The sequence below is a fragment of the Artibeus jamaicensis genome, unplaced genomic scaffold (genome assembly GCF_021234435.1).
Source record: "Artibeus jamaicensis isolate MK-2021 breed Jamaican fruit bat unplaced genomic scaffold, CSHL_Jam_final contig_685, whole genome shotgun sequence".
In the NCBI taxonomy this organism is placed as follows: domain Eukaryota; kingdom Metazoa; phylum Chordata; class Mammalia; order Chiroptera; family Phyllostomidae; genus Artibeus; species Artibeus jamaicensis.
Window position 1 is genome coordinate 17,050,539 of NW_026521924.1, and position 144,179 is coordinate 17,194,717.

Below are 144,179 nucleotides of genomic sequence, written 5' to 3' on the forward strand. Positions count from 1 at the left end.
CCTTTTTTCCCCCTTTTGAAAAAGACACGAAGTCATCAAACAACACAAGTGGAGCTATAACTGCTGTTCTGGCAGAGCCAAGGTTCAATTCAAGCTCTGCCTGGCTCTTGGGAATCCGGGCTGTTAGGCTGCAGGTTCTGGGGAAAGCGATGTAAAAAATACAATAACCATATCACATGTAGGACAACGCATGGAGAATTTGGACAATTCCCAACCTTCAGGGAAGTCTACAGCTGAGAACTGAAATTCAACAGTTTTCAAGTGATCTTGGAAGACCTCGCTGTGCCGTGGAGACTTCAACACTGATTTAAGTGACGGCTTCTGACTGGAGCAATATTCAAGAGGAGGGCACCACCCAGATCAAATTATAAAACATTTTCTGCACCCCAGAAAGGTAAATGTACTTGATTTAACCCTTTTTTATTTTTGTGGGGATGGCACTTACCCCCAAACCCACCCTCAGGGCGGCCTGTCCGCCGAGTGCCCAGGCTAGGGAGCAAGGAGCGATCCTCCCCCACACTGTGCACCTGGTTCCTTGAAAGTGAGAAAACTTGGTGCTTTTACCTACTGGGTCTCTTCCGCATCCCTCGGGCACCGCCCCCCACAAATTTGTTTAGGCCCCACCCACCCCGGCACCTTCCTCGCAGTTCCCCTTTGGGTTACACCTCCTTCCGACTCCTCCCCAGATGGCCACCTTTGGAGACCCTACTCCCTTCCGGGCTTCCCCTCCATCCCAAACTCGCCCGAGCTTCCCTCCACCTTTGACTCCTCCTTTGGGCTCGGCCTCTCTTTAGCCCCACCCACAACCCCTCTTTTCAAACATCGACCTGGCCCCTCCGCTGTCTTCCATACTTGCCTCGTGGTCCTCTCTTCTTCGGTACCGTCAACCTCTCAGTCCCCGCCCACCTTCGGCTCCATACTGGTGAAAGCGAGTCTCTCTTCCCGCCCTGAGCTCCGCCTCCGCAGACTCCCACCTCATCCCTCTCCGGTTGGGCCCCGCCCCGCCCCTCCTCCCACCTCTCCCTGCCGAAGCTCTGGACCTTTCTGAAACCAAACTGAGGGGTTGGCGAGAAACCATGCGCCCGGGAAGCCGGCTGTGTCAAGGCGGAGCTCTGCACTCCTTGCGTTTGTGTCACCTTGTCCTTCCTTAGAGAAAGGGTGGGGAAGAGGGAGAGTCCGGGGCCAGGTACAGAGCGGCAGGCGGGGTGGCGTTGAGGGCAGCGGCTCCCGGCTCCCCCACCCCCGCGCGCCTCAGTGGTACCGGCCAAGGGAAGGACTCGCAGCTGCCGGGCTCGCGCCGCTGTCAGTGCGGCTGGGCGCGCGAACGGCGCGGGCGCTGAGCGGGCAGACTCAAGAGAAACCGAAGGGGCGGTAGCGAAGGTGGGGGCGACCCCCCCTCCCGCGTGTGCCCAGCTCCTTTCGCCGCTGCCGGGTCCGCCCTCTTCCTCCCTTCCGCCCCCGAGTGCGGCGGCACCGCCTTCTTCTGCGCCGCGCGGCTTCTTCTAGACCTCTTGGCGCGGGTGAGTGGGAGCCGTGGGTGTCTCCTTAGGGGTGTGTGTGTGGGTGTTCCTTGCTCCTTTTCGGTCACCCACTTCTTCGCGCGGGCTGCTGCCTATTTTTAGAAACTCTTTTTTCGGCCATTCTTGGAGTCCCGCGAGCCAGAGTAACTCCCGGCGCCTACCCCCCCCCCCCCCCCCAACCTACCCCCACTCGGGCTCGCCGCCCTGGGTCGCCCGCCCGGCCCATGCCTATCCAAGCTCGCTCCTTGCCGCCCTAGCGTCTCGTGTCTGCTTCCTCCCTGCGGGCCCGGCCTCAGTCCGGAGTTGGTGGGGTGGGCCCGCGCCCGCTCGGAAGTTGGAGTCTTTTGTGCTCGCGCCCCGCCCCGCGAGGGGAGGAGTGGGGATGGGAGGCCGCGCGGGGGAGGCCTCGGGCGGGCCCGGCCCTGGCTCCGGGCTTCTTTCGGCTTTCCTTCCGGAGCTGGGTCTGCGAGCTCCCGGAGGCGTGTAAAACTGATTCTGCTTCGCTCCTCCCGGGCCTGAGCGCCTCCTCGGCCCCCACTTATGCGGCTCCTGGGCTTGTTGCACACTTGGGCTTGGAGAGGATCAACAACAGGCCCTCGACCTGGGGCCATGTTCCGCACCTGACTCAGCCGCCTTCGCAGCCCAGCCTCAGTTTGCCCCTTCGTGAAATGGAGGAAAAAAAGAAAGTCGCCTCGAAGGGTATTTGTAGGTACCCTTCGTATCTACAGGGAGGGAAACTAATATGTGAGAGAAGTGTTTAATACCAACAGGTAAAATTTAATGGACTTGACTCAGTAACTTCGTAAGTCATATTTCATTTGTTACCCACGGCAGCCGTCTGGGGTTATCACCATTTATATACAAGCAGAAATAAAGGCGCAGAGGGGTTAAATAATTTCCTTCAAACCAGTTAGTAGCCTCAGAAGTGTAAAGCCGTGGTGCAAGTACCTGTTGTTTATTAGTGTGAGCTTCTGTAATCTCTTTGTGCAGAAGAGATTTGATTTAATCCTTGGGTCACCCGTTAGAGACATAACTCCGTTCTTCTTGATGCCTGCGCTAGTGTCCATACTATGGATGAAATCCCAGTGGGGGCTACTGGAGGTCCAAGGGGAAAGAAGTCACTATGCATTTTTTGCTAGTATTTGCCCATTAGAAGTTGATGGGTGCAGGAGACTCCAGATCTCAAACACACTGAAGTTCCCTGGGGTTTTGGCTCAAAGAAAGCTTAAGTCATTTTATTTTTTATTATTGTTTCTTAATTTTATTTATTTTTTAGAGATCGGGGAAAAGAGGGAGAAGGAGAGGGATAGAAACATCAGTGTGTGAGAGGAACATTGATCAGCTGCCTCTCACACGCCCCCAACTGGGGAGCTGGCCCATCAATCCAGGCTTGTACCCTGACCAGGAATCCGACCGGGTCTGGGACCCCTCGGTTCACAGGCGGGTGCTTAATTCTCTCGGCTACACTAGCCAGGACAGAAAGGTTACATCATTTTAAACAGTGAAGTCCATCCTTTATTTCGTTTATGGCACGTTCCTCCCTCGAAACCTTGCATGGTCTCTACAATGTTTAGATGTAAAGCTCCTAGTTGGGGGAGGGGGAGAAGGAAGTGGCTTTAAGTCAACTGCTTCAGCTCTCCCTTCAAATAGGGTTTTATTTCTATTTTCAGATGAGGCCCAGAGGGGTAAGAGTGAACTAAAATTAACTTTGGCAGGTGTTCTAATTTTTCAATGTGTTTGATCCCCCATGTGGGGAGTATCTAAATTTTAGGCAGGGGAGTTTCTAGGCCAGGTCTTGAGGAGTCTCCTTATTTGCATTAGTTCTTTGAGTCGGGAGGTCTGCTGTGCTCACCATTTTACAAGATTCTGGATTTAGAAGTTGCAGTATGTAGGAGATGGAACGGGGTCTTACAGGTCTTCTGGTACCATTCTTTAATCTGCCCTCCCCCCTTTTTTAAAAAAATATTTTTTAATTGTTTTTAGAGAGAGGGGAAGGGAGGGAAAAAGAGGGAGAGAAACATTAATGTACTTGAGAGACATTGATCAGTTGCCTTTTGCACTCCTGAAATCTGGACCTGGACCTGGCTGGAAACCCAGGAATGTGCCTTGACTGGGAATTGAACTGGTGACCTTTTGGTTTGCAGGCTGGCACTCAAGTCCACTGAGCCACATCAGCCAGGGCTCCCTTACCTTTTAACTGAACTTGGAAAGGGGAAGTAAGTCAAGATCCACAGATTGCCTTATTGACAGAATCAGAAGTAGAATTTGTAGTCTCTTGCTTCTCAGTAGTAGTGTTTTTATTTCTATCATACCTTGCCACCTTTTGAAAGGGCATTAAATTACTTATGCAAGCCTGAAGACAGGAATCCTGAGTAAATTGAAATTACAAGGATGTTGCGTAGTCCCAGCCATATTCCATGTCTCGTGCTCAGCATTAGGAGGAGGCCAGGTTTTTGTGCACAGATAGGCTAGTTCTCATAAATAACCAGTTTAACTGAACAGTACTTCATATACTCTTCTGCGACCATTATCTGATTTCCTTTCTAATTCAGTCCCGTGAGGGAGTTAGTCTTTACAAGTATCGTTGAGAATTGAGAACACAGCAGGGTAAGGGCACTTGCCTTACTTAGATCACCAAGTTAATAAGTGGCAAGGACAGAGCACCTCTTCTGGGCAGAGAATTTGTTGTAAAATCATGAACTACTGTATTTTTTGAAATATAAGATGCATTTTTATAGCCATGTTTTTTGCTTTAAAAATCCCCCCTGCCTTTATCCGCACCATCAAGATGCACCTAGGTTTTAGAGGAGAAAAAAAATGTGGTGAAAAGGTGGGCCTTATAGTCCAAAAAATATGGTAAGCCTCTCATCGTGGCTGTCTGAGCCTCAATTTCCTTATCTGTGAACTCTCACAGGGTTTTAGGGACCATGAAGAATGGCTATGAAAGTGTATTGTAGTAGTTGTGAGTAGCAGGAATAGTAGATAGTATTTACTAAGTACTTATCATGTGCCAGTCGCTGGACTAAGGACTTTCTGTGGAGCATCTCATTTAGTCCTTAGAGGAACTGTGTGAATTAGGTATTATTATTATCCCTGCTTTTCAGAAGAAGAACCAGGCTTAGGTCACACGACTTTCTTTCTCAGGGTCATGTAGTTGAGAAGTGCAGGCAGTAGAACTGTAAAGCTGGTGTGCTGTATTTTGTGAAAATATACATATGACAAAATTTACCATTTTAAAATGTGCAGTTCTGTGGCATTAAGTACACTCGCATTGTAATGCAACCATCACCACCATCCATGTAGTATTTTTTTTTGTCTTCCCCAATTGAAATGGTATCCATTAAACACTAACTCCCTGTTCTCCTCTCCCCCCACCCCCTGGCAATCACTATTCTATTTTCTGTGTTTATGAATTTGACTGCTTGAGGTACCTCATATAGGTACAGTCATACAATATTTGTCCTTTTGTGATTGGCAAAGCTGGTGCTCCTAGTGCTTCCCTTAACCTCAGGGTGTAATGTAAATGCAGAATGATTATTAGTCCGAATCTGCATTAGGGTGTGGCTTGCAGCTCCAGAGCAGGAACCCAGGCCTGGTGGTGCTTTTGGTTAAGCTTCCTCCTCCCTTTCTGGATTGAAGTTCCTTATTACTGAAGCCTTTTTTTGAGATCTTTATTCACCCCTTCTGTGTCTTCCAAAGACACCTTCCACCCTTCAAATAGGACCAGGAAGACTTTCTACCCTTGCCATGTTCGCACCTGCCTTTCTGACTATCAAAGTTTTGGGCATATGGGGCTGCAGTGATAATGAATAGCAGTGCTCGGTTCAGAACTACTCGGAGGACGATTAAATGGTCCTTTATGAAATGTTCCCTCTTTGTGCTCTCCTCTCTTTCCATAAAGGCTCATAGGAAGGATTAGCTTGCTGGTTTCTAGAGGGTGTTTATGGATCCTAGTTGCTTGCAGCTGGTTAAGATGGAGTAATGGTATATTTAGCCTCTCAAAATTCCATGTTTCCCTGTCTGTGTAGTTGGGTGGGGTGCAGTGTTTATGTTTGTGAAGGGTAGTTGGAATTTTGTCCTGATACCTACAGGGCTGGATGGGGGAGGTATTCTAGAGATGGGTTAATAGGGCAACAAACAGATCTGAGCTTGTTATGCTTTCCTTAAAAAAATCTGATGGCTCGACATTTCCTACATATTAAAGTCCAAACCACTGAGTATGGTACTGAGGTCAGAGTGTGCTGAATTGTTTATTGGATAGAATCTTGTAGTTTGGGAGCTTTAAAGTCAGGTAGACCAGCTAGCCAACTGGCCACCATTTGAATTGGCTGCCTGTTGAGATTCTCTTTCATTGGGCATCTCATTTTTGGAAAGTTTTCCACTTACTGAACAATTATCAAGCACACCACACATGGTACTAAGCTTGAGTATTTGGGTAAACAGCCTGGTGGGGAAGACAGGCAAGGAAACAGGTGGTGTGAGAAGCATTGTGACAAGCAGCGTGGAGGCGTGGACGAATGGTACCTGACTCAGTGTTGGAGGGTGGGAAGCCTTTCCCAGAGAAGTTGGCTGACCCTAGACTTCAGGAAAAGAAGAAATGTGGAGTCATTGAGGGCATGAGACTGTTCTAGGCAGAAGGAATAGCAAGTCTAGAGATGGTGGTGGTAATAGGTGAGACTTTTGGCCGTTTTCCTGTATCTATCAGGTACCATTCTAAGCATTTAACTAATTTCTTCCCATGCCTTCAGAGGTATCTATTATTGTTATTTTTATTCTGTAGGTGAAGAAACAGACCATGGGGTTAAATAAGTTTCTCAAGATTCCTTGGTGGAGCATAAAGCTTGAAATGGGTGGATGTGGCAAAAGATGAGACTGCAAGATAGGCAGAGTAGGGGCCAAGTCATGAAAGGGCCTTGTTCGGGTTGAAGAGTTTAGACTTCATTTCAAGGTGAAGGGGACTATGACTTCTGCATTTTAGAAAGATGGCTACCTATTTGGGGAGTGAATTTGAGGGCTAGAGCACCATAGGCAAAGAGACCAGTTAGGAGGTTGATGCAGTAATGGCAGGCAAGAGGTGATGGTGTTTCAAATGAAGATAGTGGGTGTGTGTGGAGGGGCTGGAGGGCGTAGTAGGAAAATGAAACTGAGTAATGAGAATCAAAGATTTTTGGTATGGTGAGTAAGGAAGAAATCAAGGATGACTTCTAGATTTTTCCTTGGTGCAGTTATATAGATAGTGATGCCATTTATAGAGGTGAGGACACAGGAGAAGGACCATGTAAGAGAGGAGAGGTTTCTCATGCAGGGTCTTCTGATCCTAGGTCTTCGTGGGAGGGTGGGGGGAGCAGGAGTGAGAGAAGAGTATGACATGGCAGATCTGGCAGCTACCCTTGGGTAAACTATCTCTGGATAAACTGGATGATGTAAATACTAGTTCTGGAAGAGAGGAAGTGTTAGATTCTAGACATTCAGGCCTTGCACAGCTAATGTTAAAGCCAAGGAAACCTGATGTTGTTTGCAGCCAGTTTCCTTTGGTGCTGCTCTCCATGAACTAGCATGCTCCCTAAGTCAACTCTGCTGACCCTCTGCGAGGCACTGGGAAAACAAAAATGAGTAAAGCATACCTTGGGGAGCTTACATCCAGAAGGGTAGCAGATCTCAGTAGCTTAGATACTGTGGTGGAGGAAAAGAGTGAGGCGGGCAGGTCAGGGTGGGACAGGATGGGAAGGGATGGGGGGGTTATTAGGGACAGGAGTCAGGAGATCTCGCTCTGTGCTCCAGTCTTGTCAGGTGGCAAAGGTTCAGGCTTATTTATCTGAATAATGACGACTCCAAGGGTCCCTTCTAGCAATACCATTTCGTGATTCTAGTTGATGATTTAGACAAAATGTCCCTTGCAGAGGAGTTATGTTCTTTCTCTCCCTCTATCTCACTCTCCCCTTCTCTCTATTTCCCTCCCTTCTTCCTTTTTTCCTTAGTTAGTGGTGGAGGGGTAAGGTTAGAGATAGGAGGGTTTTCCCATGAGTGTCTGTAAAAACCTAGTTTTATTCAATTTTAGGTTCATGTATAACACATACAGCTGAAGGGGAGAAGATAATAACAGTAATGTTAGCCTGCTGTCCTACAGCCGCCCCCTGTATATTTTAAGGAAAGTTTCAGATCTGTGATGGGGTATAAGAGGGGCAGTGAGATAAATTGTGAGCCTAGTCATGACCCTGAGGGTCATTTGATCTGGTCCATGCTGTTAACTCAGTGTGTGGATTTGACAAAGCCCTTTTCTTCTTTGGCCTGTTTCTTCATAAAATAATCTTCTTTGGCCTGTTTCTTCATAAAATAATCTGGAAGGTCCCTAAAACTCTGTAACAGTCCAACACTGAGGGCCTGGGGACAGAAAAGGGTTGGAGGTTTCTTGAACTTGGAGTTTCTAGTCTCTTTACCCTCCTCACTTATGAAGAACTAGAATCAGGCAGCTTCCAAGTGTCGTCATTAGTTATCTTTTCTGACTATTTCTGTTGCCCTTCCTTTTTCCTCTGAATTTTAGTGTCTTTCTGTCACTTCATGTGCTGTATAAATGTGCTGTACCTCCTCGGAGGAGGGGAGGAGGGATGGGCTATTATCCCTAGGTTCTGGTCTGTATCCCCAAAGAGCTATTTAGGCCATCCCCTGTCTCGTGTTCTCTGTGCTGGGGTAGGGGTGGGGAGTTGGTAGTTGAATGCTCAGGTTTTCTGAGTCTCAGACACATCTGTTTGGAGTGCTTCACTGACTAAGGTGCAAATCTGGCCATCTTCCCAACAGGGCTGGTGCAGTTCCACTGGGGGAAATAGCATTAAGTGGGCTTTTGATGCTTGCCAAACTCACATTAATTGTAATTACCTAATACTCTCTGGGATCTCAGTCTTCCTGTCTGTAAAACAAGGGGGTTGGGCTAGGTAATTTTAAATGATACTTTTATCTCTTAGTAGTCTGAATTTCTGGTTTTGCACAAGAGGCTTAAGAGTTCATCTTTGGTAGGAGAAAGGGCTTTTCTAGAGCAATGGAAGTCTCTCAGAGGGTTAAATCCTGGGTTCACAGATACCTTTTAGTATATCAACAGATAGACATTGCTTTTGAGAATGGGCAGATTGCTGAAAAAATTGCTTGTGAGATGAATTTATCAAATTGTCTGCTGAGTTCCATTATAAACTTGGAGCTGTTATCCCATGGGACAAACTTGGAGTCCAAGACTGAAAAAAATTGCACTTAAATATGTAGCAAACTGTTTCAAGTCATACGATATATTACCCTGGCTGGTGTGGCTCAGTGGATTGAGTGCTGGCCTGTGAACCAAAAGGTGGGCTGGTTTGATTTGAAGTCAGGGCACATGCCTGGGTTGTGTGGGCCAGGTCCCCAGTTGGGGGTGGGGGGTGAGAGGTAACAGATGGATGTATTTCTCATACATCGATGTTTCTCTCCCTGTCCTTCCTCCCTTCCCCTCTCTCTAAAGGTAAATAAATAAAATCTTTAAAAAATATGATGAAAGGAAAATTTCAAAAATTAGTATAAGAATCCCAAACAGTACTAGAATTGGAAAAATTCTAGATCAGAAATTTGCATTTCCTTAGAGTTTTAGCTTTATGAGGTAGATACCTCTGCTGAGTTTACCTGGCGCTTGAAATGCCATCTGTAGCGACTGAATACTAGTTGTGTTTGTCAAGGTGAGAATCACTGCTTTATTCCAAGTAGGTATTCTCTTTTAGAAGGCCAGGTTTAGAAACTTCGTGTCATTGGCTAGGTTTTCTCCAGTCCAGAGGCATTTATCTGGTATTTAGCTGTCTCCTGTTTATTTGATTTAGTAAGGATTTCACTAAGCCTAGTTAAAGGTGCTGTTTGTATGGTGTTTGTTGATCTGTTTGTGTAGTTTCCTTTGTAGTTCTTTGTGCTAGTGAGAAAGCAAGCTCAGCAGTAGATTTAAAAGAATAATTTCCATAACTCATTATTTCTCCAGGTCTGGGTTTTCTTTCTGGAAGGTATGATTATGCTGCACAGAGAAGTCAAATGTTGTTCCTTGCTTACATAGACCATTTTAAAGCTTTGGGACTTTGTTCTTGCAGATAACTGTATGCTGGCACTGAGGAACAGTGCTGTCAATATAATAATGATAGCTGTGCCTGAATCAGTTGAACACAAGAATATCTTTTGTTCAGACCTTAAAGACTCACCCTAAATTGATTTTCACATCAATTAAAATCAATTCTTACTGAAATTAGGGTTTTAGGTAGAGTTACCATGCTAAGTAGGTTGCCTAGCTGTTGTAACACGATTATGCTTGGAAATCAAACTGCTTTCCAGTCCCAAGCTCAACCATTCATACCAGGAATTGGGAGTACCTACTGTGTGTTCTTTTTATGGAGAATAGAAAAACTGAGCAAGATGTGATTCCTGCCCAGAAATTGTCTTCAGTCTTGAGAGGGAAGCAGGTAAGTAAGTACAAAGTATCCTAGCTGCTTCTTAACCCTGCTGCCCTGGCCCAGATATTTGGGTTGAGGGTTCAGACTGGAAATAGCAGAATTGATGGATATATACTAGGCAGGGAGACCTGTTTGAATATGACTTCACTGTTTAGATTTATTTTTGGCTTTCCCTCCCTGTTTCCCTTCTGCCTGTTACCCAGTATTTATCCTCTATTGCTGAGATGTGCAGCACCCAGTGTGTAAAGTCAAGGACGTTAGGGTAGGGACAACATTCGGGTCCCCTGCAGGTTTGGCTGTCCAGACATCTGCCTAGTGCTTTCATTGTTCTCCTCCTATCAGTTCTCTGGCTGAGTTACAGAAAAATTTGATGTTGTCTAGTTGCTTATTTAGGAATGAAGGAAATTTCAAGTTTTATATTAAAACATTTTAAGTTTTGTTACTTTCAGTTTTGAAGTAAAGTAGCTTTCTGTTTTGCTTGCAAGTAGAATTATTTGAAGTATACTTTCTGGCATTTGTTGAATTTGTGACTTATTGTGGTTCTTGAAGCCCATTGCCACTGTCTCTGCCAGCCTTTGAATACTTCGCAGCATGGAGCCCCAGGAAATTGAGGAAGCCTTGAGTTTTCTTTGCTCTTAAAAGGCTCTTCCTCTTTCCTTGTCCCTATCCTCAAAAAAGAAATGTTAATTTGGGGTGCTGTGTTGTGTTCATGTTTTCTTTAAACAATTTAGCATTTTCTGTGAGATCTAGAAAAGAGGAAATATGTCTGTGTTGGTTAGGGACAGTATGGAAATCAGCTGGCCACACTGTATGGAGCCCACTGAGTGCTTTCTTTTGTGCTGTGAATGGCATAAATGTCTAAAGCACACTCTTGCCTTCAGGGAACTCATGGATTTCTTTGAGGAGATTAGATAATCATGAAGATGTGGCTGATAGTAAGGTATTTTTGTGTAGAGAGCTTGATTTGGAAGCCTAAGGTCTACTCTTGTTCCCTGGAACAAATTTGGCCAGGTAAACTGGGTTTTCTCATTTAAAAATGGGGTTCATACTCTATCTTGTCTTCTTCACAGTGTTATTGTGAGGAGCAAGTTAGATAAGCTTATGAACACTAAACTGTAAAATCAGATGATGTAACTTTTTAAAATTTAATCTTTTATTGTATTTCTTTTCCATTACCATTTAGTTCCCTTACACCCCCTGCTCCTAGCAATCACCACACTGTTGTCCATGAGTCCTGTTTGCTCAATCCCTCTGCTCCTAAGTCCACCCTGCCCTCTCCTCCCACTAGCCATCATCTGCTCTCCATCTATGAGTCTGTCTTCTGTTTTGCTTGTTAGTTCAGTTTGTTCATTAGACTCTCCATATGAATAAAATCATTTGGTATTTGTCTTTCTTTGACTGGCTTATTTCACTTAATATAATGTTCTCCAGGTCCATTCATCTGTTAGAGAGAGGGTAAAATTTACTTCTTTTTTTACAGCCGAGTATAATTCCATTGTGTAAATGTCCCATAGTTGTTTTATCCATTCAGCTGTTGGTGGACACTTGAGCTACTTCCATATATTAGTGATTGTAAATAACACTGCAGTGAACATAGAAGTGCTTATGTTCTTTTGATTAGTGTTTTGGGTTCCTTCAAATATATTCCCCGAAGTGAGGACACTGGGTGAAAAGGCAGATCCATTTTTAAATTTTTTTGAGGATACTCCATACTGCTTTCCATAATGGCTGCACCAATCTGCATCCCCACCAGCAGTGCAAAAGGGTTCCCCTTCCTCCACATCCTCACCAGCACTTGTTTGTTGATTTATTGATGATAGACATTCTGACAGGTGTGAGATGGTGTCTTGTTGTGGTTTTAATTTGCATTTCTGATAATTAGTGACATTGAGCATCTTTTCATATGTCTCTTGGCCATCTGTATGTCCTCTTTGGAAAAGTCTATTCAGGTTGTTTTTTATTTGGGTCGTTCCTTTTTTTTTGGTGTTGACTTTTGTAAGTTCTTTATAAATTTTGGAAATTAACCCATTGTCAGATATATTGATGAATATGTTCTTCCATTCTAATGGAAGAGAATTTTTTATTTTGTTGATGATTTCCTTTGCTGTGCAAAAACTTCTTAGTTTGATGTAGTCCCATTTGTTTATCTTTTTCTGTTTGTTTCTCTTGCCTGGGGAGATATATCCAATAAAAATTTTCTGTGAGCAATATTTGAGATTTTGCTGCTGTTTTCATCTAGGATCTTTATGGTTCGGGTTTAGAATTTAAGTCTTTGATCCATTTTGAATTTATTCTTGTGTGTGGTGTAAGAAGGTAGTCTAGTTTCATTTTCTGTATGTATCTGTTCAATTTTCCTAACACCATTTATTGAATAAACTATCTTTAGCCCATTTTATGTTTTGGCTTTCTCTGGTGAATATTAATTGACTATAAAGGTGTGGGTTTATTTCTGGGCTCTCTATTCTGTTCCATTGATCTATGTGTCTGTTTTTATGCCAGTACCAGGCTGTTTTGATTACTCTGGCTTTGTAGTATAATTTGATATTAGGTAGTGTGATTCCTCCAACTTTGTTCTTCTTTCTCGGGATTGCTGTTGATATGTGGGGCCTTTAGTGATTCCATATAAATTTTTGAAGTATTTGTTCTAGTTCTGTGAAATATGTCATTGGAATTTTGGTAGGAATTGTGTTGAATCTAGATTGCTTTGGGTAGTATGGACATTTTAGTGGTGTGAATTCTTCCTATCCACGAACATGGTGCGGGCTTCCATTTATTTATATCTCCTTCAGTTTCTTTCTTCAGTGTCTTATAATTTTCCATGTACAGGTTTTTTACATCCATAGTTAGGTTTATTCCTAGGTATTTTATTTTTCTAGCAGTCGCGAATGAAATTATTTTATTAATTTGCCTTCCTGTTGGTTCATTATTGGCATATAAAAATGCAACTGATTTCTGGATATTAATGTTGTATTCTACGGCTTTGCTGAATTCATTTATCAGTTCGAGTAGTTTCTTGGTGGACTCTTTGGGGTTCTCTATGTACAGTTCATGTCCTCTACAGATACAGTTTTACTTATTTTTTCCCTCCTCTTTATTCCCCTCTGCCCTGCACCTCTTCCCAACCCGTTCTCCGCCCTTAGTTCGTGTCCATGGGTCAGACATACAAGTTCTTTGGCTTCTGTATTTCCTATACTATTCTTAACCTTCCCCTGTCTATTTTGTACCTCTCCCCCTATTTTTTCCCATTCTCCCCCTCCCTGTTGATAACCCTCCATGTTATCTCCATTTATATGATTCTGTTCAAGTTCTAGTTGTGTGCTTAGTTTATTTGTTTTTTTAGGTTCAGTTGTTGATAGTTGTGAGTTTATTCCATTTTAATGTTAGTATTTTTTATCTTTTTTTCTTAGATAAGTCCCTTTAACATTTCCTATGATAAGGGTTGGTGATAATGAACTGCTTTAAATTGGCCTTATCTGGAAAGCACTTTATCTGCCCTTCCATTCTAAATAACGGTTTTGCTGGATAAAGTGATCTTGGCTGTAGGTCCTTGTCTTTCATGACTTTGAATACTTCTTTCCAGCCCCATCTTGCTTGCAAGGTTTCTTTAGAGAAATTAGCTGACGGGTTATGGGAACTCTTATAGCTAACTGTCTCCTTTTCTCTTGCTGCTTTAAGTTTCTCTCCTATCGCCTTGGCTGGTGTGTCTCAGTAGATTGAGTGCTGGTCTGTGAACCAAAGGGTCACTGGTTTGATTCCTAGTCAGGACATATGCCTGGGTTGCAGGCCAGATCCCCAATAGGGGGCACATGAGAGGCAACCGCACACCGATGTTTCTCTTCCTCACTTTCTTCTTCCCTTCCCCTCTTTAAAATAAGTAAATAAAATATATATTTTTAAGATTTTATTTATTTATCTTTAGAGGGGAAGGGGGGAAGGAGAGAGGGAGAGAAACATCAATGTACGGTTGCCTTTTGTGCATCCCCTGCTGGGAACTGGCCTGCAGGGAACCGGCCTGCAACCCAAGCATGTGCCCTGACTGGGAATCGAAGGGCAATCATGTGGTTCGCAGGCCTGTGCTCAATCCACTGAGCTACACCAGCCAGGGCTAAAATATTTTTTTTAAGATTCTTATCTTTAATACTGGGTAATGTAATTATGATGTGCCTTGGTGTGTGCTTCCTTGGGTCCAATTTCTTTGGGCCCCTCTGAGCTTTCTGGACTTCATGGAAATCTCTTTCCTTTGCCAGATTGTGGAAGTTTTCCTTCATTTTTTCAAATAAGTTTTCAATTTCTTGTTCTTCCTTCTTTCCTTCTGGCACCCCTATGATTGGGATGTTTGAATGTTTAAGGTTGTCCCAGAGGTTCCTAAGCATCTCCTCATTTTTTTGAGTTCTTATTTCTTTATTCTGTTCTGGTTGAATGCTTATTTCCTCCTTCTACTCCATATTGTTTTGAGTCCTGGTTTCCTTCTCTTCACTGTTGGTTCCCTGTATATTTTTCTTTGTTTCACTTTGCATAGCCTTCACTCTTCATCTTCCTTTGTGACCACACTCAACCATTTCTGTGAGCATCCTGATTATCAATGTTTTGAACTTTGCATCTGGTAGGTTGGCTATCTCTTTGTCACTTAGTTCTATTTTTAGAGCTTTGATCTGTTCTTTAGTTTGGGCCATATTTTTTTGTCTTGGTGTGCCTGCTATGTTGTTAGGGGTGTAGCCATAGGTATTTGCCGGGCCGGGGCAACCCAGGTTGCTCCGTTGTGGCGCTGTAGGTAGGGTAGGAGTACGAGAGGGAACAGTGCAGCTTGTTGGGCTCTCAGTTGGCCCTCAGTCACTTCCTCTGCTGCCCACAAGTAAACTGGTCCTTCTGGTGCTGATTCCCAGGTGGGTTGGTTTGTGTATGTTCTAGGATCCTGTGGGCATCTCTGTCAAACTCTCCTGTGAGGCTGGGAGTTTCTCCTGCTGCCTCAACTGCCATAGGTTTTTACAGCCAGAGGTTTTGAGGCTTTATTTTTCCCATGCTGGAACTCTGGGTTGCGTACTCTTTTCTTACTCCCCAGTTGTTCATCCCAGTTTATACTCATGCAAATGTGGGATTGCCTGGTCTGCCGAATTGCCTGGTCCGCCAGCCACCACCTGGCCATGTCCTGTTTGCTTTGGCTGCCAGTCTGCACCTATTAGTCTTAATGAATATTTCTTCTTTAACTCCTTCGTTGTTGGATTTTCGTACAGTTTGATTTTCTGGTAGTTCTGTTTATTTTTGTTTTTAAATTTGTTGTAGTTCTTTTGGTTGTGTGAGGAGGCAAAGCGTATTTACCCATGCCTCCATCTTGGCCAGAAGTCAGTTTTACTTCTTCCTTTCCAATTTGGATTCCTTTTATTTCTTCTTGGCTGATTGCTGTGGCCAGAATTTCCAGTACTAAGTTGAATAAAAGGTGAAGGTGAACATCCCTGTCTTGTTTCTGATCTTAAGGGGAACACTTGTAGTTTTTGCCCGTTGAGTATGATGCTGGTGGTGGGTTTGTCATATGTGGCCTTTACTGTGTTTAGATATATTCCCTGTATTCTCACTTTGCTAAGAGTTTTGATCATAAATGGGTGCTGGATTTCATCAAAAGCTTTTTGTGCATCTGTTGATAGTATCATGTGGTTTTTATTCTTCATCTTGTTTATGTGGTGAATCACAGTTATTGATTGCGAATGTTGTACCAACCTAGAATTCCCGGAATAAATCCCACTTGATCATAGTGTATGATCTTTTTGATGCATTGCTGTATTCAGTTTGCTAATATATTGTTTGAGGATTTTAGCATCTGTGTTCATCAGGGATATTGGCCTCTAATTTTCTTTCTTTGTAGTGTCTTTATATGGTTTTGGAATTAGGATAATGGTGGCCTTGTAAAATGATTTTGGGAGCCTTTCCTCCTCTTGAATTTAATGGAATAATTTAAGGAGAGATGTTAGTTCTCCTCAGAATGTTTGGTAAAATTCACCTGTGAAGCTACCTGTGGTCCAGGGCATTTATTTCTTGGGAGTTTTTTTATTACTGTTTCAATTTCATTAGGTGTAATCTGTTTATTCAGATTATATGAATCTTCCTGATTTGGTTTTAGAAGATTGTATATTTCTAGGGATTTGTCCATTTCATCCAGGTTGTCCAGTTTGTTGGCAAACAATTGTTCATAATCTTTTCTTACAATCCTTTGTATTTCTTTGGTATGAGTTGTTATTTCTCCTCTTTCATTTCTGATTTTATTTATTTGGGTCCTTTCTTTTTTTTCCTCTATGAGTCTAGTTAATGGTTTGTCAAGCCTTATTTATCTTTTCAAAGAACCCCCTCTTGGATTCACTAATCTTTTGTATTGTTTCTTAAGATTATTTTATTTATTTCTGCTCTGATCTTTATTATTTCCTTCCTTCTACTCATTGTGGGCTTTTTTTGTTCTTTTCAAGTTCTTTTAAGTGTGATGTTTGATTGTTTATTGGAGCTTTTTCTTCTTCTTCTTTTTTTTTTTTTTTTGAGACAGACCTATAACGCTATGCATTTTCTTCTTAGGATTGCTTTCCCAGTGTCCCACAGATTTTTGGATTGTTGTGTCATTGTTGTTCATTTGTTTCAAGGTATCTTCTGATTTCTTTCTTGATCTCATTGTTGACCCATTCATTGTTTAATAACATTATTTAGCCTCCATATCTTTGTGTTTCTGTAAGATTTTATTTTATTTTTTTTAGAAAGAGGGGAAGGGAGGAAGAAAGAGGGAGAAAAACATCAGTGTGTGGTTGCTTCTCACATGGCCCCCACTGGGGACCTGGCCCACAGCCTAGGCATGTACCCTGACTGGGCATTGAACTGGCAATCCATTGGTTCACAGCCCATGCTCAATCCCTGAGTTACACCAGCCAGGGCACTTTTGTATTTTTCAGTGTTCTTGTGATTGATTTCTAGTTTCCTAACATTGTGTTCAGAGAAGATGCTTGATATGATTTCATTCTTTTAAAATTTATTTTATTTTTATTTTTTAAAGATTAAAAAAATTTTATTTTTAGAGAGTGGGGAAGGGAGGGAGAAAGAGAGGAAAAGAAACATCAGTGTGTGTTCCCCTGTTGCACGCCCCCAACCAAAACCTGGCCTGCAATCCAGGCATGTGCTCTGACTGGGAATTGATCTGGGGACCCCCTGGTCCCAGGATCAGCACTCAGTCCACTGAGCCACACCAGCCAGGACTTCTTAAATTTATTGAGACTTGTTTTTTGTCCTAACATATGGTCTGTGCTAGAAAATGTTCCATGTGCACTTGAAAAGTATGTATGTTCTGCTGCTTTTGGGTGAACTGTTTTGAGGATATCAATTAACTCTGTTTGATGGAGTATGTCATTTAAAGCCACTGTCTCCTTGTTGATTTTCTGCCTGGAAGATCTATCCACTGAAGTCAGTGGAGTGTTAAAATCTCTGGCTATGACTGTATTTTTGTTGATCTCTCCCTTTATGTCCATCAAGATTTGCTTTACATATTTAGCTGCTCCAGCGTTGGGTGCATAAATGTTTATTGGGGTTATATCCTCTTGTTGGACTGTTCCCTTTATCATTATGTAGTGCTCTAATTTGTCTCTTATTACAGCCTTGGTTTTTTAAGATCTATTTTGTTGGATATAAGTACTGCTACCCCAGCTTTTTTTCTTTCCCTTTTTTCCATTTGCATGAAATATCTTTTTCAACCCTTTGGCCTGTGTATCTTTTGATCTAAGATGGGTCTCTTGGAGGCAGCGCGTGCGCGCGCGCGTGTGCGTGTGTATGGGTCTTTTTTTTCTTATCCATTCAGCTACCTGGTGTCTTTTGGTCAGAGCATTTAAGCCATTTACATTTAAGGAGATTACTGATAGATGCCTGTGTAGTGCCATTTTATTGCTAGACTGTTTCCCTATTTTTAAAATTTCTTAAAAAAAAACTTTATTTCCTTACTTTTAGACATAGGACAAGGGTGAGAGAAAGAAAGAGAGGGGGAGAGACATCAATATCAATGTGTGGTTGCCTCATGTGCACCCCCTACTGGGGACCTGGCTTGCAACCCAGGCATGTGCCCTGACTGGGAATCAAACCGGGTTACCCTTTGGTTCTCAGGCCTGTGCTCAATCTGCTGAGCCGCACCAAGCCAGTGCTATTTCTTTCTTTTTAAAGCAAGCCTTTTAACATCTGTTGCAGTGCTGGTTTGGTATTAACAAACTCCTTTAGCTTTTTCTTGTCTGGGAAGCTCCTTATTTCTCCTTCGATTTTAAGTGATAGACATGCTGGGTAAAGTAGCCTTGCTTGTAGGTCCTCTGTTTTCATCAATCTTGAATATTTAACACCATTCCTTTCTGACCTAAAATGTTTCTGTGGAGTAATCATATGCCAGTCTTACTGGTGCCCCCCCCCCCCCCGTAGGTAACTACCTGTTTTTCTCTTGCAACTTTCAGGATTCTCTCCTTGTCTTTAAGTCTTGTCATTTTAATGACAAGGTAATGTGATGTCATTAAGTGACAATTTAATGATGTGATGGTGTAGGCCTTTTTGGGTCCCATTTGTGTGGGACTTGTGTAACTTTTCCTTCACTAGATTAGGTAAGTTTTTGGTCATTGTTTCTTCAATAGGTTCTTGATCCCTTGCTCATTCTTCTCCTGACATTCCCATGATGTGGATGTTGCTATGCTTCAGGTTGTCCAAAATGTTTCTTAAGCTCTCCTCATTTTTTAAAAATTCTTTTTTCTTTTTGCTGTTCTGCCTGTGTGTTTTTTCTACCTTGTCTTCCAAAACACTGGTTCTGTCCTCTACTTCATCTAATGTACTGTTTTCCTTGCAGTCTATTATTTATCTCAGATACTGCATTTGTTGTTTCTGACCGGTGCTTTTTAAGGTTTCTATGTCATGGTCCTTTTTTATGGTTTATTTTTTTCATGCTGTTAAGTAAGTATCCTTATAATCATTACTCTAAACTCTGTATCTGATAAATTGCTTGCCTCCGTTTCATCTCGTTCTTCTGGAGAATTGTTGTTTTTTCATTTGGGGTCTGTTTTTCTGTCTTCCCATTTTGGCTGCTTTGTATTTTCCACCTTAGATGTTAAAGCAATCAGCTGTTAAATAAACTTATCAGTTGTTAATCTTAGCAGATTGTGATCAGCAGCTGGGTTTAAGCATCAACAGGTGGGGGTGGGACAAGGAGGCTGCTGCTTCCTTTCAGGCTGATGTACTTGAAGGGGAGTGCTTTGCCTGAGAAAGATGGCTTCTGCAGTATGGGAAATGTCTCAGCACAGGGATCCTGGTAGCTGTTCCTTCAGGTCTCTCCCCAGAGCTACCAGCCCCAGACTCTCCTCAAACGTCTCTAGTCCACTCTGTTCTCCCTGTGTCAGAGTCCAGAATAAGTGGCCATAATTTGTGTGTTGGCCCTTTAAGAGGCTCCTGAGATTTCAGCCATCTTTCCCTGGCAGACAGAAACCCTGCTGCTTTCACAGCTGGATGTTATCTGGGTTCCTTTCCTGCCATGGTCTTGTTGTCTGGGGAGCCCATCTTGGGGTTTAGACCTCACATTTCTAAGGGGGAACCCTCTAGGACTTCAGCTGCCATCCCTGGGAGCCCAGCCAGCCCTCTGATGCTTCCTCTGCACTGCCTACCAGTCACATTGTGGTGAGGTGGTTTCTTCTGTCTATCCTTGCTTATAAGGCTTCTGTCCAGTTAGTGTTCAGTTGGTTATTCTGGATGATTTCTCTACAATTTAGTTGTAATTCCAGATTGGTCCTAGGAGGAGGTTAGTATAGCATCTACTTACTCCTCTGCCATCTTGGATTATATCCCAGGTGATGTAATTTTTATGTGAAGAATCCATGAGTCATTTGTCAGAGGTGTTAGGTAAATGTCAGAGTTTTCCATAGAGAAAGAAATCTTTGGGCTGGAGTGATTGTGAAGAGTGGTTCTGAACCCGCCTCTAGGACTGGAAGAAAGAATAGTGGAAGTGTTTAGTGTTGAAGCAAAAGATTGTATGTGTACTGTTTAGGGAGAATAGTAAGTGGGTGTTCTGCAACCTCATATTTCAAGTCATAGGGTAGGTACATGTTGAGCTTTAGTAGTTATTGCCAGTTTTCAAAGGTATACCAGATCATGCTGCCATCAGTTGTATATAAGAGAATTCCTGTTGCTCCATGTCCTTGGTAACACTTAGCATTGTCTTTTTCATTTTAAGCCATCTGGTCAGTGTGTAGTTATAGAAGTGATTTTAAGAACCATAACATGAATTCTCAGGTAGCAGTACCGTAAAAGGGTGAAGTGATTGGGAAGATCAGAGGAAGGAGGGATTGCTTCATTTGTTGGGATGTGGTGCCCAGGGAACAGTTATGAGGAATATTTGGAGTGGGCCGTGTAGGATAAACATAGTGTCTATGTATTAGCCAGGACCACCCCAATTTCTAATATTCTGCCTGGACTTTTACTTACAAATTATGAAACACCAGTATTTCTTTGGACTATATCTTCCAAATTACCTAGAAGCAACACTGAGATACCTTTTCTTAGTTGCTGTGCTTCTCTCTTTCCTCCCTTTTTTTCCAGAAAGTTATGTTCACAGAGATTTAGGCAGCAGAGATGGAGAGAGGACATCCTGTGCAATGGGAACAACTGGAGCAGAAACACAGATGAGTGACTAGATGTCATATTCTTGCTAATGAGCAGAAGGGGAGGATGTGACCTGTTTTTTTGTGGGTGGCGATGCCTTCTCATAGCCAGCCTCCTAGAGCAGGTGGAAAAGGTCATACCATTCCCAAGCCACTTTGTATTTAAACTGGATAGAATTTGAGAATGAGTTTGTATATAATTACATCATTTCAGAAAAGAAATGAATCCAGCAAACAGTTATATTTGAAGTATGTTGAAAGAGGATTTGTCTTCTCTTAAAATGGAAGGAGAGGGAGGGGAATGTCAGAACCTAAAGAGCTTCGTCTTTCTGAGCTCATCTCATGTATATTTGCTTAGAGAAGAATTGCCATCTTCTTGTCAGCTTTTATCCTATTGGGTGGACTCTACCTGGGTATTTATTTTCTGTAGTTTTACCAAATCACTTTGAAGGCCGGCATGCATGTTGATCAGGTCTTAGAGCCTTGCTTCTTTGTTCTGTCAGCAAATATTAGAAAATGTACCTTAAATTAGCTGGTTGGGGGAAATTAGGTGGCTCTGCCTGCTCCCAGAGAGCAGCACTTTCGCACTAAACATTAGGCAGCTCTTGATCTAGTGTCAGGTCCTAGGGTATTCGCCAGGAGAGACAGGGTGTTAGAGCTGCCATTCACCAGAGGGTATCTAGACCTTCACTGATGACACTAGTCAAGTATCTGATTAAAAATCTGACCTGAGTTCTAGACCTAACTCTGCCTTTCATGTTTATTATAGCTACAGTGATTACTGTGTCAAGATACTGTATTTAGTACCGTGTATTCATACTAATGGAGCTGATATGTACTGAAGGTTACTTTGTATTAAGCCCTCTTTGTATGTGTGTGTATAGAAACCCTTATAATATAGAAATTTATAGATAAATATTAACATATTTATATAAAAACTCTTATATAAATATGTATTTTACATCGCATATTAATATATTTCTATATTACATGTAAGTTACACATATAAATTTTATCTATAAATTTATAAAATTTAAATTTATATCTTTTATAAGTATAATTATATATGAAACATTCATATATTATATAAATCTTTATATATAATAAAAATCATGCTTATTCTCACCCAGGAAATGGATTCTGATGATCCTTATCATATAGGTAGGAAACTGAGACGTAAGGAAGTTAAGAAATATACCCATACTCACACTGCTAGTAAATGGAGTTGCCAGGATTTGAATCTAACCAATTCTTTATTTTTAATAGGGAAAATTTCAAAAATGTACAGAGTAGGCAGAGTAGGTTATTGAAGCATAATGTACCCATCATTCAGCTTTAACAGTTACCAGTTCACAAATTTACTTCATTTATACCTCTACCTACTTCTCATCCTGTGCTTTGAAGAAAATGTCAGCTATCATTTTATTGTTAAGTATTTTGCAATGTATTTCTAAAAGATCACCCAAAAATACAGCTACAATGCCATAATCACACCTTACAAAATTTAACAATTTCTTAATACTATCAAAATCTAGATTGTGTTCACATTTCTGTTTGTTTCATAAATGTCATAATCTTGTTTTTACAGTTGTTTGACTAGGATTCATGTAACATGTACATGTTGTAATTGCTTGCTAGGTCTTTAAAATCTCTTTATAAGTTCATTTCTATTTTTTTCCTTTTATTTATTGAAGAAACTGGCTGTTTTTCCTGTAGAGGTTTTTTATGTTCTGAATTTTGCTCATTGCATCTCTGGTATGTTTAATGTTTCTTTATCCTCTGTATTTCCTGAATATTGGTGGTTGTATGTGTAGGACAGTATCTTTTGATGTTCATGGCAATCCCACAAAAATAGGTATTATTTTCATTTTGCAAATGAGAAAACAGATTGAGAAAAGTCGGATGACTTATCCAAGGTCTCATAGCAGCCTTGTATTTCAACACACATACTGTCTCCAAAGCCTTTGTTCTTTTCTTTTCATCATTCACCCATTTTGTGAATGATGAACTTCACTTCTTGATACAGTCCTGTCATCCTGAGCAAAGGGAGGGTTGAAGTGGCAGTAACATGCTCAGCCTCATCTTGGTGCACAGGGTCTGTTTCTGTCATTAGCAACATATTGACCTTATTTTTTTCTACCTAGAAAGATACAGAGGACAACTCAGCAAGGCTCATAGCAGCCTTGTATTTCAACACACATACTGTCTCCAAAGCCTTTGTTCTTTTCTTTTCATCATTCACCCATTTTGCAAGCCTTAGTTGTTGTTGTTGTTGTTTTAATACTGTAAAATTTTTATATTTAGGATTGGCCAGCTGGACTCAGTTTAGATGATCCTAATTTTGTTGGCAGCATCCAAAGCATCATAGTCTGGAGCCAGTCAAACGTATATGCCTCCTTCTCCCCATTAGGTCTGATCAGGGTGTTGGCCTTGACATCCACAATGAACACAAGTGTATTGTTGTCTTGTATCTTCTTCATGGCTGACTCAGTAGTCGGGGGAACTTGATGATGGCGTAGTGGTCAAGCTTGTTTCTCCTGGGGGTGCTCTTCCGAGGATATCGATAGGCTGTCTTCTGAGCCGCAATGTCTTAGGCTTCCGGAAGGTGGGTGACATGTGGATCTTCTTCTTTCTTTGCCTTCAAAGCCTTTGCCTTGGCTTTGGCCTTGAGAGGGGCAGGGGCTTCCATTTTTTGCTTTGGGCGCCCTCTTCATGAAAAAGTGGGCCTTAGTTTTTGATGTGTGTACTGAGAGCTCTTACACAAGTTGTAGTCTATGTGTCTATGACCATTTGAGTGCCTACCATGTAATGGCATTGTACTAGATGCTGCAGGTGACACTCACAATGAATAAGACTGTCTTCAGGGAGCATGTCGTCAAGCCAGGGACTGTGGGATCATACTCTGTTTCAGACATGGAGCCTATACTGGCCATAATGAGACTAGAGGGATATTAATTTCCTCATACGAGCTTCCTTACTAGCCTCCTTACATCCTGTCTTGACTTCTCTCATGCCCATGGTACTTACTACTGACAAGCACCTTTTCCTAAAAACGGTTTTTGTTGTGTTCTCCCTGCTTATAAATCTAGCTTGAGGAACTTGGTAAATAAGAAACAAAGTTTTTCTAGCAATAAACCTTTCTCCTTGAATTGAGTTACTATTTTAAGAGCAGTAGTCTTCTATTTGGCAAAGGTGGTCCTGCTTTTATGGAAATGCTGAGGGAATCTGGAGGTGATAGAATAACGATGGAGCGAAGCCATCTTGACTCAGGGGAGAGCATAGGCTTAGCAGTGTTCACTCCCAAGAATATCTGACTGTAGTGGGGCAATTAAACTCTTTTGTAAAGAAAATGTATTTTTCGTTGTGGAGTCCAGGGAGAAGAGTTTTCATGGTATCCCTCTGAGGGGAAACCAAGCTGCTGAACCTTTATCTCACTGGCCAGCCGAGCCATTAAAATGAACGTGGTATAAAGGAGTGAAGTCAAGCAGAGCAGTGTTTTGGGTCTATAGTAATTTGGGTGACAAACAGGCGGCACTGGGGTCTAGGCCGACATAGAACTACATAGGTAGTGAAAGTCAGAAAGTTAAGAGAGGTAAGGTTCAGGCATCTGCATTCCTAGAGTGCTTTGCGTATAATAGAGTCTTCTAATGTCTTCTTTACATCTTTTGTTTAAAAGATGTTTTGACAGTGGATCAAGCCAGAGAAGAGGGCTGTGAAATCATGGTTTCTAAAGCTCAGGATACAAGTGATATAGGACCCTGGATAGCTCCTTGGAAAAGCAGTTTCTTTGACAAAAGTTATGGTCCTTAGGGGAGTCCTAAATTCTTTCAGTCCAAATCTTTTCAGAGGATTTTACCCTCTAGATCAGAGTTACAAACTGGCAGTCCCTTGGGTTGTTCCTGTCCTGCATACATATTTTGTTTTACCTGCAGTGTTTTTATTTTGAGTTGGACTCCAGCCTGGGAAGATTGGGGCTGCCTTTCAGTAGAGATGCTGTGAATGAGATCAGAGGCCTTGGCAGACTATGGAGGTAACTGATTTCTGCTGAAGAGGGAGAAGAGTTTTTGAGGAAGTAGCAGGGGCTGGAGGCTGATACTGACCACGAGCAATTTTCCTATTCACAGGAGTGGGAATAGTCCCCAGGTATTCTACAGAAGGCCTTACTCCCTGAGTCCTCTACCCAGGGACTTTTTGTATTATGATTCCTTATGTACTGGCTTAAGAAGCTTACAGCTTGGCTTTCTTTTGGACTCGGAGGCACATGGCTCTGATTTTGGGGGAAGACCTTTGGAGCACCAGCCTAACTTGGCAAAATGCTTGAGTTTACAAAGTTACATTCTTCATTTCTCTCCTTTATTCCACGTACTGCTTCCTTATTAGCTGTCTCCTTTAGGCAGAACAATTTGTTATCAAGTTTGTCAAAGTCCACACCATTTCCTTTTGCCTCTTTGATAACCAAGCCCAGTGTCAGTTGCCATTTATTACCAGGCTAGTACTTTGTTTGGAAACACTTGGTCACCGTATTCGTTTTTGCTGCCTGCTTGGTTAGGGCAGGAGGTAGGGTTGGGCTCTTGATGGAACTGCAAAATATTGAAGGGACTTTACCCGGTTATAGTGTTCTTAGTCCCCTAGGAATAGATGAATTACCTTCATTTTGCTATGAAGTTTTGGTGCCCCTGTTGGCTATTAAGTCTTTGGTGGGTTGTTTTAGGACTTCACAAGGACAGCAGACTAGTCAAGGCTCAGTGAACCTTGTCCTTGGAAAATGGGCATTTTTTACAGCCTCTTAACACTCACAAGCTTTTCTTTCATGTCTCATGAAAGAAACCATGACATATAATACAAATAAAAACGGTTTTATTTATGAGTTTGTACCTGGTCTTTTTAACCTCCTAGCTCAAATGAGTATCTCTGATGTGTTGAAAGTTAGGTGACTTTCTGAGTAAGTGACTCTTTATGCTTCCAGTTCCCTTTTGTTTAACTTGTAATTACTGTAATATTGTCATCTACTATGTGGAGTACCATAGTAATTTCCATGACAACTGATCGTGATTTTCCAGATAAAGGGAGGAAGCTAATAAGTGTTAGAGACTCAAAAAATGGTATTGGGCTAAGTTCTTATGATGCTAGTAGAATTTTGAGTTGGAAAGGACTTTTTTTTAATCCTCACACAGGATATGTTTTGTTGATTTGAGAGGGAGAGAAAGAGAAACATTGATGTGAGACACATTGATCAATTGCCTCCCACAGCACCCCAGCTGGAGATTGAACCTGCAACCTAGGTAGATGCCCTGATCTGGAATTGAACCCACGACCTTTAGGTATATGGGGTGACGCTCCAACCAACTGAGCCACTTGGACAGAGCTAGAAAGGACTTTTTAGGAGCAGTGGCCTAATTAAACCTTTTCTTTTTGCAGGCAAGGAAACAGAGTTCCAGAGAGGTTAAACATGTTGCCTAAAGGGTCATTTTGTTGTGGAATACTCTCAGGGTTCTCAGTGGAGTGTTTCTTTGTGCTTCCTGTTCTGTATAGCTTCTTTTCATTAGATCCTACTGGACCATAAGCTCCATAAAGGCAGAAACTATGGTTTTCCTATTAATGTTTTCCCAGTGCTTAGGTCCCATAGGACCGAAGTGCTTTTTGAGTGAATGGATAAAACTGTCGGAGTTTCTAAAGCTAGGCTACATGGCTGCACATCTGATGGTACATGAAGTCACAAGGTAATATATCTTCCTAATGTGTCAGTGTCGTCCTGTTTTTTGGAGTTGGATTAGTTTAAATATTATAACTAGTATTTTAAAAGTTCATTCTTGTATTATCATGGAATGGATTGTAAGTTAGCATGATTTTTTTTTTAACATAAGATGAGAAAGCATTAAATAAATGACAGGATTATAGTAGGCCCTTTGATCTTTTTACCCCAGAGGGTCTAGTGTTGCCAGATCACTGATATTTTTAAGAGAAGCTAGAAATCTAACTTAAAAAAAAAAAAAAGAGATCTGATTCATAATGTTGGCAGTTAACTTAGAAGTTTGTAAATAAATTTGTGTGGGTCAGACAAAACATAACTTTGGGCCTGAGCAGCTGCTTGTGGTCTGAGCAGGAACTAGACTTTTTGGAAAGGGCCAAATGGATGATGGTGTCAGGGACGGCTGCCATTCTGGGTCTGGCTCCTCGTTAGCTTCAGACTGGCCACAACTTCTGAGTGGAAAGAATGAAGTTGATAGGTTAGAAAAATTCTTATATTAAACATCACCATTTGTAGGAAGCACAGGAGGAAGCTTCTGAACTCACAGGGTTCTTCAGCCCTTAGAGAACATCTCCTTTGCTCCCCTTGTTTTGCTGATGAACCAAGATCCAGAGAAGGAAGTGTAGGCTTTCCTCCAGGACCCTAAGCAGCAGGCATAAGCCATGGGCAGGACCCACTTTAAACTTCATACCTTTGGTGCTCCTTCCTTACACACTCCTAGGGTACGGGGCAAGGGGCTTCCCTGGCATACTGTGGGATGATTGGTAGAGCTAAGTGAACTTCACTTCTTGATACAGTCCTGTCATCCTGAGCAAAGGGAGGGTTGAAGTGGCAGTAACATGCTCAGCCTCATCTTGGTGCACAGGGTCTATTTCTGTCATTAGCAACATATTGACCTTATTTTTTTCTACCTAGAAAGATACAGAGGACAACTCAGCAAAAGGAGCTTTGGTGCCAAGCTAGATCTGTCCCACCCTGTGCCCTCCTTGCTTCCTCTCTCCCTCTTGTTTCCTCTCCGTCTCCTTCCTTCTGGAGCCCTACTATCCTCCCTGCTGCACCACACCCTCCCCACCCATTGTCCTTTGCTTTTCTCACACGTCGCCCTTCCCTGTGTGAGATTCTTTTTTTTTTTTTTTTTTTAATAATGTACCTGTATTTATTTATTTTTTGCTCTCTGGACAAATGGGAACTAAGCATACTCTGGATGACACTTAAAACGTACTTAAGACAGCCTTACATAGAACTAGGCACACAGTATCTACTGTGCTGACTTACTAATTTTTTAAAAATTTTTATTTATTTATCTTTAGAAGGGAAGAGGAGGAGAGAAATATCAATGTATGGTTGCTTTTGGTGCGTCCCCTGCTGGGAACTGGCCCCTGCTGGGAACTGGCCTGCAACCCAGGCATGTGCCCTGACAAGGAATCGAACCACAATCTTTTGGTTCGCAGGTCTGTGCTCAATCCACTGAGCTACACCAGCCAGGGCTCAGTGTGAGATTCTTGTAATGCTCCCACAATAGGCACAGCCTGGGATTGGACCTGTTTCCCAGGGTTTTTGAGGAGACTTGCTCAAAAGTAAGGCAACTAAATAAGAGAGATTAGACGTCTTTAAAACTGCCCCTTCTTCTCCACTCTCACCCCAGTTTGGAAGGGATAAATCTCAACTCTGGACTTGGCTACTGTCCTTATGTAGTCCAGTGCCGCCTCATTTTGCTGCCTCCTGTCAGCATCCTGGTGCTTAACCCCCACTGTTTTCCCTGTGCTCCTGCTCAGTAGAATGACTTTGTTTTGACCTTTCCCTCTGAGCAGAAAGCCCTATCAACTCCTTGCCCTCTTTACCTGACAAATTCGTAGTCATTTTTTCATAGAGTTTAAATGCCATTTCCTCCATAAAGCTTTTCCCTGATTGTTCCATAAGCAGAATTAATTTTGATCTTCTTTGCATTTTGCTTCTACCTTTATTTATAGTTGTACTTTGGTGCTTTGTCACATCCCAAACTGCTCTCATTCATGGTATACATCCACAATTTTTAATGGGTGTGCTGCAAGAATTTTTAAAGCATGCAGTACCTTGACTGTTACTCAGGGGCACGGATCTCTTTTCCCTTAGACTGTCAAATTAAAAATGACAACAGCCAACACAATAGTAGCCGTCTGATGTGAATGAATCAAAATGACACCTATTTTTAGTCAGATTGGCAAAAATATATAATATTTCTTGATGTGCTGCAGTTACAGTAATTAGTTCATGTGTGCCGTAAGATGAAAAAAGTTGAAAATTGTTGGTATAGAGACCATATGGGCCAAGGGACAGTGTGGTACTTATCCCTGTTTTCCTTGTGTCTCTGTAATAGGCCTGGCACAATTGCAGAATGAGTGACAAGGCATGTATATGTACCAGTACCCATGGTATACAGTTAAATGTTAAATGCTGCAGGTGAAATATGACAAAGTACTCTGGAAATTTTCTGGAGTTCTTGAGAAATACCTTCAAACTGGAAGAAATCTGGGAAGTGTCTAGAAGCTAGTAGCATTTCAGTATGCCCTTGAAGAAGTTCAGTTTGGCAAAGATGGTAGGACGAGCATTCCAGATGGAGGAAATTGTTTCAGTAAAAGCAATGAGAAAGTACAGAGGTCAGTCCCCACCTACTGGTTCATCCATTCCCTCAGCCAGATTTCTGTTAGAATGTGTGCTAAATTTCTAGGCTAGCCTAAAGGAAATCCTCTTTCTTCTGTATTTTCTGCCTTTTTTCCTTTCTGTTCTTTCCTTTCCTTCTCCTTATGTCTTGTGACCCAATTACCTTTTATTTTGGTTTCTTCTCAACCCTTTCCTTTTTTTCATCTTCCTATTTCTCCAGTCGTTTTGAAGAAATACTTTTTTTTGTTTACCTTTATCTAGCTACTTTCTTCTTTCTTGACCTCTTCCCTAGGCCTTTGGGTTGAGCTGTGGATCAGCTATACAATATTTAACTCCAGGTAACAGCTCACCTTGTGAAACTGAGAAATAATCGTGGTATAATTGTTTCTCATCTGTCCTTTGTGTTTTATTGACATTGACTTTAAAAAACTTTCCACAATGCTGGGAATGTCATTATTATTTTAGTAGTTGTCAAAGTGTCGATTTTCATGAGACATTTCTAAAGACAGGGTTGCCTGTAAGTGGTATGAGCCTTCAGGCAAAGCCAGGTTTGGGTGAGTCCTAAGTTCTTATGGATCTGTTTCCTGGTGCATACAGGCGTCTAGGACATACCAACACACATTCCCTCCCATCCCAACCTATAGAGAAGGCGTCCCTGCAGGTCAGTATGCTTTGTGATACATACACGATTGAGGTCACAAAGGTACATACGTCTCTTCTTTTCCATACACATCCACACTATCTCCCTTACACTGTTAAATCATCTACTACCTCTTCCTGCCATGTACCCATATATTTATCCTCCTATACCCATATTCACCCTCCTATAATCCAGTCCCATTGTTTCCTACCCAGATGCCCAGAATTGTGTGTGCCACGAAAGTATCCGTAAGCCTGTCTTACACCACATTGTCTACTCCCTTACATATCCACACAAGTCCTGCCCTACCCCAGGTCCCACATACTGAATGCCACACCAATTCCCACTATTCCTTACCTCTCCCCTTAAGTATTTCTAATTTTCATAAGAGACATTTTAGTTTCAGACTAGTTTTGAAAGGAAATGTCTTTGCTGACAGCTAAGCTAGTGGACCCATTAGGAATTAAGAACCATTTAAGACACATCCTTTGATTAAGACCCCCAGAATAACCCTTTGATGGTAGGGCTAGGGGAGGGCAGGGTCAAACAATATTGGGTTGCTTCTAAATAGCACTCTTATGACCCAGGGTGGATTTGAACCTAGATTCAAACTTAATCCTATATGTTAAGATTCACTTCTGTTAGAAGATGATCATGTATGTATTTAGCAAAAGAGCCAGAGCCACTGTATATGTTCTAAATAATTCCCTGGGGTAGGGCCTGAAAACCGTATTTTTAACTCGTTTTCTGAGTCCTGTGTTGTGAAGCCAGGTAGGAAACTTTTTATTGAGAGGAAGGAACTGGGAGGTCTGCATTATCTTCCTGTACCGCCTTGGACAAGTTATCTTTTCTTGAGCTCAGCTTTCCCAGCCATATTACAGCAAAGCTCATGCTCATAAAGGACCCTTTCAGTTCTAAAATTTCAGGCTGCTTTATGATGAGATGAGTCTGTATCCTTTTCTATCACAAAAGTGTTCCTTCTTTGGGTCTACCCTGAGCAGGGCATTTCAGTCTTTGGCCAGAGGCCAGCAGAGGCAGCCTAGGCCTTGACCTTCTGTCAGAAGCACTGACACAGCTCCTAATTAGAAATGGATCGATATGGGCCTGCATCCAGGCCTGGGAAGCCTGGGAGGAAGCGCCCGAGGAGTGCTCCTAGCTTGGGAGAATCTGATTACCGTGAAATGGATCTGGTTACACTTGTCAACACAACAGTTCTGCTGGTGTAGCCCTCTTCTCGTAGGACCAGAAGGCAGGGCTGCTCTGAGCAAATGAGGAAATGGTTAACTTGGATCTATCCGCCTTTGGTATGTTTTCCTCGCCTTTATAAACTAAACTATACAGTATGATGCTAGGTACATAGAACAGAACCCCTCCTCAGATGGAATACCTGCTGAAGTGTTAAACATTGGGTTAAGCTGCTTTGTGTGTTTATTTATCCTAACAACTTACTGGAATAGGTTGGAAAAGGAAACTGAAGCTCAGGGAAGTGAAGTGACTTGGCTGCCTTGTGTCACATGTAGCATCTTCTCTGTTATACTACACTACATTTCTGAGCATTTTTAACAGCGATTCCAAGCTGATGGACTATTTTCAACCAGGGCTATCACTTATTCTTTTGTAGACTGAACTGGAGTTCAGGCCCTCTCTCTGGAGCCCTTCAAAGATTGGAGGAAATTCTTTAAAACCAGTGGTGAGGAGGATGGGGGGAGATGCTTTCCTTGCTTTTGCTTTCTCATCTCCTTTCCAAGGTCCCTAAGGAATGAGCAGGCTCTAATGGGAGAAATCAATCATCATTTGGGATCAATGGGAAGGCTTCTTCCTGCATGCAGTGCAGAGTCAGGTTTCTCAACTGGCCCTGTTCAAGGAGGGGAGGGGGAAGGGACTCATGACTGGATATTTCTAGGCATTGTAGAATCTGCGTGCTTAACATGCTCAGCTACCAGTGTGGTCAGACCAAATTCTCCCTATGGTTGTATCATTCAACAAATATTTGTTGAGTATCTCTTATGTGTCAGAACATGCTAGTGGTAAGGATCCCCAGATGAAGACCCAGTCCCTGCCCTGAACAACCTCACTATCTAGCATCAGAGTAAAAGAAGAAAACAAACCACAGTATTCTGTGTGTTCCGTAATAGAGGCATGTATGAGGGACTCAGGGATTACAGAGGCATGAAGGGTGGGCTTTCCTGAAGGAGGTAACTTTGATCTGTGCTTTGAAGGAAGAGTAAGAGTTGAGGCAAGGAGGGCACTCCAGACCAGGGAACTAGCATAAAGATGTGTCCAGGAACTCTTGACAGCAGGGTGGATATTAAAGCAGTCTTTAACATGTAACAAATCAGACTGGCAGCCCTCAGCACTTGCCCCCTTGCCAGACTTTTGGCTGTAATAGTAACCATCGAATGGCAGTAACACAGGAGCAGCAGGTGGGGAGAAGGAGGTGAATTTATTAGCAGATGCTACCTGAAACTTAGTTTCAGGGAGGAAACTAAGGGGGAAAGCTGATGAGCAGCAGCTCTGTCCTCTGAGCCAAGCCTGCAAAGGGTGCTGGATGGGGGTTCTTGGCAGTGGTTTGAAAGCTCATCTAACCCAGGCACATGTCTTTGCTTCTCTGATGGCAAAATCCTCTGTTCTGCTCAGCCTGCCCCCTCCTTTCTGTGTTCTTTTAGGAATTAATGGAATCTGTTCAAAATACCCCTGAAATGAAATTACATTTTTAACTCTAATTACCCTAATTAAAACCTGACAGTTGTAATCCTGGAATGGCAGATATGCTAAGTACCCCATGCCTGTGACAGGCTCACCCACCCATATGGAATGTTTTCTGTTCTTGGCTTAGGAGAAAAAAATCTTGTGTGTGTGTGCATGTTGTTGTTCTCTGCTCCGCTATCCCACCATCAGCATTTTAGTTTTTGGTCTCACAGCTTCCCCAAGCTAGCATGCCCATACTCGTTGGCTACAGGCTTGCCCGGGACCCTTAATCTCAGTAGATGTCCCGTTGTATTCGGAGATGATGACCCTGATGATTCCTACCACACACCTTTGAGTTCATTCTTCATTTGAGGTCAGACTGCATTGCATACCTGACCCTTTCCTTGGGTGAAATCCCCTGCCTTTGGGGACCAAGAATCTGTTCTTAGAAGGCTCTCTGCTGATGGATCTGGGTTCAGTTTATGGCCGATATTAAGGATACAATTTGAGGTCAGAGACAAGGAGCTCTGAAAATAGGATCTTCTCTTTGCACATCTCAGCACAGGCTAGAGTCACCTAGTGAAATGTCTGGTCTTGGCCTTAATCTTAACTATTTACCTGACCAGACATAAGGTACATGATGAGGAGGGAGAGGGGGCAGCCATTGAAGCAGACAAATCTCCATTGATGCTGTGAGTCATCTCACGGTTCTGTTAAAACCAAGTATCCCCAATGCTCTAGTAACCTCCACGCAGCCTAGAAGACTGATCTGTCAACAGACACTGGGTGCTGTGTTAGGAACTGCAAGAGGTACAGAATTGAGTAAGATACAGTCCTTGCGCCTGAGAAGCTTAGAATTGTGGGTGAGTGAGGAAGACAGTGGTAAGTGAATGACAGCCATATACGTATGACTAATTATGTAAGTCAGAACAAGCAAAGACTTCTCACAGGTGTTGGCATTTAAGTTTGTCACTGAATAGGCAATATTGGCAGAGGAAGGGAGAAGGACATTGCAGGTGTTAGGGAACAGCATGGGGAAAGGTAGCAAGTTGCTAGGTGACAGCTCATTGTGATTGGAGTACAGTGTACAGGGAAAGATATGGTAGAAGATGAGGGTAGAGTTTAAACTTTATCCTGTAGGTAGGGAGATCCATTGAGGGCATATGATGAATTGGGAGACAGGGTGATGGGAGATGTAGATTAGAAAAGGTGTCAGAAAGCTGGGCTGTCAGTTCAATCCAGTCCACTCTCTCTTTCCTTAAAGTTATGCTGAAATACAGCCACACTCATTTTTTTTTTTTAATTCATGACTGTTTTCATACTACAGTGGTAAAGTTGACTCTACAGGGATGGATACAAGCCCACAAAGCTTAAAATACCTACTATTTGGCCCTTTATAAAAAGTTTGCTGATCTCTGAGTTAGAAGCAAATTATGAAAGTTCTGTAAGAGAAGATAAATATCAAAACTAGGCCTGAAACAGATTGGAGGTGTCAAATGAGACTTCAGAGGAAGAACAGCATGATTTAGCAGAGAACACCTACTTCTCAAAACTTTGTAAAGGTCAAATAGGCTAAAAGTCACCACAGTCACAAAAGGACACAGGATACAGGCAAGTCCTGATTTGTCCTTATTAGCTGTGTGACTATGCAAATCATTAACTTCCCATAAGTTTGGGTGAGTATAATGAATAGAACAGCAACAACAACAAAAAGAATGAGTCAGATTCTTCCTCATGGCACAGAGCTCCTAGTCTGCCACTTCCCTATACTTCACCCCCAGTTTAAAAGTCTTCAGGCTCCCCTGACCTGTGTGGCTCAGTTAGTTGGGCATCAGCCTGCAGAGTGAGGAGTCGCCGGTTTGATTCCCAGTCGGGGCACATGCCTGGGTTGCAGGTTTGGTCCCTAATAGGGGCATGTATGGGAGGCAGCTGATCTGCGTTTCTCTCTCTTTTTCTTCCTCCCTTCCCCTTTCTCTAAGAATAAATAAATAATATCTTTTTTAAAAGTCTAAGGGCATAGAAAACCTGTAATGTAGCTTGAATTGATTGGAGGTGGGTGTGCAGAGGATTTTCATCACCCAGAGCAGTTGGTGTGGAGAGGGGCTTATGATACTTTGAGAACACCCAGTACCCTTCCCTTAATTTCTGGTAATTGTTCTGGCCAGACTGAATTTATTTCTAGCCGTTACCTCCAGAGCATATTAGGCCCCTGCAAAACTAAAGGCTGGATCACCTCTTTCAGCCAGAAACTGTTTAAGGACTCCTTGACCTCTCTTACGTGCTTTTTCCCTGCCAACTACACCATATCTCCTATGCCTCACTCCTTTCTTCGTAGAACATTGTGCATTTATCCTGTAGAATAGGAAAAAAATTGGATGAGGAGACCCAGTGGTGGGTTCCAAACGTATTTCTCCCTTCAGCTTACTGTGTGAACTAGCCAATTTCAAGTTTCTGGCGCTTCTGTAGGCTCTCGTACAAATGACTTTAGCCGATTCCTAGGGTTTGGAATTTCTTCTCTATAGACCCAAATTCAGAGCACAGTCTTTCCCCCCTTTATTCTTTTTCCCCATGTTTTCCCCTTTTTGCTTGAAATTCACTACCTTCATAGTCATATCTTTAGCTGTTTTTACTGGTGAGGTTCTAGGAACTGTCACTGAGTCTAACTGTTGAAGTGAAACAGACCATGGTGGTCAGGTTCAGCTGACCCTAGAGGTATTCAGCAAGGCACAGTGTCTCTAGAATGGGCGGTCTATTTCAGAACAAGTGAACATTTGGCCCTGGGCATCCGTGTTATAGTAGAGGAAAAAGGGCCAGGCACTGATCCAGGTAATTTAGATGCTTTTTTTCTTTTATCTCATAACTTTATTCCTGTTTTAAAGATGCAGGAACTCAGTGACTGACTCAAGGAGGATACAGGGGGACAACTAAATATTCCCTGTTCCCAAGTAGGGGTAGAGGAGACAGACAGGTAAACAGAGTTGTCTAAGCTTTAAGAGGATGCACAAGAACACTTAAGTAATAATTTCTAAGGATTCCCAGAGCCAGGGCTCAAACCCATGTCTGTCTGCATATTTCTGCTATACCACGCTGCTTTCCTTACAAAGTAGTAGGGAGAGTTGGCCCACTCAGGTGCAAGTCCAGGCTGGCAGTCAGTCTTTGGGAGTATGGCCAATGGTGGGGAGGCCTGGCCCTGGGATTCAGAGCTGGACTTGAGGCCTAGGAGGACCTGAGGTGTTTGGTGACTAAGGCAGGGGCTTTCATATGGACCTGGGCCTATTCATAGAAATAGCATGTGATTTTATGCCCTCCAGAAGTGACATAAAGCCTGGTAGTCAGCACTGGCAACATCCTGGAATATCACAAGGACCCCCAGAGTCAACTCTGTGGTACAGGAGAACAGAGAGGAAGAGCTGATATCCAGGACCTATGGGTAGGGGATGGGAGTTTGGGCTAAGATTGTTTTAAACATTTCATTCCTAGAGTCAGAATTAGTTTGAGGACTGTATTTGAGTTGTGGAATCCCACCTGAAATCATGTTAGGATAGTGAGAGGGAAGGGAAGAGATTTTAGAGACTAACAGGAGCCAGTCTTCAGGTTAAAAAAGTAAGCCTTGTTAGAGTCTACAAATTATTCCAGCTTAAAAACTTGAATTCAAAATAGCCTTTGTAAATGCTGACTCCTTTCCTCAGAGACCCTGTCTTCCTTTTTCTCTGACCATGCATGGCTAGGCAGGCTGGCCATGGCTAGTTCTGGGCCGTAGCATCCTTCGGTCCTGCTGTTTCACCTTGGGTCCTCTTCTGTGAAGACCCTGATAGTGTTAGATTCAGTTTTTTCTTCTGTGAGATTCAGGGATTAGATTAGCAAACTAAGGTCTTAGTGTTCTATACTCAGGAGCTCCTTTATCCACCAGATCTGAAGTTCATTTTTAAGGCTAACTCCAGCCCGCACTCTTGGTATCTGATGGTCATCACATAACTGAGCTGAATCCCAGCCACATTTTTTTTTTTTTTACCTGACCATCTACTTGTGGTTTTATTTTATTTATTTTTTTATAGAATTTTTAAATAGTTTATTCATTTGGTTTTAGAGAGAGAGGAAGGGAGGGAGAAAGAGTGAAACATCAATATGTGGTTGCCTCTTGGGCACCCCCAATGGGGGACCTGGCCTGCAACCCAGGCATGTGCCCTAACTGGGAATTGAACCTGTGACCCTTTAATTCTCAGGCTGGCACCCAGTCCACTGAGCTACGTCAGGCAGGGCGTGACTTTAATTTTGGGGTAAAATTGTCATTATCTTTCAAATCCTGGACTTCCTACTGAAATTGAGGTTCTTGGGTTGAGTACACATCTGTAGAGAATTGTCATTGCTTTTTAAGAACCTTTTCAAAAACTGGTATGTGAACTTGAAACTTGGAGTTCCAGGCTCCACATAGGAGATACCTGCAAAGACGTTCTCTACTGTCAGAAGTCCACATAGTGTGGGAAGTGCCCTGACTGGGAGCAAGTGGGCTGATTTTGGCCCTGCAACTAACTTCCTTTTATGACTCTGGACAGATAATCAATCTCCTCACTTTGGTTTTACCACCCCTTCTGTAAAGCGATGGGGCCTCTTCTAGCTCTAGTCCTGTCAGGGACAAAAGGCCATCTTCTATGCAGTTCAGTTGCAGAGCCCAAGCTCTGTTGGTTACAGATGATAAAGCCTTAGATTTTCACTTCCACCTCAGGAGGGGAGAGGGGAACCATCCAACTGTCTCATTATCATGGAGAAAAGAAAACAGTAATTACTTGTGCCTCCCTTGATAACTCCTGTGGGTTGGTTCTTCTAGGGGAGAAGGAGGGGGAGCTGGAGACAGTTTCAGCTGAGAAAGGAGAGATGCTGTTAGCTGCCCAGAAAATGCAGAGGCAAGAATGATTGTCTTGCATGTCTGTTATATTCTGGACATTCTTCCAGGCAGCCTAGAGTCTGCCTGGATTGAGTTTTATTTGTTTATGGCATTCATAATGTTCTCATACTTGGGGAAGGATTGGGTTCAAGAGCCCTAATGTCTCTTGTCATTAAGAAACCAGCTGCCGCCCTGGCTGGTGTAGCTCAGTGGATTGAGCACGGGCCTGTGAAGCAAAGGGTCGCCGATTCCCAGTCAGGGCACATGCCTGGGTTTCGGGTCAGGTCCTCAGTAGGGGACACATGAGAGGCAACCACACATTGATGTTTCTCTCCCACTCTTTCTTCTTCCCTTTCCCTCTCTCTAAAAAATAAATAAGTAAAATATTTTTTTAAAAAAGAAAAAGAAACCAGCTGCCCTCTAGGGCCTTTTGTGATATGCTGGGTATCCTGAGGCTATCTTTTTTGGGTAGTAGAGGAGGGTTTCACTGAGCCGTTTTGTGACATGGCTACATTTTTATTATGTTGTGAGGTCATCTTTTTAAACCCTGTGGCAACACAACCAGTTGGTTTTTTATGCCAGGGGTGCAGGCAACCACGTAATAGAATCAGTCACAAGAGTCAAGGTCAGGTATCCTTGTGAATGGGAGGAGTGTGGTAGAACTGCAAGACTATGGGGCTTGGTTGAGGCTGGGAAAAGGAAGCCTTGTGAAAGTTCAGGCAAGGTTTTGAGGGGCAGCTGGAACAGAACTAACAAATTGGCAAGTGGCTCCTGGGACAAGGGCTGTTTGCTCTATGGCCGATCTTATACTCCTTGGTGGATGTGGGCAGTTGTGCACTCCAAGTGCTGGTTGTAGTAGAAGAGGGTCTGAGGCCATCTGCAGGCGGGCCCTGCCTGATTGAGCTTGGGGCTATTATGCTATTATTATCTTCTGTGGCTGCTCCCTCTTGCCTTGGTTGCCACCTGAGAGGCTTAGAGAGCCCAGCTTCCATCCTCCTTCCCCTCTCCTGAGGAAGCTATCACTTCAGCAACACCTCTTTCAATCAGTCATCCTGCAGGCCCTGGAGATTGCTCCACTCTAAACAGCAAGGGTTGGATAGAGACAAGCTATTTTTTTTAAATGTGCTTTACAAATATAGATGATTTCTTCTGTCAAAATCTCTCCTTATCCCCCTGAAGCAGTCTCACTGTCTTGTGCCAGGCGTTTTGCTTGGTTCCCCACCCTACTGGAAGCCTTTGATGTTCAGGTTCCAGTTCTTCCCCAAAGTTTCTATTCACTTCTGGCTTCTTTCCTCTAGTCACCAGTTTGTGGATTCCTGGTTTCTATATACTCCTGTAGAACCTGTTCCTTGTTACATCTTTAATGGAGTGCTCCAAAATAATAGCCTGGCCCAAGGGAAGGAGCGTTTTTTTCCAGACTAACTTGCAGTCATCTGGGACATAGTAAAGTGCTTCCCAAAAATAGAGATAATATACATATCCAAGGACATAGTTCATGCTGATTCTTGCAAAGGTATTCATAGCATCATATTCCCTCCCAGACCCTAAGGTGTTTTGATCAAGTATTTGGGTTCAGCCAAGGCATCTCTCATGGCTTCTTGCCTATTTGTTATATAGTCTTAGAACATTTTGTCCTTTAGGGCATAGTATCCAGTTTCAAAAAAGCCTGACTCTTCTCTAACTGCAACAATGAGCTGAGAACTTGGGGAGGGCCTGGTAAGTTTAAGTCCTGCAACTCTGGAACCTGGTGGTGTACTTGTATTCATCTCACCCCTGTTCATCTTTCCCTGCATGCAAAACCAGCGGTTGCTTCATTGAGTACAAAATGGAAGAATATGGTCCATTTCCTAAACCTTTATTGTTGGTATCTGTTTTGATATGTGGGAGCAGAGAAAGTGCGATGTATATAGTACAAAGAACACAGTCTTTAGAGTTACACCTGGGTTCCAGTAAGTTCTGTGCTCTGCTGTGTGGCTTTGGACAATTAACTTTACTTCTGAGACCCACTTTCCTCCTGTAAATGGGGATAATTCTACTGACCTCAAAAGCTTATTAGGAATAAATGAGAATAATTAAGGCTTTGGGCATAGGATATGATAAATAATAGGTAGGGCAAATGTACATCTTTTCCTTTTTCCTAGGCCTTGTTATTGCTTCTTATTCATCCTGTTGTGGTACTTAAATGGAATAACAATTCCTGTCATTGAGTCACTTATGCCAGGCCCTGAACTAAGGGCTTTTGTGTACTCTCTCATTTATTTTTCCCAGTAACACATTTGTGAAAGTAGTAACCATTTTGAACAAGTCAGGAAACTGGCACAGAAGGTAAGTACCTTGCCTGCGGTCACAAAGGTAGTGGAGACAGAGCTGGGATTCAGACCCAGGTGTCTGATTTTAGAGCCTGAACTCTTCGTCAATAAATCGGTCATTAATACTTTCCTGTTACTTTCCCTGAGCAATTTTCTTTCTTGTTGGACCTACTAGGCTTGGTGTGCATGTAGTTCTTGAGCTTTTTTTGGTCACAGTACCTGACTGCCTGGATGGAGGCACAGAGTGACATTGTGTTTGCCGCGGCTTTTCTGAATTCTTCCACTCAGCAGATTCCTTCACCTGAAAGATGGTATAGCCAACCCCCTTTGAAAAAGAGACCATTCTCTCATTTCCCTTTTACTGTTCACATCAAACCAAATAGATCTCAGCAGTTATACTGTTCTTGTTGATCTTGTTTGCTCCATTAGCAAGCAGATCCTTCAAAAGGTTATGTACCTCACCTTCATTTTACAGATGCAGAGACTAGGGTCCAAGAAAGTAAAATGACTTGGTCAGGGTTACACGGTGAATTGAAGGTAAAGCTGGAACTAGCCTTTAAGTTTTCTGACTCTTAGCCCAGTGCTCTCTCTACTAATTTAAGTAAAGAGAAGAGGTATATGTGTACAGTATGCAGATCAGTCCTAAAGAGGGTTGAACTGTATTAGGACTTAGGATCTAGAGACTTCTGAAAAGGGACCTGGCCTTCTCCATCTATATCTTCAGCCTATATGTTCATAGACACACATTCGAGGAATTCAGGAGAAAGGGAGAAACACTGTCCCTTTCTTTCATGATAGGAAGCTGTGGGGAAGGGTCCAGAGGATGTCAGTATCTCCTTACAGTAGGAAGTTTAGACTCCCAGGCAGGGCTTATTAGCCTGGAGTAACCCTTAATTAAAGAAGGAGCAGAGGAATAGCAGAAGAACCTGCATGTCCTATGACCTGTGCAGGTTTCAGCCAAAATCAGGCAAGGGTTGGGCTGGGGCAGGAAAGTAGTAAATACTGAAAATTGGAGTCCCGAGGGGCTTTACTTTATTCTCCTGACAGATTTAGTCTGGGGTTGAGACAAGTAAGTTCCCTTCATTTAAAATTTGTGAAGAGGGATTCCTACTGCTGCTTTTAAAAAATCAAACAAACAAAAATCCTTGATTCTGGAACCAGAAGAAAAAAGAAACCTTTCTCAAACTCTAGGCCTCGGGCATTTCAGTCTTATGCAGGCATCCTTTTCCTTTTTGTGTCCTTTTTTCCCTTCTTTGCTTTTACCCCTTCCCTCTCCCTCTTTTTTCTGTTTCTCCCCTCCCTTTTTTAACAAAGGTTTTCATTCATTTATTTATTTTTTAAGTATTTTATTTATTTATTTTTAGATAAGGGAAAGGAGGGAGAGGAGAAAGAGAAACATCAATGTGTGGTTGCCTCTTGGTGCGCCCCTCACTGGGGACCTGGCCTGCAACCCAGGCATGTGCCCTGGCTGGGAATCGAACTGGTAACCCTTTGGTACACAGGCTGGTGCTCAGTACACTGAGCGACACCAGCCAGGGCTAGATTTTTATTTATTTTTAGAGAGAGGAGAAGGGAGGAAGAAAAAAAGGGAGAAAAACATTGATTGGTTGCCTCTCACACATCCCCAGCTGGGGACTTGGCTTGCAACCCAGGCATGTGCCCTGATTGGGAATTGAACCAGCAGCCTTTTAGTTTGCAGGCCAGTGGTCAATCCACTGAGCCACGCCAGTCAGGGCCCAACTTTCTTTTTTGTCATTTTCTCTCCTTGCCTCTTCCTTAACTCCTGAAAGGAAGAATGTGAGAAAAGGGCATCTTTAGCCAACAGATTAGTAGATATTGATATTATAGGTACTTTGGCTGAGAGTCAGAGCATGGAACTTGAGATTTTGGACTTCACTTTGAGACCTCAGAATAAAGATTGATGGGACAGGTGTTTATTCATTCACTTACATGTTCCCCCAAATAATTAGTGTCGCATATCTGCCAGATACTTGGACTATTCCAGTTAGTAAGACCCTGAGCCTGCCATAAGATCACAGTCTTATGGGGAAGACAGTGTAGCAGTAAACTTCCTTTTCCCCTTTCTACCTCCCCCCTTTCAAATCATTGGATTTTGAGGTAAAAAAGACATCAGTTTAATATGGTCCTCCTTGCCCTGGCTGGTGTAGCTCAGTGGATTGAGTGCAGGCCTGCGAACCAGAGGATCGCAGTTCCATTCACCGTCAGGGCACATGCCTGGGCTGCAGGCCAGTTCCCAGCAGGGGATGCATGAGAGGCAACCATACGTTGATATTTCTCTTCCTCTCTCCTTCCTTTTCTCTCTAAAGATAAATACATTTAAAAATCTTTATAAAAAATATGGTCCTCCTTTCATGTTGTTACATAATGAAGTAAGTAAGGAGCAAGCACATAGGCTTTCCAGTAAAGTAAGGCAGACCTTTTCAAATCCTGGTTCTCCTGTTTATTAGCCGTTAGACCTTAAATGGTATACTTAGCCTTGCCCATCTTCAGTTACCTTTGCTATAAAATGGGCCTGTCATAACCTGCTTCACAGATGATTATGAGGCTTAATAGCATAACACTTAGTTCAGTCTCTCGTACAGAGTAGCCCGAGCCTTTCTGTCACCCTGCATCAAGACCTGGCTTAAGTCATCACTCTTCTGAGTGATGCTTCTGAGCATCACCTCCAGGTAGACATGCCTTTTTCCACTTGTATAAGTCGTAGCACTCTGAACTGTTAGATCTGACTAGTCTTATAGTAGTCCTGTGCAAGGTTGACACAGTCTCACCCTGAACTACAAAGAGCCTGAGAATAGGACTGTTCTCATTCATCTCTGCATCCTCTGTAACCCCTAACGCAGAGCTGTGACCATGGCCAAGTACTAGGCCCAGGAAATATTTTTTGGTTGATTGGATAGAATGCTTCTATATATATGCAGTGTTTTGCAGCTGACAGAGCTGATAAAGATCTGTCTGGAATCTTCCATCTTAACTCTATTATCACATTGATTATCACAAATTCTCTCTGTTATAGGCCAGATGGGAATTATATCCCCATTTTGTAGTTGAGGAATCTGAGGCTCAGATTAGAGCCCAGCTCCCTTGTTAGGAGATAATCTCCACTGTAAGATAACAGTAACAGGAACTGACCTGTGCCCTGACCTGTGTGGCTTGCTTGGTTGGGCATCATCCTGCAAAGCAAAAAGTTGCCAGTTTGATTCCTGGTCGGGGCACATGCCTAGGTTGCAGGTTTGGTCCCTGGCCGGAGCATGTAGGAGAGGCAGCCAGTCGATGTTTCTCACATTGATGTTGTTCTTCCTCTTTCTCCCTCCTTTCCCCACCCTCTTAAAAAAAAAAGTAACAGGAATGAGAACAGAATTCCTAATTGACCGTGTCTCCATTCTCTGGAAGCAGTATGAATCTTTTGGTTTTTATTTTTTATTTTTTATCTTTTATTTTTTTAATTCTCACCTGAGGCCATGTTTATTGATTTTAGAGAGATGGGAAGGGGGAAAAAAACATCAATCAGTTGCCTCTCGCTTGCACGCTGACTGGGAACCAACTCAGCAACCTAGTATGTGCCCTGACCAGGAATCAAACACTAGACCTTTTGGTTAATGGGAGGACACTCCAACCAACTGAGCCACACCCGCCGGGGGCAGCAGTATGAATCTTTCCAAGCAAGAAGGCACAGGGAGACTGACAAAGAGCCATGAGAAAAAGGTCTTAGGATAACTTCAATGATTTGCTAGGCTTTGAAGATTAAGGGTTTGAGTATGTACAAAGTACATACAATATTCCTGAAGACAAGCATTCCAGGTGAGACAGTAGCATGGACGAAAGTATGTGAGCCAGAAATCCCATGGTAGACATAAGGCAGGTGATGACTACATCATGGCATACCTAGGGAGTGAGGCGGAGGTGATTGGGAGCCATGACATTTTTTTTCAGCAGGGGAGTGTCATTAGAGGCATTATTCTGGCAGCGTGGGCCCAATGCATTGGGGCAGGAGGGGTGAGGGAGACTGGTGGAAGAGAAACCAGGGAAGAGGCTACTGTAATAGTCTTTGTAATGTCAGTACATTTAAAAAATATTCCAGCTGTGCAGGCAAGAGATAATGAGATCCTGAACCAAGAGGAAGTAGACACAGTAGGGAATAATGAAGAACAGTGTGGATATAGAGCTCATAGAGCAAAAAACAAAACATAAAAACCCAGAACACAAGGACTTCGCAATTTTAGGAATGGGAAATGAGGGAAGGAGGGGTCAGAGAGCATACATTTGGAGTCGAAATACTTGGGAGAATAGTTCTATCATTTGCTGAACCATGGAGGCTGGAAATAGGAGACGGGTTCAATTTATTGATGTGTTGAATTGGAGGTGCTGATATTCCATGCCCTTTACCACCTGTTTAAGGCTTCTGCCTTTGTTCTTTTTTTAAGAAAAGATTTTATTTATTTTTAGAGAGAGGGTACGGGAAGGAGAAATAGTGGGAGAGAAACATCAATGTGTGGTTGCTTGTCATGTGTCCCCTACCAGGGACCCGGCCTGCAACCCAGGCATGTGCCCTGACCGGGAACCGAACTGGCGACCTTCTGCTTCACAGGCCCATGCTCAATCCACTGAGCTACACCAGCCAGGGCTGCCTTTGTTCTTTGTTCCAGACCTACAGTCCTTCAGTTCAGTGTGTCTGCTGCTTTGTTTCAGGCCTGGAGCCCCCCACAGATCCCTCCACCTGTGTCTTTGAACTCCTCTTTCCCTTACTGAAATAAGATAGTGCATGTAAGGTGTTTAGACCGGTATCTAGTCTAATTTCAAAGTGTACATTAAATGTTAGTGGCTATGAAATGGCTGTTGTTGTGGTTATCGTCATAGCTTTATGATTATAGTAGCTAGAGAATTAGAGAAGCCTCTGGAATCACCTGGCTGAAGGACTCAGGAGCCATTCAAATAATATTCAGTAAAAAGCCTGGACTGTAAGTAAATGGAGAAGATCTCAGGCTTGGGTGTAAATGAGGTCTTTGAGCCATGTCAGTTAGAACTGGAGACATGTTTCCTGACTTCTGCTATGTTTGGGAATTGGCATAGTGTGTGGTTAGAAGGGAAAGCCCTGGAGGTTGGACTTTGGGTTCATGTCCCAAGTCTACCATCAATTGTCTTTGTGACTTGGGCATATTTATTTAACTTCCTGGCGCCTTAGTTTTCCCGTTAGTAAAATGGGGAATATAACACACCAACATTACGTACTTGTTGTAAAGATTAAATGAGCTAATACAAACACAAGGTTTACAACTGCCTGGAATGTGCTCCTATTCTCCTTGCTCCAAAGTCATACCTACTCCACATTTCAGGTAATATATACGGATTTCTGTGTTCTTCAACACCCTCACCCAGCATAAAAGAGGATGATCAGAGTAACCTGAAACTAATCTTAAAGTACTTAAAATTTTGTCCCAGCTAGATTCCAGGTTAGTTTTCTCATATTAAAATAAGGAGGATGAGTAATTTCTCCATATATATTTAGTATCTCATTCTTCCCATCACTACATTCTAGCTATATTGATCTTTCTCCTTAAGCATAACTAGTCTATTTTTGCCTCTTGCCTTAGGGGCTTTGCACATGTAATTCCCTCTCTCTAAGAGACTCTTGGCTTAGATCTCTGCATATCTTACTCCTACACTTCATTCAGGTCTCTGTCCACTGGGCACCTGTTGGAGAAGCCTTCCCTGACCATTTTATCTAAAATAGACCTCATTCTCAGTCCTTTTTATTTTTTCTTCCTTTGCTTTATTTTATAGCTCTTAGCATGACCTGAAGTTATATATTTAATTATTAATCTATCTTTTGCTAAGATGCAGTACATGTGAGGACAGGGACTTTGAGTGCCTGCACCTGCCTAAGTTCTGAGCAGGACCCTGACTGACTTCCTTCTCTGTTGTAGGTGATACCTATTCCCAGAAGCAGCTGGTGGCTGACCCGGTAACCCTAAAGAGGAAATTGCTGACTGAGCTCGACCTCGGTGAGTGAGGCAAACTCTGGTCAAGCTTGGGCCAAGACAGAGAGTAACTAGTTTGGGGCTTATTTTTACCCTTACTATAGATAACTTGCAGGTGATTTCTGTTCCATGTCTAGGAGATTGGCATAGGCAGCCTCCTGTATTGGGAGGAAAAGTGAACTGGCTTTATTGGAGCCGTCATGAGATGGTTCGGGGTGATTATCAATGAATAAGGCAAAGCAGGCTCAACCCATATTGGCTTCTGCCAACTGCTTTGTGCTGAGAGGGGCGGGTGGGACCTGGCAGCTCCCACAAGCCCTCTTAACGTGACCTCATAGCTCTTAGAAACTTGCCTGATTTCAGTCTTGACTGTGCCCTACTAAACCCGTAGGTCAGCTTTAGAAAATTCTGTAGTTTTGTCAGTCCTGCAAAATGTGATCATGAACACAGTAGTAAAGGTGGAGTGATCGAGTGGAGCCGTGTGAAGGGGAAGTCAGGGGAGCTTAGAGGGAAGACAGCAGATGGTGAAACAGGAAGGGAAATCAGCACATTAAGAACCAATTGTGTCCTGACTTGTGTGGCTCAGTTGGTTGGGTGTCATACCACAAAGCAAGAGGTTCCTGGTTCAATTCCCAGTCAGGGTACATTCCTGGGTTGTTGCTGTTTGGTTCCAGGATGGGGTGTGTGTGAGAGGCAGTTGACCGATTTTGCTCTGACTTGCATTGATGTGTCTCTCCTTGTCTTCCTCCCTCTCTTCCCTTCTCTCTAAAAATAAATAAGTACAATTTTAAAAAACAAAAGAACCGATTGTGTCATGGATATTTATCTAGACAAAACCCCATTTTATAGGTGAGGGGATTGAGGCTTAGGAAGCTAAAGTAATTTGCTAGGGTTCACACCTGGGCAAAGCTGATGTTAGAACCTAGGCCAGTCTAACTGTAAATACCACTGTTCTCCCTAAGTTGGCAGGCTACCTGATTTTTCTTGCAAACTTCAAGAAGACAGACCCCCTCAGGGATTCAGAAAGGAGGTCTAGTTATTTGAGGGCCCAGCAGGACAGATAGGAGTTGAGGGGGGGTCCTTTCTGAGCAATGGCATTTCTAGTAAGTGGCCAAAAAATTAAAAGATAGGAAGAATCCTTCAAGCAGGCAGAGGCCCGAGCTAAATACAGAAGAAAACACCTGTAACACATTGGGTCCTGTAAACATTGGGGCCAGCACAGAAAGGAACCTGAGGAGCTGGGTTGGAGTTGGGAATCATGGGTTTTTATCTTCTGTCTTGATATCTGCCCTTGAACAATCTTCATTTTTCCTATTTGTAAAATTGGAGTGCTTCCCCACACCCCCACATGTCTATCATGTGTACACCAACCATGCAGGATATTGTAGAGAATCAAATGAAAATGCAAGCAAGTTGGAAAGCTTTATGAATTGTAAAGCAGCGTGACTGAGAGAGTGAGAAGAAAGCATTATAAGTATCCCTGACATCTCAGCCCCTGACCTATTTGTAATTCCATTCCCCAATAATAAAAAGGAGGATTTTCCTTTGAAAGTCTGCACTGTAAATCTTGTCCCATGCCCGTTTACTCTCCTCCTTCTACAGGCCCTTCCCAAAGCTCAGTCTTTTCACAAGGAAAGGGATTCTAGGGCACAGAGACAAAGCCAGGCAGCACTGGCAGCCATGATTTGCATCATGTTGGTTGCAGAGTGCAGGTTTAAATGCACTCACACAGCCTGGCTCCAAGGCCACTGCTGACACAGATATTAAAGCAGTTTTAGGAGCTCATCCCCAGCATGTGTTTACACTCACTGACTAATTCTGAGATGTTGCCTTGTTCCCTACTGTCATTTGAGAGGAGGAAGGCTATTCCTGTTTTGGCCCTAGGTTCCCTGCCCACCCCCTCTCCTACCCCTATTTGCTAGTGAAAAGACATTTGTGCATGTAGCCTTATATCTTATCAGAGGCCATGCTTTCCCACCATTTCTCCTTCACCCTTGGCCAGTGGCATAAGCTGCTCTCTTCACTTGTTATAACAGTGAACATTCTGCTTCCCTCTCTCTGCCTGAAGGTGCACAGAGGTGTCTGTCCTCTACCTGGTGCTCTCGGTTGGCCAGCCTTTCTTCCTACTCTGCATCTCCAAACGCTTGCTTGCCATCTCTTTGTGTTTGGTTAAAGTTTTATAGCTTCTGGATTTCCACGTCCTACATGGCAAGTTTGGATCTTACTGTTCTTGTAATAGCTGCCCTGTGAAGACGTTTCACTAGTAATTATTTTAAAATGTGAATGATGCCATGTAAAAGAAAAAGGATATAAAATACTGCTATCCATTATAGTAACTTATTTACCTAACATCCTCAATTTTTTAGAGTCCAACTAAAAAACAAAAGAAGCAAGTAATTTTCATCCTTAAGTCCTTGCACAGCACTCATTTATTTTTACTGTTACATGTTATTGTAATAATTTTAGCAATCTGGTTTCAAAACCCCCATAAAATTAAAAGCAGTATATAAAAAATCAGGGAGGAGCTGTTGTATTAACAGCAGCTAGAGGTGAGAGCTGAGAACTGACAGTAAGGGACAGGGAGTGAAAGAGGAATAATGAGAAAGAGAAGTTAAAATGAGTATGGAGGCCATTTAATTTAGGGGCAGTGGCCATACAGATATGCCTGCACTTCATTAAGGTGGGATTAGATAAGTGTTTTTTTAAGAGAGAGGAAGGGAGTGAGAGAGGCATCAACTGGTTGCCTCCTGTATGTGCCCAGACTGGAATTTGCACTGCCTAGGTATGGGCCCAGACTGGAAATTGAACCCACAACCCGTCTGTTATGGGATGATTGCTGCAACCAGCTGAGCCACATTGGCCAGCACTGAGGTTAGGTAATTTTAAAGGTAGTTTTAGGTTCCTCCTCTTTTTTAAAAAGATTTTATTTATTTATTTTTAGAGAGAGGGGAAGGGAAGGAGAAAGAGAGGGAGAGAAACATCAGTGTGTAGTTGCCTCTCATACACCCCCAGTTGGGGACCTGGCCCACAACCCAAGGCATGTGCCCTGACTGAGAATCAAACCAGCGACCCTTTGGTTCACAGGCCTGTGCTCAATCCACTGAGCTATACCAGCCAGGGTTTTAGGTTCCTCATGAAGGTCAGAAAATGTTAAGTACAGTGTCTACATTATTTGCTAGTGAATGCTGTATATATAAGTTGATTTTGTTTTCATAGCACCTTAGGAGTTAGGCGGTGATGTTTTCATTTTATAAATTACTGAAACTTAGAGAGAGACATAGTAGTCAGTGATTGGAAGAGCTAGGCTTAGAACCCAGAAGGATCTGGCTCCAGAAAACCAAGTTTTTCTATTGTCCTATGTTAGCTCTTTCCTTGTGACTTAAAATCCTGGTCCTTTTAAGCTTCTTGTGCTAGTGGTCCTTTCCCTTCACTCCCTTTTATTCATTCTCCTACATAATAATTTAAAGATTTTAAATTTTAATTTTAGAGAGGGGAGGGGAGGGAGAAAGAGAAAACAATGAGGCAAGAGCGACATGATTGGTTGCTTCTTGGTCATATATGCCCCACATACGCACCCCAACTGGGGATCAAACCCACAGCCCATGCATGTGCTCTTAATGGGAATCACACCAATAACCCTTAGCTTTGTGGAATGATGTCCAGCCAACTGAGCCACATTGTTCAGGGCTAAAATTTTCTTTTGAAGACATTCAGTGAGTATTGAGTGCTCGCCATGTGTCAGGCACAGTTTTATGTGTTTGAAATGTAGCAGAAAATGGCTCTCTTGTGCTTTACATTCTAGTTAAGGAAAACAGATAAATGAATACTATGAAGAAAAATAAAACAGGATAAGGGAATAGAGAGGGACTGTGCTGAAAGACGGCCTCTGTGAGAAAATAAAATCTGTGCAGAAATGTAGAGTAACTGAAGTAGGTAGTGAGCTATGTATACTGTTTATCTTGGGAAATAACATTCCAGGCATAGAGTTAAGCAAAGTTCAGAGGCCCTGAAACAGGAGTCTGCTTACTGTGTTGGAGGAACAAGAGGGGGTCAGTGTGGCTAGAGATGAAGGGTAACAGTGGAGTATGGAGAAATCACAAGGGTAGACGTGGATCCAGATCAAGTAGGGCTTTATTTTGAGTGAAATAGGAAGCTACTGCAGAGTTTTTGTAGAAAAATGATATAACCTGATATTCATTTAAAAAAAAAAATTCCCGCTTGGACTGGTGTGGTTTAGTTGGTTGGGCATCATCCCACAAAGTGGAAGATCTCTGGTGTGATTCCTAGTCAGGCGTGTATGAGAGGCAACTGATTGGAGTTCTCTCCCTCTTTTTCTCCCCTCCCTTCTCTCTTTCTAAAAATAAGTAAATAAACCTATTTAAAAAATCCCTCTGCCTGATTGCACTGGCTAGGACCTCCAGTACAATGTTGAATATAATTGAAAAGAGACACTCTGACCTTGTTCCCAATTTTAGAGAAAAATACTTCATCTTTTCCCATTAAGTATGGTGTTAGCCTACAGCATTTTGTAGATGACGTGTATCAGACTAACTTCCCTTTTATTCCCAGTTTATTGAGAGGTGTTATTATGGATGGATGTTGGATTTTTTTGATTGTGTGGTTTTTCTCCTTTTATTCTACTAACATGGCAATACATTGACTTTTAGATATTAAACCAAGCTTATATTCCTAGAATAAATCCGTCTTAGTCATAGTGTATAGTCCTTTTTATTTTTATATGGTGTTGGACTTAGTTTGCTAATATTTTGTTGCAGATTTTCATCTATTCATAAAGGGATATTGGTCAGTAGCTTTCTCTTAATTACTAATTCAATATTTTTTCACTTGTTTTAGGTGTACTTAGATTTTCTGTTTCATTTTGAGTTACTTTTGATAATTTGTATCTTTGTAGGAATTTGTCCATTTCGTCTACATTGTCTAATTTCTTGGCTTAAAGTTGTTTGCAGTATTTCCTTATAATCCTTTTAACTTCCTCTAGAGTCATTAGTGATATACCCTTTTCATTCCTGATTTTCCCAATTTATACCTTCTCTCTTTTTCTCTTTTTTTTCATAGAACCAACATTTTTTTTCCTATTACATTGATTTCTTACTTTGTATTATTTCCTAACTTCAACTTGCTTTGGGTTTCATTTACTTTTCCTTTTTCTAGTTGCTTAAGGCTTAATTTATTTTTTGAAGGCACTGAGCAGCCCATATGAAACTCTTCTTTAGGTTTGATTGGCAGTTTGCTCCTGATGTAGTGGTCTCTGGAGAAGTATCTAGAGCTTCAGAGAGGACCTAACTCAGCAACACTGAAGGAGACACGTGGTCTGTAGTTATGCCCTCCCAACAAGTGGGGAGGGGTGCTAGGGCTAGACCCACAGTGCTGGGCAGCCTGGATCCTGACTGCCTGGCAGCACCGGACAGGCCTGAGCTTCGTGTAAGAGATGGAGGCAGTGCAGCAAGATGACAGGTGACACATGAAAAGCCAGAGCCTCCCAGGCTTCTGAGGAGATTTTGCCTGGTAAAGAGCTGGAGGAGACAGTTACCCACCTCACAGACTTCAGAGGTTTCAAGATGGCTTTGGAGGCCTTGCAGAATACCTCTGTTGCCTGTTAATGACTGGGATACAAAGCAGAGATTTGATTCCACTAAAGAAATAAGGTTTAGTGGTTTTTGTGCTCACATGGGCAGCATGTATACTAAAATTGTAGGCTGCAGTTTTCAGAGACTGGCTAAGTGATTTAGTAAAGGGCTGGGGAAAAACCATACAGTAGCATAGAAAATCTAAGCCTCTGCCTGGCCAGACAACATGACTCAGAAGGTTCTTTGGTGTATATACATACCTGACCTAAAGTGAAAGTCCAAGTTCAGGTTAATGTCAGAGCGTTAAGAATTCACTAATGAATTCTTGGGAAGTAATGCTGTCTGATGTTTACAACTTCAAAGTAGAAGAAATGAATTTTTAAAGTACATAATTTGTGAATTTGCCAGTTTTTTCAAAATTTAAATAGTATCATACAGTAAAAGTAGTATTGGAAACAATTTTGTGAAACAAATATTCCACTTGGAATATTTGAAAGAAAAACAAACAAGGCTTAAATGCAGATCTTACAGGTAATGTTAAGGTGTCAAGAACTCTGATCAGTGACTAAGCTTACTGGGTACTTATTTGTGGCCTTCAGTCTCCTTATCTATAAACAAGAAACAGTTTCTACCCAGTCTACTGTGTAAGGCACATTTCAAATAAATGCTATACAAACTGTTACTGTACAAATGTAAGGGACTATTAATGTTAGCCAATATTTTGATAAGGACTTGGATAGAGTCTGAAACAGTCTAGGAGTAATAGCAGTGCATCATCATCCTTCAGGGTGTGGGGATGCATGTCTGCCCAAAGGGGATCTTGTAGCTTAGTAAGGCAGGTTCGTTGTCTTGCTACTGTAGTCATTTGATGGCCCCAGGAGAGTTCTGTTGAGAAAAATCTGGAGGAGACTGACAGAGAAGCTCATATAAGAAGCAGCTATCCCTACCCAGGAATTCTGCCCACATTTTATTACTTTGGTTTCAGAAGCAGCTGGCTTTCTTGAGGGTTTCTGTCATAGAAAAAAATAAGGCCCAGCTCACTTGTGGGGAAGGAATAATATGCAAAGGGCTCCGGGCTCCTTTGGGCCCTGCGTCTTCCTTCCTGCCCCAGTTTCATGGAAACTAAAGAGGATCTCGCTGTCCTAATGGAGCAGCAGGCCAGACAGAAGAGGGCCTAACAGATTCTGTATGTCAGATCAATCAGAGGGCAGTCTGAAGATGTTGGCTGTGGCAGAGAAGCAGGGTCCTGAGCCTAAAATTAAGGCCAAGAGATTAAAAAAAAAAAAATTCAAGCTGGGAAACTGGGAAATCATAGATCAGGAAACAAAGGTCAGTCAGCAGCTGTGGTGCTAGAACCCTGAGAAGAGTAGGATATGAGTAAAGTGGACTTACGATTCTATGATGGGGCAAATTCAGAAAAGCAAAACAAAATTATCCTATAGAATACCATGTTAACACAAAAGCAGAAATTGCTTCTTTTGAATTATCTGTCATTTTGTATTATTTAAGTCTTCCCTTTCTTCCCCTACCCTCGTTCTCCCCAATTAGCATCAATCAAGAGTTAATGTAGTAAGTGCCTAGGTAAAGAGATGAAAGTTACTTAGAGTTTAACTGATCTTTGAGAAGATTAATTAGCTGTCTTTCCCACTATTGTATATAGTCTTAAAAACTTTTAGGCCATACGACACTGGGAGAGAGAGGAGGCTTTAAAGCTAAAGGTTTGAATCCATGCCCTGACATTCATTTCCTGTGTGACCAACCTCTTTGAGCTATAGTTTTCTCATCTGCAAAATGGGAACAATAATGCCTATGTGGTTATGCTAATGGGAAATGATGAAAAAATGCCTTGCTTGGATTGGTGTTCAACCACTGGTAATTGAAGTAAGTTCTGATACCATATGTTTATTGTCAGGTTGTAGTAGAAGGTAAGTATTGTGACCCAGGCTCTTAACCCTGTTCTAACTCAACTTTGGGAAAGCGTTTAATATCTCTTTCCTCAGCTTTAAAAAGAGGTAATGAGGTAGAGAGTTGCTCTATAATTGCTGATGTCCCTTCCAGTTCTGTGCCTTCAAAGGCACATAGGTTCGTGGTTCAAGGCATCAAAGAGTCAAAAGGGAAAAAAAAATAGGAGGGGGACAAAGGAGAAGACTTAGCCTCAGCCCTGCTAATGCTGCACCAGGGACAGTTACAAAGAAAGAGCCGTTATCTACGAAGAGAAAGTGTTGGAAGTGTTTGGGAGTCTGCTGCAGGGGCAGTGACTTGCCTGTCACTCAGCATTTGGAAGAGAAATATCAAAGAGAAAATCAGAAGAGCCTAGAAGTTTGGAGACTATAGATAGCAGATCTGGGAGATAGCATGAGGCATAGTTGTGCTCCATTACCTACTTCCTGTGTGTTCCCAGTCAAGTTATTCTTTCTGCAGCCTCCATATCTCTATCTATAAAACGAATGAGTCAGGTGATATATTCTCCAAGGAACTCTTCAGGGCTTTCTAAAATTTCATTGTTCGTTCTCTCCTGGCTCTCAAGCTGTGTTTGTACCCCAGCCTTTGCTCTTGCTGTTGAGGATATCATTTATATGAGAAGGCTTCTTAACCAGCCAGGCTTCACCTAGCCCTAGAGTATTTAGAATGCTCTTGAAAGCACAATTTCAGGCCACTGAGAATCATAAATTTTTAGATTGAGAAATGCCTTGGTCCACTTTGTTCAGTCCCCATATTTGGCACTGAGAGATAATGCAGCAGAGTGGAAAGACTACAGGCTTTGACAGCAGACCTTGAATTTAAATTCCTGCCAGTACTAACTTAATCTCTCTGTGCTATATAGTATCATTATCCGAAAATTAGGATAGTGATAATAGAGGAGGCACATAGAGAATTATTATTTGGAGGAAGGGGGGGGGGAACAGGCCAGAGAGGTGAAGACACCCATTCAAGGTTGAGTTCACACCAGAACCTAGATTTTTTGTGTCTAAGTTGAAGGTTTTCTTCTTCTCTAGGGCCAAGGTCACTTGTACCCATATGAATGTACTAGAAAAGATTAGAACTGAAAGCATGTCAGCTTTCTTAACATCTCTGCCAACAGCCTTCTCAATTCCCCTGTGGCGTGTGTCAATAACACAGACCGTACTTGTTTTAGAAACAAGCGTTCCATAAGCACTCCTGTTTGATTTGCTTTGGCTGGAACAGGATCCAGATGCTCTTAGAATAGCACAACAGACTCTCCAAATCAGCCCATTCCCGTTCTGAGCCTCTCGTAGCTCTGATCTGCTACCGCCTGGGGTTTGTCCCCACATCCTCCCTACCTGTCACGTGAGTCACATTCAGTAGTCTTTTGCCATTTGCCCTTTGTTCTTGATGGAAGTAACATTTATTGAATGCCTACCTACTATGTGTCAGGTATCATGATAGATACTTTAAATCAATTATCTCCCTTAATTTTTATAACTCATTAAGTTTACTTAATATCTTCAGAGGGAAAGCTGAGGCTCACTGTAATAAGTGAACTGCCTGAGGTCATATATCAAGGATTTTTTTTAAGGTTATTTATTTATTTACTTTTAGAGAGGGAGAGAAAGGGAGAAAGAGGAAGAGAAACTTTGATGTGTGAGAGAAACATTGATCAGTTGCCTCTCACACATCCCTGTACTAGGGACCTGGCTTGTAACCAGGCATGTGCACTGATGGTGAATTGAACCAGCAACCGTTCAGTTCACAGGCCGGTGCCCAATTCACTGAACCACACCTGCCAGAACAATATGTGTAGTATTGAAAGACCTAAGGTTTGCATTCAGGTCCTTCTGACTCCCTAGTCCCCATGTACTTAGTACAGTAAGCTCTTTCCCGAGTACCAAACTGCCTCTCTGGCTTCAGGTCTTCTAGGAGGGTGGAGTCTTAACGAGTACCAGAAAGGGGCATTCAGTGGCTTTAGCATAAATGGGAATTTCTTTTATGCCTTTGGTACATTTTCTCATGAGTTTCTGCTCTGCCCTGCCTTAAACCATTCCCCAGGACTTAGTTTTATGTATATGGTCTAGAGATCCAAGCACTAAGGGAGAGGCTACTGAGTCCCTAGTGAAAGAATACTTGTTGTTTTCAAAGTTGAGTGAGAGAAATAAGGCCCTACTTTTGTTCAACTCTGATGTACAAGGAAGGAAAGAGTGAGGGTCTGTACATTTCAAGGTTGATGAGCATCCTTCAGCTACCTGGCAGGGGAGGGGAGATACACACATAAAAGATTTAGGAATAAGATTGTTCAAATAGGTCCTCAAATCTGTACTCACTTTTCAGTTTACAAAGTACTTGCAGAGATGTTACTGTGAGGAAAATGAAAGCACCTGTCTTCATGTGATAGAGCTAGGGGCTAAGAGTCCAAATCCTTAGTTTTGATAAGGCCACTGAGGCTTCTATACTTGGCATGGGTCTACCCAGCCTTAGTCTCTGCCCTTTTCCGAGCCCTCCTCTGCCCACCTGTCCTCTTTCTTCTTCACCCATTCCTACACAACTGCTACAGCCTTGTTAATGAGACCCTCTTCTAATGTATTTTTAGGCATAGAGTGTGAGGAGATATTTTTGGCTCTGCATTTTTTCCAGGATCATTTTACCTTACATGATGGAATTTTAGTATGTCAGAGTGGGAAGAGACCTTAACTGATGTCATTAAGTTTATAGAGGAACCCTTTATTTAAATCATAATTCAGCATCTACAACAGAGCTGCTTTGTTTGAAGTGTGTGTGTGTGGGAAGGGTGTGGGCAGAGCCCACCAGTTCAGCCTCTCCCTTACCCTCACCAAAGATAGCCCCTGAGGCACCTGCCCTAAACTCGCAGGGTTTCTAGGACCCTGACCAACTGACCTAGACTGATTTTCCATTTTATAATTGTGAAATTGAGACCCAGCAAGGGCAGTAAATAATATGCCTAAGGTTGAACAGTGAATTAGTGGTAGATCTCCTGACTCTCAGTCTGGTGCCCTGCCTGCTACACTGAGCATTATGTCATTATATCATTTCATAAGTGACCACCTGTTCCTCTTCACTAATATCCTGTGCCTGGATGTCAGCTTTTCTTGCCTCTTGGTTCCTGTGAAGAAGGCAGGCCTATGGATGTGCATACTGTGTCAGGGCATAATTCTTATACGTATGGTGAGCATGTTTCAAGGTTTTTTTTTTAAGTCATTAATGTGGAAACTAGCAGAAAGAGAATAGGTGAGAAACTAGATTTATGTTGCTAGTGGAAAAAGGATTGCTGAAATTAGATTGCTAAATTAGATCCAGAATTGATTAATGTCCTAATGAAAATGTAACCTTTGGCATTATCCTCTCCGCTTAAAAAAGTTCACCTTCTCAGTTTTCTACAAACTAACCTCTAACTTTACAGAGTTTTTAACCACTTGTGAACAGTTAAGTCAGACAAACTTAAGTACTTGAGAAGTATCAGATGACTCTCAGAGGCCTATTAAAAATGTTCTAATGTAACTTTTAAAAGTTACACATCATTTTTTTTTTTTGCTTATTTCTAAGTTTTGGATAATTTTTTTTTAACATATCACTACTGAAAATGATCAGAGCCGCATGTTAACATGAGCTAGAGCTGACCAAGCCCAGGAAAGTATCCTCATACTCAGTTGTACAGACTCAACAAAATTTTGAGCTGTCCTGCAGCTCTGCTTACTGGACTGAAGCTTGGCTTTTGTTAATCCTAGACTTGCTTCTTTCCTGGTCAGGGATGCTTTTTCCCTGCCATTGGTTATCCCCAAGGGTCATCTTGGATGCAAGGAGGCTATAGAGTAATGTGTGGGGGAAGTCTGTTTTGAGCGTAGAGTTCTGTTCAGGTAAGGTAGGTAACAGCTTTTTCTTTTTTTAGTTTAATTTAAATTTTTATTTTTAGAGAGGGGGCAAGAGAGAGAGAAGGATAGGAGAGAAACATTGATGTAAGAGAGAAACATCAATTAGCTACCTTTCATACATGGCCCAACTGGGAACTGAACCTGCAACTCAGGCATATGCCCTGACCAGGAATTGAACCGATGACCTTTAGGTTTGCAGGACAACACCCAGCCATCTGAGCCACACTGGTTGGGTGGTAACTGCTTTTTCATTATGTAGTTTTTATCTGTAAACATGTTTTGTTCATCTCTCATTTCCTCCACTATTACCCAAGGTCAGATCTTATTTCTCACTCAATTTTAATTGTCAACTAATTAATTCATCTCTACTTCCAGTCTTTGTCACTGAAGTATAAGGGCCTTGTTCTTCTCTCCATAGATTTTAAGATCTTATTCCTATTGCTTCCCTGCTCTTAAAACTTCTAGAATAGACCTGGCTGGTATGGCTCAGTGGATTGAGTGCTGGCCTGTGAAACAAAGGGTTGCCAGTTTGATTCCCAGTCTGGGCACATGCCTGGGTTGTGGGCCAGGTACGCAGTAGGGGTCACAGGAGAGGCAACCACACATATTTAAAAAATAAAAATAAAACAACTTTTAGAATATATCCATTCTCCTTAGCATGGCATTCAAGGCTCTGTGAAGGCTGTCGTTCCACATTGTTTCCAGCCTGTTCTCCCACCTCTTCTTCCTCAGGTTGTTGGTTCCATAGGAGTTCATACTAGTGGGTAGAAATATTAGGGAAATAACTGTTGGACAGTATGAAGGAAGCAGTGAACTACCTGGTCAAATCTGCCAATGAAGGTTAGGAAGCATTCTTACTTGAAAAACATTCCAGTTTGATGAACACTTGTGCCAGGCACCAGGGATAAAATCCTTAGGAATAAGGAGAATGCAAACACATGTTCAAAGCCTTTAAAGCCATAGTTGATCAGGGAAGATAGGCAGGTAAAGTAAGTGGACTACAGTGATGATCACTATAATAGAAACGTGGATTGCTTTGGGAACATGGAGAAGGAGGGGCCCTAACTGAGAGATCAGGGAAGGAATCACAGAAGAGGTGACATTTGAGTTTGACTGGAAAGATGGAACATTGGCATTGTGAAAGATGGGGTTACTTATTTGGCAATTATGAAATCTGTAGCTTCCAAGCAAAGACATCACTAAGGACAAAGGCGCAGAAGCTTGCATGTGCGTTTTAGAGCAAGGTAAACAGTCCAGTGTAGTAGCTATTAAACAGTAGCAGTGTAGGATTTCAGGAATGGGGTATGGTTAGGGTTAAAGTTATCAAAGTAAGTTAGGGCTAACCTCTTAGGCCTAATATTCCAGGCTAAGGCAAGTTGTGTGTTTATTGTGTTTCACACATTGTGTGATGATTCTTGAATTAAGTGACATGTATGTGTCTGCTTGTGCACATGTGTAGCTGTGTGTTAGGATGTAAGTGTTGTATTTGGAGATTACTTTTGAAGATCCATTGAAGCACATCAGATAGCAAAAATTGGAGCCAAAGGGGCAGGTTAGACCTATGCTCACCTGGATTTGAACTTCTGAGAGATTTATCAGTTCCACAAGCCCCCAAATCATAGCATGCCAGAATTGGAAGACACCTTAGGGACCAGTAGTTCATACATCTATCCATTCATTCAACAAATGCCTAGTACTACTTGTAGAGCTGAGCTGCCTTACTGTAGTGAACAAAACAAACTGCCTTCATGGAAATTGTTTTAGTGGGGGAGACAAAATGATTAAGTCAGTTATATAATTTCATTGGTATTAAGAAGAAAGATAAGCAAGGATAAAGGGTTAAAAAGTTACCAGGGACTGATCTTTCTGAGGAGGAATATTATTTCTGGCTGAGAGAAGAGCAGGTGAAAAGGCCCCAAGGCAAGCATGGGGGGATGGTTGGGGGGGGGCAGAAACTGGAAGGCAAGACAGTGTGACTGGAGTAGTACCCTGAGGGGGAAAGAAGCAAGAGATAAGCTTGGAGAGGGGACAGCTGATGCCAGAATATACAGGGTCCTGAGGTCCATTTGGCCAGTGAGAAAATGAGGCTGATGAATAGCCAGGGCTACACAGCAAATTAGTAAGTAGCAAGGCCGGGACTGATACAGTCCTGCTTCAGACTCTCTTCTTTTTTTGCCTCCCTGATGTCTTCTGGCTTTTACCCAAGATTAACTTTAATCCCATGTAATTTCTCATTCTTCTCTTCCTCTCTCAGCTCCCTTTCCCTTCCCCTGTGCCCAGGGCTTTCATCGTCGCACCATTGTTCTGTTTTTTGATGTTTTTCTCAGGCTGCTTTGCTTTAATCACAGCATTAGCATTTCGCACATTCACATTTGCATATATGACCTGGTAATAGAGTGGTTTTTGGAAAGTCAAAACTACAGAGGTCCTCAGATGTCTTTTAGTTCAATCCCTGACATTAGAAACCCAGAGAAGACAAGTGACTTGTCCCAGGCCACTTATCTGATTAGTAGCAGAATTTGATTTTCTTTGCCTCCCGGTCTCTTGCTCTTCATTTTCTGGCTACCTCTGTCTTTAGTGTCCAGCCAAAGGGGTCAGGTTTTGATACATGTAACAAAGCTAGCATTCAGTGGCCCTCTGCCACCTACCCTTACTTTAGCTTTTTATTTGGTCTTTGTCATGTGAATTTACTGTTTTATTGTGGCCAGTGTCTTTGAACTACCCTTTGCAAAGAGAACATGTTGCAATATTCCTCACCAACCTCCAATCTATATCCAGGATTGTCTTTGAACCCCAGCCCCACTCTTATCTCCAGAAGAGCAATGTAGAAGGGATTTGAATTCCACTCTTGGCACATAGTGGGACAAAATAATCTTGGACAAGTTTCTTGACCTGAGAGCAGTTTTCTCATCTGTAAAATGGAATGTTAATACTTGCTTAATGGGTCATTGGAAACATTATTTAAGGTTTTGCATGTGTACACTTCAAGCATTCTGAATAGAGAAGCTCTTCCTTAAAGGCCCATCCTGAATGCCTTTTCCCTAATTATCTAATAGCTAACACTTCTTGGGTGGGTTTCTATATGTTAGACACTGTGGCAAGTGTTTTTTAGAAGTGCCTGTTGCCCTGACTGGTGTGACCCAGTTGATTGAGTATCATCCCATAAAATGAAAGGTTGCTGGTTCAATTCCTGGTCAAGGCACATGCCTGGATTGCAGGTTTGGTCCGCAGCCAGGGCACCTATGAGAGGCAACTGATTGATGTTTCTCTCCTTGTCTTTCTCCGTCCTTTCTCTTTTCTCTAAAAGTGTAAATAAATAAAACCTTTTTAAAAAGTACTTAGTAGTGTATGTGGGTCTACAGTTATCTCAAAATAAAGAGTTACATAGGTAGATGCAAGGTTAGGATTCATTATATACCTGTGTTCCAGTTGTTGCTGTTTTCCAGCTGTATAAACTGGGATAAGTCTCTCGATCTCATCATAGCCCTAAATTTCTATTCCAGAACCCCTTGGAAACTTGACTTGCTTACCTTCTTACAGGAGAAAATGTTTCTAGTTGGATGACAAAGCAGCAGCAACTGGTCTGGCCCTCAGTGACTTGGAAAGGACCCAGACAGAGAACGAGGTGCCTGGAAGCCATTAGATCAAAAACCGGCAACTAATTGCAAATCAAATAAATCAAAAGATTTCTGGGGTAGAGCTTAGGGGTTGTGTCTGCTCAGATTATGTCCTGGGGAATAAGGGGGATTACAAAACCCACTGAATGGGAGCACCAGCAATGCTTAGCCACCCTTTCTTGTGCCTGGGCAAAAAAGAAAAGCGGTGTGCTGGCGGCAAGTGTCCAACATAGCTGTGGCTACCCATAGGCTATCTGTGCTGTTCAGGACCACAGCTTCTGGCCTTGTATCAGCTCCTGGAAAAGGCTGCTATGGTTTGATAATAAGAGCCCAGTCTCTGGAATTACACAGACATGAATTCAAGTCCCTGCTTGCCAATTACTAATTGTATTCCTTAGGCTAATTCTTATTTTACCTCTTAGAGCCTTCGTTTCTCTGTTTATAAAATAGTGCTGTTGATACTTATTTTGGGGTTGTGAGATTTCAAAATAGCTTAGGTAAATAGGTGTCGTACCTGATACTGATACTTAGCTGGGTGAATGGAATATCTCATTGAAGACAAGTATCTTCAGGAGGTAGCATTAGTCTGGGCTGCTCTGATTCTCTGACCACCCCACACCCTCCAAATGCCCTGAGCCCCTCCTTTTCTTCCCCAAGTTCAGGCTCCAGAAATGTTGTGCAAGGAGCCTCCTATACCAGTCTCTATCTGACCAGGTGAAATATCTGAGTCAGCAGGATTGTTACATACCAGACATACAGGGCCAAGGCAGGTAGCTCAGGCAGCAGCTGATGAACAAAAGGTTTCTCTCTGTTCCCAATAAATTGGTCCTTGGGGATCCTAGCTTTGAAATTCTAATTGACACAGGAAGGAAGAGATTCATTAGGCTCTGGACTCATTAAAATGCTCTGCTGCTCACCTACAATTTCTTCTTGGTACTTCATCAGGAGGAATTAAGTAAACCAATAGGTTGGGAGGCTGCTGATAGCAGAGTCTGATGTGCCTGATGTTGTTCGCGGGGTTTGGATGTTGGGTTTTCCCATATGTGGAGCATGCAGCTGGTTTCAGGAGTTCCTCACCCATATGACTTACCGTGAGTCCAAGTCCCATATACTGTCAGTGCTGAAAGGACCTTTCGAGATCATTCATAGATGATAACTCATTTATAGATAGTCCAGACAACTGGGACTTGCCCAGGATCACCGGGCACAGCAGTGGTGGTGCTAGTATTAGAACCAGTCAGGCCTCCTGACTTTGAGACCAGGAATATTTTCTCCTGCATCACCCTTGGATTTCCAGATCCAATATATTGTTCAGCCTTCAGTAGATACTTTTGATACATTCTGAGTGCCAGGATTCTATGACAAATAAAACAGATATGGGGGAGCCCCAGTATTAGGGGAGATTAGAAAGGCCTGAGGTGTAAATAGGAATTATTAGCTTGGCAAAGGGGCCAGTGAGCAGTGTTCAAGGCTGAGGGATCAGCACCAACAAAGATGCAGAGACTCCATAGGAATGAAAAGTTGAGTCTTGCTGAAGTGGAGGAATTGTGGAAGATGTGAGAGGTTAAGACAAGTCAAATCTATGAGGTCTGATCCATTTTCTCTGTATGTAATAATCCTAGGCTGGCATTAAAATTTCTGGGTTCTAGATGTGTTTGTGCTACCAATATGTTAGTCATCATTTAACATCTTTTAGGTGTGCCATGCTGGGCATTGGAGTACAGAAATGCGTAAGATATATGCAGTCCTCTCCCTTCAGAGATCTGTCAGTTTAATGAGGCAAACAAACTAATAAACAACTCCTATAATAAATCAAAGGAATAATTACCTCTGCTGGAGGAAGTCAAGAGTTGAGCTGTACGTTACTATCAGTATTTTCTCTGGGCTTTGATGATCCCACCTGTCAAATGGTGATAACTACTGTTCTGTGTGATTCATGAGCTGATGGAATGAGAACTTTGTCATGACTAGTATTTTGTGAGGCCTTTTGTGGGTTACAAAACACTTTTCCAAAATCAACTAATGAATTTTATCTGTAATTGTAAGATTTAGGAAATTTCCCAGTTTATAGATGAGGAAATATAGGGAGGTTGAGGCTTATTCACAGTTTTTCAGCTTTTGATTAACAAGTTAGGATTGTAAATCCAAATCCTGTGCTCTCTTGCAGTACAGTGGTTCAAACAAATTTTGAAAAGGTGACAGATGGCAACCTCTCTTTCCCCTACTTGAATGAACATATTTCTTTTTGCCTACATTAGAAATGCAAAGAACATCTCCAGTGTGAAAAAAGGAGACCTGGTTGGCTACAGGGAAAGAAAGGGAGCTTATTTTAAGTCTCTCCCAGACTGGGCTCTGAACTTGTAAGACCATGTGTCCCCATGCTGCATTAGCTCTTGCTATCCCATCTCATGCCATTTACAGAGTGCTGTCTCAACCATTATCTCACTGACTGCACATAGCAACTTGTGACATAGACAGAACCTTCTTTACAGATGGGTAAACTGAGGTCCACGGACAGTAATTTGCCCAGAGTCACTGAACTATTCATGCCAGAATCCAGAGGTCCTGACAGCAAACAGGTGTTAAGTCATAGAATGTAGGCTCCTTTGGATCAATTTACTTTGTACAAGTCTTGAATAATACTCTATGAGGCAGAGACTTTGCTGTATAAGAGACTCTCTGGTGCAATGCCTTCCTTAATAGCAAGGACTCTCGGTATTTATTCCTCTGTCCCCAGCCAGGGCCTGGTTCCAAGAATGTTTTGCTGTTGTTTTTAGTCTCAGTCTGCCAGAAGCTGAAGGGAGCAGATGGCCACAGCATTGTGGATCATGAGGCTGTGTTCCCAGGCGGGAGTAAAGGATGAGTTGAAAGCCCTAGACTCATCTGTTGCTACCTAGTCCCCTGCCCAGGTATTTTTTATCCCAGAGCAAAGTGAAGCTGGCTCACCCTATTCCCCACAACTCCTATTGGTCTCCTAGATAGATTTTTTTTCCCCCTTCTGGATAGATTTCATACTAAGGATTCTAGGACCTGCTGTCCAAGGCATGTTCCAAGATGAAGTTCAGGAGTCTCACTCCACAGCCAGTCTGGCCTGTCATCTATCTGCAGGCCTTCTACCTGGCTCCTGTCCACTCTTCTGCATTTCCTCGACTCCCAAAGCAGATTAGTTGTTGAACGTGACTGACAACAGCCTAAAGAGTAATCATTACTGATTACTGATACTGAAAATCATTACTGATACTGAAAAACCCACATGTTTCCTGTTTACCCAAAATCCTAACTGGAAAATTTTAAGAAGCACTGTTTGAGGATGGTGACTGGGATAAAGACAGTTGACTTCCATGATGGGAAGCCTACAAGAACCTGAAGTACCTTATAAACTATGAAAGGGACTATCAACATTTATTCACAAAGTTTCAAATGCCCTGTGTATTCACATCTTTATACCTTACAGAGCTCTTTCATACCTGTTATTGCCTTTGAATGTTAGAGCAACTCTGTGTGGGAAGCAGTGTGAGAATTACTGTTCCCACTTGACATTTGAGACCAGGAAAAGTTAATCAAGGTGGCAGAGCCCCAGGCAGAACTAAGATTTGAGAGATAAGTAGTCCTGAGTTTGGAATCTGGTGCTTACCATTTTTTAGCTATATAACCATTGGCAAGTTATTTAGCCTCTCCAAGCCTCAGTTTTCTTCTCTATAATAGGAAGATAATATTCTTATGGTTGTGTGAGGACTGATATAATGTAGGAAAAATGCTGGCACAGTATAGAACAAGTATTAAGAGCTTAGTAACTGTAGGTTTTCCCCTCAGTGTTTTAAATGTCTTACATTCTGAGTTGGAGAAGACTACTCTCACTACAATAAAATGGACTACATGTAATAAATTCCTGTTGGCCGGAGTATTGTTTAAGGACCTCACTGGGTTAAGAGAACTGGGTTAGTGGGAAGCAGGGGTGCTCCAGGCACTAGCTCAGTGCTTCTGATCCAAATCACAGTGGGTTTGAGCTGATTAGGGACCCTAGAGATCTGTTCCAGTGTGTCTTCGTCAGAAGAGTTGTTAATAATCTGGGAAAAGTCAGATTGAATAATGCCAGGTACATTTCTTTGTTACTGACTTCTTAAATCCTTTAGTGTTCATGTGATTTGGGGAGGGGGTGGGAGGTTAGAGTATACTAAGTTTCCTGTCTTTATTTGACCTCAGAGCCTCTTTTCTGAGGAACTCTTAGGAACATCTTGAGGAGCACTCATCTTCTGCAAAGAGTTCATGCAGCACTGATGTGGTCCAGTTTCTCCATTTTCTAGGTGAGGCAACTAAGGTGTATAGCCAAATTAATAGAGGCAGTGCACAGAAGAACCAAGTCTGGAGTTCAGTGTGCCTCACTCCCTCTTGGGCCACAGCACCATTTGCATGCCACCATTCTTCCATTTCTAGCCAGCAAATCATAAAATTACAGAGCCATTCTGCAAACCACTAATCAGAGAACATTGTTGAGAGAGTCAAGCTTTCTGTTTTGATGTGTTTATCCCAGAAAACAGGAAAATGAGGGAAAAGAGGCTTAATGGACACCAAATGTTTCCAAACAATTGAAGGACCAGGGGTTGGGTAATTAGCTCAGTGTCTGGAAAGGTGCCACTAACCCATACAATTCTAAGTCCTCTATCACCATCTTCCATCATTAAATTCAATGGGTAGGAATGTGCAACTGGATTTCTATTTAGACCCTGACAGAGGGGGTTGTCCTTGGCATTTGGTGAGAGCTAGCCTTGAATTTTACTAAGCCTTCTAGTTCAGATCTAGTAAAAATATTACCTTTGCATTTACAAAGTTTTAAGTAGACTTTGTTTTTGAAGAACACAGAAATATTTCTATTTTCTCATTTAATGATACAAAACAAGTGCTGACAAGGTATTCATATATAACTTTTCCTCACATTTACAACTGAACAGATTGGAACTGCTTTACTTGCTATATGACCATACTGTATTAGTATTTTAAAAGTTTATTCCAGCCTATCTCTTTTTTTATAATCTAAAATACCTTTATTATGTTGTTTTGATGAGATAGATCCACAAGAAGACTTGGGCCCAGGGTCAATCAATCCAACTTTCAGCCAATTTTTTCCGTAGTAGCTTCCAAACAAAACACATCTGATTCTCAGAACCATCCTGTGACATAGAGTTTATCTTCTGTGTGTCGTATGAGGACACTAAGCCTCAGAGAAGGTGTGGTGACATGGCCAGTGTCTGACAGCAAATTAGCAGTGTGTTCATTGCTGTATTACAGGTGCCTGACATAGTAAATTCTCAAGAAATGTTTATCAATTAAATAGTTAGTACATTCTCAGGAATGAACTTCAGGTCTTCTAACTCTTTATCAGTGTTCTTTCCATTAAGCTAGCATGGTGGGGCCCAGTGGTTGGGCCTGTCTCAGGGTCACCAGATAACTCAGAGAGGGAGTGCTGGGTCTGCCTTGCTTTTTAATTACTGACAAGGCCAATGGTTTCTAGTCTTTGCTGTTCTCTGCTTGGTAAAGATCTCGTACATCTTCCCCACCACAGAAAGCCCAGATTCAGCAGTTTCTGGGCTCTAAATTCAACCTCTTTGAGCCTCTCTGCTCCCTATAGTCTACTGAACAAAGACACCAGTGTTCCCCAGCTTCTCACTCTGCCTCTCATTTGGTTTCCCCTCTCATCACTGTCTTGCCTGTCCTTCAGTCCAGGGCACAAGCTAATGGGTAAGGAACTTGGGCTCATCTCATAAACACTAGTTACAGAGTTCACTGTAAAGGAGTCGCCATGTCAGGAACACCAAGAAACTACCGAAACAATTCCACCTAGGATTCTTTTCTATGTTAGCTGAAATTCACAGCATCTACTGGTTGCCAGGGCAATGTTGGTGGCTGGGATTGCAAAAATTAATAAAAGAATCTCTGCCTTCAAGTTGTTAAGAGTCTGATGGGGAGAGACAGGTGTATGAATATGAACATTCAACAAATAAATGCTGTGACAGAGGTCTATGGAGGACATCAGGGTTCGTAGGGGAGGGAGTGACGGATTCAGGCTTTCCTGAAGAGTTTTTACTAGGGCATCACACCATTTGTACTTAGAAAACTTGCATCCAGCCTCCATCACTAAGTCAGAAATTGGTTCTGGCTCTGTTTTACTGATGCAAGCAACCTCTGTCCTAACCTCACTCACTGGTAAGAGTGTGATATTTGGAGCCACCTATTGAATGGGGCCAATACGTTTAGGAAATTCCTGGATGCTGAGCTTACCCCGGTACATTATCTCATTGAATTCTCACAACAATCTTGTGGGAAAGGTACTGTAATATTCCCATTTTATAAATGAGAAAAACTGAGGCACATGGAGGTTAAATTATTTAGCTAGCATCATACATCTGGTACATGGTAGAGCTGGAATTTGAACTTGAACAGTCTGATTCTAGAGTCAGTATCCTAAAAGGGCTTCAGAGAGGGCCACCATGACCATGATACAGTTCTTAGCTCAAAGAGTTGTAAGAATGAAAAATAATAGCCTTAGTTATATACTTACCATATAATTGATTAATGAATCATAATGTTCATTTATATATTATAAAACAGTCTTTTCTAAAGGCTGGGGTATATTGGGCCCTTGCAAAGATGCCTCCTTTCTTTCCTAAGTCTCTCCTGTATTGTTATCTGTACAGCCTGCCTCTTTGTTTCTTAAAAAGAATGGATGGGCCCTGGCTAGTGTGGCTCAGTGGACTGAGCACCAGCCTGCAAACTAAAGGGTCACTGGTTCGATTCCCAGTCAGCGCACAAGTCTAGGTTGCAAGCCAGGTCCCCAGTGCAGGGCATGCGAGAGGCAACTGCACATTGAGGTTTTTATTCCTCTCTCTCTCCCTTTCCCTCCCCCTAAAAATAAATAAAACAAAATCTTTTAAAAAAAAGGATTAGGGGACAGGGGTACATGGTGTTTAGCCGATACCCCCTGAGCTCCTGTCCTGGTTCAGGACCTATTTTGAAAGGCAGGGTTTAATGCCAAGATGAAATAAATTGCGGTCCTTGCCCTGAAGGAATGCAGTCAGTCAGTCTAGGAGGGGAGATGATACAGAAGAAGGAAGGTAAGAATGACTTGCTTTTATATTAATTGTTGAAATAATCATCTTATTAATATCCTTGTCAGCATTAAAGCAGCTATTACTAATGTAGAAAGTAGTAATACCTTAGAGAAGGTCAGCAGCTACTCACAGGAGATTTTTTTTTTAACATCACAGTGTTATTTTTATGGGAGGGAGGTGGTGGTGTTCCTAAATTGCTGGTAGGGCTAGTGAGACCTTGGCTTGAGGAACATATTATGGGGAAGGATTTATATCCCTCAGGCCTCCCCCATGGCCACCCAGTATGTTCCTTAGTTACCACTTCATAGCTTCTTGTACTCAGGCACTTTTTTCTTTTGGCAGAATGAGCAAGAAGGGGGGAGGTAGCTTTCTGAACTAGGACAGTCTGCCAAGAGAAGCAGTGACTGAGCATCTGCTGAGATTGGCACGGAGTACCTCCAATTAATCGATCTGTGAGTACCACTGGAGCTTCTGCCATGTGCCTAGCAATGTGTTAGGTGATGTGAACAATCCCCCAAAGTTCTAGGCTGCTTGGTGAGAAAAGCCTACCACATAAAGGGAGCCAACACAGCCAGGATACTCTGGGTGTTGACTTGTGTGGTTCAGACTTTCAAGTGCTGTAGGAACTTATGAGTACCCCCTCACTGAGCACTGTCCTGGAAGTGACTTAGGAGTGGATCATAACTCCTATGAACTTTAGGCTCTTCGGTGACCCACCAGGCCCTTTTCGGTCTGGCCTTTGCCAGGCTCTCTGTTCTCATCTTCTGTGTCATCCAGGTTACATCCAAGCCCAACTACTGTCCAGCTATCACAACTTTGCTCATGTTATTTCCCCTTTTCTAAATGTTATCTGTGTGTGGGCTCACTTCATCCCACTGGACAAGGTCAGAACTTGACGACTCCTCTCCTGTCCCTTCGGTAGGTGACGTGCCTCTAGGTTCCCAAGTGTTCCTGTCACAGCCCCATCCAGAAGAAACACAGGTTTTGGTTTCCCTGAGATCTCTACCACTGGACTACCTACTCCTCCGGGACAGGATTGTACCTCGTTCATTTTTATACTTTGTATGGTCACTTTGGCCATAACAGGTACTCAATAAATTATTTGTGGATAAATAAATAAGTAAATTTTCCAGCATATTATTCGAAGTAACTTCTTTGTGGCATTCAAAACTGTAGACTCAAATTAGTAAACACGGGATACCATATATATGAAAACACAACCAGGATTTGCTTTCTCCCTGCTAATTAACATTCCCACCCCCACACTATATGATAATACATGGTTCTGGTGAGGTTGCTACGAAACTGGAATTCATTGGTGATAGCAATGTAAATTGGTACAGCACTTTTGAAAAGCAATTACACAGTCTATATCTTAAGAACTATAAAAATATTTATACATTTTGACACAGTAATTTCATTTCCGGGAATCTGTCCTAAGGAAATAATTTAATGTTTAGAGTAAACTTTCCCTCAGATGCTATTATTCGTGTTAGTGAGAAATTGGGAAAAGCTTAAATGACCACCTAAACTTATGACCAGTGTCTAAGCAGATCCCTGAAAGGAAGGCTCACCCGAGCCACACAGCGTGTCCCATCCCCGTGCGTGCACATACACACTAGTCCAAGAAAAGTTGGGGTCAGATCCATACTTTGGAGTCTGATACTCAGCTGTTCCAGGAACAACTGAGTTCACATTGATTCATTCACTGTGTAACCTTGGGCAACTGACTTTGCCTCTCTGCACTAGGGTTTACTCATCTGTAAAGTATTTGACTTACAATTCCTCAGAGGATTGTTGTGTATGGATATGGTTGTCTTAACTCAAGAAGGGGTTTGTAAGACACATTAAAGAAAATCATGGCAGGAAGCTGCTGATGGGTCTTAAACAGGAGGTGAAAGGGACAGACTTACTTGGTCACTCAAGAGGCAGATGCTTAGTAATGATTGTGGAGTTAATGTTACCAGAGGGACAAAGGCAGAGTGGTTGTGACTCATGTTATTCTTGGTCCCCTTTGGGCCAAACATACGGTATGTGGGGTGAGTCTTGGAGCTGAGCCCTAAGTTATGTTTAGGTTTGAATCCTGGAGAGAGATCAGCTTCTTCCCTTCACTTGTCTGAATGTGGGAAATTAAATATATATGCCAATGCATATGCTTTGTGCAGGATTCAGCCTTTGTGGGGCTGTGAGGGGTGGCATTTGGATGTTTTCAAGGAGGATTGTTGTAATGAGGAAAACACTGATTTCACACAAAAGGACTGTAATCAATTGTGCCCCTTACACCTGAGGGGCACAGTGCTTGGCTGCAGTGCCAAGCTGCAAACCTTCCCCCGCCCCTGCTTCCAGCCTACTGGCTTCTTGCCTGGTGCCTCTGTCTAGGAAGATCTGCAGCAGCTATCCATCCTGGGGAGTACTCCTGTCCACGTGTATATAGCGCATCTGGGTAACGGCAAGCTCTATATATTATCTCCTTTGACCCTCGCAACAACCTGCACTGCAAGTGGGCAAGGCAGGGGGAGACTTTTACCCCCATTTTACAGATGGGGAGCCTAGAACCACAGAAAAGTGAAGTGCCTAAGTTCACACTGCTAGTAGGTGTGGGAGTTGGGCCCCAGGCTCCACAGGTAAGCAGGACTCCAAAGCTGATAATACCCTAGTACTACTTTTAGTTATGGTGAGGCCCATCATGGGAGTGCTTAGGCCTCCCTCTCTGTTCCTCAGAGAGTCCCTTGCTTCCTGTAATGTAGGCTGGAAAATACATGCACTAGCATGGCACAGCCTCTGCAGCCTTATTCAGAAAAGAGTAGCCACAGAATGAGGATGTTCATCAGTCACAGAACAGTGAGCAAACAGAGGTTTCTTATAATATCAGTTATTTAGGGACCCGCTGCCCAGAAGGGGAGCACAGTGTGCCTTCTGTGTCCTCAGGCACAAAGTCCTCTCTGGGTACCTTCACTTAGGGGCTTCTTCCTGTGCTTTTTTCAAGTTGTATTCTCAGGGGGCTGCTTTTTTCTAGATACTCATTTATTTATTAGCACTTAATGAGTTGCCTACTTCCGTGTTCTTTTTATGTTCAGGGCACATTTCCAAATACTAGAGGTTTGGTGACACACTTGAAGAGACTTTATTGAATCCACAGTGACAGTGTTCTTTTCCTGACCACAGTTCATCATCTCTAGGTTAGTGTTACACAGAACTTACTACCTTCCCTTTTATACTCACAAGGAAAAATTCTTACAGATTGAAATAATAATAGTAGCTAATGTTTGCATACTTTATCATACACCAGATACTGTTCTAAATATTTACATGAATTAAATTATTTTGTTCTTCAGGAAACTTAGAGATGTACTACTATCCCCATTTTATAGGAGATACAACTGAAGCATAAAGAACTTAAGATCTTTCAGAGGTCATATCACACAGCTGTGCCATGTCAGTGGCAGAAGGTAGGCTTTTTGGCTTCAGAGGTTACTCTCTTGACCATATTACATGGCCTGTCACATGGGAGCAAACATTTGGTCTTTAGCTCCTGCTTGATGGCAGGTCCTGTTCACAGCAGTAGGTTTCACCTTTTTCTCTGCACTGTATCATATACGCTGAGCTCTGGGTTGTACTGAAAGATAGCACCCCATAAGCTCAGTCAGAACAGACAGAAGTTTTGTATATGGACATATTTGGCCATGCACCTGGATGATTCAAGGTGCACTACTGTGGTTTGGCACATTGGTTAAAAGCTACTCATTTGCCCTAGCCAGTCACACTCTTGGGTGAACAGTGGCATTCAGGTGTGAATCTGATGCCCATCTTATTCTTAAGAAACTCCGTGGAAGGAGCAAGAAGACTGCTTTATAGACAGCCATGATAAAAGACTGAACACTAGAAATACCAAAAGAAAAGGTCATGCCTTCTCTTCCTGGCTGGTTTCTTTACATCCTCTGATGTATGGAGAGAAGATCCAGGAGTACCAATTTCTATAGGAATATACCTTCCTGTCAGACCCCCCACCCTCAGGAATGTTGTTCAATCCCTGTTAAACCTAGGTCGTTCTTTAAGGATATGGCATGCCCTAGAGCAGATTACCTGAAGTATTTGGTGGCATTTTTTTAAAGGTTTTATTTATTTTTAGAGGGAAAGAGAGAAACATCAATGTGTGGTTGCCTCTCCCACACCCCCTACTGGGGACCTGGCCTGCAGCCAGGCATGTTCCCTGACTGGGAATTGAACTGGCAATCCTTTGCTTCACAGGCTGGCACTCAATCTACTGAGCCACACCAGCCAGGGCTGGTGACAAATTCTTGAACTCATACTTGGCCTATTTACCTACTCTTCTCTCTTTCTGGAGGGAAGTGAAAAGGAAAAAGATGAGGTAAGTTTTTATAAAAACACCAGAGTTAAAAAGAAATCAGGCTAAAGGACTTGAAATTCCTTGAAACTTAATTCTCTCTCTTCCTTCTGTTTTTTTTTTTTTTTTGCTTTGGTTTTCATAGAATTTGATGAGGTAGGTGAATGGCTTAGAGCTGTGTTACTCATAGTGTAGCTCATCAAATGATACAAGTTCCCAAACTTGCTGGTTTGTGATAAGTATGTAAATTGAAAGTAAGTGCTTAGAAACTTTTATAGTAATTTGACATGTTTATCGTATTTTACAATTGTGTCTGTCCATAATGGATTGAAGGTTTAAAAAGCAAAACAAACAAAAAAACAGTCCTTTACCCTAAATGGTAAATAGTGTTGAGGAGTATTGGTTTGTTTAGTGTGACAGAGTGAAAAGGCTTCAGTCTTGTCTGTAAAATAAGATTAATAATACCTGGAATTACATGATGATGAATAATATTTTGGGATACTTACTATGAGCTTGCCTCTGTGCATTCATTGTACGTATATTATCTTACTTAATCCTTACCACAGTTCTGAAATAAGTTTTGTTATCATCCCCATTTTTTTTGGACTTGGATAGGTTAAGGGACTTGCCAGAAGTTAAACCTATAATTGTGTATGTGGGATTTGAATGAGAGCTGGCTCTGTTAACTATTGTGCCATGTTCTGTGTAAAGAGCCTGACACACAGGAAAGTTGCCTGTCATTTCACTTTCTCTCCTAGAGGTCTGGAGACCTGCTTTCTCATTCCCTTACTGACCCTAACTTGTTTTGAGACCTTGGGCAAGTCTTTATACCATAATTATCTCATCTATCCTCAGTGTCAGTGACTATGTTTTATTCATCTTAGGTTCCCCAGCATTTAGCTGGACAGGGCTTGACATAATCGGTATTGAGTACTGGTGTAATTGAATACGATCTCTAAGGGTTCTTTCAGTCTCTACTTTCTCTGAACATCCAAGGTACTTTATCCTCTCCCCTCCCTCTTGAGCATCGTATTTTCAGCTACTCCACTTGGCAGCATGGTCTTACTTCCTCATGTCTGTTTGTCTTAGGCAGTTTTGAACCTGGGTACCTTTGAGACAGCCTACGTGGTGCCCATGGTTTTACTCGTTTGTGAAATGTGTCTACACTAAACCCACCAGAGGTAATACAAGTAAGGGGTGGGGGGAGCTGGCTTACAAAGTCAGAAACATGCTCTTACTCCATTCTTACCCAGTGGGGCCTGAGCCTAGGGCAGCTCTGCTGGCAGCCCTGCCAGGCCTGAGTAATGGCTGCAGCCTGGAGCAGGGTTTTCCGTGAGCTCCATCAGGGTCTCCAGTAATTGGAACATGGCACCTTCCGACTCGTAATGGATGGTAGAACGAGAGGGGCATTTGTCACTGCCTGACTTCCCTGCGGGAAAGAGGCTCATAAGTCACAGCTGACAAACCCTTTGATGACTTTTAAACTTCATTTACAGAAAAGAATAGCTATAATCAACCAACAGCAAGCAGTGACTAATCTTGCCACATTATCACAGTGAGGAGCCAGCCCTTAAGGCATGGGAAGGGGGGCCATCCCCCAGGCTCACAGCCAATACTTATCGGCCCTTGGAGTTGAGAGTATGCTCTTAGCAAGGTCCCATGAGTTTTTATAACTAAAGGATCAGAAAGTATTAGAAGCTGACCTCCTCCTAGAAGGTACAGGGGATGCTTAGCACGAAGCCACTTGGGGGCAAGGTTAAGGGCACCAGCTGTGGTCTCATCCAGACTGGTCACAGCTCCAGCATTACCTGGCTTGTGTAGGACTAAACTCCAACCCTTAGTTTCCTCATATGTGAAAGGGGCATAATACATACCATCACCTACCTCAAAGCAGGAGACAGTGCAGTTCCTGGCACGTAAATAAATGTTGATAATCATAATCACGATCATATATTAAACCCTGGAAGAACCCTTTGTGGTCACATGTTCCAGAACCCAAGATCATGTTGCAAATCAGTAGCAAAGCTAGGACCAGTCTTCTGTTGGAGGGGGAGGGGTTAGTGGGAGGAATTTTGTGAAGTGAGATCACAGGCTTTGGAACTAGACAAGTTTGGGGTTCCTTTACCTTAACACGCCACTTCATATGACCAGGCAAATTATTAGGGCTCTCTCTGAGCCTCAGTTTCTTCATCTGTAAAATAAAGATGATATTACTTATTTCTCATTAGGTTGTGATCAGGATCCTGTGTGGGTATGCCCATAAAGTTTCCAACACAGTGCCTGGCATACAGTTGCCATATATTAAAGTATGTGTTCCCTTTTGTTCTCCCTCAAGACAAGAATTAGTATGCCGCTATCAAGTGAAGAAGAGAAAGCACTGAAGAAATGCTCATATTTCAATAAACCAAGAGGAAGGGCAGAATAGAAGTAGCAAAGAGAAGAAAGGGGCGTGCTTTTGTACATTGTTCCTGCGGTTCCTCTTGCCCACAGTTGCCTTTCCCTATGTCACTATTCAGTGGGAATTCATCTTAAACATTCTCTCTTTTTGTAAAGCCTTCTGTGATGCTTCTGTCGGTGCTCTGATATCTTAGGCTGTTTTGCACTGGGCTGCTTCTGGGCAGTGGATTCCTTGCTCAGGTCACATTGCCTTTGTGGCTGGGGTGAGTGTCCCTGGCTGGACTGGGTGTTCCTTGAGATCAGGTACCAGACCAACAGCTGGGTGAATGAATGAACAGTTTACTTGTTCATTAACACCTGGCCTTGGCCCAGTAAGTGTTTGGAGGTCTGTAATTACGATTGAATGGATAGGTGGGTGTTTAGGTGACTTCTTTGGCCAAAAAGAAAAAAAGAGGTTGACGATCATTGTGGGTCTCTAACTCAGTATTAGGGATTGTAGGCCCAAAACTGCACCTATCCATTCCTTGTTACCTTTTCCCCCATAGCTATAAGGGCCGCTTGTCATAGATGCTAAGCCTCAGCTTAAGGCCATAGTCAGGGGTAGAGTTAGGGTGCAAGGTACAGGGAAGGCAGGGTATGTACATGCAGACCACACTGTGGGGAGAGATGACTAAGGCCCCAGCTCTACCTTCTGTTTCTGCCTTGAGGTCTCCCCTTGGGCATACCAGGTATTGATACCAGTGTTATGTAGTATAGGACAAGAGAACTCATGATATCGCTGAAGATTGAGTCTGTGGCTCAGCAAGGCCTGGGACTCCTCCCACATAGTGTTCTTTCCTCTCCCATCCCATACATGTCTGATTTGACAGGCATTGGGAGGGGAGCACCTTTATGAAGTTTCTGGATTTGGCTTCAAATACTAGGACAAGGAAGAGATCATGCATTGACCCCCTTATCCTGGCTCCCTTATTTTCAGGTGAAATGTGGAGTATTGTGAGACAACATGGGTAAAGGAAATTGGGGCTTTGTTTTCCAAGGGTATGTATAGGGCATTTGAGTTCCTTAGATAAATATGTGCCGATCCCAGCCACTATATTGGGCACTTTACACACTTTATCTCTAATCCTTGCCCTAATCCTGGGAGGTTGGTATAATTTCCATTTTGTAATTCAGGCATTTGAGGCACCCAGTTAGGTTAAAGGACATGTCCAAGGTTATCTCATAAACAGTAGGGCTGGGATTGGAACTCAGTCATGTCTTACTCCAGAACCTGTGCTGTTTCTGACAAATGCACCTGAGACAGGTGCATTTTTTCTTTGTTATTAAGAAACAGTCATGCCCTGGCTGGTATGGCTCAGTGGATTGAGTGCCAGCCTGTGAACCAAACTGAGTTGCCAGTTTGATTCCCAGTCAGGGCACATGCCTGGGTTGCAGGCCAGGTCCCCAGTAGGGGGACCACAAGAGGCAACCACACATTGGTGTTTCTTTCCCTCCCTTCACCCTCTCTAAAAATAAAGAAAATAAAATCCTAAAAAAAACCCCACAAAAAACAGTGAAGAGGAGATGGCTTTCTTGAAAAGCAGATGGAGGACAAGGCCCATGAGCATTGTTTACACAGCGTCTTCACAGTGCCAGCACAGGTGAGAATATGTAAGAATGTTTGTTGAATGAATGAAGAGGAAAGGAGTTGGGTTATAAAAGAAATAGGTATGAAACTGCTGTTCTTTCATATAGCATATTACAGATGAAACAACACTTGCACATGGATTAGCCTATTTGATTTTCATATCAGAGCTGAAAGATTGTCAGGAAGATTATTTCTGTCTTCAGAATAAAGATAATAAGGCTCAGAGAAATTATGTGACGTTGCAGGTCATGTGACTAGTAACAGTAGACTAGCCAGGTCCAGGCTTCCTAGGCCTGTAACCTGTACCCCTTACACTCTCACTTATCCCAGGATCCCTCACTGTTCAGAATGCTCAAGCTGGGGTTTCTTATGGAAGCCAGAACAGTCAGGATCTAAAGAGCACTCCTTGGAAAATTAGTCCTGTCTGGCCAGTAATGATTATTTTGGCATTGCTAATGAGCTGGGGCCTAGAGAGTTTAATGAGATTAATAGATGTTCTGTCATCCCCGGCCTCTAGGTAAGCAGGAGCCTCTGGACCAAGGAGGCCCTGGGCACTGATCAGTTTAATTGCTTTGCTTTCTTCAAAAATAGCCTTCTCCTCTCTGATAACTATTTTCCTTTAAAACTGTCCAAATGTCCCCAGGGTTATTTAAGGGCAGAGGTCTAGTCACAGGCTGATGGTGACATTCATCCCTATGCTGGAAAGTAAGGACAGAGGTGTCCAACAGGACTGGCCCAGACAGAGCCTCTAAATAGCACTGTGTGTGCATGGTGGTGGTGGTGGCAGTGGTGATGATGATGAAGAGGAAACTTTAGGACCAAGAGTAGTGACTCCTCTTTTGAAATGACCATTTCAAGAAAAAAGATCCAGTGTTGGGGAGTATTTACAGAGCTGGTGGAGTTGACTTTCTGAGACAGGGGCTTATAGAGTGTTGAACAAGAAGCCTAGATTCAAGTCCCCTGGTTACTTTTTTCACTGGCTGGGTGGCCTTAAATAAGTCATTTATCTTTGCTGATCCTCAGCTTTTTTATCTATAAAATGGGACCAACAATGTCAGGATCAAGGATATAAAAACTGTCTTTGTTCACTTAAAATCCTGTATAAAAGGGGAAGGAGTGAGGATCGAGGAGAGGGTGTGACTAGCTCAGGGTGACACAGTCTTACCATGGGAATAAGTACCAAAGGTATCTCTATGCATAGGTCTTTAGAGTTAGATTGGGTTCCAGTTCTGGCTTTGTTCTATTAATCAGTTATTTTGCCTCTCTGAGCCTCTGTGTCCTTATCTAAAATACCTCCTTGGGGCTGTTGTGAGAATTAACTAATGAGAGTTATGTAAATGCTCTGACTCATTGTTGGTGTTCAGTAATTAGAAGCTATTCTTACTGGGATGGCCCTCTTGGGGTGTCATTTACCTAAACTTCAGGAGTGGAGTTACCTTTTAAGGCTTTTCTACCTTTACAAAGTCTTGTCACTTAACCCCATATTTAGGCTTAACTCTTGTCTTCTAAAACATAGCTTCAGTGTAAAATGTTTCAGCTGGGAAAAATAAATGACTTGTTTTTGCCAAATTTCTTCTATTCCTCTTAGCCTGGAGAAGCTAGCCCATTCCTTTGAACTGTAAATTGCATTTCAAAGTCAGTGTCCCTAGTGGGTATTAATTAGCTTAGGGACCCAACTTTTCTGCAGCAGTTGTTTTTCCAGCAGGTAAAGGTGTAGATACTGACTTGGGAGCCAGTCCCTGACTTTCTCAAACATAGCATATATAGATGGACCCTTCTTAGCTCTTCATTGTCCTGAGGGCTTGTCTCGTACCTGGCCCAAAGGAAAAATGGAATATAAGGACCCTAGACTTACCTAAGTCAGAGGACCCATAGGGTTCTTGGCCCTACTACTCACTGGCCAATTCCATTTCTTTTTGTTCCTCAGAGTGGGGGCATATAAACTTAATGCTCACTAAGGTCCCTGCTAATCTGACATTACAAGAGTCTCTGGGAACAAGTCTGGTTCTCTCTCCTTCCCGTTTTACCTCCTTTTCTTACTACCGTCACCAAGAACAGTCCCTCTACCCATCTTTCCTTAGCACATTGCTAAACATGGGACCTCTTGGGGACTGCAGACACCTTGCTCTCAATTACACAGCTAATCTGTGAGGCAGAGCTTAGCCCAGGGGGGAAATAGCTTATCAAGTCAAGCAGCTTCTGCTGAATAGAATGTCAATATTTTCTAGGGCTCCTACTCTAAGCAAGGGAGAAGAAGCTTGGAAGAGCCAAAAAAGAATTATGTGGGAAAGATCGAGTTGGGGTAGTTGGTCTGTAGAGGGAGATGCTTGGGTCAGAGACCAGAAAAAGTGTCTGGGACCTCAGCTCCCAGTCATCTCCCCCCAACTTAAGGCAGGACCACAGCCAGCCCTTCTCACCTCACCTCCTAGTACATTATCCTCACTTCTTTATCCCTAACTCTTACTGAGCACTTAATTGTGCCCCAGCCTTTGTCAGGCCTGTCTCTTAATGTTGTAAGGCAGAGTGAGAGTATAGATGGAGACCCACCTACCATATGTCTAAATATTTGAAAGTTATAATGAAGCCAACAAATTGCTGTGTTAGTAACAACCTGAATGACCATGTCTGAGTTTAGAATTCTTGACTCTTTGGGAATTCTGTATCTGAACCTAGAAGTTCTGGGAGAGTTAGTCTAGCCATGCTTCCCGTTCATTTTCCACCCCCAACTCCATTCCTCCCTCTGAGGAACTTCATGGACATGTGTGTGGACACTTGAGCTTTTCCATGAGCCCACAGATACCTGTCCTTTTGAATTTAGAGGGTACACCCGATAGCAGCACAGGCTGCTTCCATGAGTATGCAGGCCTTGAAAACAGATCGGAGGCTATTTAGGTGGGGGAATACAGTGGTTGGGTGCTCAGAGTATGCTTCAGGTGGACATTTCTCCACCTTGGCTTTGCAGATTCCTCACCCACAGTGATCACATACATACACTTCCCAAGTCTTCTCTCTACAGATCAGAAAGCCAACCTTCATGTGACATGGCTTTTGCGTGTCTCTCCTTGGTATCATTCAGAATGTGCTTTAGTCTGACATTGACCCTCATTTAGAGTGGGCCCATAACTGTCAGTGTTAGAGCTTTATAGTTTACAAAATCTTTTTATGTGCATTGTCCAAACCACAGGTGAGGAGAAAAGACTGGTTACTGCCAGGGCCAAAGCCGAAGGACTTGGCTCACCAGCCAGGCAGTGAGTACTGATCTCACTCGGCAAATGCTTCCTGCTTAGCGGTACTAGAAGCTTTTGGGGAGAGGTCTGAGGGAACCCAGGAACCTTCTTGTCCCTACCAGATCAGTGGCAGAGCCAGCGGTAAACAACAGATCTCTGAACCATAATCCCTCTCTCTCCTTTTTGTCTTGGTTCACACCTCAGGCCTAGTTGGTTCCCTTCAGCCAAACCAGGTAGCATCTCCCTGGGCCAAAATTTCATAGTTTTGCAATGAACCAAGAAGAGAGTTATCTGATTACCATGGGGGAGTCCCTCGAAGTTCTATATATCCATGGATGGATGAGGAATTAACCTTTTAGTAGTTTGTCATCCAAGTAGAAGGATGTCAGAGGAATGGGGAGCCTAAGGGAACCCACAAATATCGAGCATTTCCTGCTTGCATATGGACAGTGTATTGGGTGTTTTCATGAATCACTGTTACCAATCACTGTCCCTCACTACTTAATAAATGTTGATGATTGGATGGAAAGGGAAACTGAATAACCAGAAGAGTCTTGTCCCTCAGGCCAGTTCTAGAGCTGGCACCAACCCCTTTATCAGTAGCAGTGACCTCTCAGGCTTCCTTTACCTAAGATGGCACGCTTGACCTTCTTGTATCTGTGGAGCTACTACTGTAAGCCCACCCTAGCAGCAGGTTCACTAGGATGCTCGGGTCCAGCCTATGGTTCCCTTGTAAACAATGCCATCTGCTGGTCAGAACACGCCAGCTTCCAGTCTGGGAGAATGGAGAGAAAAGACCTCTTAACCCTAATGGGACAGAAGTTACAGATTTTCCAGCTTATATTTAAGTCTATTTCACTAAAAATAAGCCTCCTCTGCCCCAAAATATTAGGTAAATAGGTAGGAGTTTACAGTTAGCTTACACTGGTGAGAAGTTTTATACCTACAGCTTGGGGTCTTTAGCACCTCCTTAAATAGCTCTAGGGTGGGGTGTTGAGATAGGCATGCTATAAAAGGACGTTGCACCAACCCATGCCCAAGAGCAGGATTCTGGGCCAGGGAGTATAAATGCTAAGGCTTACTGACATTAGACCTTTCCTACTGAAATGGAGCCTCCTTTTCCCTTTTTCTCTGGAGGCTGTGCCAGATGTAACCTTATCCTTTGGTATGAAAGACTGGTGGAGTGTGGAGAGCAAAGAATAGATATGGTATCACCTCTAACAAAGAACAAGATTTTAGTGACTGTAAGATAGTTAACTCTAAAAAACTAATTTATTTAAAAACAATTCTCAGATAAATATGCTCACTTACTGTAGTATTTAAATTGGCTTCAGTGGCCCTGACTAGGTAGCTCAGTTGGTTAGAGCATCGTTCTGAAACACCAAGTTGCAGGTCAGAGCACATACAAGAATGAACCAATAAATGCACAAATGAGTGGAACAACAAAAATGATGTTTTCCTCTCTCTCTAAAAATTAAAATAAAATATATAAATTGACTTCAGCTCTGAGAAGGGTTAGTGATAAAGTTGAAAGAGAGACTTTAGGGACTAATTAACCTGGGATTGAATTCTCATTCCAGGCAAGTTAATGAACTTATTGAAGTCTGTTTCTGGTAAAATATGAATGGTAATAAGGATAATACTCATGGGTTCTTGGGAGAGGCATGCTCCAAAAGAGAGCTGCACCAAGTGAGCAGAAGACCAAGCCCACACTGAGTGGAGTGAGACTTATTTTCAAAATGGCGAATATATCAATAAAGACCATCCATGTCTGGATCCCACTGAGCAATTTTCATAATATGGTCTGATCTGTAGCAGATACTACTTGCAATTACCATGTGACTTTTTGGTCATAATACTACATCGAAGGAACAGAAGAGAAGCTATGGGAGGTCTTCAGATGTAGATCTTGTATGGGATGGTAACATTTGAGATGAGTATTAAAGATGGAGTGCTTAAAAGAATTGGAATTAAGCAGGCCAGAGTTCAAATCCCAGCCTTACCATTCACTAGCATTGTGACCTCTGAATGTGCGTTCCCTCTTTTGTCAAATATCCTGATTCTGCTTTGTTGGTACCAAGTGAGGGAACATATGCAAAGCCCCCTAGCATGAGTTCAGCGGCCAAAAAGATGAGCAGAAATGGGGACCTCGATGCTGTGGGTTGGGAGAGCATGTAGGAACACACAAAAAAATTCATTTAGCTAAGATGGGTCATGGGCAACCCTTGAGCCCAACCTGTGGACCCAGACTCACAGTGGCTTTCTCTCTTTAGGTGGCCACCATGTCCTTGAAGATCCAGACAAGCAACGTAACCAACAAGAATGACCCCAAGTCCATCAACTCTCGAGTCTTCATTGGAAACCTCAACACAGCTGTGGTGAAGAAGTCAGATGTGGAGACCATCTTCTCCAAGTATGGCCGTGTGGCCGGCTGTTCTGTGCACAAGGGCTATGCCTTTGTTCAGTATGCCAATGAGCGCCATGCCCGGGCGGCTGTGCTGGGAGAGAATGGGCGGGTGCTGGCCGGGCAGACCCTGGGTAAGCTCCTGGTAGTCTCCTGAGCAGGTGCTGGCCTTCACCCTCCCGCTCCCCTCTTAGTCCCTTTTATGTTGCTCCGCCACTACCCACAACCCACAACCCTCTCCCCCTTAGAGATGTTATAACTTAAATAGTTATACATTATATTTTATAAATTAAGTAGTTGCAGATCAGTCCCTTTGGGGAAGAGTTTTAGAAGCCTCTGAAAAATACTTTTGTCCTGTCCCTGCTTTCACAGTGACCCTTTTGTTCCACCATGTATCACCCCTCTACCCTCCTCCACTCACCACCCCCCAGTAAGTAACTATACTATTGTCTGTGTCCCTGAATTCTTTCTCTTTTTTTTCCTTTTTACTCAGCCCCTCCACCCTTCCCTGCCTACAGCTGTTAGCCTGCTTTCTACCTAGGAGCCCATCTCTGTTTTACTTGTTAGTTCATTTTGTTCATTAGATTCCACATATGAGTGAAATCATATGGTATTTGTCTTTCTCTGATGCACAGTGACTCTTAATGACAGGCTTATGATTCCAGTTAAAATGCAGATTCCCCAGAGACAGGAAACTAAGTGGACTAGCACAGCCTATTATGTTAAGCTACAGATGGCTTAGGTTAGAACCCTTTCTGAGAGCCAGGAGGAGGTGCCAGGAGCACAAGGTGAAAACAAGCAGGTGCCCTTGGCCTTGGTGTTATACACATGTGGCCATGCTGGTGGCCTGCCTAGGAGTGTGTACAACTTTGTATATGTGTATATACTTCTGTGTATATGTATATGTTTGAGAAGGGATATTTGCATATGTATTTCTGAGTATGTGGTATGTGGATATGATTGAATATGTGGAGAATATGAAGACATACACCTTAGTATGTATATATGTAGTGTATGTCAATATATGAGTATGTGAGCAAATATGAATATATTCATTTACCAAATACGTGTTGAGATCCTAACATGTGCCAAGTAAGCACTGCTCTAAGTGTGAATATGTTTGGTAGAATGTTTTTATGAATGTGTGTTAGCTGATTTGCATATGGACAGTTATGCATATGGTGTTGGAACCAAGTCTGAGTGTACTGGTTATTTGTGTGTGTGACTTTATTACCTGCATGTGTGAGAATGTGTGTGAGGATGTGTTGTCTGTTTGTGTTTACATGAATTTACTTGAAAATGCTTACGTGTGATGCACATGGTATATGTGTGAGCAATGTTTGTGACCTTGCACACACATCTGAATGTATATGATTACGTAAATAGGCATATCCATGTAATGTGTGAGTATGGGTCTAATGTGTGAGGTCCTCTGTTGGCTGTTTCAGTGAGTAAAGTTCATGTGTACATCATATATGCACATAAATCCTGCACATTTGCTTGAGGGTGGTATGTATGTGGGTGCCCTCTTGTCTTGCCAGCATCTGACTTTGCCTGTTCTCTTCATACAGACATCAACATGGCTGGCGAGCCCAAGCCTAACAGACCCAAGGGATTAAAGAGAGCAGCATCTGCCATTTACAGGTGGGGCACTCTGTCTCGTCTGTCTCTGTCTGTGGGGGATTGGCCCCTCTTTCCACAGGGGGAGTAGACACAGGTGGTGACGTTGTGCTGAGCCTAGAAATTGGGGAGGCGTTTGGATATGAGGGCCTGTGGAGAGTGGGTTGAGTGGCTGTCCCTAAGACCCGGCCCTCTCCCCTTTGTTTCCCCAGTGGCTACAGCTTTGACTATGATTACTACCGGGACGACTTCTATGACAGGTGAGCAGGGGAGGGGTGTGCCCAGGCATGAAACAGCCAAGCTGGAAGTGTGCTGAGAGATTGCTGGTGCAGCCCATTCAGTCATCAAAGTAGAACCTAAGCCCAGAGATGCAGACAGGCATTTGCCCAAGGCTGCTCTGCAAGTTGGTGGCAGAGCTGGGACTGGAGCCAAATTCTGCAGGTGTCCAGGCTAGAGTTTCCCCATCCTAGGCTGTCTCCCACTCTCTGACTGCCCTTCTTCCTCCTAAATCTGGGGTGAGGCTCAATGGAACTGGACAGCAAGCTGAAATACAAAATGGTACAGGGCTCAGCGAAGGGAGTTTGAGCCCTAATGCCTCTGCTGTTCCATCTCCTTATCATTCTGGGCTACCCAGCCAGCTGGAAGAAACCTCGGATCTCAGTCTGAGCCGCAGAAGCCCTTTAGAGGTCTGAATTAGTCCCTGGCAGGCTGCGGCCCACTCTCTACGCCCAAGCCTTCCCAGACCCCAGCCTTGAGGCTGAGGCCTCCACTTCATGGCCCTGGCCCCATTCCTGAGTGGAAATCGTGGTTGGGGCTGGCCCAGACTTCTCCCCACTTCTCTCTCTCCCTCCCTCTTGGCCTGCTCCAGGCTGTCCAAGAATAGAATCTCTCTGAGCCTCGGTTTTCTCACCTGTGAATGGTTTCAGGAGACAGGGCACTATAGTTTAAAGTGCCCTAGCCTGGGAGTCAGAATACCAGGGTGCTAATCTCAGCTCTGCCACTGAATGGATTTTGTGACTTTGGGTAAATTCCCTCCCAGTCTGTGAAAATGGGCTTGCACCAAATGATCCCTCAGGGCTCCTCCAGCTCTGGGATTCTGTGGTTCAGTGATTCTGACCAAGGCCAGAGCCGCCCCCTCCCCTTAGGGGAAGAAATGCAGTGTCTGGGACTGGATGCATTCCCAGAGATTGTCTGTCTCCAGCCATCACCAATCCAGGGTAGAGGCCCCCTGAACAAAGGAGTGCCAAAGCATGGAGCGTTGAATGCCCATTGATGACAGGTTTCCTGATTGTCATCAGGAAAGCAATCCCACAGTATATCCCCGTGGCTGCTGTTACCTGCAGAAAGGTAGTCGCAGCAGATGGGGTGGGAAAGACCCTTACTCAGCCTGCTGAGCTTCTGTGTGATCAGCAGGAAAAGAAGCCCTCCTGAAGAGGGCTGGGTGATGGCGTTGGGGGCAGGGACAGCGCATAGTCGGAGCAGAGGGGTCTGATTGAGTTGCCCAACCTTGATACTCTCCTGGGCCTCCTGCCCTCCATGTCTGAACTGGATTTGAAGGATGGAGTGACTGGGAGGGTCCAGAATGAGGAAAGAGTCTTATGCTTCTGAGGTCCTAGGTCCCCGAGTTGGGGGTCATGGTACCCTGGCCATTCACCAATCATACCTTCTAACATGGGTTTTTAACCACATTCTCTCATACTCTACCCTCACAGCAACCTGGGTGGGGTGGGGTGAGGGAAAAGAATTTGGGATAGCTGTCCTCATTAAGCAGATGGGAAAACTGAGGCTCAGGCAGGCTTAGAGACTGGCCCTCTACGTCCCACCTGGGGGTTCATGCTGCTGAGATTTGCAAACTCTCACCAGGGGTTGAGGTGGCAGTTGATTGAACAGAAGCAAAGTCAGGAATAGAGCAGGTGTGGGTGTCAGGGTGATCTAGGGAAGGAAGGCTTTTTTGAAGCTGGTCTCAGTTTACTCCTCTGTTGAATCAGCCTGTAACCATTACCACCTGCCACTTCACCTGCCCTTACCCAGCCTGGCTGGTAGGAAAGGTGGTTGTAGTGAGGATCCCAGCAGCTATTAAGGTTGCAAAAGCCCTTTCTCTTTAGAGTGCTCCCCTCACCCCCACCCTGGGGTTTGTTGGGAGCAAGCAGAGGTGTGTATTGCAGGCTAGCCCTTCAGCTTTATACTTATTAGCCTAAGGTCCCAGTGACCCCTGGTGGCCACAGGCCATGCTGCAGCCTCTGGCCCATTTGTCCTCACAGGCTTTTTGACTATCGGGGCCGCCTGTCACCAGTGCCTGTGCCCAGGGCTGTCCCCGTGAAGCGACCCCGGGTCACAGTCCCTTTGGTCCGGCGTGTCAAAACCACCATTCCTGTCAAGCTCTTTGCCCGTTCCACGGCCATCAACACCAGCTCAGCCAAGATCAAGTGTGAGTAACTGATTTTATTCCTAAGTAATTTTTTTCTCATTAGCAAAATAACGGAATTACATTTTTTAATGTTAGAAAATAAAGGAACAAATCTCCCACAGTACTATAGCTCTAACACAACTGAATATTTTCATGTACTTCTAAGAGGAAAGGGCTACATTTGAGGGGGAGGGGCTTGGGTTAGGCACAAAGTCCAGTGCTGTGACATGGAACACAGTGAGGAGATGCTGTCATCGTCCCTCTAGTAAGGGCAGGGCAGATCTGCAGAGGCCCACTGCTCTCCGTTCACTCTGGTGTGCACACGCTGTAGTCAAGCACCCAGGAAATCTGAGTGCAAAATACTTACATTTATACACCTTAGAAGGCAGATATCACTCTGAATCACAGAGGCAAACGCTTGTTCAGGTGCACACAGAGATGCACACCCCATACCTGCATTCTTATCCATCCCCAGTCTCTTTTAGAATTGAGAAGTCGGGTGTGGGGGAGATCCCAGGTTCAGAAGGGCGGTCTGGTCACTGTAGGAATATAACCTTCGGAAAGTCTCAAGGGAAGCCACCGGCAACTATGGCCCTTTCCCTGGCCAAAACATCTGTGGACAAGGACAATTCCTGCCAGTGGCCTATCTCCCTAGTTGACAGAATGGGTGTAGGATCTTGTGTTAGTATCAAGGTGTCAGCCCTGTGTTCTCTCTACTCTCAGTAAAGAGCAGTGAACTGCAGACTATCAAGACAGAGCTGACACAGATCAAGTCCAACATCGACGCCCTGCTGGGCCGCTTGGAACAGATTGCTGAGGAGCAGAAGGCCAACCCAGGTCAGCTTCCAAGGGTTCTTGCCCTGGTTCCAGTGACCAGGGGACCAGGGCAAAGTGTAGGGGGAGGACAGTGTACAGGGCAGGGAGGACCTGTGGCCTCTAATTCTGCCTGGACTCACCATGTTGAGGCCTTGTTTCTGCTGAGGTGCTGTCCCAGGTAGCTGCCACAGGCTGAGTTTGTTCCCCTCTTCGTCACCCCTTCTCTTTCAAGATGGCAAGAAGAAGGGCGACAGTGGCAGTGGCAGTGGCGGCGGCAGTGGCAGTGGCAATGGGAGTGGCGGTGGCGGTGGTAGCAGCAGCGGTGGTGGCAGCGGCAGCGGCATTGGCAGCGGCAGTGGTGGCAATAGCCGACCACCGCCCCCCCAAGAGGATACAGCTTCTGAGGCAGGCACACCCCAGGGAGAGGTACAAGCTCGAGATGACGGCGATGAGGAGGGGCTGCTGACACACAGCGAGGAAGAGCTGGTGAGGGCATGGTTGGAGGGGCTGGGACCCGGGTTAGCATTCCAGGTCACAGCAGGGGAGGGGCACCTCCGAGCTGGTTCCTTTTTCCTAGAGGTTCTAGTCCTGTGAGGAAGGTGAGGAATGAATAGGGAGCAGTGCCTATTTCAGCAGCCAGTCAGAAGTCCCACTGAGAGCTGGGGCAGACCTTTCTTGAGTCTAGGGCCCATTCTAGACTCAGTTTTTCATTTGGATTAGGAGGGCAAGAGTCAGGCTCAGGAAGTCTGTATGGTCTACAGAGTAGGGTGCAGGACTGGGGTTTACTGGGGAAGCCACGGGGAAGTAGGTAACTACTCTACCTGAGGATTTTCTAAAGGCCATTTTTGCCTTAGCATGAAACAGCTTGTCTCATGAGGAAGCAACGGGACCCCCCAGTCTGTTACTGGAATTCTTCACAGTGAAGGCGGAAGGCCATTTGGCAAGGAACTTATATTAAGTGGGAAGGTAGACCAGAGTTTGAGTCTATGAAGTATCTGCTGTGTGCTTACTACTTACTTACTAGGAAGCACTCACTGAGCACCAGGTCCTGTAGTTCACACACTCTCTAACTTCCTTCAACCTTAACAACAAGAGCAAAGTATTATTCTTTCCATATTTTACCCCGTGAGGAAACTGAGACTCAGAGGAGTTGAATAGCTTGCTCAGGGCCTTATAGCTAATAAGGGTTGAGCCTGTATTGGAGACCAGACTTATTCACTAGGTCTAGAACTTTCTTTTTTTCATCACTGCTGAGTTCTGGTGTGAGGACAGATGGGCTCATGGCCACAGTACTTAAGAAGTCCTCCTCATGCCCAGCTCATTTTTCCTCCTTTGAATCTATCCTATATTTCAGGTCACTCTTTTGGGCATAGCAGTCTTCATAAAGGCTATAACAAAGGCTTAGATGTCCCAAAGTTGGGGAGCTCATCAGTCTGCGAGGCTTTGCGCTTACTCCGATCTGAGAAGGCCTTTCTGTGCAGAAACATGCCTCCTGCCATGCATAGAACTTACTTGACTTGACCCTTCTCTTTCCTGAGGGGCCCTGACTCCACCCTCTTGGGATCCCAAACCAGCCTTGTTTAGACCGGTCCCCTAGTCATTTCCCTGGGCTGTCCCTTCCCCTTTCTGAGGTGTCCAGATGTGTGTGCTCTGGGCCTCAGGGCAGGCCTCAGAGCAGGACTCAGAGCTTGCAGTGAGTGATGTGTGGTCTCTTGTTGCCTCCTCCCTATCAGGATCACAGCCAGGACACAGATGTGGAGGATGGGGCCTTGCAGTGAACAGGTACGGCAGTCCTGGTGGACAAAGGTTGGGGTGAAGTGGAGGGCATGCCATGAAGCAGAGTAGGACAGGATGGTGCTATGTCTAGCAACAATGGCCCCTCTATCCCCAGGCATCTTACCATACTTCTTTGTGGTGGGGGCACTGCCTATGGGAGCAGGAGCCATGGTGGGCCAGCCAGGCTCACCCATCAGGGGTTTCCCTGGCACACTGAGCCATGGTGCCTGTCTGTACCCTTGAGGAGCTCTGAGATTCCTCTCTTCTGGAGGAAGATGCAGACGACTCCCAGTGTGAGCAGGAGCACAGGCTGGAGAGCCAGGACAACAAAGAGGGGTGTGGTGAAAGAGGTTATAGGTAGCTGAGCCTGTGCGGGATTGAGGGAGAAACATCTGAGGGAATACCCTTAGCAGAGGCACAGCTCTGGCCATCTTCAGTGTGTGGGAAAGGTCCAGGTCTCCTGTGGCTACATTCCCAGCTCTGCATAGGAAGGAGAGGGAGCTGTTTATCAACAAAGGGTGAGGTTGTGCCAGACTTTGGGGTTGGGACTTGATCTGTCAGGTGGAAATGCCCTGTGTGCCAGGAACTGTCCCACAGGTTGTGATTGTGTTAAAGTTACCATATGTGGAAACTGAAGCACTGAAAGGAGGGGCAAGAGATATCACATATCTCACAAGATCCCAAGCTGATTGGTGGAGCCCATATTTGAACCCAGTTGTATGTAGCCTCAAAGCTCACTCTCTGGCCAGTATTTAGCACCTAGCTCTCCCATCTCTGCTCCTTTCCTTTGGGCGGTGTTCAGAGTTAGGCTTGGGTAGAGCTAGGCCTTGGACAGAGGTGTCTTTCTACATGATACATTCATGCCATGAGATGCTCCGCCAGCAAGGGCTTCCCAGACAGCTTAAGTTTAGGAAATTCCACATATGCAGCTTTTCCTCTTGGAGCTTCATAGTTTGTTTTACCGGGGAGACCTATCTTGTTAATCCTATTCACAAGTGAAATGCAGGTACTCAGGTGAGGACATGGAGGTTAGAGGAGGGAGAGAGACTTGCCCAAAGTTGCATGGCCAGAAAATCATCAGGCCAGAGCGCAGGCATGTTCTCTGTCTGCAAGTAGCAAAAATCATTCTGCCCTCACTTCTTCCCAATCCCTGTTACCAAGAGCACAGGGGACTTTTCTTCTCAGCCTTTTAGTCTCTCATTTATCTCTTTCTCAGCCTGACAGGAGTGATGGCCACTGGCAGAAGAAGGGCGTGCACTGTACCAGGCCTCAAGCTGGGCACCCACCCCTGGATGCCACCCCAGCGGGTCCCAGAGGAGAGTTGACAGCAGGCGCCTGACCCCATGCATCCCAACCAGTGCTACATCCTCTGCAGGTGGAGTTACTGGCCTCCCCTCCCCACATAACTTCCCTATTGTCACTGCCCAGACCAGAGGACAGGGCACAGAGTTTTCCCACACTCTGCCTCCCCTCCCCAAGACACTCCTAGGCTTGGGGTTTTTCTATAGGTTTGGTGAGGGGTGGGGGGCACAGGAGGGGACCCTGACAATAAAGAGATTGGATCCCTACTTCCTCTGAGATGGGATGGTTTGTGTTTTCTCATGAAGGTACCCTGGCCCTCCTACCTAACCAGAAAACAGATCTGCTGTAACCTCTCCTCTTTCCTCCTCCTCTCTTACATGTCAGGGACCATTGTTTAGGGTGCCTAGTACTGATCCACCTGGACCTTAATTTCCACAGCTAAAATGGGGATGGAAAGCACCAGTAGGGTTGTTGGGGAGGGTGAGATGTGCCAGTGCTCACGGGAGCACCTTGGTGGCTAAAGTGCCAAGTGATTGGTCCAGGCCTCGGTTTCTCACTAAGTCTGGTCTTTCCCAGCTCTAAAATGATTCTAGAACCCATTGTTTCTTCCCTTTCTCTGTTCTCATTTAAGACACTATGTTTTTTCTGTTGGACTTTATGCTTTCACCAGCCTCTTAGTCTCCAGCTTCTCCCTGCCCCATTTCTCACTGGCCACCACAGTGTTATATCTGAATTGTGTCCCTTCCCTGTGTAAAACCCCTTACTGACTACTCACCATCAGGATAAAACAACAGCTCCTGAATATGGGGTACATGATGCTGCTTGCCCTGGTCTCTCTTATTCTTATGTTACCACACACAAACCTTATACTGCAGCCACACAAAACAAGTGCTTCACACTCTTAGGCAGAAGAAATAGAGCCCTACTTCATTTACCTCACACAGTAGGGTTTGACATCAGCATACATGTGGCCTGTCTGCATTTATCTCTGTTCTCTAACTGGCCAGGTTCCTTTTAACTCCACTTCTGTCTCAACTTCACCCCTCGCTTCCTTTCTCTTTATTTTCCCACAAATTCTCTACATTCGAGCTTCCCAAGAGAGAATCAGCTGCCACAGCAATTATATTTTGAGCCAGTCATAGATTACAGGTACCTTCCCTTGTCCACTGTACTGGGCGATACAAGTGTGGCTGGCCACTTAGGCTGGCCTCATTGATATAGGGCTGTGGTGAACAGGCACATACTCTTGCTCCTTCTTTTTCTACCTGGGAAGTATGCACTCATCATAAGGTGCTATTCTAGTGCCCTCATCTAACCTGTAAGAAGTCTCAGAGATCCAGACCTGGGGTGAAAAATAGCCCTTTGGAAATGGGCTGGGCCCTGGCCCAGCTTGGTCAAAACAAAAGACTTCAGTCTGGAAAGATGAAGAGGGTGTCCTGAGGAATGTCCTGGGTCTACAGGGAATGTCCTTTCCCCCCGAAAAGCCCTCAGTGGGACATAATACCTACCATCCTTGAACCCACAGTCTTTCCTTGCTATCTAGAATGCCAAAGCTCAAGTCTGGCAGACCTACTTGCACACTTGGCAGATGTTTGTGTCCTCCATCTGTACGAGGTTGGGAACCACTACTCTACTAGGGCTTGGTCAGAAGCTAAAGGAGGTGTTTTGGATCCTTGGTGAACCTCACACTGAGGGCTGGTACTATACTCCTGTGTTCCCAGAGGCTAGTGCTATGTGCCCATTGTACTGTAATAACATTCCCAGGCTCTACAAGGCCCTACTCGGTAGTACTTTACTGGGGCATTTTTCAAAGCCTGAGGGACGGGAAGAAAAGCAAGGGCTATGGGCTTCGTAGTATGGGAGGCCTAGAGAGCCATAAGATGAGCAAGAAAGACCCCTTTCAGGGCAGGAAGCATCTGGTATACCCAGAGGCCCTAATTGCCCTGGCACCAGAACATATCCTGGACAGAATGGTATGCCTATCCTGGCACCTCAGGGGATATTACAGTTGTACCCTTGAGGGGAGGTTCATAACCATAAAACCCTGAATACATATTCCTGCCCTTCCCTTGTCTAGGGCCCTGAAAATCATCTCCCATTCCATTGCTCAAAAGTTTTTATTTTTCTAACCTGAAAACCAAAAAGAAATGAAGAAATGTGATACCAGCTTGTGCCCACAGGACTAATTCAGTAGATGTTTTCAATATCTAAAACCTCATGTGTGATTATGGCAGCCATTTGAAGGAATGCCACAGCCAGTGGGTTTACTGGATTGTGGTCCTAGGCAAGTTTTTTTCTTTGCCAGGTCTCAGTTTCCTCATCTGTATGAGGGATTGGCCTAGTTTAGGTATTACATGGGCTTTTATATCAGTTTTTAACTGTTGTGTAACAACCACCCTGAAATTTACTACCTTTCATAAACATTTATTAGCTTGAGTCTGTGGCTTGGCAATTTGGGTTGTGCTCAGCTGGGCGGTTCTTCTACTTACTTGAGCTCTGCCGTGGGTCAAGTGAGCTGGCACATTGCCTGGGGCCTAGTTGCTCCCAGGTAACCTGACTTATCAAGTGGTTGGCTGGACAACAGGGCCAGCTGGGCCACATGTTCCCAGCATCCAGCAGACAAGGCAGAGTAAGCCCCAATACACAAGTGCTTTTTAAGCTCTTGTTTGTGTCATGTTTGTAGGGTTCAGTTGGCCAAAGCAAGTCACGTTGCTAAGCCAAAATTCCTCTTAATTTGAAGAGCTTCAAAATATGGCCATAGTTTATTTTTAGTCTGTCTCAGACCTAGTTTCACTTGCTGCTTCAGAACATTTATTAGTAGCTTCTAGAGCACTTTTTGAGGATTTAGAGCAGTGTTTTAGGCTATTAGGAAATAGTAATGTGATAATTTGGTAGTTTGTTTATTGGTAAGGAGTTGAAATGTGGTTGTGTGTCAGGTATTAACCAGTGCTGACCAGGTCTTATCCTGTCCCATAAGGACATTATCTGCTGTACAGTGGGCCAGTTGATGAGACCACAGAAATACAGAAGGTGGTAGAGAGGGCCAAAGCTTCTGGGCCAGGTGTCCTGGGTTTGAATCCCAGTTGGGCCATTGATTAACTTCAAGTAAATCAAAATCCCTCTGCCTGTGGCCACATTCTTCATAATAAAATTTTTCCACAGTAATGGTAAGCCACTTCCTGAATATGTAAAAGGCATATTTTATACTTACTTAACCTCCATAACCACCCCTTTAGGTCAAGTAGTGTGAACTTCTAGTTACAAGTTAAAAGAAACCGAACTCAAACCTCCTTGGGGAGGAGGCAGTTTAGTTTCACAAATTGAAAAGTCCAGGGCCTGTAAGGATGCAGGGGCACAAGGGGGAATCCCCAAAAGGGAAATACAGTTCTGTTGCTGGAAAAAAGGAGGCTTGGACCAACAGAAACAACATGTCTTCATTGTGTGATTTCATTTTATAGACATGTAAAATTTTATGGGTTTTATGAATGTGGAGCTTCTAAACATGGCCTCCTTGACAAGTAGTATCTATATGCTCATTCCTTCTTTCACCTGGACTCAGTGACTGATCAAGCAATGCTCTCCTAGTTTCCCAGCAGTGTGCATTTCATGTGTCTCGGGACCCAGCTACCGCGCTATGAAGAAACCCAGGTTATGTGGAGAAGCTGTATGTACACATGTTGTAGCTGACAGCCAGTACTATCTGCCTCGCAGACCTCAGTCTAGCACCATGAGGGATAATAATCAAATAATTGTAAGCCACTAAGTTTTGGAGTGAGTTTATATCAACAGAACACAGACTTCAAAAGTGGTTATGTAGCTTGTTCTACTTTAGGGGGATTGAGTTACGAGTGTAGACTTTGTGTTGAACTGAGTTCCAATCCAGACTATTTGTTATGTGACCCCAGGCAAGTCACTTAACCTCTCTGAGCCTCATTCTTATTTGAAAAACAAAAGAACACATTCTTGTATAATAATAAATAAATGATGGTTCTTACTACCTAATCCAGATTCAGATAATTTTTCTCTTTAGAAATAAGACTAAAATTTCCTCTTTTTCCCTACTTATATTTATACTCACCTTGTTCCCAAATGTATTTCAGGCAGCTTACAAAGAGAAAGTCGGTAGAATATTATAAAAATGAGGCAAAGGAAGACAATTGCAACAAAGCCTTTTTGTTGGTGCTCAATGTCTATGTGTTTAATTTACAGTCAGGAGCACTGTATTGGTCTGATCTCTAGGCCCATGGAGCAAGCCCAGCTAGCCCTCTTGCCTGTATGAATGGACACCTCTCTTCTCTGACTGGTGAGTGGACTCCTGGTCCACACGTACCCCTCCCTGCACCTCTGCCTCTGTATCACCTGTGGGGGGCCAGGTGATCAGGGCAAGTGCATGGGGTTTGGCTTTTTTGGGTACACAGTACAGAAGCTTACAGGGTTACTGATTCTCACTTTCTGAACTGGCCCCATCTCTTCCCCATCCTCCACTCCCTTCTAACAGTAAGGCCCCTTTTACCTTTCAAACCCCACCTTCAGCATTTCTTCTATACCCTTCACCCCAATGTACAGCTCCCAGAGTACACAGAGAATTGTCTAAGGCTCAAGGCTGTCTTATTCATCCTTGTCCATAAGGGTTTTCAAAAGGAATGTGTGACTTGGTCAACTAAATAATGATGGAGCAAATGCAAACAATCCAGCCTTTCTACTTTTGTGTTCTTAATTACACTCCACCCCTACAGCATTAGGCTCTATAGAAAGAGTGATATAACATACACATGTATATGTTTGCATTTCCTGGGTGCTCCAAGTACTTTAACACAGACCGAATTATCTGATTTAAATCTCACTACACTCCCACTGAGTTGGAGATACTCATCCCATTGATACAGACAGGGAAATTGAGACTTGGGTGGTATGCCATTTGAAGAGGCAGAGGCAGGATGCAAACTTGGGAAGTCCCTCTTCATATGCCCTGTCATAAACAACTTTGACATCCTCTTCTGATTCTTGTGACAACAGTCTTTCTGGCTCTCTTCCCCTGCATAGTTTCTTTTGCTGACTCTTCCTCTTAAGCCAGCACCTCTCTACCTTCTTCAGTTTTGCTGTATAGCTACCTGGCTGACCAAACCCATGGCTTCAGACTCCAGACTCATGCCTCCATAATTCCTACCCCTTAGTCCTCCCCCAGGAGTATCAGGGTATATATACGTACAGATACCCCATCTGATAGCTGCACTTGGGTATGTATCACTGCCCACCCTGTCACTCATATCAGCATCTTCCAATCCTCCCTAATTATATGTCGTGTTAATTTTTCCATGGCATGTCTTGGCTCTGACCCAGGTTTTTTGTTTTTTTTTAATCCCACTGTCTTAGGTTAGGCCCTTTTATTTCTTGGACTTTTGCAATAGCTTCCTATCTCCCCTCCAACTTACTGTACTTTTTGGACTGTAAGGCGCACCCCCCTCCCGGGGGAACAGTGGTTGTTGTTGAGTTCTGTTTACATTTACATTGGTGAAATATTAGTAAATATTTTACCACGTTTTTTGCTTCAAAAATTTTTTCCTATTTTTCTCTAAAACCTAGGTGTGTCTTATGATCCAAAAGATACAGTGTCTGCCATTAACCTTTCCTCTTTATCACTATCAGTTATTCACCACCCAGTGGGTAAATTCCAGACCCCTTTAATTTTCCCATGTAGAGCTTAATTATTATGGCATATAAGTTCTCCAGGATCTAACCCCTTCCTTCTGTCCCAGTACCTCCCCGCCCCCAGCCTGGCTTCTAAGGCTCTACCTGGAATGCCATCTTCTTTCACTTGCTAATATCAGCTCAGGAGTCACCTTTGCAGACACCTTCCTGGTTTGAGTTAAAACTGACCCCACTCTTACCAGATTATATTTACAATTGATTTGCTCATTTGTCATTTTCAGAAGACTAAGCCTCTGGAGGGCAGGGGCTGCCTTTTGCTGCAGGCATTCAGGTAATACTTTCGAATATATGACATTATCACTGAGAGGCAGCATTGCAGAGGTAGAGCATAGGCTCTGGAGTTCAAATGTCAGGGACTGACTTCATCCTGGTTCCCCACTTAGCTATGTGAGTGACCCCCTTGGGCAAGTTGCTTATCCTGAGTCTCCATTTCCTCCTCTATCAAATGGGGATAATAGCATACCTACCTCAAAGGGTTGCTCTGCTGACATGTATAACCACCTAGAACAGTCCTAGCACAAAGTAGGATCTTTGGTAGGGCTAACCACCTATTATATAAGTGCTTGTTTTAAGAGTAGCTTATGTTCTGGGTCATACAAATTCTCTATCATAGCGTACCGGTATATCTGGAACAGAATAATGACGTCATAATTCTGAGGCCAAGAGTTAATACTGAAATTTGGCCAGTATGATATGATTAGGTTTGGTCAACTTCCCATGTAATTTGGCTTTAATTTATTTTCTGGCTTATTTAAAAGCTCAAAAACCTGCAGCTGATAAATACAATTTTAAGAGATACCCATTAAAATGGTGATATTTAATATGAAGAATATCCATTAATACTTATCCCTTAAAACAAATAGCTGGTCCTCCCATGGCTTCAAGTGTGTAAGACAAAAGCCAACCTTAAATCAAGGTGCAGTGATTTAAAGTGTTCAGGAAAATCTCATAGTATCAGGGAAGGTTTGAAAGGATAGTAGCCATGGCAGCACAGGGGACCCAGTAGCTGTTTGGTCTTTTCTTCTCTTGAGTACCACCATCCATGTGACAGAGCTCCAAGTACTATGCCTCTGTTGAAATCCTTAGGAGAGTCTGATTTCTTTATTTGGTAAGGATGGCAGGGTTTATCAAGATTACTCTAAGACAACCATATAGATGAGATATACAGGATATATAATCAGTGGCAGAGGAGACTCACTCCAGGCTGTTCCTCTTCTCACTTGAAAAAGGAATACCAAAGCCCAACTTCTAAACATATCACAAAACAGCAAGATGAGGATGGGGAGGCCAGGTTACAGCTGGGGCCTCACACCACAGTAACACTTTTTTCCAAGCCGTCCAGCTCAGCATTTTTTCTGGACAACACTTATCCTACAAAATGTTGGGGGGCCGCCCCAGCCAGGTAGCTCTGTGGGTTAGAGTGTTGTCCCAATACACTAAGGTTGCGGGTTCAATCTCAGGTTAGGGTACATTCAAGAAGCAACCAATGAATGCATTAAAAAGTAGAACAAATCAGTATTCTTACTCCATTCCTCTAAAATCAATGAATACAAACATTTTTAAAAAAATTATTTGGGGGCTGTGGGGGCTACAAAAGACTACATATTCTATGCTTTTAAAGAACCTCATTCAAACGTTGGAACACCTACAACTTGCTAGGCACTGCTTGTTCAAGACTAGAGATAATCATGTTTATGTGCTCATGAAAATGCATATCAGCATTCTAAAACTTGGGCAGTCGTTGAAGTTGTTCACCTAACATCAAACTTTACCGTGGGTCCCTTCTTTTTCCTCCCTTCACATAATTAGGAACACTCCTCGGCACTGTTTCCTGACACTTTGGAAATGGTGGCTTAGTTCTTTTCACAACCACATGATCAGAAACCCTCAAATGCCTTTACTTTGTCACTCTACAAAAGATCCCCTCAAACTAAGCTGTGGTTGGGTGTGTGGTGGTAGTCAGAAGAGAGAACTGATCTATGGTGAATGGGTAACAACCCACCATTTTGAATGGGTTTGATTAAGCGTCATCCAATTTAATTAATATGGCAACTGGACTATTTTAAAGAGTCAGGATGAATCTGAAGAATCTGTTTTGAGGATGAAGTTAAAGATGGGTTGAAATTGCCAACATAACTGCCAAACTGTAAAGTCCCATGCCTTCCCCTAAATGAAAACACATACATACACACAAAAGCAACGGAGCACTAATTACACAAGAGGCACTGATTCTTGCTTTATTCACGCAGTAACATCCAACATTGGGAATTGTGTGGGTGTTGATACAAAAGGAAGATGGCATTATAAACAGCAGTTGAGTTCAGGGCGGTGGTGGCAGTCAGTTTGAAGGAATGCTCTGCTCCCTCCACCACTTTATGGCCAAAGTGTTTTACACCACTTGGCTTGTACTTTAAAATTAAGGGTCACAGTGATTAAAAACAACATGGTCAAGACATTCAGGGCTTAGTAACTGGCTGCTCCTGAGACTTTTAAGATTAGTCTTGCAACAAGAAAGTAGGAGCAGCATTATGCCCTTATCCTTGGCAAGTGCGTGCAAGGCAGATCACAGCAGACACATAAGATGATCTTTTCCCCCATGCTCAATGGAGAAATACCCTCTTAGCCAAATCCTCAGAAGGCAGAACTGGAGGCACCAGAAGCACCACACAGGAAGCATCGCCTCTTGGTTTTTCCATGGTGACAGTCAAAAGATAAAACTTTAATACAGAAAATAGAAAAGCATATGTGGTGGGTCTTTTCAAACCCGGAACACAAGTTGGGGAAGAAAAAGAAAAACTTCCTCTAGTATCATGGTTTAAACTCCCAGAAGAGTTCTCTGTACTGCACGTGCCACATCTCTTACTTACCGAGACACACTTCAAGGCGGTTTCTAAGGTTCTCTTAGAGGCCAGTAAGAAAATTCAGAGGAGGCAGGGTACCTAGCACCTTGTATTCCCTCATGGTGACAACTAGAGGATTTACCAGTGAGGTAGTAGCAACAATCCTCACGTAATGAAAAGAATTTCAAATCTATGTAAAGTAGGCTGTCCTAGATTTTATGCTCCAACCACCCTCTCATGGGAAGCTGTGTCTACTTTATATTAATCTCAAGAGAAGCCGAGGAAATGGCTGCCCAGTTGATGCCACTACCAGTCTCCAGTTTCTTAGGACAAAGACATAGAAACCTCGCCAGAGCCCAGGCACAAACTGTTTTTGCTGAATTCCTTAAGCTCAATTTTTATAGAAAAGAAAACTGAAGGACAAACCAAATTGAAAGAATCACTGTTATAATAACTTTAATTTATCTTGCATTTTACAGAAGTCTATGAACGATTTTAAAAAAGCACCGCCTTACCCCATCACGTTTCTGACAGTTGTTAAAGTAGGCAATGAGTATGTCAACAGCTTGAGCATCGGCATCTTGCAAGGATTTCAGACCAACCAGCCACACGCCAAAGAGCTTGGCAGCTTTTCTATCTTGTTTTTAATACAGTGGTATATCCACTCTGATGGTAAACCTGTCCAGCCAAATTTCCACAACACACTTTGTAAAATCAGTGGTGATTAGCAAATTAGTTAGCTTTGGCACGGAGCTGTGCTCGCTTGCCCGTGACAGCCTGGAAGCCGGTTTTGATGCTGGCAACAGAGCATCGAGAATGACAAGTTTCACACTGTAGGAAATAGAGTCGGGTGTCCTTTTGCAGGATTGTGTCAGGTGATCGGCACGTGTGACAGGTGACATATTCCTCTGCAGGAAAAACAACATACAGAATTACCCGGTAGCCAGTGATGCAGAGGTTTCTTCCCTCTGAAACACTTCCACACTGAACTCTACAAGCCCAGGCTGACACCCAGACCAGGGAAGCTTAGCTGAACTTAGTGGTAAGTTTTAGCTAAACTATTCTAGGGTATGAAAACACAGTCTGCTGTGATGCTTCAGGTTCTAAACTATGGGTTGGAAAAAACCTCCAAATGTCCAAGGGAGGCAGGAATGCTTGCCAGGCCTGAATGCAGATTTCTCTGGCTTGGCCCTCAGCCTGGATCTTAGGAAATCCAAACCCTTCCCACTGCACCCCCAATAAGCCACCAAGAGCCACCTCCCTGCTCCACTCTGTTCCCCCATAACTCATTTTCTATCATCATTTAAGGCTAGCCTTTCCAGCTCCATTACAAACCAATGGTTCTCCCCCAAAACAATATAGCCTGAGAACATTTCAGAGTGATGTACTGAGTTTAAATTACACACTTACTGATATATCTTCTCAAAACATTTTCTATTTGTTTTTGTTGGAATCTTCCTTTGATTACAAGTTGGTTATTACCATCTATAGAACCACTATGAAAGAAAACAAAAATATCTCATTACTGTTTATTCCTGTAAAGAATTAAATCCTAGGACCTTTACATTTAATGGATTTAAATGTATTCAGTGGCATAGAATAACTTGTAGAAGTCATGCTATACTACCTATTTCTCATGACCTATCCATATTTCCTAACAATCCAATTTCCATCGATTAAGTCACCAGCAGCAAAACAGATCTGTAACTGATTCTCAGTCTAATTCCTTAACATTGTATAATGGCCCATTTATCCAACAAGGAAAAACATACTTTTACTGAATGCTTACTGAGTGCAAAGTAGGACCCATCTTTAAAAATTCTAAGCACTAAATACAGGGGTGGGCAAGATTAGGTTTACTTTACAGTTCTTATGGCAAATAGAATAACTAATAAAAATATAAAAATAAACTGTTTCTGTGTACTCACAACTGTAAACCTACTTTTGCCCACCTGTATTTTGATTCAGTCATATACAGATGATGAAAATGTCTTAAAATGGGTTAATGATTATGTGAAATGGAACTGTTCATTTAAATATGTGAAACGTTTATCTCTATAATACTTAAAGGCCCAAGTCACAGGCCACACATATTGTCCATGGTGCTTAAAAAGAAACTTTTTGAAAAGAAGCTGATGACAAGCACTTTGAGAGATCAAAGCTCTAGGCTAAACATTTCTTAAAAATTACAAATCAAAGTGAAACAACGAAATTCAGCCAGGTTGTGTTAAATTTCTATTTGTTCTATATTTCAGTATAAAAATGACTTTTGCAAGAACCTCTCCTTAAACTATTAAGGGTTTATTTATTACCCTCCATGGGCTAAAGCCCTTAATCTCCAGGTTATGGTGATATTCCAGTGCTTGATGTAGAAAATTTTTTTCATTCACTGCCAAAAGAAATTGAATTTTTTCAACAGCCCTGTATTAAACCCACTGACCTAAGTTCAATGGGCACAATTTGTTTTAATATTTATCCCACCTCTTCAAAAACTAAATTATTCTGAAATGTCAGAAAAACACTGCTAGCTTTTACTACTTCATTAATCTATGCAAGTTAAAAATAGACAATTATGTAACAAATTTATTGTAATTTTACAACAGAGCCTACATGTCTACCATTAGTTAAGTAAATTACTCCTTAACCCCACAGCAAGTGTAGCCAATTCCAACAAACTGAGTTTCAAGAGTAGGAAGAGACCAGAACACCTACCTTAGTTTCCTGTACTGCCAGAAAGGCACAAGATTAAGTCTTAAGAGCTCAAGCTCCCAAGACAGGCAGACCCGAGTTTGCACACTGACTGTGCCATTAACTAGCTATGTGACCAACTATAACTTCATTGAACCGATTTCCAAATCTTTAAGATGGGTAAGTAATATCAGCTTCTACCTAGAATATTAGAATCTAGAATGTTCACAGAACTGAAAAGACTGAAATGGTATGCAAGGCACTCAATATGTGTTAGTTTTCATTATTATGCCTTGAATCTACTTGCTTTTAAAGGGTCAGTTGGATTCCTAGCACTTAGGGTCAAACTCCATGGGATCCTGACACCCTTGAATGGGAATGGACTGACTCGGTGCTTTCAACAGGTGAGCCTTCAGTCAGGGAATTAACTAATTATGGACCCCTGTTTCAATGTTTCTCCTTTGCCATTCACCAATTTATAAGCTGTATTCCATCAATAGACTATTAACAATTTAGAAAATATATTTTTAAGAGATTTTATTTACTGATTTCTAGAGAGACGGGAAGCAGGGGAGAAAGGGAGAGTAACATCAATGTGTGGCTGCCTTTCATGTGCCCCTAGCTAGGAACCTAGCCCACAACCCAGGCATGTGCCCTGATTGGGAATCAAACCAGCAACCCTTTGGTTCTCAGGCTGGCGCTCAATCTACTGAGCCACAGCAGCCAGGGCTAGAAAATACATTCTGACCTAAGAAAATGACTTCATTTGAAATTTAATATTTGCTCCATAAAGACCCCCAAACCCAATTAATGACAGGAAACTATAAACATGACAGTGCCATGGTCCTCATTTTGGTGCCAGCAGGCCTGTTTAGATAAGCCAACGTTAATTCAGTTCCCTATTCCCAAGCAGCCAAGTTCTCCCTGGTAATCAGGTGAATTACATACCCTTTTCAAATTAAGAAAAGTTCTTATCAAATGTCCACTGGTACTATACGCAACTACCATATATATAAATGTGAATATAGTGTCTTACCTTGTACCCAATTCAGCCAATAAAAATGCAAGGAGATGTTTGGGCTGACGATGTAATCTAAAAAGAAAGTGGAATATATAACTGCCTCTTATGGAAATCTAACCAAACTTCTAGAAAACCAACCTGTTCACTGTTTTAATTTGTGATTACCTGCCTATTAGGTGCACTTTAGTGCACAAATTCACCAAACTCTGAAGTAAAGATACATGATACATTTTAAAACCCATAAAGCAATGTTTCATGTTACTTACAAATACTGTACACACATATATGTCTAGAAACATGGACAAGAAAGGTAAACACCAACTTTAGAGGACAGTATCCTTCTGGGAAGGAAGATAAAAAAGAGTTACAAAGATGGCTTTAATTGTAGGTGTAAAACCCTGTTGGTAAAGAAATAAAATACCCGAAACAAATGTGTCAAAGGGTCAAATACACCAAACTTAGGCAATAGGAGACTCTGGATGTTTGTTATGCTAATCCCTATATATTTCCTGTTGGAAAATTTCTATTTTTTAAAAAATCGAATAATATACAGAGAAGCATTTCATGGTAGCATAATAGGAGAAAAACTGAAAATGGCTTAAATATCCACCAACAAGGGAGTGGTTAAATAAATTACAGTACATCCTTTCTACCTTGCTTTTGGAACATGACAGGTCCCAACATACCCGCCCCCCAAACAAATATAGTGAACCAAGCAAGCTCCTGCATTAGTAGTGGGAGTATAAATTGATACAAGCTTGTTAGAAAACAATCTGCCAATATTTGCCACAAAAATACCCATTCCTTTTGACTCAATAATTCTATTTGGGGACTTTTTGCTCTTAGGTTCTACTGTGAGTCAATACCAAGATAACAACACGTATAAGGATGTTCTCTGAAGTTTTGCCTCTGACAAAGAAAACCTGGGAGCAGCCATGTCTAACTAAAAAACTGTTAGGATATGTTGTGTAGCTACTAAGAACTTTGATGAAGACTAATGACATAAATAAAAGTTTCATGATCTATTAAGAGATGAAGTTTTAAAACCAGTATACCATTTACTAAAATAATACATGCATAAAACTAGCTAAGCAGAAAAAGTGTTAAATTGTGATTACCTATCTTCCATTAAAATTTTTTCTTTTATTGATTCTAAAAAAGAGGAAGGGAGAAAATGGGGGGGAAGTACATCGATGTGAGAGACAAACACTGATCAGGGGTGTGCCTCTGGCACAGGCCCCAAATGGGGACCACACCCCAACCCAGGCATGGGTCCTGACCACCAGGAACTGAATCAGCAATCTTTCAGTTTGCAGGACAATGCTCAACCAACTGATCCACACCAGCCAAAGCTGATTACCTCCCTCTTGATGGTAGACTTATAGATGATTTTTAATTTTCTTTAGCATGTCTGTATTTTCTATAATGAGCATATACTGTTGTCATCAGCAAAAAAAAGTCTAAAATCTTTTAAGTAATGCCTATAAGCAGTGAAAACAAGTGGCTATCTCTGGGTGACTGAATTTTTAGTGATTATTTTTCGGTTTTTGTTTTACCAGTTTTCCCTTTTATCTGCAACAGCAGGTATCACTTACGAAATTGAAGAACAAACAGTAGATAGGGTCAGTTGCCTAAGGAACTTGCCAGAAAAGGTGTAGCTAAGGAGCTAAGAATAGCCAGGCCCAGACAGTGAGTGACCTGAGGGTGAGAGAGGCATGAAATGTGATGGAATGTGGTGGTAATTAAGAAAGCTGAAATCTCTTCCATGGTGTACCCTGGCAATGACCATCCAAGGAAGAGGCATACCAAATTTAGCCGCCTTCCTGGAGCTCACTTGCTTAGCAGGCTCACCCTCAACCTCCTGAGCTTTTCTACCTCCCTGTGCTGGCCAGGCTCCTGTCTGAGGACTACATTTAGCCTCCTCACTTTTCACTCTGTCTGGTTAGGATCCACTCTCAAGCATCAGCATGAGTTGGCTTCTCTCACCTCTGGATGTCTGACAAGACAGACCCTGAGACCTGTAAGTAGAAAGAATTGATAGACTTCAAGTCTGATCTCCCTCAACCCGACTTTGACAGCTGTGCATTTTCTTTCTACCTGCAATAAAGCCCTCAATAAGGACCTTTAATAAAAACTCCACTGAAAATCTGGCATTTGGAATGGAGATTCTCCATTAACCAACTTACAGTTTACAGATATCTGTAAAGTTGACAAAAGAAGTTTTCTTGGTTCCTACTCGGACAACCTGTGGAGGTTTCATGACAAATTTCCTTTTCTCTCCAGCAACCATATCTGGATTCTTTTCCCTCATTATGTTGAACACTCGATTCAGCAACTATAGAGATAAAATGGTATTCATGTACATTCTTATTAATAGCAGAGTATACCTGAATCTTGCTTTAGCTTTAGGCAGAGCAAACTTTACTTTTTACTACATATACACACATCACTCCACATTCTGGTTGCTCCCTGAGAGTAGGACTCAATTCTCAGGCAGAATCTGGTCCATTATGAATGAATGCTCAGTAATTCCTTGTTCAAACTCAGTGAACGAGCCCCTACTAATTCTGCTGTTTCTATGGGAAACGTAAGATTCAGGAAAGCCCAAATAAGCAAACTGCGGACTATCCTGGTCCCAAATTAGCCACTTGCTCTCCCCACTGCTCCCCACTCCAGGGGACATCATCTCCATGGCCTTACAAGTTCATGGATTCAGGTGGGAACATTATGAGTACTATAATGACTGCCACATTCTGGGCAGGCTGCCCCTTATGAGGGCATCATGCTATGTGACCTCTGAGTCTGCTTCACTACCAATTTGTAGTTCAATGGCCCTTCCAGTTCAGGAAATATTTATCTTGCTCTTCTTTTGAGTTCTAGTGAATAGCTTGGCCCCGTTCCATAGAGATTGTCTTACCTCCTCATATGTGTAGTCTCTTTCTGAGCCTGCCCAAGCAGGGCCTGTCTGGTTACTGAATGAAATACCATCATCTTTTTTGCTGTCTTCATCTTCTAAAGCTATAGATAACAAAAACTAAGAATGAGGGGTAGAGGCAGATCTAGATAAATGAAAGCATCAAGGACGTCTTCCCTCCCAGAACTACATTAACAACAGCCTCAGGCACAAAGACATCAAGTTTAACAAACAATCTCTTACTCCTTAAAGACAGGGATCTTTGGAATTCCATAAACAACCCTTAATAGAGACCTCTCTAATTAGGAATTTGTGATATCACAGGCACACCCCAAACTGTTTCTTGATTTAACAAACACAAGATAAAATAATGTACTGCGATAATTAGGAAAAAAAACATCCAACTGTTTCGAAGCACTTAGGAAACATCCGCATCCATAAAACACCATCTGCTGACTATAGTAAGTTCTTTAAAGACCCTATGGCACTTAGAAACTAATAAAACAGCTCTTCTAACAAAAAAATTTTAACTAATTTTAAACATTTAAAATTCAGTTACAGTAATTTACCCAATCACCTAAATCCTTATGATTTAATATAATCACAATTGCCAAATTCTTCTCCCATGAAATCTTTAAATGTCATCAAATTAGTCACTGTTTCCTTATAACCTCCATAATCAGGGGGAAATAAGGGGCAAGAAAAAAATAAAGAAGGAACCCACCTATCAAAGAGACTAGGTCAAAGGCTTGAGTACTTAGAAACGAGTTACTGAGACCCCAATATTACCTTCATCTTTCTCTAGAATTTCATCCTCATCTGGGAACTTGACATTCTTCTTTTTCTTCTTTTTATTGCCAAGCATAATGTCAAGGTCATCCTCTGGTTCAGCTGGTTCTTGAACATCACTTTCAATCTTAAGATCCTAAGAAATTAAGATAACTGTTTCAATGTTTTGATAATAGGACTTAAAACAGTAACAGCAACAAAAAAACAAAACATGGGCTGACATCCTTTTAGAGAAAAAAACTAATATTCAAAACAAGTAACACATAAGAAATGTCTCTCACAAATGAGCTAAAATGGCTTAGCGTGTCTGTCATTTACAGTGGAAATTCAAAACAGTTTTGTGGGATCTTTTCCTTTCTTTTATTCACCAGCCTTGGGATCTGAAAATTACTGTCTATTATTTCCAAACCAGGCCACTGTCAGAATCACCTGGGAAACTTAAAAAAGATTCTTAAATCTTCTGACTGACAATCTTTAGCAGAAACAGGGATCAAGGAGTATCTTACAGAAGTTCCTAAGTATTCTGATGCAATCAGTGAGAGGGCTTTCTCCTCCAGACACCCAATACATAATGTTTCCCCACACCAATTCTTCAACTCTCTGACACTAACTAGGTGACCTATAATTCATTTGAATTCTGAAACTACTGTAGTTAGTGACAGACTCCACAGGTTTAAGGGCTCAGTCCCACAATACTGCCCTCACTTCAGAGACCAGTCACAAGCACCAGGTCCCCAGATTACCCCCACATATTTCTGACTTGGCTACAGATTCAGAGGTTCCCACAAACCTCTCCCTGCAAAGGTTGATAATTTGCTAGAATGACTCAGAACTCAGGAAGTATGTAACTATTACCAGTTTGTTATAAAGGATGCAATACAAGAACAACCAAATGGAAGAGAAAAACAGGGGAAGAGCTGATGTAGAACTTCCATAACCTGTCCAGGTAAGCCACTCTCCCAACACCCTGATTTGTTTGCAAACCCCTAAGTTCTCTAAACCCTATCATTTTAGGAGTTTTTATGGAGTCCTCATCACACAGGGATGACTAATTAAATCACTGACCACTGGTGACTGAACTCAATCTCCAACCCCTTTCTGCAGGGGGTTAGGAGGTGAGGGTGGCCCAGTAATATATGAAACTTCCAATCATCTAATCATGGCTTAATCTTTCTGATGATCTATCCTGAAGCTATTCAGGAGCTCCCAGCCACCATTCATCTCAAAAGATACTTTCATCATTCCAAAGATTCCAAGGGTTTTAGGAGCTATGTGCCAGTAACCACAAAGACTAAATATTTTTTTATTATACCACAGTCAGCCTTACAACCAGACTGCAAAGAGGTCTGTGGGCATCACTTCAATAGATAACATAATGAAAGGGAAAAGGCAGAACCCATGGAGAATTAGGATCATAGGATGGATGGATGGAGACAAGGTAAAGGTTTATCCCAAGATTAGTTGCCATAGTCATAGATGTAAATAGGGCATATCACAGCGCAGAAATGAGTCATAAACACCCAAGAAGAGCAGAAAGGGTCAGTTTCAGTCTCCAATATCCTAATCAATCTCTCACCAACTTTCCAGCTCCCTACCCTGAAATGTGCTGTCCACATTATCAATATCTACTTGTGTGTACCTACACACTGCACTAGTCTGCAATGGCTATAGTAATTTCAGAAATCTTATTTGCAGAAAAGTTTAAATAGCTAGGAGTAAATGAAGCTCAGCTTTGAGACCCCATATCCAGCTGTGTAGTCTTAATGCCACATTCAGCCATCAAAGACCAAACAGCCCATGTGTATTAGCTAGATAACATATAAACGAGAAACCTGTTAGTGACCTAGTCTCTTAAAATGAGAAGTCAATAAGTGAGAAACTCAGATATGCCAAATATAAAGTAGCACACACCAGCCAGCTTTCTAGTCCTCTACAATTATTTCACCCCACGAAGATCTACTTCCAAATTCAGGCTAAGTCCTGGTGAAAGACAGCAAATAGCAGTGTTTTTCAAGATTTTTCAAAAGCCCCATGATGGTCTGAAAATTCAAATGTGAGAGTAACCAATGATCTTAACAATTAACATCTATACGTCAATTGTTAACGTCTATACATTGCATGATAAAGATATTTATAACATCTTATATTACGAATTTAGTAGCAGAGAAAACAGTATCCAAGCACTTAATAAGAGTAGAGCTTATGAAAGTGACTCTTGAGAACAAAAGCTACTATAGGAATCAACCAAAACAACTTTGTGAACCATGATTTTCTGTGGTTCATCTCCATGTGTCATTTTGTTACTCAGGATATTTAAAACTTTGCTTGTTCAATATAATTTGAGCATTTCTCTTTTCCTCAATTTCCCTGCGATAGTAGGAAAAGAAGACAATCCCTAAACAGGGAGAGAATAATATAAATCCAGGTAAAATAATCATGTTCTAAAGGACTCCAAATTATCCCAGAAAACAGGAAAAATATCTTATTCATTTCGGTACCTTAGCAATTAGCACACAATGCCCGATGACTCACTGAACTCACCAATACATATTTGCTGAATTAACCAAGTCATCAAAATTGTGAATTTCCAAAATTCAAAGAATTACTATATACATTCCCTGCTACATATGGGATATACCTTAAATTTGAGCAAATAAGCCAAAGAAAAATTTGAGTAGAGGACATAAAAACAGGACCCTTAGTGTATGTGTGTTCTCAACTCCTGCTCTCTGTGTATACATAAAATCATTACTATCCTGGGTTTTATAAACAGATGTATGAGATCTGTGCAAGGTTCCTGGACAGGGTCTTTAAAATGGTAGCTCTAAGTAAGGGAAGAACAGACCTTCAGCTAACCCCTCCATCCATCCTATTCACCTACCTACTCACCTATCTATCCATTCAAAAGAATTATGAAATATTTGTACTGGAAATTGATCTGATATTAAGACAACTATAAAATCAGAGAATTCCATAAAAATAGCCTGAGTGCTCTGATTCTCCTACAGGCCACAAGATCATCAGCCACCAATCTCCACAGGCAGAGATTCATTTGGCTGCTCAGAGGTACACATAAATTTGTGACTCTTCAACATACCACCAAAGTTTAACAAAGGAAACCACGAGAATATTTGCTTCACAGGATTTCTCACTTGTTGAAATATCTCTCCCTCAGCCAATCTCAGTGTAGTTAAAAACAAAGAGCATTTTGTAATCATTTTACAGGCACACAATATAATATATAAAACCTAAATTTACATGTCTTTGAATCATAATCCCTTTAGAATACCTTAGTCAGACATAATGACCCTCATGGTGATGATTAAGTACTTATTAGCAAAAGCAAAGCTAGCAAGAGATGAGACAAAGGGAGAAATATCAGCCATTTAGCAACCTTTCAAGAGGTCAAATTTTACCTTCAATAAGAAAGCAATACTACCTTTACACCTTCTTCAGCCTCATCAATATCAAATATCTTTTTTGTTTTTTTCTTCTTTTTCTTTTGGTTAAAGAAGTTCAAGTCATCTAGATCATCAGAAGCATCTAAAAAGACAGGTAATTGAAATGATCAATTATTAACAAATAGAAAGCAAAGCATTCAATTATGAGTTAAACCAACACTTCATCTATTAATGAATCAAGTCAACAGAATAAAGAAATTAAATATTAATGAGTACCCTGGGTTCCTCCTCAGCCACAAAGGTTATGTTAGTTCCGAGAAACTCAAAGGTTTGTAGGAAAAAACCTGGTTAGGGAACCATGTTGAGAATATTTATGAATCTGATCATATGCCTCATTGTTTCCAAGAAAAAGTCAGCGTTTTAACATAGTTTCCAAGGCTCTCCAACTTTCTCCAGGTCTGCTTATCATCTCATCTCCCCTACCTCAATCCCTGGTCCCAGCCCAAATGAACTACTTCCACTTTAGTGTAGTGCTCGTGGTCTCTGACCTCTAATCCTTCCCATGGAACCTCCCAGGTAGGTAGCTCTTACCTTTAATCTTGGTTAGAAGTTACTTCCACCAAGAGACCTTCTCTCTAACCCTACCTATATCGCCTTTTTCTCAATTGGGCACCACCCCCAGATGCTTCTTTCACCTCAACAGAGGTATTTAACAGCTTGCTTCTCTATCTCCCTACTAAATACTAAGGGGCTAATTAATGCTTTGTTCACCTAAATCCCAGTGCCTAACTCTACATGCTATTATATCAATCAATCAATCAATCAACCAACAAAAGGCCTTATAAAGTTTTTCACATTCTTTAAATGAGGCTACAATATGAATAAAATTTTATCATTAGTAAGTAATAACAGGTTCCACTCAAAATGTTTTCCATTTGTTTTGCCCTGTTGTACTCTAGGAATATTTTACGATCCCTTGGTTACAAAGTTTTTCTTCAAGAGGTTATTTTAGAATTCATTTTGTCTTACTACAAGAATGAACTTACTTTCTGAGTTTGTTTTAAACATATGAGGTGGGAACCCCCCAGAATGGAATTTATTTATTAAAAATTGTGTATTTTATTTTTACATGTTTAAACTTTAGTCACCTTCCAACTACTCTCCATTTGATGCAATACACCTATCGAGATATTTTTCTCCACTGCTCAAAAAAGTTTTTGAATTCATCTATTTTGATGCCTTTGAGTGCTTCCACCATTTTTTGTTTTACCTCTTCCATACCAGCAAAACGTTTCCCTTTGAGGACTTTTTTCATCCAGGGAAACAACAACAAAAAAAATCACTCGTGTTGAGATCCCGTGAATAGGGAGGGTGAGGCACAGGGGATCATGCCTTTTGGCCGAAAACTGTTGATCATTGAGCATGGTGTGGGTAGGTGCACTTTTGGGGCAAAAGTGTTGAAAGAGTCTTCAAAAAAAAAAAATCACTGAACCCAAACATAGCCTCTCACGACAAAGACAGCTGGTACCCTGGATACAGGTGAATTCCTAGAACACTCACCTAGTGGAGAAGATTGTAATACAAGGGGGCCCGCCCTCCAGAAGATAATTCCAGTTTTGGGAGTGTCTCCCCTCACATACACAGTGCTTAGCACAATAGATGTTCAAGGAATGTCAGTTCTCTTTATCCCCTGCACAGTATCTTATATTCAACAGACATTATGTTTACTGGTAATTTATTTCTAATAGTCAAATGGTATCTATGTTAAAGCACAAGAGTGGATAATTAATGATGGTGTCTAAACAGAAACATTTAAAAAATCATTTTAATTTGTTTTATATGGTTTCAAACTTGCTAAGACACAAAACTACCTATCTTGGTCCTATTTCTTTCTGCCTATACTCAAACACAACCCCTATTAAAATGTGGAAAGAGACCGGACAAGTTAGACTGGAAAATTAGCCCTGGAATGACAAGTTTTGTCACTTCTGCCACTTGTGGATACAAGTGGGAATTTTCCTGTGTCTATCAGAAATCTGGCAAAGTCCAGTGCACACAGACTGTGGATGGCCTCAACTTTCACTGGAACACCTTCATCAGGCTCAGAGGTCATTGCATGCACAAAATCCAAAACTCCAATGGAAGAGCACCAGGTTTTCCGGCAAAACAATGACTCTCACCTTTACCACTCACCTTTTTTCCTACTGTCCTCTTCATCAGCTTCTACATCTTTGTCCTCAGTTGGCTCTGGCTCCACTTCTTTTGTTTCTGAGGGCTGGGTTTCTTCCGTCTGGGCATCCCCTTCCTCATCTAACATAAAAGGCTTCTTCTTCTTCTTTTTCTTCTTGCTCATAGTAGGATCAAAAATCATCTGTTTAAAAGATAATAAAAAGGGGACCAAGTGATTGTTTTTAATGATGCTTATATTCCAAATATGCTGTATCTTCAAAAGACACACTCTTAAGAGTATTTGATGCACTGAAGTACCAAAATTAGGATTAAAAAAGTCCACCTGACCTTCCTTATACTATTAAACACAGGGTGGGGGTAGAGGATGTTCTTCAAGCATGTGTGTCTGCCTTTTCATTTTTAAATTATCTCAAGACAGGAACTTCACTTTTCGTTTCATGAGCAAATGTGCAGACTTTATAATGAATTAATCATAGAATTTAGGGAAGGGACATGAATAACAACCTATGCTACTCCTCTCACTTTGTGGATGACAAGACCAATGCCTAAGCAGGGTATACATTTAAGGTTGACAACTTGGGGTTGCAACCCCAATTTTTTAAAGTGTTTTTAAATTTTTATCCTGGAGTTCAGACAAAACTTTAAGGAAATCCATTAGAAACCCTTCATATAGCAAATCTGTATCTGAGTAAGAGAAACTTCTACACAACCTTTTACTCTGCTTTTTGTTCCTGGAACATTAAAAGTTTCCTGAGGTTATTTTTATCTAATGTCCACTACAGAATAAGTGAAAAACTAATTTATAACTTTTTGTAGACCATATGTTTTTACTGATCACTTGGGAAAAATACAGATAGTTATTTCAGATATAACAGTTTAAATAACATATAGGGTAGATGCCAGTACAGTAGAAAGAGTGAGGTCTTTGAAGTTAAACAAAACTGAATTAAAATCCCGAGTATTTTTTCTCTAAGCCCCTTACCAATCTTTTGTCAAATTCTACCATCCTTAAATTCAGCATTTCCCCCAATGAACTGCTGTGACAGTGCAGTGAAGTATCTGGAGCCCAAATGACTGAATTCAAATCTGACTCTGGTTCTTATCTGAATTACCCCAGGTAAGTTCTTGCCCTCTCCATGCCTCATCTGTAAAGTGGAGATCAGTGGCAAAACCAAAACCAAACCTTGTAATATTACTGGAAGGATTAAATGAGTAAATAAATATAAAACAACTGACACAGTGCCTGGCACAATAGTACTCAATGTTAGCAATTAGCATAATTTATATAATGCTTTACAGTTCATAAAGCATGGTATCTCTTCAGTCCTATTCTGAAATTTCATCAACTCTAGGTGATCTAATTTCCAAAACATAAAGTAAAATTCTAAAAAAAAAACCCAAACCATTTTAATTATAGGGTAGTCATCATCAAGACATTCTGGAAATTGATACAGCCTCATTTCAAAGTTATCCTCTTCTATCTTAATGAGGATCTAACTGTATAAATGAATAATTCTAAAATGCGATCAGCCTGAAGAATTTTTAATTTGGCAAACTTAAAGAAGACAAGAATCCAGAGGCAAAGTTCCCCACTGCTAAACTCCTAGGCTGCAAGTCAGCCTACATGGAGTGTTGCTATCTGTTCCAAGGAGGTAGCTACAGTTCATCTGCACTCTGGAGACATGTAGATTTGGCCAAAGGACAGGCAGTACTTGAGGCACTGTAAGTCTGGTTGTTTGGCAGGGCTTATAATTCATTTGTTGCATCTTTTTCAAGAAGCAACTGCCCTAGAACATTAATTACCTTTTAACTATTACTCAGCAAGACAGACCAAAGATGGGAGGGATCCTGAAATCAGAAGAGGGTAGTTTCACAACTGCCTTCTTATCCTCTGAAAAACATTTGTATTTAGGCCTGCAGGTTAATAGTTTGGTTGCAGCCTTGTCAAGGGTATGAAACATGCAGAAATTATACAATGAAATCATTAATATCTCTCTTAATTACTGTCTCTGGGTACTTAAGACATATGCTCATCACCTCATTTTATTCACACCACTGCTCATAGAGTTAAAAATAAGGAAACCAGGGATTCCAAAGCAGAGCTCAAAACATATCTCTACCAAACGGCAAGACCATGCTCAATCTTGACCAAAAAAATGGTGTAAGCCTTTCAAATGACAACAAATTATCACATTCCAAATGTTTTGTTTATGAGACTAACTTGAATTTGAAAAGCAAATAGTTGCTGACAGTGCACTTATGGAAAAACCACACTCTCTTGAATTTTTTTTATAAGACCACAACAAAGCCTTCAAAGTTTTCCATTTCTAACTTTCCACTCAGAGCTGGGCTGGAGATGAGAAAAAGGAATATCAGCAAAAACTACCCTAAGAACAGCCTAACATGCTTCATCAAATTGGAAACCTACTCCCAAACATCACACCTTTCCCAAGATGTTAACTTTATGGGCACACCACACCAGGAAGGGAAGTGTGAGTTACAGAAGAACCTGGAGAAGCAAGGTGAACAGAACAAATGCCAAGTGTGACATCTCTGGGTGAGAGGATTCTGGGAGATTTTTATTTCTCTTTGTATTCTTTTGTGTTTTATAAACTTAGTACATCCCACATTCCATTTTTAATCAGAAACTTCTTTTTTAGCTTAAAGCTTCTTTTGTAAACCACCTTACAGTATTGTGTGGAAGCCCAATGTTCTGGCACCTAATGAACAGGGTCTAGTACTGTAGTAAACAATAATCTTAACTATGAACAACACTTTTTAAAAATTGGTCTGAAAAATTATGAATGCCTTCAGATTAGGGGATTTTTCCTTAGTAGGTAGCACCCATATTTCTAGAATGCTGCTTTTTAAAGGTCTTGGTTTTATTGCATTAAAAAGTTATGTTTTGGTGAGTTTTGGCTTATTGCCAAGTTTAAAAAGAAGTATGTACAGTTTAATTATTTCCATGTACAGATCTTCACTTCTCTGTAAAGCTGTCAGAAATTAAGGATTATCCTAAGAATACTATTTAGTCAACGGTACTGGAGGAACCAGAACCTTCACATACCTCCAGGGTGGAAGCCAAAGGCTGCTACTAGTCCCATTAATTCACTGTGTGGTCTTGGGCAAGTTAACTTCCACGGGGCCTAGCTTCCTGTCTACAAAACAAAGTTGGATCTAAAAGTGCCAAGCTGCTTAATACATCACTGGCTTCCAAAAGTTTTCTACTGGAATGCTGGTTCTGCCATATATCAGTTCCTTCAAAAACCTGATCCCACTGTTAAACTGAATCCTCCAGCCGCACAAATCTATGCTGGTGGTTCTTTCTACCTCCTGAGGAAACTAGCTGATCTCTTACCTCCCCTAAACAGTTGTGAGCACTTTACCAGAGAAACCATACAAACAACAGAACACTACAGTACTTTGCACTACATTAGTGCTTTGTTATGAAAAGCTTAGAAAATAGGTAAAAACAAAACAAGTGTGAAACACTGCCTCTCAGAACCTTTGAAGAACAGTAGTCCAGAGCAATGTCTACCATGACTTCCCAAGCAAAAACTACCTACTTCCTTTAGACTCAATTTCTACTAAAGAGCCTTCTAGTCACCTAGATAGAGGAACTGTTACATAGATCTGGAACTCTACCACTGACTCAGCCACTTACTGTTTGATCATGGACATGATACAACACTCTAAACCTGTTTTCTTATCCATAATTCGGGCCTAAACAATAATATGTATCTTACAGGGCTGTGGAAATCAAGTGGAGTCCCCTCCAGAATAAATCCAAATTCCTTAATCTGGTCTTCAAATCCCTTCATGAACTAGTCACTAACAACATTTCAAGGAATTAACTCTAACCAAATTGGGGAACACTCTACTTTCTGTGAGCACACCTACTTGCCTTCTGTGACCAGGCCTTTCCAAAAGGAAAAGTCTAAGGATCGTTCAGGGACTACCTCAGAAGTCAATGCTGGACAAAGCCTCGAATTTTTCCTCTTCCTTCTCTCCAAGGCCCTATAGGCTAAGCGCTCAAATGTTTACAGAAGTGAATTATGAATTCAAGAGCCTTTTTTTTTTTTTGGTGGGGAGAGCTGGCCGGGGAGCGGTAGTTCACCCCCCCAGTACTAATCAGTACCTACTGACAACACTTAAAATCTAATTTCACTTTAGGTATTCTAATTTTACATGTACCGGCATTAAGATAGCCAAAGGGGATTTGAATAAATTTGCTGAGGTACAGGGACGACAGTAGTAGTATAAGATCCAGCCAGCTTCGCGGCCGGGACTTCCCGCTCCCGTGGCTGTGAACTCTGTGAAGGAAACAGGGACTGTGCCCTAAAACTTTCCGAAGCTAATCACTTTTTGAGGCTGAAGCATCTTGTCCCCACGTCCTATCTACCCCACTCTCTGGTCTTTTTAAAAAATAATGCTGAGGAGGAGAACAAGGGCTGATACCGGCCAGGACAAGACAGCCGGCAAAAGTTTTTAACAAGGACCCTCCACCGGAGCTCAGGGAGGCTCCTCTTGGCACCCCCGACGCCCAGCGAGGAATGGTGGAGCAGCAGTGTCAAATCCAAAGGAATACGGAGGTCTCCGGTCCCAATCTCGTTCACTCGGGACACTACCGGCATTCAAGCCCAATTCTGCGAGGACGATTCAACGTGCTTTCCATTCCGGAAATGCCGGCTTCAGGGCCGCCACCATGAGGAGAGCCGGGCGCGGCCAAGCCCGCCGCTCCGGAGTCCTTGCTGGCTCTACGGCTCCGGGACACCTAGGCCCGGGGGCCCCACATGGCGGCCGGCCGCTAGGCCGCAGACCGGGTCTCCCACATTGGGATGGGTTCGGCTACCCGCCTCAGTCCCCAGCCCTAGCGCCAGACTTAGGTCCTCACCTCGTCTCCGGACATGACTGCAGCTCCAGTAGGCTCGGCACGGACAGGAAGTCAGACAGGTCAACCCCAGGCCTCAGCGACAGAAGAAATCTCACCTACACCTCTCCCACCACCGCACTAGGCTCTTGCATCAGCGAAAGGGAGCGACACTCCGCCCTCCACTTCCAAGCATTGAAATGCGCCTGCGCAGAGTCCTCCGGGGCGCAGGCGCAGGGAGGAGCTGACCCAGCGCGTTCCGTCTAGCGCGAGTGACCGGCGACGCCGCGACTCCAGGCAAGCCGGGACGTGTAGTCCCCCAAGAAGTGGCGGGCTGTTGCGCAAGGGCCGCCTAGCGACCCCAGCGTGTACGTGACGTCTGAGGAAGACGGTCGGGAGGACTGGGTGTTGCAGGTGGTGACTTTTACCTCGGTCTTCCTCGGGGTATAGAGTCCGCGCTTTTTTCGCGCTGCTTGTGAAGTGGTTTGGGGGCCGTTTATCTTGGGTTAGGATGGTGGATGAGACACTCAGTAATATGAACCTGTTGAGGGTGTTTTAGTGTTTGAGAAACTCTTCAGTTGGAGCTGGAGGGGCGCACTAGGGGTGTTTACTTCCCGGGAAGTCAGACGGGTCAGCCCCGGTTAACTTTCATGGGAATGTTAACCTAATATACTGGAGGAAACCTCCACTTGGGAGGAAAACCAGAAGCCTTCTCTCTAGACTGAAGAGAAAAGACGTAACCTGAGGAGAAACGGCCTGGCAAGGGGCAGATGGTCGGGAAGCCTCAAAACACTTATTTATGAACTCTGCTCGAATGGTGTGGGTGCATCATCCAGTTCCCTTTGAGGTATAATAATAGCAGCTGCCCTTTGGGGACCTCCCAGTTTTGTTAATGCTGTCCAGCCAAAGGCCACCGAGAACACTCCTATAGTTGAACAAAGTTGGACGTATTGTTACCTTGCAAGGAGGGAAGACACATCATAGAGAACAGCGGCCATCCCATACAAAGGGTGCTGGAAATTTTTACAGGGTTTAGGCTTGTGTTAGGTAATTGGGAGGAAGGTTCAAGGAAACGAGACTTCTCTTTGGATGCTATTAGGAGGTGGAGCTAATTCTATGATGGGGTGTTTATCAATTCTTAATCTATAAAGGGAGAAGAACCAAGAGAGGCTGAGGCTATGATTGGTTAAGAAGCAGCAGTACTTCATGCTAGCCAGGGTAGGGGGATATTTGGTCTTTTTGTGATTGGGACAATGTTCTTTTTTTGTTTGTATTCAGACATTATTACAGAGTGGTTTTGTTTTTGTCTTGATCCATCATGGTTACAGAGTAGCTTTGTCTGATGTTGGTGTCCTGTGAAATTATTTATGTTCAACAGGGCAGCATATCCTAGCTAATAGTGTCAGCCTAGCCCCCACCGTTAGGGCTGCTTTTCTCCTCACTGTGCTTCATGTCACCTAATATGTATTCTCTGCTTTAGGCCTCAGAACAGCTGTGGGTGACAATCTGCAGGTATTTAGTACTCCCCATTGGGAACTGGTCCTAATCTAACAACAGACAGGTAGAATTAGGTTCCTGCCTCCACAGAGCTTAAGCTTAATGAGAATGATACTTTATTAGCCCCTTTTTCCCCCGATGAGAAAACTGTGCTTTCATGGCATTGAATAATTAGTCCAAAATCATACAGCCAGCAAAAACAGGGAACCTGGGGATCAAAGTCCAGACAATTTGATGCCAGTGGCTCACTTTACCACCTTGAGGATCTGCATCCCTAAGGAGGCTGCACTGCCTCCTAAACTGGCTACTTGCAACAAAATTTCTTCAGAGATTTCTCCAAAGGTAGTTTTCTAGGGAAAGTTAAAATTCCCTAGGGAGTTGGTAAAAGTCACAAAGCACTCAATGGTAGCCAAGCTTTTCCAGTTTTCCAAGAGATAGATTTTACTTAGACGAGGCTAATAACAGCCTCAACACAAATCATCATTTGTATGTTCCTAAGCTCTTTCATCTATGAACCTATGCAAATCACAGGCATTTATTAATTTCTTCCCATAATGGTGAGGGACATCATTGTGATTTTCCTGTTTTATAGATACAGAAGCCAAGTTACAGAGTCCACAAAAAAAATAGTGAGAAATCCAAAAACAGACTACTAGAATGTTTATTCTGGGACATTCTTGATGCTCAGCACCACCCCAGGTCTCCAGCTGCCCAATAGTAAGCTAATGATTGTACTCCTTCAATTGTATCCTAAAATTCATATTTTCTTAGGCTTTGAAATATTCCATAATCTCTTCACTTGACCCATAAAATAGCAGGCCTAAAGAGACTGTGACTCCTATAGTGACAGTACTTGAACTAGAACCCAGATCTCATGATTTACATACTCCTTTAAAAAGAGGTGGTAACCGTCTTCTTGACAGATTAGCAGGCTCTTAGAAGTATTTCAGCACACATGTACTCACTCAATACCTTGGATTGTCACTACTCATGGCCCATCTTCCTGCCTTGCTCTTGAGAGACTTAGTAACCCCAACAACCAGCACAGTGTCGAGAATTTATTAGGAGCCCAATAAATGTTTGTTGAAAGAATGCATGAATTAATATTTGAAATAAAAAATTAATTTCCTCCCCTCTTCTTGTGGATAATTTAAACCCTCCCTTTTAAAATGTTTGAGGTGCTATTTGCTCTTTAAAGCCTTTTCTAATCAGACCAGACTACTATAATTTAACTCTTCTCTGTCTTCATGTAATACTTATAATTTTGACTATGCTATCTTGAATCACTTATTTTTTTAAATTTTTATTTATTTACTTTTAGAGGTGCGGGATGAAGGGAGGGAGAAAGAGAGGGACAGAAACATTCATCAGTTGCCACTCACACGCCCCCAACCAGGGACTTAGCCCACAACCTAGGCTTGTGCCCTGACTGGGAATTGAACTGGCAACCTTTCAGTTTGCAATACGACACCCAACCAACTGAGCCACACCAATCTGGGTTCATTATTTATTTTTAAATCCATGTGTCCTTTGTTTTCAGCTAGATTGTGAAATCCTTGATGGCAAGGACTTTCCGTACTGTTGCCTCCTACAATGTCTAAATCTAGTAGCATCTTAATGCTGTAAATTGTTGGTAATGTTACCCAGGGTTACTAGTGTTTTGGCATCTCTGTAGAAGACTTCAAAACTGGAGAAAAACCACAATGAGATTCCGCCTCACACTCAACTTCTAGGTTTGTGTGAAGATCAAATAGAAAAAAAAGTAATAACCAATTACTCTTAAGATAATTTTTTAGTCTTTTCTAGTATTCTAGTGTCCCTGATATTTTTTAATATTCATTATAAGTTTCGCATCTTATTTCATAACAAAATACTCTTGAAGATGTCTCAGCAATAACCTTTTACCACTTCAAAGGATGTGTATGCTGAACTTTTAACTTGGGCTGCTTACCTTATAATTTGGTTCAGGGAAAACAGCAAATAAACAGTTTTTATGAGGACTATTGATGACCTAAGATGCTAATTACTAATGTAGTTTAGCATTAATTGAGGAAATACAAGCTAAGGATTTTCATGTGACCATAAGAAAGCTGGTCCCAAATTGGCAGTACAAGAGGAAGAATTAACATCTGCTGAGTACATACTAAGTGTCAGGCCCTACAGCAGATGTTTTACATGCATTATTTCACTTAATCCTCACAACAGACTTGTCAGGTTAATAATATTATACTCATTTTATAAACAGGAAAATGAAGCATAAAGAGATTAAGTCACCCAAGATCACACAATGAATGCTGGAGACTGAATTCCAGTCGGTCTGTGTGACTCATACTCTTTCTACTCTGTTACGCTGCCTCTCAAAATATATCTGACTTTGCCTATTGGTAATAGAGTTAGTGATAAATGATGTATAGATAAATATGATATATTTGAACATTCACATCATTTATCTTACTTGGTCATCACAAGTAAAATAGGCTATATAAGGATGATTGTCACATTACAGATGAATAAACACATAGTCAAAAAGTTTAACTTACCTAACATCGTCCAACCAAGAAATGGTAGTAACAAGACTTGAAAACAATTACTGCAGTTTATAGACCCAGGCTTTTTCTACATCAGCATCGTGAGAGTGGAATTTTACTTCTAAATTTTCTGGTTTTGATGCTTCTTATAGAAACAAAAGTGAGCATTTTGACAGTCTTGCAATTCTTGTTTTACATGGCCAGATTAAACACATGTTCATTTATATTGTTTTTATCATTCCCAAATCATAGTTAATATTTTAAAGTTATTCACTTATGAGGACAAGGAGAATAAGAAAAATAAGCAAATGAAGGATATCAACAAATTTCTGGAAGATGGAAATTGAGCTGAGAAAACTGAATTCCAAATGCTTGAGAGGGGGGTATACTAATAGGAGGCCAGCAGCCTCTAGTGTTCTACTGCAGAACACTAGAATTCCAGGAATTGGAAGGAGCAGATACTGCAGCAGCAGGGATATGTGACGAACTGCAAAGAGTGGGATTAGCTGAAAGTCTATATAAGAAGTTAAATTACTTGTTCCCTTCCTCATCCTGCTTAGTTAGGCAACTATCCCTCCACCTCCTTGGCAGAACCCTGGGCATTTATTCTGTGGGGAAAAAATTGAACTAGAGAAGACTCAGCCTAATATACCAGGCACAACTAAAGATTATAGCTAGGGAGGCTGGATACCACACTGAAAGCAGAGATCAGATGAATGTCTATGTATTGAATCATGAAACATACCCAGTCCTCTTGCTCTGTTTTACTCCAAAAATCCTAACAAGACATATTCTCCAGGCAGAATAGCAGAGAATTAATTTTGGGAGAAATTTAAAATTGAATAACTCCAGAAAAAAAGATGTATAGATACTGATACTTGAGGGTCTCCCCACAAAACAAATAGGTCCCAATTTTATCATGCTGTAATGAAACCCACCAGTTGACAAACTCTTCTTGTTAACACAGAGTTTCCAAATACTTTTGTAGTGACTCACTCATATATGAAGGGACAGCAAAGGATCACTAGGTAGTTGTGAAGAACTTTCACCAAGAATCACATTATCAAATAGAAATGGAAAAGAGAAAAGAGACTTATTGGCCAAGATGGAGGTGTATGTAGATACACTTTGCCTTCTTGCACAACCAAACGAAGGACAACAACAAATTTAAAAACAAAAGATAACCAGAGTAAGGTTAACATGCCATAATAAGGTTAACATGAAACATTGATTTAATTTAAAATATTGTAGTATAACAATATTGGGAGGCTAGAAGGAGGGAAAAGATGTTGGATCTTGATCTTTTATATGAGGTGCTGTTTAAAATTTACAAATCAAGAAACAGTGTAGATATTTTATTTAGGAAAAGGTTGGTAAATGTGAAAAGAATCAAGCAAAAGATTCTGGAGGTAGTCTCAGGTTTTGGGGAGGCCACTGATTTCTTTGTTGTTATTAAGACTGTGTGTGTGAAAATACACTCCTGCTATAGTTTTTAGGGTAGTTATAGGAGAGTCATAGTCATTTTTATGTCATATTTCACATACATTTTATTTTAATCATATGACTTTTAAAGTATTTACATGTCTTTGAGAGAGAGAGAGAATCTTTGGTGTCAATCTAGACCTATGGTATAAAATGACCTTATGAATTTTCTTTATAGAGAAGTCCTAGAGGAATACTAGAAAACAAGAACCTCAGATATTTGAGAATACAACCTTAACTATTTAGACCATTTTCTTTGAGGTATCACATTTAGTTTGGGTGTCACAGATACTTCTTTACCCAAAATGAAAGAAATAATGTGGAATGCTAGAGCATTGCTCTCTTCTGAGTTCTAATCAGTCTTACTGGGTGATTTTCTTAAAAGTTGTAAATTAAATGAGTTTTATAGATCTGGAATCTCAAGAAAGTGTTACCTCAAGATTGATGTGAGATCATCTTAAATGTGAAATTAGGAAACCTGTGTTTAAGTCCCCTTTCTACAACTTAGTGGTTTGTGACCTTAGCTATACTATTTTTTCTGGATTTCCCATTTCTTCTATTTACTCCACAAACTAAATTGCAATGAATAACATTCAAAAAGAAATGCTTTGCCCTGGCAGGTGTGGCTCAGTGGATTGAGTGCCAGGTCTGCGAACCAAAGGGTTGCCGGTTTGTTTCCCAGTCAGAGCACATGCCTGGGTTGCAGGCCAGGTCTAGAATGGAGGGACGTGTGAGAGGCAACCACGAATTAATGTGTCTCTCCCATTCTTTCTCCCTCCTTTCTCCTCTCTGGAAATAAATAAATAAAGCCTTAAAAAATAAACAGATTGTTAAAAAAAAAAAAGAACTGCTTCATGCCAAATTGATCTAATAATAGATATGCTCCAGTGTACTTATTAGGGATTATTCAGTCTCTATTAAATTATAAGAACTTCAAAAGTACCAACTATGTATGTCTTTGCTTCTGAAATTTCCCACATGTCCTGTTATTACTGTTCTCTGCTTTTAACAGGCACTAAATTAATGTTTTCAAAAATTTATTGACTAGTATTGTGAGGAGAATGTTTGTAATTAAATGTTCCTATAATTCTGTGTTTGAAAAAGGCAGAAAATTCCATATGCTCCTGGAAAATTCTATGTTCATTATTAAAATTAGACCTAAGTTGGAGCTAACAATAAAGTAAAAACAAAACATTGTTTTCTTTCAAAGAAAGAGCTTCTTAATGATTTATGTTATTTATTAAAAAAGCAAGATTTTATCCAAGGCACTGGAGTACCCCAGAGATTTGATAAACTTAATTCTTATTTTTACTCCTGTTCTTATGAGTATTAACAGAAGAATCTGTCACCTATCTAAACAAATAAAACTATAGCATGGAAAGATGAAGCCTAATGAAGGAGATAATGAGGGCAGAACCCCCCCTACAGCAAACCAGAATTATCTTCTGGAGGGTAGGTCTTTTGTAGTACAGGCTTCCCCAGCTAGGTGAATGTTCTAGGAACCCATCTGTATTAGTGTACCAACTGGTGTTGTTGTGAGAGGCAGTCTTCAGCTTCAGTGAAATTTTATGATGGGTGATTTAGGAGCGCACCTGCCCACACCATGCTGAGTGTTCAGCAGTTTTTGACCGAAAATAGCATGACCCCTGTGCCCTACCCTCCTTATTCACCCAATCTCACCCTGAGTGACTTTTTTTTGTTTCCCCAATGAATAGAGTCCTCAAAGGGAAATATTTGCTGCTGTGGAAGAAATGAAACAAAAAACAGCAGAAGACTAAAAGACATCAAAATTGATGAGTTCAAAAACCATTTTGAGCCCTGGCTGGTGTGGCTCAGTGGATTGAGCACGGGCCTGTGAAGCAAAGGGTTGCCAGTTCGATTCCCAGTCAGGGCATATGCCTGGGTTGCAGGCCAGGTCCTCAGTAGGGGACACATGAGAGGCAACCACACGTTGATGTTTCTCTCCCGCTCTTTTTCCTTACCTTCCCCTCTCTCAAAAATAAATAAAAATATATCTTAAAAAAATCATTTTGAGCAATGAAGAAAAAAGTCTTGATAGGTGTATTGCATCAAATGGAGAGTACTTTGAAAGTGACTGAAATTTAAGCACGTAAGAATAAAATACACAATTTTTAATAAATATCAGTTTTGGGGGGTCCTCCCTCATACGAGGAGAGTTTTTATAATCTTGAAAAGTATAAAAAGAGGGAGACTCAGTTTTTTTAATAATACCTAGCATTTTAGAACTTCAGATCATCATTGCAAATTTTATTTGGGGAAAATAGAAATAAAAGTAAAATGCCCTCTATGTAGTGGATCTGAAATTTACAGAATGAACCATTTCATATATTTTAGAACACTATGATTTTTCAATTAAGATCATATTATAGCTTATATTTATTGAGTGCTTCATTTTGAACACTTCTAAATTCTTAATATATTATTTTATTTTCCTATTTCAAACAACCCTGTGACATAGGCCTATAATTATTCCCATTTTACAAATGAGTAAATGGACTCAAAGGGATTAAGTAATTAAATATCTTCCAGATATGATCGGATTAGTTCCTAAATATTGTACCTCCTTTAAATATGACAATATTTTCATTTTTATAGTAACTATATCATACTGATTTTCAGCCTTTGGAGATTTTTTTCAGCCTGGTTCTATTACCATTATCATTATATTATATCTGCTGTCTACATGTTATACATTAATTATATACCTTTCTCTAATAGGTTGATTAAAATGTTGAGGGGGCAAGGCCAAGTGTGACCTACTGCTATAGACCTTTGTCCAGGTTCACATGTTCCGTTCATCAACAAGGATAAGAACCTTGAAATAAAATAAAATAAAAATTAAAATAAAATAAAATAAAAAAGAAATAATCTTTAAAAAAGGAAGAACCTTGAAAACTATACAGCCATAGCTAAGGTGACCACTAGATAAATAGAAATACCGTGTTCTCTCATCCCTCTCACCAGTTAATACTTCATTGGTTTTGAGTCTGTGTATGAAAAGTGAAAGGAACATTAAAAAAAAATTTAGAAGAGCACCCCAATGTTCATAGCAGCACAATTTACAATAGCCAAGAGCTGGAAGCAACCTAAGTGCCCGTCAATAAATGAATGGATCAAAAAATTATGGTACATATACATAATGCAATTCTATGCAGCAGAAAGAAAGAAGGAGCTCCTACCCTTTGCAACAGCATGGATGGAACTGGAAAGTATGCTGAGTGAAATAAACCAGGTGTTGAAAGACAAATACCATATGATCTCACCTTTAACAGGAAGCTAAACAATGAAACAAACAAGCAAGCAAAATAAAAACAAAGACACTGAAATAGAGAATAGGGGGAAAGTGACCAGAGGGGAGGGGGAGGGAATTTCAAGGGGAAAAGGGGGAAGGATTTACAGGAACTAGTATAAAGGACACATGGACAACAACTAAGGGGGGTGGAAATGGGAGGGAGGTGGGGAGCACTGGAAGGTGGGCTGGGATGGGAGTAAAAAACAGAAAACTACTTGAACAATAATTAAATAAATTTTTTAAAAATTTAGAAGAGTAGTATCTCCTCTCCATCCTTCACTGGGTTTGTGCACAATACTAGGTCAGAGAGAAATGTGGAAAAAAGAGGAATCCAAAACCTTGGTAACCTTACCTTTCCTCTAGGTAGATCTAAGTTCCTTATATTCTGACTCTACCTCAATTTTACAAAGAGAAGAGCTTTCTCTTGCTAAGTTTCCCCTCTCTTACCCAATCTCAAGACTAGAGTCTTTCATCCTCACTTTCTGAATTTTTTACTAATAGTTTCCCCTTCTCCTGCCTCACTCCCAGCATTCACACAGAGACAACTTAGAATAAAGCATTGACCAGTTTACGGGCATTAGAAACTCTTGTTCAATCCCAAACATGCCTTGGCTTTTGCTTGTTCAGACTTTCCAAAATGGAAATTTATATTGTTTTTCTGTTATAAAGGAAATAAATAATGAAACATAAAAATGAAGCCCTGGCTGATGTAGCTCAGTGGATTGAGCACGGGCCTGTGAACCAAAGGATCGCAGTTCAATTCCCAGTCAGGGCACATGTCTGGGTTGCAGGCCAGTTCCCAGCAAGGGATGCACGAGAGGCAACCACACATTGATGTTTCTCTCCCTCTCTCCTTCCCTTCCCCTCTAAAGATAAATAAATAAAATCTTTAAAAAAAAAAGAAAAAATAAGTTAAAAAATACAAGCCATCCAGAATTTTTTTAGGCTTATACAAACACACACATGCTTTTGCATTCTGCTATATAATTTTTTCCAGTTGATAAATTGTGGTCTTGTGGAACCACAAAAGACCCCAAATAGCCTTGGCTATCATGAGAAAGAAGAACAAAATTGGAGGTATGATGCTATCTGATACCAAACCATAATATAAGTCCATAGTAATCAAAATAGCATGGTACTGGCATAGAAACAGACATACAGATCAATGGAACAGAATCCAGAAATAAACTCATGACCATAAAGGAAGCAAAAATGTGTAATGGAGTAAAGACAGTCTATTCAATAAACAATTCTGGGAAAATTGGACAGATACATGCAAAAAACGAAACTAGATAATCTTCTTTCATCATGTATAAGAATAAATTCAAAATGGATTAAAGACTTGAAACTATGAAACTCCTAGAAGAAAAAATAGGCAGTATAATCTCTAACATTAGCAATATTTTTTCTGATACATTCTCAGGCAAGGGAAACAAAAAATAAACAAATGGGACTATAGCAAACAAAAAAGTTTTTGCACAGCAAAGGAAACCATTAACAAAACAAAAAGACTACCTACTGAATGGGAGAAAATATTTGTCAATACATCTGATAATGGATTAGTATCCAAAATTTATAAGTAACTCATACTACTTAACACCAAAAAAACAAACAATCTAATTTAAAAGTGGGCAGAGGACCTGAATAGACACTTCTCAAAAGAGGACATAGAGATAGCCAATAGATACATGAAAAGATGCTCAATTTCGCTAATAGAGAAATGCAAATTAAACCACAATATCACCTCACACGTGTCAGAATAGCTATACTCAATAAATCCACAAATGGCAAGTGTTGGCGAAGTGTGGAAAAGGGAACCCTCATGCACTGTTGGTGGGAATGCAGATTGATGCAGCCACTGTAGAAAATAGTATAGAGGTTCCTTAAAAAATTAAAAATGGAACTGCCTTATGACCCAGCAATTCTACTTCTGGGTATTTATCTGAAGAAACACAAAACACTAATTCAAAAGCATTTATATGCATCCCTATGTTCATTGCAGCATTATTTACAATAGCCAAGATATGGAAGCAATCCAAGTGCCCATCAAGAGATGACTGGAAAAAAGAAAATGTGGTACATATATGCAATGAAATATTACTCAGCTATAAAAAAGAATGCAATATTATCATTATTGGCAACATGCATAGACCTAGAGGGTGTTACACTAAGTGAAATAAGTCATACAAATACCATATGATCTCACTTACATGTGGAATCTAAAGAACAACATAAATGAACTTGAAACAAATTTGAAAATTGAAGCAAACTTGAAACAGACTCAGACACGGAGAATAGACCGACTGGTGGTTGCCAGAGGGTAAAGGAATTGGGAGCCTGGGTCTACGGCCAATCCACCATGAACACACCCGATTTCGTCTAATCTCGGAAGCTAAGCAGGGTTGGCCTGGTTAGTACTTGGATGGGAATTGGGTACCTGGGTAAAAGTGGTAAAGGGATTAAGAAGTACAAAGTGGCAGCTTCAAAATAGTCATGGGGATGTAAAGTACAGCATAGGGAATATTTAGTCAATAATAAATAATATTGTAATAACTATGATGCCAGGTGGGTACTGGAAATACCATGGGGAACACTTTGTAAATTATATAATTGTCTAACTACTATACTGTACACCTAAAACCAATACAAAATAATATAAAAAGTAAAATAAGTAAATTGTTAACTTCTTGCTATGTCAGTACTAACAGATCTATCTTATTATTAAAATTGCATAATAAAGGAGAACATAACATTTGGAAAAATAGGCAAATAGATATAATTGAATTATTGATATAATATTACAATGCATGATGTGTTCAATATGTTGTCCTTCATTAGCAATGTATGTCCTTCATTAGCAATGTATAGCTCAATGATCTGTACAAAACTGCAATTAACATGGTACTTAAATTCAGTATTTCCATCAGTCATAACACATGCATTGAAATGTATTTTCTCAGCTGATTCTGGCTTTGGTTTTACTGAATAAGCCTGTATTCCTGAGGAAGTAACCAAGGGGGGCAAATGTCTATCTGATTGTTTTAAAAACATATTCTATTGATTACGCTATTACGGTTGTCCCAATTTCCCCCTTTGCCCCCCTCTACCCAGTACCCCCATTCCTTCCAGCAATTCCCTGCCCTTAGTTCATGTCCATGAGTCCTGTATATAAGTTCTTTGGCTACTCCATTACCTACACTGTTGTACTCTGGATAGAGTAATCTAGGCTGTAGGTCCCTAGCCTGTAGATTCTGTGTGGATAAATATACCTTAAGCAGCATTAAAAATTTTGTAAACTGGGGGAAATACTTGCAACATACACATAAGTAAGTGGTTAATGTATAAGGAGTTCTCTAAATCAATAAAAGAAATTGAACTTTAAAATCGAAAATTGGGCAAAGGATATGTACAGAAATACAAAAGGATGTGTACAGTACGTTTGTAAAAAAATTGATGAATTTCTTTGATAATTAAAGAAAGTCAAGTTAAAAACAATAATAAATATCCGTTTTTGCCCATCAAATTGGCAAAATTTTAAATTATTAGTGATACTCAGTGCTGGTGAATAAAAGAGTCAGTCTCATGTACTGTAGTTGAGAGTATAAGTTAATTAAAATGTTAGTGGAAATGTAAGCTGATTCAACTCTTGTGGAAGGCAGTTTGGCAATAATTTATCAAATTTTAAATGTCACACGTTTTGACCCATCAATTTTACTTCTTTATCTCAATGAAATAACAAAGTCTGGGTTTTACTAATCATATTCAAAGTGCAGTTCAGCCTTGTCCTGTTTTTTGTATTACCTTTGAATTAGCAGCTGGATACAAAGGCTTTATCAGACTCAGGTATGATTCCTTTTTATTTTCTTCTCCTTGCCTAAGGACATTTTCTAATTGCTGAGAAAGAAAGAGAGGTATCAAGGCAGGAGAATGCAGTTGCCCCAGGCGGGGATTGAACCCACAAACCAGGCATGTGCCCCAACTGTGGATCAAACCTGCAACCCTTTGTTTCACTGGATGATGCTTCAACCAACTGAGCCACACCTGCCAAGACTCAGGTATGATTCTTTTAATAAGACTATACATTATGTATGGTTGCCTGATTGTTCCCCCACCTGTTTTTTTTTTTTTTTTGGCGGGGGGCGGGAGAGGGAGGTGATGTTAGCAGCCATTAATGTTCTTTGCCTACATTCATTAATTCATTGTGTTTTAAAACATCCTTTCATTTTAATTTATTTGCTGAAATACTTCTATAAAGAGATGCTTCCAGTTATCCAATTACATATTTATATTGACACTCCAGTTGTCCCACTTTTGTCCAGTGAGAGCTTCTTCAGGTTGTTCCTTGAGTCCTTTTCACATGACTAGTAGTCTTTGAGAGCTTCCTTGGTAGATGTTATGACAAAATATTCCAGATTCACCTTGTGCTTTTCCTGCCCCAGAACTAGGATCAACTATTTATCTAAGACATCCTAGTGTCTTTTAGTGGGAAATGGTATTTCACTAGCACAATCTGAAAATTAGTGATTCTTATTACTGCTGAATAGGTCATTGTTTCTAGACTTTATTAGTTAAGTTAGCATCTTCCCTTACTTTTTGACATTTTCACTGTAATGTATCTTGGTATGGATTCAAATTTATTTATATGCAGTGATGCCTCCTAAATCTGAGGGGTTTTTTCCTATATCAATTTTGAAAAATGTTTCACTTCATTAGGAACTCCAATCAGTTTTCTAAAGTGGTTGTATAATTTTGCACTGCCATCCACAATGTATTGGCATTTCAATTACCCCACGTAGTCATCAACAATTGGTATTGTCAAGTTTTTATTTTTAAGTATATTTTAATGATTATACTATTACAATTTTCCCAATTTTTCTCCTTTGCCCCCCTCTACCAAATACCACCCTTCCCTCAGCAGTCCCTCTGCCTTAGTTCATGTCCATGAGTCGTGCATATAAGTTTTTTGGCTTCTCCATTTCCTATACTGTTCTTAACATCCCCCTGTCCAATTTGTACCTACAAATTATGCTTCTTGATTCCTACAACATTTCCCTCTTCCTCCCCCTTCCCCCTCCCTGCTGATAACCCTTCATGTGGTCTCCATCTCTATGATTCTGTTCCTGGTCTAGTTGTTTGCTTAGTTTGTTTTTTCTTTGTTTTTAGATTCAGTTGTTGATAGTTGTGAGTTTATTGTCATTTTACTGTTCATTTGATCTTCTTCTTTTTCATAGATAAGTCCCTTTAACATTTCATATAATAACAGCTTGGTGATGATGAACTCCTTTAGTTTTACCTTGTCTGGGAAGCACTTTATCTACCCTTCCATTCTAGATGATAGCTTTGCTGGATAGAGTAATCTAGGCTGTAGGTCCTTGCTTTTCATCACCTTGAATATTTCTTTCCATTCCCTTCTTGTCTGCAAAGTTTCTTTTGAGAAATCAGCTGATAGTTTTATGGGAACTCCTTTGTAGGTAACTCTCTGCTTTGCTCTTGCTGCTTTTAAGATTCTCTCTTTATCTTTAACATTTGCCATTTTAATTATGTTCTGTCTTGGTGTGGCCCTCTTTGGGTCCAACTTCTGTGCTTCCTGTCCTTGTTTTGTATGTCTATTTCCTTCACCAAATTAGGGTATTGTCAGTCTTTTAATTGTAGCCAATTTGGTGAATGTGTAGTGACATATCATTTTGGTTCTTATCATTTTGCATTCCCTAGATGAGTAATGATGTTGAATACCTCTTCATACATTTCTTGGCTGTTTGGATAGCTTTTGTGATGTGTTTGTCCAAACCTTTTTCTCAGTTTTTTAACTGAGTTGTCATCTCTTTTTAAATTTATATTAGTAGTTCTATTTGTGTTATGGATACAAGTCCTTTGACAGATATATGTGTTGTAAATATCTTCTCAGTCTGTGGCTTGCCTTTTTACTTTTTTCATCTTGTATGTTGATGAGCTCATAGGCTAACTCTTGCTGATTATGGAATATATATTGTACATTTTATAATTTTAAACTGTATTTTATAATTTTTATATTACATTTTGCATTATTTTTTAAAAGCTCGGCTTTGGCAAAGCTTTATCTGTGTGAATTTTGTGTGGTCTGGGTTGAGGTGGTCTAATGCCTCAATGTAGAACCAAATTTTTACTATAATTTTTTAGTTTTAAGAGCCTAAAAATATGTATTTCATATAAATGTGATCTTCAAACCCACCTGAGAATGGGCCTATGCTTACAAATTCTTGAGGGAGACTTTTTTCATGCGGAACAAGTCTAAAACAGATATACATCTTTGTTATTTTTCTATGATGGTGGTAACACTCTGATTCATTCTTTGACTGAAAGTCCCAGTTTTTCCTGGGCATTCTGCTTCATTTTCTGGCCATGTGTCTTTTAAAACACCAGGCCCTTGATTACCAAAGCAATCAACCTTTTCCACTCCCCTGTCTATTCTGTCAATTCATGTTTATCTTATAGTTTTAGCTCCCTCTTTATTTTTAGTCCCTGGACTTAAAAAAAAAAAAAGAGTCTTGGGCTTTTACTCTCTTAGGAGCTCGAGTGTGCATTTAAAATAATGTTCAAGGCATTTTAGTCAACGATTTTAGGTGTTTTGTAGCAGTGGATTTTCAGAAAATCTAGACTGAAATATTGCTAGAAATACAATGCTGAACATTTCTGTACCCATCAAACTATTCCTTTTCTTATCTCCTCACAGTTCCTTTGGAGAAAATGTTATAAAAACATGAGGGCCTCTTGAGTCAACACACTTATTTGGAGCCTGGAAAGTCAAAAACAGTGTAGCATAACTTTCTTCATTAAGGTTCTGCTTAATCCTTGAAGACTCTGTTAACATTTGGTTTTGCTTAATTTTTCCCACATTCTCTTTTCCTCAGAAATGGGCATTATGGGGTTCTAATGGCTTTTTGAACATCAAATAGCTCTTAAAAGTAAAACTGTGATGGATTGAGTGCGAATAAATAAAACAGGGATTAAATTTCCCTTGAAATACATATGGGTTTAATAATTAGCAGGAAAGCTCTTTATAATTAAAAAATTAGGATAATGTTTGAGATGTTCGAGAAATATAAAATATTGCTTGATTGTACTGTCTCAGCTCATAGATTTTCTCTTGAAACTGATGTTACAACCATAGACCAAAAAGTTCCAATCAGTAAGTGAAAAAGTCTAGCAATTTCCTGCATATAGTAAACGTCTAAGAAATTTTAGCTTCATCTCTATTTTCCAAGTGTTTCAAACATTCCTAAACTGATTTCAGTGGAAGAAACTTCTTTCATACCTGACCTCAGGAATTCACAATCTAGTAGAGGAGTCCATGTGCAAACAAATGAAAGCAGTTGAATGTCCAAGGTATGGTGCTGAGAAAAGGAGGAGTTAGTACGTGCGACCCAAAGCAATCTAGAAAGACAGTGATTGTGGTGCTTAACCTGAGCCCTAAAGGAAGGGTTTTTCACCTGCTGGACTATTATGGGCAAAGGGACAACATGTGTAAAGATTCAGAGGTGGAAAAATAGCTTGGGATTTTTAGGGAACTACAATTGAAAGGGGTATAGTGAGCAACAGGGCCGGAGGGGCAGTTAGAGGTCCGGCTAAAGAGGAGTTGTGTGCCAAGGATTTTGGGCTTAGGAGTTGTATGCCAAAGATCAATACTTTTATTATTATCACAGCAACTTACCACTCACATTATATATTTTTTAAATATTGACTTTATCAAGGCATAATTTATGTATAATAAAATGTACCCATTTTAAGTGTACATCTTGATGATTTGACAATTTCATATACCTATGTAACCATCACCATTCAATCTTCATATTCTATAATTTTACTATTACTTCAAAAAGTTCCCTTGTGCCTCCTTCTCAATCTAGGCACATACAAACCTAGGCAACCACTGTAGATAGGTCTTTTCAAAAGTTTTAATTCAATAGTTATATAGTATATACTTTCAACTAAAATATAGTTAATGTACAATATTGTATTAGTTTCAGGTGTACACCATAGTTATTCAACATTTATATACCTAACCAAGTGATCTCCACAGTAAGTTTAGTAACTATCTGACACTGGACAAAGTTATTACAATATTATTGACTGTATTCCTTATGCTATACATTACATCCCCATGACTTACTGATCTGATAACTGGAAATATGTACCTCTTATTCCCCTTCACCTTTGTCACCCTTCCCCTCACCATTGTCTCCTCTGGCGACTATTAATTTGTTCTCTACGAGTCTGCTTCTGTTTTATTTTGCTTGTTTGTTTGCTTTTTAGATACCACATGTAAGTGAAGTTGTAGGGTATTTATCCTTTTTCATCTGACTTATTTCACTTAGCATAGTATTCTCTAGTCCATCCATGTTGTTACAATTGGCAAGGTTTCTTTCTCTCTTTTTTAAAGATTTTATTTATTTTTAGAGAAAGGGGAAGGGAGGGAGCAAGAGGGAGAGAAACATTGATGTGTGAGATATACATTGATCAGATACCTTGTCTGGTGCTATATTTAGAGTGGGTGAATGAGACATAGTCCCAGCTCTCATGGAGCTTACAGTCATGTGGGGAGGGGGTTAGATAGTAAATAAATACATAAATCAACATATAATTACAAATTGTGATAACTTTTATGAAGGAAAAAAGTCACTGTGTGTATGTGTGGTTAGAATAACAGTGAAGATTATATGAGTTGCTGAGGAAATGACATTTAAACCAAAACCTGAAGGATATATAAGCATTAGTCCTGAAAATATTGGGGAGCAACTAGTCTTGGCAGAGGAAACAATGTTTTTAATACTGAGACAGGGAAGAATACATCATAGCAGACTCCTATGCCAGCTCTAGGGAATCTGGTTTAGGCAAAGCTCACCAACACAGATCTTTCTCTTGTTTTTCCTGTCCTTATAGTTCATGCTGACTAATTGCTAAGTGTCTTGGTTGTAGTAACTGCTAATAGTTGAAACAGGACTATCCATTAGACCAGAGCTAACTCTGTCCCTGGTGAATACAAAGAGATTCAGGCCAAAAAAAAACCCCACCTAATTTAAGGATCTAAGCATAAATATTACTTTAGTATAACATCATAGGTGGACTATTTAAAATTTAAATGTTTGGGGGCTTTTTTTGACACTTAACCACATTTTTTTTTACTATGTTAATATTTCTGGTGATGTGGCTCCTGTGTTCCCTATTTCTATTATTGTTACTGCTCCTACCATCACCACCTCTTTGGCAGTTTCCCGGGCCAAGCATCTTGGAACCATCTTTGACTCTTCCGTCATTTGCCAAGGAAAGTAGATTCCACTTCCGCAGTTTACCTCCAGCAAGTTGCTTTGGATCCATTTGCATGACCACTGACTATGCCAGGATTTCCTGTTCAGTTCCCCAGTTCCAGCTTCATCCATCTTAATCCATCCTTCAGGTTACTGCTGTGTTAATCTTCCTCGAGTACTATTTTAATTCTGCCCCTTTCTTAGCTCTGACCTTTTGTTTTATAAACAAAATCATATTCATTAAGATGCCTCAGAAAGCATCATCCTTAAGATTACCTCAGCCTTTGCTCTTGTTGTGTCTAGAGTACTTCTATCCTTCACTTACTTTCTGGCTATTCCAATCCTACAGTCTTCCAGTGCTTTAAAGCAGGGGTCCCCAAACCCAGGGCCACGGACTGGTACCTGTTAGGAACCAGGGCCGAACAGCAGGAGGTGAGTGGCAGGAGTGGGCGGTGGGAGCGAAGCTTCACCTGTAATTACAGCCACTCCCCATTACTCGCATTAACTCCTGAGCTCCGCCTCCTGTCAGATCAGTGGTGGCAGTAGATTCTCCTAGGAGCGTGAACCCTACAGTGAACTGTGCATGCAAAGGATCTAGTTTTTGCACTCTTATGAGAACCTAATGCCTGATGATCTGAGGTGGAGCTGAGGCAGTAATGCTAGTGGTGGGGAGCAGCTGTAAACACAGATGATCATTAGCAGGGAGGTTGGACTGCAGAGAGACCATAATAAATCAGTTGCTTGCAGACTCATATCAAAACCCTATCTGTGAGTGGCAAATGACAATTAAGCTGTATCTGGTGGTAGGCTATAGAGCCAACCTCCCCACCCCAAGTCCATGGAAAAATTGCCTTCCGTGAAACTGGTCCCTGGTGCCAAAAAAAATTGAGACCACTGCTTTAAAGCATTCTTTTATTCATTCATTCATTCATTCATTCATTCATTCATTCAATAAATATTTATCGAGTGTCTATTATATGCTGGGTACCGTGCTGGGCCACAGAGATATATAGTGAACAAGATAGATATGGTCCCTGCCTTTGTGGAGCCCACACTTCTACAAAAGAATGGTAAAATTTTAACCAAAGAAATATGTAAAGCCAGAATAAGACAGGAACAGTTTCCTCATAGCAGATTAAGTTCCTACACCCTTCAAGCTGAAAGGGTGCACTTAAAATTAGATTGGGAAGCTGGTGGGCCAACACATTGGTCTAGTTTAGGGTAGTAAAAAGAAATAGGTTGGCCCTTGCTGGTGTGGCTCAGTTTGTTGGGCATCATCCTGCAAACCAAAAGGTTGACAGTTTGATTCCCAATCAGGACACATGCCTGGGTTGCAGGTTTCGTCCCCAGTCAGGGCCCACGCAGAAGGTAACTAATAGATGTTTCTCTCTTTCATTGATGTTTTTCTCCTTCTCTTTCTCCCTCTCTTCCCCTCTCCCTAAAATAAAGATAAAATTTTAAAAAAAAGAAAAATAGGTTGGAGAGGTTAAGAACAGTTTATGGAAGGCCTTCAGTACTAGGCTAATGAGTTTAAACACAGTTTAGAGACGATGAGGAGGCATACACTTTTTTAAATCTCTTCTTCAGATTCTAAAGGACCACCAGCTTTCTTCATACCCAGCCTTCATCAACAAAACTGGAAAAGACATTGCCTATTAATCTTTGTGCTAGGTGACTGACTAAAGACCTACACTTGGGGTTGCTTCTTTTAATAATTGCGTTCTAGCCAGCTTTTGCAACTTTACATCTTTTTTCCCTAATAATGAGATCAGAGGCAAAAAAAATGTCAGAAATCAGAATGTCAAGCTATAAAATTCCATATTCACTTTCTTCCAGGCAGACTGAAGTGTAACCTAAATATATCCCCTAGAGACGGGGGTCATAGAAACATGTGTATTCCCTGTTTTCTCTGTATCTGTTGGCTTCTGTGCTTTCTCTGGCATGAGCAACCATTCCAGGCCCCTCCCAGCCACTCCTCTGAGGCCGAAGCCCAGGAAAGGCTCTCCCTCCTCTGCCTTTACAGTGCCCTTCCCAGCCCTCTGCCCAAAGCTCCCAGTTTGGTGCTGTTTTAATTAATATTTAATATTGTGCTCATACCATAATCTTTCTTAGCTGATATCCTACAACAATATCTCTTTGCCACCTGAATTACCTACACTGATAGTAAGGAGATTATTTTTTTAAAAGCTTTGTTGATGAATTTCTACATCTTTTTCAAGAGCTGACGCTTTTTCTACCAGGGATAAAACTAGTACCAGCTTCCAGGAATGAAAAACTTTAAATCTTATAGAATCTAATACATCAAGAAAAAAAAATATGGTCTGCACCTTAAAGTCTTTTGTTTTTAGGCCTTTCCCAAATTGCTTAGAAACTATATTCTACCCAAATCTCCCCTCCAAAGTAGATATCTATGAGAAAGAAGAAGGCTAGAACAAACACATTTTTCCAATAGTAATTTCCGGATTTCAACTGCCCAGAATGAGGAGGTACCATCCTGCTGTCAGGTTCCAGGACAGTCATGCTCTGAGTTCTTTTGACATATGCTTCTATGCAATTTTAGCAAAAGAAGTCTAAATTTAGGAATAGGTGATGAAATTCCATCCTTTTCTCTGCTGCTTCTCTTCTTGTGCCTAAACGACCTTATTTTCCCAATCATATGTGATTTGTACATGGGTTGTGACTAATTCTAGACTTCCTGAGGCTGGGATCATTAAAACATAACTGGACTTAAAGTTTTGTCCTAACTGCTACTTATCTTAGTATTTGAATGGAGGTACAATAAGAATAACAAAATATATATAGCTCTGTGCTTCTTAGGTGATATAAAGAGGTGTTTTTTTTTTTAAGTTGTAAAGAGGACTTGAAAAGGGACTGAGAATGTGGTAGGAACAGATTGCCAAATTGTGTGACAGGGAAAGAAATAGCTAGTTTGGACATTTTTTCAGTCAGATTTCAAAGTGGTACCTTACTAGTTGGGATTCAAGAGGCTCTGAAGAGGGCCTACAAACCTACAAGTTAGGAATGTTAATGAGAAATAGTTTGGGGAAAAACTAGTTCTATCATGACTAGAAGAGTTACATGTGGGAACTCTGGTATGGGTTGAGAGTGGACAGGAACTTGGGAATAATTATAAAAGCATATAGTATGTTCATAATGGAAGCTCTTTAAAAAGATGTAAAATTCATCAACAAGGCTCTTTTAAAAGTCTCCTTACTATCAGTCTAGGTTACTCAGGTGGCAAAATGATCTTGTTACAGGATGTTAGCCAAGGATTGTGGTATGAACACATTATTACATGTCAAGTGGAAGTAATGTGACTGTGTTCATAATTAATTGTCTGTGGGTTCAATGATATTGCTATAAAGAATAAGAAGACCTAAATCTAGTTTCTAGAGATAAAATATACAGTATTGGATATGAAAAATACACTGGATGAGATTAACAGCAAATTATATATTGCCAAAGAAAAGATAATCCAAAATGAGATACATAGAGAAAAAACTTAAAAATTTAAAATTACAGAGAAAATATTCAGATATAAGGACTGAAAATTTCCAAATTGGATGAAAGCTATAAAACCATAGATCTAAGAAGTTTAACATACCCTAAACACAGGAAGTATGAAGAAAACTATACCAAGGCATGTCATGGTCAAATTGCTTAAAGCTAGTGATAAAGAGATAGTCTTTACCCCCATTCTTCATCCCTACTGCCTTAGGTTTGGCTCTCTTCATGTCTTAGCTGGACTTTTAGAATAACTTCTAACTAATCGCACTACTTCTACTTTACTTCCCCATCAGTCTTCTCCCTTGCACTCCTGTCAGAGAGTTCTTTACTGCTCACTGATTAAAATTCAGATTCTTAATATGGCATATAAGGCCTCCTCAGCATGGCATCTGACTCTTTTCTCTTCAACCTCAACACCTCCCTCCAACCACAGCAGCTCCTGTCCTCTAGCCCCATGAAACCATTTGTGGAAAGAGTTGTCCTGTCACCGGCCTCTATGGTTTCGCACATGCTGTTCCCTCTGCCTGGGAATGCTTCCCCCCTACTTGGTTTATTAATCTGTGGTCCACGCTAATCTCTAACCTTTTGGAAGGAAGGGACTGTCTTTCCTCGCTGCAGTGCCAGCTACTCAATTCAATACTTATTTTATGGTGAACGATGTTACCATTTAAAATTATTTTACTTAATAACAGCCCAACAGCCTGGGAAGTCTGCTGTCACACACCTATATAGCAAGACTGAAGAGAAATTGTCTTTATTTTCGGAAGCCAGAAGTTTCTTTTCAATATAAGTGGTTGTTGGTTGTTGATACATTTGTTTTTGGCTTTCTTTAATTTTTAGCTCATTGAGGTTCATGAAAAATTTCAGTTAATGAGCCCTGGCTGGTGTAGCTCAGTGGATTGAGCATGGGCCTGCAAACCAAAAGATTGCGGTTTGATTCCCTGTCAGGGTACATGCCTGGGTTGCAGGCCAGTTCCCAGCAGGGACCAGTTCCCAGCAGGGGATGCACCAGAAGCAACCATACATTGATATTTCTCTCTTTCTCTCCTTCCCTTCTCTTCTAAAGATAAATAAATAAAATTTTAAAAAATTTCAGTTAATGACTGTGTTTAGAAAGAAGGTTATTAAAATGGTGTCAGTTAGTACCAATAATAAATGCTAATATGCCTAAGAATGGCTGTGTTTTCTGGATGTCCTAAATATGTGAAAATTTCTTTGATAGATGAACATCCAACATATCCAATTTCCACAAAAACGTAGGTTTTTTTATAATTGCCAGAAAAGAAAATCACTCAGAGTTATATATACTGCCTGCAAACAATATTTTATACACATTCAGAGCCTGTCCACATCGATATTAGGGCCTGTATGCAAAGTGGTGGCCCATTCACTGCCAATGGGCTTGGAGAACATGCCCATGTAGAGGGAGAAGGCATAGACTAGGGCTTTGTAAATTAATGAAGGTAGTGTCTAAGATCAGCCATATTAAGGTAGAAATATGATGTCACTTAATTGTATTTAAAATAACTGGATTGGACTTCAGCCAAGATAGAGGTGTAGGTGGAAACACTGTGCCTCCTCGCACAACCAAGTTTAAAGACAACAAAGTTTTAGTAACAAAAATGCAGCCAAAACACAGAAAATTGAACTATACGGAAGTCCGACAACAATGAACCATTCAGCCAGACGGGTAAGAGGGACGGAGCCAGCAGTGGAGCGGGGTTGGGCAGGAAAGATCCCCTGGACCAACCCAGGCACGCAGGCAGCCGTGGGCAGATCCCAGGTGTGGGGTAGCAATGGGCAGACCCAGTGAGGGCACAAGGTGGCAGGCTGACCGAGGTCACACATTTGCGCGCAGATAAACCAGGCGAAGGAACGAGCAGTGAGCAGTGAGACCGACCGTGCCGGCCCCAGCGGTGGGAAGCAGCAGAGGGGACCTCCATTGCCCCTTTATGACCCCACCCCCACATACAGCATCACAAACCAGTGACTGAGTTGCCCTGCCCTGGTGAACACCTTGGGCTCTGCCCCTCATACGTATAACAGGTGCGACCAGACCAAAACATTATGGCTCAAAAAGAACTCAAAACCCCAGAGCTGATAACTCTAAGTGAACAAGAAATAGCCAACCTATCAGATGCACAGTTCAAAACACTGGTGATCAGGATGCTCACAGAACTGGTTGATTTTAGTCACAAACTAGAGGAACAAATGAAAGCTAAACTAATTGAAATGAAGGGAAATGCACAGGAAACCAATAGTGATGGAAAGGAAACTGGGACTCAAACCAAGGGAGTGGACCAGAAGGAAGAAAAAATGACCAAACAGAAAAGAAGGAAGAAACAAGAATTCAAAAAAATGAGAAGAGGCTTAGGAACCTCCAGGACATCTTTAAACGTTCCAACATCCGAATTATAGGAGTACCAGAAGGGGAAGAGGAACAATAACAAGTGGAAAACTTATTTGAACAAATAATAAAGGAGAACTTCCCCAATCTGGCAAAGGAAATAGACTTCCAGGAAATCCAGGAAGCTCAGAGAGGCCCAAAGAAGGTGGGCCCAAGAAAAAACACACCAAGGCACATCATCATTACATTAGCCAAGATTAAAATGAAGAAGAGAATCCTAGAAGCAGCAAGAGCTGAGGGGACAGTCACCTACAAAGGAGTCCCCATCAGACTGTCAGCGGATTTCTCAAAAGGGACCTTACAGGCAAGAAGAGGCTGGAAAGAGGAATTCCAAGTCATGAAATCCAAAGACCTACATCCAAGATTGATCTATCCAGCAAAGCTTTCATTTAGAATGGAAGGGCAGATAAAGTGCTTCTCAGATAAGGTCAAGTTCAAGGAGTTCATCATCACTAAGCCCTTATAATATGAAATATTAAAAGGACTTATCTAAGAAAAAGAAGATAAAAAAGATGAACAGTGAAAGGACAGCAAACTCAGTTATTAAGAATCACACCTAAAACAAAAGCAAACTAAGAGAACAGCTAGATCAGGATCAGAACCATAGAAATGGAGATCACATGGAGGGTTAGCAACAGGGGAGTTGGGGGGGAGAAGGTACAGAGAATAAGTAGCATAGATGTTAGGTAGAAAATAGACAGGGGGGAGAGCAAGAATAGTATGGGAAATGTATAATCTGCAAAACTTGTGACACATGGACATGAACTAAAGGGGGGCAATGGGGGCAGTGGGTGTGCAGGATGGAGAGGAATGAAGGGGGGGAATGGGACAACTGTAATGGCATAATCAATAAAACATAAAAAAAAAAAGAATACCTAATTTCATCCAGTAAGAATAGTAGTCAGGAAATATCTGACAGGCAGTGAAAGATAAGTATCTTGAAAGAGGTCTCACATTCTGGAGATAGTAATTTAAGAGTCATCAGTTTGTATATGGTAATTGAAGCACTTACAATGGGTGAGATCACTCAAAGAGAATGTATGAAACTGGGAGAAAATAGTAAAGTCACCATCATCATTATCCCAAACACTTACTGAATAACTTTTACTATATGTCAGACATATTGCCAAGTACTTTTGCATAGCACTGTCTCATTTAACCTTCACAAAACTCTACAAGGTTAGGTGCTCTGGAAACTATGTCAATGCTAACATTTAGGAAGCTGGCGGGTAAGGATGCTCTATCAAGAGGGCTCCTTTTCAAGGAACCATCAGAGAAACAGAAGGAGGAGGACTTCATGTTATAGAAACAAAGGCAGGATAGTATTTTGGGAAGGGAGAGGCCAGCAGTCCCATATTTTTAACAAGTTATGAGGGAGAGATGAGAGACATATTACAAAGGGTCAAGGAAAGAATGGGATGTGCAGAACAGTGGCTATTAAGGGGGAAAGTTGGACTAGAAAGGAAAGTAGAGTGAAACTTCAGCAGGAAGTGGTAGGGAAAGGGAGGAAAAAAATAGAAAATACAAGACTAGAGAGCTTAGCCAAAGTGTCCTATTTCCATAAAGAAGGTAAGTATAGCAGAGAGAGACAAGATGGCACAAGAAGGTATAACCAAGAAGTCTAGTGAAAGGATGGTGGGGAAAAACTCTTCTTTTAGTGACGTTGAAAAAAAAGAATAGAAGAGATGGAAAGCATATAGGGTAGATAACCACTTGGGGGTTCTGTTTTGTTCTTAAAAGTAGGAGGCTATAAATTGAGTGGACAGGGTGCTTGAAGAAAGAGGGAAAGGTAATATGGGCCATAACCACTCATTCAAAATGATGTACTCGGATCTTCTGGAGACTTTACCTGCTGAAGCCTTTAAGTCAGAGCTGAAAAATTGTAGAAAATATATTCTAATAATCTTCCTTCTCTCTTGAAAAAAAAAATGTGCTCAGACTCTCAAAATGATCCTTGCCTTAGGTCCTTAGATTCTGGGAAGAAGTTTTCTCTGTGAAGGGGAGCCAAATAATGTTGTTTAAAGAAGAGCAAAGGAGGAGGGCAAAATGTGAAGAGGGCACAAGAGCAGGTTATATAATCTTCAGAAACACAGGGAAAGTGATTAAAATAGCCAAAGCCCCTGTGTTTTTCTCAAATCCCAATTTGAACCTCACTGTGTACAGTGGCAGTGGATCAAATGTATTCTAAATGTGTCCATTGACAAATTTCTTGGAAATTTAATTGCCTCTGGAGCAGCAGCAGGAGAGATCTACAGTGAACATATTCAGTCATTTTGGAAGGCAGTGGTGATCTCTTCAGGGATGTCATTTTAAAATCAAAGCAACTGTCTGTAATGAAGAACATCTTCATTTCAAAGTATCCCTTGAAATTAAACAGACGTTCGATTAGAGTATTTCTCAGAGTGTGGCTTGAAGAACAATTGCATGGGGGATTCAGGGTGTTTGGGGTTGGGAGCTGGCAAAGATGGAGGAGATTGTTAACATTGTAGTTTCTTAGATCCCATGTCTCTGGGATGGGGTGAGATCTGACATCTAAATACTTCATAGATGTTCCAGGTAATTTTTAAAGTTTTTATTATGAAAAATATTAATGATATACAAAAAAACAGAGAAAACAGTGTCAAATTTCATCATACCCATCACACAGCTTAACTACTCATGGTCTCTTCTGTATCTTTTATAGTCCCTGCCACTGGACTATTTTGAAATGTTATATTATTTATTATTTTTACTTATTATATTGTTTCATCTGTGATTATTTTAGTATTTATCACTACATGATAAATACTAAAAAAGCATAATCATGAACCATTATTATGCTAAATAATTCCTGATGATACTAAAGATCTACTTCAGTCATTGAAAAATTATGAGATTATGCTCCCATTTCCATTCAAGGTTACAGGGTTGTATATATCTCACTAATATATAATTTCTTGAGCCCAAAGTCTCAAGATTATTATTTACAGAATGGTAGATAGGTATTTAAAATCATAAATGAGTGTTGAATTTTGTTTAATTTTTTTATACATATTGAGATGGTTTTGAATTACATACAGTTTTGAATTACATCTGACTTCAGCTTGGGTCTCAACATTTTTTTTAACCACTCTGATAATTTATTTCTGGCACTCAGGGATTTCTTTTTGTGGTTTTAGAAATCAAATATGTATTTTAAATGTTTTTGTAAATCTTATCCATTATTTTTTAATCAATTATGTCTATATTGCTTAGAGAAGGCAAGAGAACTTCCTGCCTCACTTTAGACTGCCAAATTTGCCGAAAATTCTGTATGTGCTAAGCCTCTCTCCTTCTCCAATCTCACCTCTTACCACTCTTCTATTCTCTCAATAAGTTTTAACCACACTGGCTTCTTTCCTGCCTGCAGGCCTCCCAGATAGCTCTTTTCTCTGACACTAAATCTTCACATGGCCGGCAATTTATTGTCATTCAAGTCAAATATCATTTAAGTGTTCTCAGACTACACAATCAAAATTGTTCCTCCTCACCCCTATAGTCTATTCCATTACCTTCTTCTGTTTTTTTCATAACAGAGTCATTAGGTGAGTGACTGTTTCTTTCCAAGCTCTGAGTAGGTTCTCTTCTTTTGGGACTGTGTCCATGAGTGGGCAGTGCTAACTGGGCCTTAGCTTTCATCACTGTGTGTACTGCTTTGAGAAGCTTTGGCTTTCACTTGGTACTGTGGTTCCTGAATATTATTGTTTAAGGCAAGTTTCTCCATTTCTAGTCCTTGAACATTTTTCTTCATCTTGTTTTTTAGTGTAGCCAAGGAGATATATATACAGTTTTGTCTATCATTTTAGAGGTTTGGAGCAGAAGAGAGGAGATTGCAACATGTGTAGATCTGACAATGACACAGAAGTCACGGCTATTAAAAAAGGAACGAAGTGATTTTCATAGCTTTTACTGATCTTTTTCAATAAGTAACACGACTCACCAGACGAAATCAAAGGATTCAGGCCTGTCTAAGAACAACAGTGGGGCTTCTAGCTAATCCAGTGAGCTGATTTGGGTTCACTAAAATAGATGATCTGTTTTTATGGCCTGTACCCTATTTCCCCTATGCTTCTCATTAGTGTTGCAGACTGATTGATTGATAGCTGCTCATAACTGCACTCTACCACTGTTTGATTTGTCT

The 144,179-nt window shown here is 41.7% G+C and overlaps 2 protein-coding genes across 11 annotated transcripts; one reads left to right on the forward strand and one right to left on the reverse strand.

Annotated features, from left to right (window-relative positions):
* Positions 1-1,268: 1,268 nt before the first annotated feature.
* On the forward strand, positions 1,269-89,849 carry RALY (RALY heterogeneous nuclear ribonucleoprotein). Of its 10 annotated transcripts, XM_053671316.1 has the most exons (14): positions 1,269-1,520; positions 45,455-45,532; positions 68,005-68,114; positions 68,585-68,748; positions 70,740-70,841; positions 70,998-71,111; positions 81,532-81,796; positions 83,234-83,306; positions 83,495-83,542; positions 85,544-85,710; positions 86,413-86,526; positions 86,738-86,991; positions 88,239-88,287; positions 89,498-89,849. In XM_053671316.1, the coding sequence occupies exons 7-13, from the start codon at positions 81,541-81,543 to the stop codon at positions 88,281-88,283; spliced, it is 957 nt and encodes a 318-aa protein (XP_053527291.1). In that variant the 5' UTR covers positions 1,269-1,520; positions 45,455-45,532; positions 68,005-68,114; positions 68,585-68,748; positions 70,740-70,841; positions 70,998-71,111; positions 81,532-81,540; the 3' UTR covers positions 88,284-88,287; positions 89,498-89,849. The 10 variants fall into 10 exon arrangements, with proteins under 10 accessions (XP_053527291.1, XP_036999140.2, XP_053527292.1 ...); XM_037143245.2 differs by lacking the exon at positions 68,005-68,114; XM_053671317.1 differs by lacking the exons at positions 68,005-68,114; positions 68,585-68,748.
* A 7,654-nt stretch (positions 89,850-97,503) lies between these two features.
* On the reverse strand, positions 97,504-116,202 carry EIF2S2 (eukaryotic translation initiation factor 2 subunit beta). Its single transcript, XM_037143252.2, has 9 exons — positions 116,030-116,202; positions 111,139-111,316; positions 108,984-109,087; positions 105,545-105,680; positions 104,759-104,859; positions 104,028-104,176; positions 101,857-101,913; positions 99,543-99,628; positions 97,504-99,040 (listed from the first exon to the last, which is right to left on the reverse strand). The coding sequence occupies exons 1-9, from the start codon at positions 116,042-116,044 to the stop codon at positions 98,865-98,867; spliced, it is 1,002 nt and encodes a 333-aa protein (XP_036999147.1). The 5' UTR covers positions 116,045-116,202; the 3' UTR covers positions 97,504-98,864.
* Between the last annotated feature and the right edge of the window lie 27,977 nt (positions 116,203-144,179).

Bases quoted from the DNA above. Each gene is read 5' to 3' on its own strand.
- RALY (XM_053671316.1), top strand. From the start codon at position 81,541: ATGTCCTTGAAGATCCAGACAAGCAACGTAACCAACAAGAATGACCCC. The intron at 85,711-86,412 runs GTGAGTAACTGA...CTCTACTCTCAG, and splicing joins CAGCTCAGCCAAGATCAAGT to TAAAGAGCAGTGAACTGCAG. The intron at 86,527-86,737 runs GTCAGCTTCCAA...TTCTCTTTCAAG, and splicing joins GGAGCAGAAGGCCAACCCAG to ATGGCAAGAAGAAGGGCGAC.
- EIF2S2 (XM_037143252.2), bottom strand. The intron at 105,681-108,983 runs GTAGTATTGCTT...TTAATTTCTTAG, and splicing joins AGGCTGAAGAAGGTGTAAAG to GATCTTAAGATTGAAAGTGA. The intron at 99,041-99,542 runs GTAAGTGTGTAA...TTTTTCCTGCAG, and splicing joins TGTTTTGAGAAGATATATCA to AGGAATATGTCACCTGTCAC.